At 45.4% G+C, this 120,925-nt stretch overlaps 4 protein-coding genes across 12 annotated transcripts; 2 read left to right on the top strand and 2 right to left on the bottom strand.

Moving 5' to 3' along the window:
- UBE2D2 (ubiquitin conjugating enzyme E2 D2) lies at positions 4,651-66,535 on the bottom strand. The gene is made up of 7 exons (XM_005661722.3): positions 66,076-66,535; positions 24,098-24,160; positions 14,097-14,128; positions 13,940-14,017; positions 13,748-13,853; positions 7,239-7,332; positions 4,651-5,583 (listed from the first exon to the last, which is right to left on the bottom strand). Coding segments are annotated over exons 2-7 (357 nt in total). The 5' UTR covers positions 24,099-24,160; positions 66,076-66,535; the 3' UTR covers positions 4,651-5,537.
- Positions 97,250-105,070, top strand: TMEM173 (transmembrane protein 173). 9 transcript variants are annotated; one of them, XM_021077058.1, is made up of 9 exons: positions 97,250-97,393; positions 97,891-97,982; positions 98,289-98,379; positions 98,909-99,135; positions 99,258-99,441; positions 99,688-99,796; positions 102,647-102,885; positions 103,848-104,034; positions 104,593-105,070. In XM_021077058.1, the coding sequence occupies exons 1-9, from the start codon at positions 97,391-97,393 to the stop codon at positions 104,781-104,783; spliced, it is 1,323 nt and encodes a 440-aa protein (XP_020932717.1). In that variant the 5' UTR covers positions 97,250-97,390; the 3' UTR covers positions 104,784-105,070.
- On the bottom strand, positions 107,887-110,621 carry LOC110259781. Its single transcript, XM_021085521.1, has 2 exons — positions 110,411-110,621; positions 107,887-108,864 (listed from the first exon to the last, which is right to left on the bottom strand). The coding sequence occupies exons 1-2, from the start codon at positions 110,597-110,599 to the stop codon at positions 108,394-108,396; spliced, it is 660 nt and encodes a 219-aa protein (XP_020941180.1). The 5' UTR covers positions 110,600-110,621; the 3' UTR covers positions 107,887-108,393.
- Positions 111,854-120,654, top strand: ECSCR (endothelial cell surface expressed chemotaxis and apoptosis regulator). The gene is made up of 8 exons (XM_003123983.4): positions 111,854-112,004; positions 115,994-116,029; positions 116,478-116,570; positions 118,242-118,355; positions 119,014-119,112; positions 119,328-119,364; positions 120,034-120,130; positions 120,305-120,654. The coding sequence occupies exons 1-8, from the start codon at positions 111,944-111,946 to the stop codon at positions 120,311-120,313; spliced, it is 546 nt and encodes a 181-aa protein (XP_003124031.1). The 5' UTR covers positions 111,854-111,943; the 3' UTR covers positions 120,314-120,654.

Here is a 120,925-nt window from a genome sequence, read left to right as displayed (position 1 = left end):
GAAGCAGCACCAGATGCCCTGATGTCAGGTAGGGTAGCCTAGATTTGCCAGCTGCCTCAAGCATGGAACATCTCATCACTAAGTAGACTCTGAAGCCCAAATGTCAGGCTCTATTTGTGAACTGTTTCTGGAAACCTCTATCTAAGTCAGATGGCATCAGCAGAAGCTTGGGAGCTTCCAAAGCTACCCTCATTTCCTATGGAAAGCTTCAGAGGTAAGAAAGCAGACCAAACCCTTCCTATTCACTCTCATTCTCTAGAGGCCCTACAATTTAGGGCAGGGGAATACCCTTTAAGAGTCAAGATTTTTAAGTACTTAGGAAGAAATTCCAATAGGAGAACAAGTGCTGAGGGCAGAGAGGTGCCTGGGACCCCTCATTTCCTTAGATGTCTGAAAAGGAACACAGCGCACTCACCAAGGCTGGCGCTGCTCTTCTCTGGACGGCAGTCATGGGAGGCTTGGCCTGGGCTACTTGCTAACTTTTTCTTGGCCTTTCTAAAAGATCAACCATTTGCTTTCAGTGTACACAGCAGAGCTATCAGGAGCCCCAGCCCTGAAAAAGACCATTCTACTAATACCAACTCATATGGGAGGTTAAAAGCAAACAACCTGCAAACCACCCCTGCCCCTGCCACTCAACTGAAAACTATTAATCGGCTATCCTGGTACAATTCTTCATCTGATAAAAGGCAGATTACATTTTGCCACTGGTTAAGGTGTAACTCCACCAAAAATTCAAAGATGAAAAGTAATCAGTCTGTCTTTTTTTTTTTTTTTTGCTACGCCCATGGCCTGTGGAAGTTCTCAGGCCAGGGATGGAAACTATGCCACAGCGGTGCAGTGACAACACCGGAGCCAGAGCAACGCAGAGGAACTTCTCTCCCTCTTCCTTAACCAGCCAGGAGCAGGTAGTTAGAAAGGTCCAAGCTGGCGGGTGATTATGTTACACATACAGCCACCGAGGCCAAAAGTCTTAAAGGCTTTAGTTGGTCCCAATCCTTGAACTTTCCCACTTACACAGAGTAAGGTAAAATGCAGCAAGAATGGAGGACTGTACTTGTTTTAGGTTCACCCTGACAAAGCAATCCCCTGGCCAGTTTTCAAGAAGCTCATCCCAGGAATTGGAATGAAAATATTCAGAGGGGCCTGAATACCAACCATGCATACCAGCTGAGGCTAAGGCTAGAAAAAGGCTATTGTTGGGTACAGAGAACTCAGAGCCACTTTTCATCTAAGTGCACATACAACTTCAGAAAAAATTAAATGGGAGTTCCCTTTGTAGCTCAGTGGGTTAAGAACCTGACAGTGTCAGTGAAGATGTGGGTTTGATCCCTGGCCTTACACATGGGTTAATGATGCAGCATTGCCACAAGCTGCAGTGTAGGTCGCAGGTGAGTAACAGATGCGGCTCAGACACCATGTTGTTGTGGCTGTGGTATAGGTCAGTAGTTGTAGCTCCAATTTGACATCTAGCCTGGGAACTTCCATAGGCTGTAGGTGTGGCCCTAAAAAGAAAAATAAAATAAAATAAAAAGAAACAGGGAACAGGCTCCAGGAGTGTCCCAAAGGAAGTCTATTTTCTCTTCTTGCGTGGATATGACTGTTTATTGATAATTTGCTATTAGTTAGTAGAATCAGTTAATTCTCAAGGAATTTTAATTTTTTTGGCCATACTCGTGGCATGTGGAAGTTCCTGGGCCAGGGATCTAACCTGCGCCTCAGTAGCGACCCAAGCCACTGAAGTGAAAACTCCAGACCCTTAACCCAAGGGAACTCCTGGAGTGGCTTTTTAGTGTTTTCAAAGCTCTATGTTCCGGATCCACCACATGACAAACTTGACTGGCTGAAAGTTGGACTGACCTCGGCACCTCCATCTTCCTGTGGGTCTATCTCATCAAACAACATAATGAAGACGTTTTCGAGTATAAAACAAGAGAGGGGGGGGAATAAACTTTTTTATTTTCAGCTGCATCCACAGCATGTGGAAGTCCCCAGGCCAGGGATCAAAACCACACCACAGGAGTGACCCAAGCCCCTGCAGTGACAACACTGGACCCTTAACCTACTGTGCCACAAGAGAACTCCCTCAATAAACTTTTGAAATACTAATAAAATATGCTCCATGTAGTGATTATAAAAAAGTTCCTCTGGAGTTCCCATCATGGCTCAGCGCTACTGAACCCCCCAGTATTCATGAGGGTGCAGGTTCAATCCCCGGCCTCGATCAGTGGGTTAAAGGATACAGCATTGCTATGAGCTGTGGTGTAGGTTGCAGACGCAGCTCAGATCCTGCATTACCCTGGCTGTGGTGTAGGCTGGCAGCTGCAGCTCTGATTCAACCCCTAGCCTGGGAACTTCCACATGCTACAGGGGTGCCCCTAAAAAGAAAAAAAAAAAAAAAAAAAAAAAAGTTCCTCAGGATTTAAATGTTCCTCAGGAGTTGTAAATGTGAGAGAAAAAGTTTTAGGTGAATATATGTTGACTTAGCACTTATGCTTTGCATCATTAAATGAAGGAAAAAAACAAAAACAAAAAACTGCTTTCTCTTATACAAAACATCACACTCACCAAAATAACCCATCATTTGAAATACTGTTTCAAAATGGGAATCAAAAGGAGATGGGTCCCTACTATGAGTGACCACTTCCTGCAGGGGTAATAAAGGATGCTATGCCTCAGTAGGAAGGAAAGGTGTTCATAATTCAGAAAACCTAGGACTGAAGAAAGCTCTTCCATTAAAACCCAGCCACTGGGTGTTAAGGGGTATGGACAGCAGACTGAAACAAAAGCCACAGTTTCACCTTAACTGCAGATAAGATGCAGTTTATAGGCAATCCAACCAGTTTAGAAATAACTTATTTCTCCTGATAATCTACCAAGGGCTCAAAATAACTTGAGATAAAAGGAATGACTCAAAAAGTGGAATATTGTAGCAACTGGAAGCAGAAGAATGCCTCAATTGCTAGGTCAGTGCCGAGGACACGGGCCACCCTCTCTGATCACATCCTCTCTACAACCTCCCTGCTGCTGCCCACCCAACAGCCAAGTCTCTGTATTACCCAAAGGGGAGAATCCAGCAGGACAATGCTACCCTTGCCCACCGGCCAATAACTGAGCACGCAAGTATCTGAAATCACGTAGTTTACCAAAAGCGACTGCACCAACTCTAACTTGATCAAGCATTCATGAATCAAAGCAAAGGGAACCCATGACTTGACATTGCCTTGAAATCACTGCCTCACCAAGATAATCAAGGCTACTGCAAACAAGATCTCACATGTGATAGAGCCAGAGACACTCCTGTGAAAAGCAATGTGATCCCAGATGAGGACCATCCCGGGTGTGTGACTGGGGAAGGTGGCCTCCCTCACCGAGCCTCATTCTGCCCAAGGTACACAGATTGGATTAAATATGCTCCAAACTCAAATGAGCAAGACTCAACTGCATTCCAAGGCCCAATATTATGTGTCATCATCGAAACCCTTTCATTTGGCACCTGCACACCAGGATGATGATTTTTACGCAGCACTTAAAAATACTTAAAGGCAGTCTTGTGAAAATACCTACATTATGACCTAATATATGGTAACGAGCTGGCAGCTCTCTAGGATGACAAAGAATGGGGCTTTCAGGATCTGTGCAACTAATCCATGGTCAACAGTGAAAAACTGATTTATCCCCACTTACCTATGACACTGAGAATTCAGAGTAAATTCAGGTTAGAGCTCAATTCTAACTCCTTCTCCTTCAACTATTAACAGTCAAACCTTTGCAAGGGCAAAGATGCTACAGATGCTAATACTAAGTAGCCAGCAGTTAAAACAGCACTTTAAAAGGTTTCAGGTATCACACTTTGGTTCTGAGATGGGGCAGTAACACTAGAGATAAGACAAATTAAGTTTAAAACCAAAAGCAGTGGACATTTATTCCTCAATTTTGGTGCAAGAGTGTAAAGATGCATTTCAAAGATGCTGATGGCTAGAGAGCATCAGCCACAGTTTTCAGGCTGGCCTGGTTTACATTTAGATTAGGTGAAGTAGGGGAAAAAAAGCAAACTTGCCTAGTTCACATGAACGATGTTTCTGGCAAACACAGTTGTTTACAAGTTTCAAACTACATTTTACTAGAGTCAAGGGAAGACTTCAAAAAGCCACAGACGGTACAATTTAGAACTGGATGAACATCCTGCAATGTGTGTGCAAAGTAATTATAGAGACCCTCCAATACAAGACTGCGTTCATGTTTCCCAGGTTTGGTCAATGTTGCTCTTTTCTACTCACGATCACAGAAGCTCAACTTACCACACAGCAAGGCTTTCGTTTCATGTCCTATGTACCAAAGGAATATCACAAGGTTTTAGTGAAATGCAGCTGAGTTTCAATAATAACGCAAATTTCTTATTTAGTTCAATAGTCATGTTCCTGGAATACTGCACATATAGGTCTCACGGAAATGCCTTTAAGCTTATGTTCTTATCTTGCTCAGTAAAATTACTTTCAAGATAACCTTTTTACTATGTAAGCTGGAACTGTTTCATGATTTTGAAATGCAACCAATATAAATGAAAACATTTCAGAGGTGGGAAAAAATCCACCACTACACTCAGCTAAACAAAATTCTTAAAAAATCAAAAAGCCTATTCACACAAAATTATATGTAATGACTGTAGTAATCAGTTTATTACACAGATTAATCATTCTTGAACGTACAAGCTCCAGAGGAGCAGTTGGGTCTTTAAATATACACAAGTATTTCCATCAAGTGAATTTTCACCCTTACATCCAGATAGACCTAAGCAGTTAAAAACATAAGAAAAATAAGAGCTATTAGCTATGTATTAACTGAGAAACCACATACAAACCAAAGAATATGGACGAGAGAAAGAGGGGCTGAGGGAGGAAGGGTGAAGGGGGGGCGATGTAAAAGAGCTGGGAACAAAGCCCATCACACTTTCTGTACTAATAGCTCCGATCCATTTCAATGTTGACCAGTTAAACTTAGACCTTCAAATACAGGACGTGGGTAGAGTTTAAGCTGGTTGGTCATAACTGTCACCTAAGACGTACGTAGGTCCTTCGGAATAAAAGGAATACAGAAACAGCTTTGTGTTCTTCACCTTGCTTTTCATAACTGTTTTGAGTTTAATAGGATTTCACTTAAAAAACAATCTCCTACAGGTCAGTGGAGCTTTTCTTCTCCATCCAAGCACACACCATACCCACCAACCCTCACCTTGCCGTTATCCAAATTAAGTCAATAAGGAAAGCTTTTAGTCTCACACCTAGGTTATGCCTGGAGAACTGGCTTGTCACACACACACTTCTCTGCTAGGAGGCAATGTTGGTACAGAAGTACAGTATTTCTAGTTTGTGGTTCCAAGTATGTACAACACGCAGCACTGCTGTATCAGGTAAACATGTGCACAGGGGAAGATGAGGCGTGGGCTCATAGAAAGCAGTCAAATGGAAATCAAAAGGACTTTCTCTTTCAGAGTTCCCCTATCTTTATTTGTAGAGGTTATCCAATAATTTCTTTAATTACATCGCATACTTCTGAGTCCATTCCCGAGCTATTCTGTTGTACCTGTACACACAAAAAGAAGCTTGGCTTAACACAGGTGAGGAGTTAGTTCGAAAGCAACAGAATTAATTCATTATCCCATCTAGTAACTTGAGGAGAATAACTTACAGTACATTCAGGCTAAGACATCTTCCTACTCCAAACTTCCTACAAGCATTTATTCAATAACAGTGGGAAATGTCCTGTAAATGCTACTAAAACAGGACTCTAATTAAATTTTACATTTTCTAGCATTCCCCTTAGTCTAAACCTGATCGATGCATTTCTAGGAGAAGATCTTCAAGCCCTGATTCATTTATTTGGAGCCCTTGAAACAATACAATTCTACATTATATGGTTCTTAAAATCATATAATAATGATTAAACTGACATAATACTTTCCCCGGTATCAATTAAACTGTAGGTTCTGGCAGATTTTATTTTAACAATTTGGTCGCTAAAATAAATGGGTTTATCTCTCCAGAAGAAATTCTAGTAGTAAAATAAGCAGGGCAAAAGGTTCTTTTAATTCTTTGATTAAAAATACTCTGCTGGGGGGTTCCCGTCATGGCTCAGTGGTTAACAAATCCGACTAGGAACCATGAGGTTGCGGGTTCGATCGATCCCTGGCCTCGCTCAGTGGGTTAAGGATCCGGTGTTGCCGTGAGCTGTGGTGTAGGTTGCAGATGTGGCTCGGATCCCGCGTTGCTGTGGCTCTGGCGTAGGTGGGCGGCAACAGCTCCGATCAGACCCCTAGCCTGGGAACCTCCATATGCCGCGGGAGCGGCCCAAGAAATGGCAAAAAGACAAAAATAAAATAAAAAGACTCTGCTGACCACGACCACAATGACTTGAGAAAAACTCTCATAATTCTGGATATTGGACAAAATGGTTCTCTAACCAAAAAATTTTATTTGTAAGGTCACAAATAGAAAAAGGATGATCTAATTTTATTCTGAATGCTGCCAGGAATACACAGCTATAGATACTATTCAGACCTAAATACAGAAAAAACTAAACTAAGAAACAACGGCTGGTAGTGTTCTGCATTCTCAGTGTAGTTCCCTTTAAAACTATTTTATCTATGTGCCTAACAAATAATTCAAATTATTATTTACTATATTTTAGCTTTAGAAAATTACCCCACTATTTCCTCCCTCAATCTTATTGAGTAATACACAAAAGATACAACTTTCAGTGACTCTCTCTTCTGATACCCTGACCACTCTTCAGTAATTCACAATATAATTTTAATTATGTAAATTTTATACCAAGTTTTGTTTTAAAGGAAATTTGGGGCTGTCATATCTGTAGCATTTATTCACTTTATTTTTTAGGTTATTCCAAAAGGTAGAAGATCAATTCCCTTTTCCCATTAATTTACAGATACTCACCTAAGACAAATGGGCAAAATGCTTTACATATCAAAAGCCAAGCAGAAGACATAAAGCTGTTAGAAAATATACTGTAGAAAAGTTTTTCAAGACAGTAGGAATTATATGAAATGATCAGAGATAAAATCATCTACTTATGATGATACTCAATGCAAATACTCCTCTCTTCTGTCTCCAGGTGAGTATATTAGGGCTCCATTTTAAGTATCTGATCCATACGCAGCCCTCAGGCTCAAACACCTCTACCCTACCACAGACGCTCTTCTGAATGGAGACTATACTTACTTTTCTCTATCTGTTTTGTAGATCCGAGCAATCTCAGGCACTAAAGGATCATCTGGATTGGGATCACACAACAGAGAACAGATGGACAAGAGTACTAGAATGAAAAAAAAAGTATAAATTAGCAGTGAATAAAAGCAAAAAGGCTGAAAGAAACATGAGATGCCAACACAAGAGAAAACTCTAAGAACCTATTTTATACTGTAGTGCCCAGCAGCTCTGTAAGCTCTAGCTAGCTTTCCAGTAACAGTAATCAACAAAGATTCTAAGATTTCTTTATGCTTAAACCTCTAAGGAAGCTGGCCCAGGCTGGTGAAGTGTCTTGACCAATGTCCCTGGTGAGTGAATAATTAAGAGTGGAATTAGAATCCAGGTCTTTCAAATCCTAGGATAAATGGCTTTCAAAATTCCAAAGACAACCACACTCTGAATGCTTTTAGTCAGAAATGCAACAATCACTGCTTTCTCAATGGCAGGTATTATACTCAGATGCAATGGATCTGTTTCATTTTTAGATGAAAACAATTTAGTTTAAGAACCTAAAGGCCAGTACTTGGCCCCCAAATAGGGCTGATCACACTTAGTACAAAGGATACAACATATCTCTAACTAAAGTCTCAAATTAATTTCAGTAATGATTTAGAATCTAAGCCACTTTTTTAGCAACAACCTGGAATGTAGAAGACAAATCTCAGTCGTAGATCTTGACCTCTGTTCCAATTTGTTAAATTATTTTTTAAATGCTTTTCATTTTTTCCATTCATAGCTGGTTTACAGTGTTCTATTTTCTACTGTACAGCAAGGTGACCCAGTCACATATACATATATACCAATTCATTTACTTATTATTATTATTTTTTTGCCTTTTCTAGGGCCGTTCTCATGGCACATGGAGGTTCCCAGGCTAGGGGTCGAATCGGAGCTGCAGCCACTGGCCTACACCAGAGCCACAGCAACGCTGTATCTTTAACCCACTGAGCGAGGCCAGGGATTGAACCCTCAACCTCATGGTTCCTAGTCGGATTCATTAACCACTGAGCCACAACGGGAACTCCCCAATTAGCTTCTTATATATACTCCTTATTGAAAGCAAAGAGGAGGCCAAGGCCACTTACTGCATTAAATCCAGTGGCCTCTGATATGCTGAAATATATTCCAATACTTCTATTCTGATGCTAACAGAACTCAGCTATCTTATTTCTCTCTAATGTTCTGTGGCAAGAGACGATTCAGAAGCTACTTTACTCTCAAAATATCAAATTCAGCACGACAAAGATTTATTCATTTTCCTATCCAATCTATTCTACAGAGATCAAGGGCTTCTGAGAGATAAAGAAAGTTTAAATGCCCTTTATCATTCAGTTGTTAACAAAAAAGCTATTTCCTTGCCTTAAGAGTATACGGAAAATAAAAAACATCAGGAAAGATGTTTTCTGACTCTTCATTCCTGTTGCCCACAATTCTGGCAGATGGCATTCCCAAAACATCTTCTCTTCCCATTGTCAGGTGTATCACCTGATGCCCTCTTCAAGCACAGAACATTCTAACAGCAATTAGGAAAGATTTCATGTATTTCCTGGAAATGACAACAGGGATTATAGATTTTTGAACGTTCATGAAAATTATTGACTAAAGAAGAAGAAACTTGTCTTGCCTATTTAGTTGGCAAGAACAGAACTGATTCTTCATCCAAAATTAGACACATTACCAAATTAGTATGTGTTATAAATTCCCTTTACTTATTACTCTTCCAATTATTTTAATAACGCAATTTTTAAAAGACAAAAATTTTTTTTAATTAAACTATAGTGCATTTACAATGTTGTGTTAGTTCAGGCATACAGCAAAGTGATTCAATTATATATGTACATATTCTTTGCACTGTAGTTTATTACAAGATACTGAATATAGGTCCCTGTGCTATGCAGTAGCACCTTGTTGTTTCTATGTTTCATATATAGTAGGTAGGTACCTATTAATCCCACACTCCTAGTTTACCTCTCCCTGCCCTCTCACCCCTCTCACCTAACCATAAGTTTGTTTTCTATGTCTGTGAGTCTATTTCTGCTCTGTAAATAAGTTCATTTGTACCATTTTAAAAAGACAAATTTTACTTTTTTTTAAATTTAAATTTTTATTTTTTTTTGTCTTTTCTAGGGCCACACCCTTGGCATATGGAGGTTCCCAGGCTAGGGCTCTAATTGGAGCTGGAGCTGCCGGCCTACGCCAGAGCCACAGCAACGCGGGATCCAAGCTGCACCTGCAACCTACACCACAGCTCACAGCAACGCCAGATCCTTAACCCACTGAGCGAGGTCAGGGATCGAACCCGCAACCTCATGTTTCCTAGTCAGAATCGTTAACCACTGCTAAGTCGGGAACGCCTAAAAAGACAAATTTTAAATAAATAACTTTTCTCACTTTCTTTCCAGAAAAGGAAGGTAAGGCGGTGGTTATCTGGATCTAGTGAAAGGATTCTTCCTTTATTTTTTTTTTTTTTGTTTTTATTTTTTAGGGCCGCACTTATGGCATATGAAGTTCCCAGGCTAGGGGTTAATTCAGCGCTGCAGCTGCTGGCCTACACCACAGCCATAGCAACATCGGATCTGAGCCGAGTGTGACCTACACCACAGCTCACAGCAATGTTGGATCTTTTAACCCACTGATTGAGGCCAGGGATAGAACGTACATCCTCATGGATACTAGTCAGATCTGTTACATCTGAGCCACGATAGGAGTTCCTTTTTGTTCCTTTAATTAGTAGAATATTGATTTTGGCTCATAATGCATTATGCTTTTCTCTATAAAGAGAATAATTTCTATATGTACAGCCTGCAGAGACTCCTCACGGAAGTGACTGTATTTTCACCGATACATACATTCTACACCAGTACACACACATTTTCATTAGTGTTGTAACCCAGAGTCACTTCCAGTTCTAAGAAGTAACATCAAGTGGCTTTATAGTGTACTTGTCTGCTTCCAAGTTTTTTGTGGATTTAGGTCCCTTACCTATATACAATCAAAGTGGAGCAACCTTAAGGTGAAGATCATTACCCTCAAAAACAGACTATGTAAAAGGGATAATTAATATCACACAAAGGATTCAGGCCTGCTTACCCATACATTAATTTACATAAGAGTCCTTAAAACACTAAATCTAAGTATCTTGATATAACCAAATTCAACAAAATGGCACTGCAGTTATTTTCAAAGATAGCTATCCAGAAAAAAAAAAAAAAAAAAAAAGATAGCTAATCAAGTTGAATAAATTAACAGCCCTTATGATTCAGAATAACTGAAAAGTCAACACCAGGTACAAAAGGGGAAGGAAAAAAAGCTATGTTAACAATTTCAGCTATCTAGACCTCCCCCTACTCCCCAACGCACACACACACACACATCCCCACATCTCTTGGCCCCATTTATATCTAGATTAATATCGCCACTGCTATTTAGTAAATAAAAGAAGAGTGACCAGGCCAGGGAATCACAACAGTCATATGAAACTTCCACAAGCAGACTGTGAATTGCAAAGAGGCCTACAAAAAGAAAAGGGGCCACTTACCTAGAAAATTATTTTAGTCACAATTTTTTTTTGTCTTTTGTCTTTTTAGGGCCACACCTGAGGCATATGGAGGGTCCCAGGCTAGGGGTAAAATTGGAGCTGTAGCTGCCAGCCTACAACAAAGCCACAGCCACACCAGATCCAAGCCACATCTGCAACCTACAGCACAGCTCACAGCAACACTGGATCCTTAACCCACTGAACGAGGCCAGGGATCAAATCCGTGTCCTCATGGATGCTAGTTGGGTTCGTTAACCACTGAGCCACGATGGGAACGCCTTTAAGTCACAATCTTAAAAAATGTGGTCCCCTGATTTTTTGTTTGTATTTTTGCTCAAGACCCCAGAAATTAATTAATTAATTTTAGGGCCACACCTGCGGCATATGGAAGTCCCAGGCTAGCAGTAGAATCAGAGCTACAGCTGCCAGCCTACAGCATAGCTATAACAACGTGGGATCTGAGCCATGTCAGGGTCCTACACACTAACTCATGGCAACGCCAGATCCTTAACCCACTGAGTGAGGCCAGGGATCAATCCTGCATCCTTACAGAGACCATGTAAGGTCTTTAAACTGCTGAGCCACGACAGGAACTCTGAGGGCCCCAGAAATTTAAATTTAATGCCCCAGAGTTTTTGTTTCCTTCACAAAATTAACTTGCTAGCATATACAAGCCTTGACATGATTATAACATGGCAAATATCTAAAATTTTTTACAAAAATGCCTTTATTCCAATTATTTAGGTGCTTACAAGGAACTTAACTGCATTTTTGCTTTCAAAGCCAGATCCAAACTGCATCTGCAACCGATACCACAGCTCGTAGCAACTCTGGGTCCTTAACACACTGAGCAGTGGCCAGGGATCAAAGTCATGTCCTCACAGATACTAGCTGGGTTTGTTACTGCTGAGCCACAACAGGAACTCTCTAAACTATTTCTTTCTAGCTACTTAATGTACTTCCTATACAACTTAAATTACAATGTATAAGGTTTTATCACTTTTATGCTATTTTCACTATACCTTCCCATTTTCCACAATATTTATGAGGATGAATAATACTCTTTTGAATGCATATGCCAGAACCAATACATTTTTTTTCCTCTACTGTTGAACCTATACATAATTTCTAATTTTCAGAAATAACGTCACAAATGCAGGAGTTCCCGTCGTGGCGCAGTGGTTAACGAATCCGACTAGGAACCATGAGGTTGCGGGTTCGGTCCCTGCCCTTGCTCAGTGGGTTAACGATCCGGCGTTGCTGTGAGCTGTGGTGTAGGTTGCAGACGAAGCTTGGATCCTGCGTTGCTGTGGCTCTGGCGTTGGTTGGCGGCTACAGCTCTGACTGGACCCCTAGCCTGGGAACCTCCATATGCTGCGGGAGCGGCCCAAGAAATAGCAAAAAAACCAACAACAAAAAAAAAACCAACAAAAAAAAGCAAATGCACTTGCACAGAAAAGTGCTTTTAGCATTTGGGCTTGTTTTCTTAGTACATATGGGTCAAAGGGTATTAAATGATTAAGTCTCTTATTATCTTTAACTAGCAAACTGGACTATACAAATCTATACTTCTATCTATATAAGCATTCGTTTTAAAATACTTCATAAACATTTACTTTTGATGGATTAATATCTTTAATATCCAATATTTGTTAATTTAAAAGATGAAAAATGAGAACTTATTTTAATTTGCATTTCCTTGATTATTTTGTTCCTTTCTGGCTGTTCATCCACTGGGATCTAGGTTTTTCCGCTTACTAATTTAAATGTTCTTCACGACTTTTACTTTTTTATTTTTATTTTTTAGGGCTGCACCTGCGGCATATGCAGGTTCCCAGGCTAGGGATCTAATCAGAGCTGTAGCTGCTGGCCTATGCCAGAGCCACAACAATGCTAGATCCAAGCCGCATCTGCAACCTTCAGCACAGCTCATGGCTATGCCAGATCATTAACCCACTGAGTGAGGCCAGGAATCACCTCATGGTTCTACACAGATTCGTTTTCACTGCACCACAATGGGAACTCCTGTTCTTCACAACTTTTAAATATATTAGCCCATTATCATATTTGCACCTATTTCTTGTATTTGTATTTTGACAACATTTAATCCACTTGTGATTTCATTTGGATATGATGTTGAGTGGTTGCACAATCTCAAATCAACAAGTAAGATAATGTTTAGTTCAGGGATATAAAAAAATGCCCAACCTATTTATATAAACAGGTCTTATTTAGAATAACTACTGGATCTTTCATCACAAAGTCAGAAACTTTACATGTTTTCAAAAACACATACACAGAGGACAATATACTAAAGATTAAAATGAGCAAACAAAAATTTATATTAAATTGATTATCTTAGAAGATGATTCTGGTCCTGACAGAAACCATAAAGAGTGAATATGAATTCACCTATACTTTATTCTTCAAATGTTTATAGCTCAAGCATTCCTCTACAAGAGCTGTTATTTCCAACTCTGGAACATTCATGAATCTCAAGATTGAAAGAGACATTACTTCTTTTCCACTTTATGCTCTGAAGAAACACTCATACCAAATGGCTATATTCCAACCTATGCCTGAAAAGCAAAAACAACGGACAGAGCAGTCACGACACCAAGGAATACCTAGGCTTGAATATCCAACTCTCACCAGTGGCCTAAAGGCCTACCCACGAATAAGGGTAATTACTACCTCCTCGTAAAAGGAATACCCGAGTAATCTTTTCAAAAGTAAACTTTTTTTTTTTTTTTTAGCCACACCTATAGCATGCAGAAGTTCCTGGGCCAAGGACTGAACCTGCACCACAGCAGTGACCTGAGCCACAGCAGTGACAATGCTGGATCCTTAACCACTAGGCCACTAGGGAACTCCAAAAATAAATAATCTTAAAAAGACAAAAATCACCATTGCTTTATCTTGACATCAAATACTATTCCATTACCTTTTGAAATAGTTAGTGCTGGAGACCACTGTGACCGTAGAATATCAAGACAAATGCTGCCATTACTGTTAATATTTGGATGATAAATTCTTGTTGTAAATGCGACCTATCAAAACAAGGAAAACTTTTGGTAAACTGTTTCATTAGTATTGTAGAAAGCAAATGAAAAAACAATTGCCATATCCCAATTACCTTAGGTGGTTTGAAGGGGTAATCTGTTGGGAAATGAATTGTCAAGAAAAATACTCCACCCTGATAGGGACTGTCATTCTGTTGATAATAAGAAAAGATGGATTAAAATGAGCAAATTACATAAACTACTTATTCTGAAATTAATCTGAATACTTACTGGCCCCATTATTGTAGCTTGCCAATGGAACACTGAAAAAGAAAACAAAACACCACCATGAAGCAATATCCACAAGTGTATCTACACCATAATAATTTGTCATAAAAGACCAAAAAAAAAAAAAAGTTCCCGTCGTGGCGCAGTGGTTAACGAATCCGACTAGGAACCATGAGGTTGCGGGTTCGGTCCCTGCCCTTGCTCAGTGAGTTAACAATCCAGCGTTGCCGTGAGCTGTGGTGTAGGTTGCAGACGCGGCTCGGATCCCGCGTTGCTGTGGCTCTGGCGTAGGCCAGTGGCTACAGCTCCGATTCGACCCCTAGCCTGTGAACCTCCATATGCCGCGGAGCGGCCCAAAGAAATAGCAAGACAAAAAAAAAAAAAAAAAATTGTCATTTCCCATCTACTCTCAGTTCACTTATAACCAATAGGATGAGTGCTGGGCAGGGTGAGGAATCTAAATCAAGCTGAAGTCTGAACAGAGAAAACAGAAATTCATGTCAGGGAGACAAAATTCTTGACATCTGAAGTCTCACTTTTTTTTTTTTTGGTCTTTTTGCCTTTTCTAGGGCCGAACCTGTGGTATATGGAGGTTCCCAGGCTAGGGCTCTAATTGGAGCTGTAGTTGCCGGCCTACGCCAGAGCCACAGCAACTCGGGATCCCAGCCACATCTGCGACCTACACCACAGCTCACGGCAATGCCAGATCCTTAACCCACTGAGCAAGGCCAGGGATTGAACCCGCAATCTCATGGGTCCTAGTCGGATTCATTAACCACTGGGACACAACGGGAACTCCTGAAGTTTCACTTTTAAATTAGCATTTCCTTACCTCAAAGGGTAAAAAAAAAACCCCACAAGATTCAACGCTTTGACGTGTTTTATCATTTCCTCAACACACTTAAATTTAATACACTCCTTTTATAATACTGGTATAGAGCAAAACAGTAAATTTCCAACAGTTCTCCTGTGTAAGTCTTTAGAATTACCAGTACAATAATAAAGAAATAAAGAAAACATCGGAGGTCCTGCGGTGGCTCAGTGCTAATGAACTGGACTAGTATCCATGAGGACAGGGGTTTGATCCCTGGCCTTGCTCAGTGGGTTAAGAATCTGGCATTGCTGTGGGATCCTGAGCTGCTGTGGCTGTGGCGTAGGCCAGCAGCTGTAGCTCTGATTCCACCCCTAGAATGGGAATTTCCATATGCGTGGGTGTGGCTCTAAAAAGACAAAAAAAGAAAAGAAAACATCATCTGAAAGTCTCAAGGTAGACAAAGATTACAAACTCTAGGGATAATCCAAATAAATTATAAACTCGTTTAATAAGGAAATGTTTTTTGTTTGTTTTGCCACACCTGTAGCACAGAAGTTCCTGGGCTAGGGATCAAATCTGAACTACAGCTGTGTCCTATGACCCAGCTGTGGCAATGTAGGATCCTTAACTGGCAGCAGGAATTCCTATACCTGCATTCTTCTTAAGGGTTGTTAAGAACCAATTAAGGAATTAAAAAAGAGGACTAAAGCACTTAGATAATAAAAATATACAAATATTGAAGTGTACTTAAAAAAAAAACCCCTAAGTTAAAATTTTCATTAACTATTATTTATTTATTTATTTATTTATTTATTAGGCCTTTTTTAGGGCTGCACCCGCACCATATGGAGGTTCCCAGGCTAGGGGTCTAATTGGAGCTGTAGCTGCCAGCCTACTCCAGAGCCACAGAAACACCAGATCCGAGCCTCGTCTGCAACCTACACCACAGCTCATGGCAACGCCTGATCTTTAACCCACTGAGCAAGGCCAGGGATAGAGCCCACAACCTCATGGTTCCTAGTCGGCTTTGTTAATCATTAACTATTTTCTAAGTCCTAATTTTATCTGACAAGCTAGTAACTAGAACATTTACAATTATAGAAAAGACACCCTTCCTAAAAGAAGATGTGAAAAGATCAATAAGTAATAATGTAATCTCTTTCATTATCTGGCACTCCAGAAAGTTCAAGATAATCTAGTGTATTTGAACAAGACTCTTGTTGAGAACTCTATAAGCAACATCAACAGACTACTGCATTCAGCTGTAGCTCATCTCTAGGTTAGTAAATCATATTTGCCTAATATTCCCCAATACAATTAAACTTATATAAAGCATTAGCATTCAAAGTTCTAAATAAAAACCAATTAACACCCAAATGCCAGCTTTTATTTACTATTTGTCTTCACCTTTATAAATAAAGGGTCAAATACTGTCACAAAAAAAAAAAAAAATGAGCAAGAGGATATTCACAGGGCTGTCATTTTTTGGCCTCGCCCTTGACACGTGGAAGTTCCCTGGCCAGAGATCAAATCCATACCACAGCAGTGACCCGAGTCACTGCAGTAACAATGCCAGATCCTTAACCTGCAGCGCCACAAGAGAACTCCCATAGGGCTGTCTTTAAAGTAAGAGTGAAAGGAGTTCCCTGTTGGTTTAATGGTTAAGGATCCAGTGTTGCCACCGTTATGTAACTGGTTCAATCCCTGCCCAGGGAACTTCCACACACCTTGGGTATGGCCAAAACAAGTAAAATAAGAGTGAGAGGCAGACACAGAGAACAGACTTGTGGTTGTCAAGGGGGAGGGATGAATTGGGAGTTAGGAATCAACAGATGCAAACTATTATATACAGAATGGATAAACAACAACGTACTACTGTATAGCACAGGGAACTATATTTGATATTCTGTAATAAACCAAAGGGAAAACAATGTAGAAAAGATTGTATGGGAGTCTGCTGGTGGCTCAATGGGTTAAGGATTCAGCATTGTCACCACTATCATGTGGTTCAATCTGACTTGGGAACTTCTGTATGGCAAGGGCATAGGCAAAAAAAAAAAGGAAAGAATGTACATACATTACTGAATCACTTTGCTATACAGCAGAAATTAACACTGTAAATCAACTATACTTTAATAAACTAAAAAAAGTAAGAGGGAAAAGGAAGAATGAAACTGCTAATATAGCAACTGAGATCACTACATCTCTTGTTAAAATGATCTAGACTGTACAATACCAACAAAAGGTGAGAAAGACAAAATAAAAATACATTAACTTAATTAGTGAAAATGTCTCAAGACCTACCATTTAAATCTTCCATCACACTGGTTAAATACAATACTCATTAGAATCACTGACTTAGATCTTCCTCTGGAGCTCTCCTAGACTCCTAGCTCTAAGTGGAACTCAGTGTTTGTTAAATTTAGTCTTTTGTCGTTTGAGGGCCATACCGAGGCATATGGAGGTTCCCAGGCTGGGGGTCTAATCTGAGCTGTAGCCGCCGGCCTACGCCAGAGCCCCAGCAATGCCAGATTCGAGCCAAGTCCTCGGCCTCCACCACAGCTCACAGCAACGCCAGATCTTTAAGCCACTGAGCGAGGCCAGGAGTGGAACCCACAACCTCATGGTTCCTAGTCAGATTTGCTTCCGCTGCGCCATGATGGGAACTCTGGAAGCGCTTTTTAAAAAGTAAAAAAGTTACTGAGAGAATATCTTACTTGCATCAAATTACAAAGTTTTGTATATAGTCCAACCCCTACAGGTTCCAAGTGGAAAGAACTCCAGAAACAGTTACAGGGTAAAATATTTGGCCATAAGCATAGACATTACGGCAGCACCCGTGGCATATGGAAGTTTCCAGGCTAGGGGTTGAATTGGAGCTGCAGCTGCATGTCTACAGCACAGCCACAGGTAGGCTGGATCCAAGCCACATCTGTGACCTATGCCACAGCCTGTGGCAATGCCCAGATCCCTAACCCACTGAGTTGAGGCCAGGGATCAATCTTGCATCCTCACAGAGACTATGTTGGGTTCTTAACCTGCTGAGCCACAAAGGAAACTCCAACACTGCTATATTTTAAAAGAACATCTATTTAAAAAAAGAAAAAGCATTTAAGGACCAGTCTTAGGAACTTTTTGAAAATAAAAATTCACTCAAGTTTTTGTTTTTGTGTTTCTTTTTAGGGCCATACCCGAGCCATATGGAGGTTCCCAGGCTAGGGGCAGAATCTGAGCTGCAGGTGCCAGTCTACACCACAGCCACAGCAGTATCAGACCTAAGCCATGTCTTTGATCAACACCAAAACTCATGGCAACGCTAGATCCTTAACTCACCAAGCGGTGCCAGGGATCGAACCTGAGCCCTCACAGATGCTAGCTGAGTTCACTACTGCTGAGCCATGACAAGAACTATGGCGTGAGCTGTGGTGTAGGTCGCAGACGCGGCTCAGATCCCCTGCTGCTGTGACTATGGTGCAGACTGGGAGCTGCAGCTCTGATTCAAACCCTAGCCTGGGAACCTCCACATGCTGCAGGTACGGCCCTAAAAAAGCAAAAAAAGAAAAAAAAAAAAGAGTAAAAAACAGTAACCAAAAAACCTCCCACCAACCACCTTACATTTGATACTGTTACACAAACTGAAAGCTACAAACCCCTTTTATGAGAGTTTATTTTTAATTTTTATTTATTTTTGGCTGCTATGGTGACATGTGGAAGTTCCTGGGCCAGGGATGGAACCCACACCAGAGTCGCAGCCTGCACCATAGCTGTGGCAATGCCAGATCCCTAACCTGCTGCAACCTCCTCTTTAATGAGCATTTAAATGAGAAGTTTACAGTTCAATGGTTACTCTAGCATCCTTAACGATAAAGCTTTGAGGTTAAACAGAATAGTGGAGGAGTTCGCTGGTGGCCAAGGAGGTTAAGGATCCAATGTTGTCACTGCTGTGGTGCAGCTTCAGTCCCTGGCCTGGGAACTTCTGCAGGCATGGACAAAGAAAAAAAAAAAAAAAAAGTAGGAATATTTGTTATAGTTTGAGACTACACAAAATTTTGTGCACAGTTTGAGACTTTTAAGAGACCTACATTTGGGAGTTCCTTCAGTGGAGCGATGGGATCAGCAGTGTCTTGGGACCTCTGGGACAATGGTTTGATCCCCGGCCTGACACAGTGGATTGCGGATCTGGTGTTGCCGCAGCTGCAGCCTGGGTTGTACTATGGCTCGGATCTGATCCCTGGCTTGGGAACTCCATATGCCTAGGGGTGGCCGAAAAAAAAAAAAAAAAGAGAGAGAGAGAGAGAGAACTACACTTGAATTCAAGGAGATCTCAAGAGAGTCGCATTCAGTAAGTGTTCAAAATAAAACAAATTATACAACTAATAAATCTTCAGTTTACTTCTTCCAAGAAGCAAGCACACTTTTTCCTGCTTGACACAGCTTTGCAGAAAAGTGGGGAAAAATTCAATGGTATGTTAAAATCTGCATATTTTAAAAAGAAAGCACAAGTAGTGTCCCACTTTATTCTTTTTTTTTTTTGATCTTTTTGCCTTTTCTTGGGCAGCTCCTGCGGCATATGGAGGTTCCCAGGCTAGGGGTCAAATCAGAGCTGTAGCCGCCGGCCTACACCAGAGCCACAGCAACACTGGATCCTTAACCCACTGATCAAGGCCAGGGAACGAACCGCAACCTCATGGTTCCTATTGGGATTCATTAACCACTGAGCCATGATGGGAACTCCAGTCCCACTTTATTCTTAAACTAAGCATCAATAACAACATGTAGTGCTGAAGATCTGAAAGCTCAGATAGTGAAAAGGAGCTCCAAAAGTTACAAGTTGGCTAACAGTCTCTCTATTCTGCCTAAGATTAAATTCTGTCTTTCAATAAAAGGTGACCATTAGCTAGCCAGTTACACTTTGTTTTGTCCTAATGTAACCCATCAAGAAGACCTGATCAAGACTTTCTTTTTTTTTGTCTTTTTTTTTTTTTTTTTTGTCTTTTTGTCTTTTGTTGTTGTTGCTATTTCTTGGGCCGCTCCCGCGGCATATGGAGGTTCCCAGGCTAGGGGTCGAATCGGAGCTGTAGCCACCGGCCTACGCCAGAGCCACAGCAACGTGGGATCCGAGCCGCGTCTGCAACCTACACCACAGCTCACAGCAACGCCGGATCGTTAACCCACTGAGCAAGGGCAGGGACCGAACCCGCAACCTCATGGTTCCTAGTCGGATTCGTTAACCACTGCGCCACGACGGGAACTCCTGATCAAGACTTTCTGATGGCAGTTTATCCTCAAGTGTTTTCAAATACTCAGAACATTTTTTTTTTCTTTTTTTTTGTCTTTTTGTCGTTGTTGTTGTTGCTATTTCTTGGGCCGCTCCCGCGGCATATGGAGGTTCCCAGGCTAGGGGTCGAATCGGAGCTGTAGCCACTGGCCTACGCCAGAGCCACAGCAACGTGGGATCCGAGCCGCGTCTGCAACCTACACCACAGCTCACGGCAACGCCGGACCGTTAACCCACCGAGCAAGGGCAGGGACCGAACCCTCGACCTCATGGTTCCTAGTCGGATTCGTTAACCACTGCGCCACTACGGGAACTCCTCAGAACATTTTTAAGTATAACATCAGCAAACATTATCTAGATAAGGAAGTTAAGGAAGTTGTTCTGTCTCTAAGGAGGAGTTTTTTCCTTATTTTTTTTAGAAGGTAGGAGGTACTCCACATACAACTCACTCAATGAAAATGTTTTAATTCAACAGTGTTTAGTATATTCAGAGTTGTGCAACCATCACAATTTTAGAACATTTTCATCACCCCAAAAAGAAACCCCATATCTATTAGCAGTTATTACCTGTTCCCCCCAAATCTCCAGTCCAAGCCAACCATTATCTATTCTCTGTCTCTATGAATCCGCCTACTCTGGCTATTTCATTATAAATGGAATCATGCAATAGGTGGCCTTATATATCTGACTTCTCTATGTTTCGCATTTTTTTTAATTTTTAAAAATTATAGTTGATTTACAATGTTGTGTCAGCTTTAGATGACTCAGTTTTACAGTTTTCAGATTCTTTTCCATTATAGATCATTATGATATACTGAATATGGTTCCCTGTGCTATACAGTAGGACCTTGTTGTTTACCTATTTTCTATATAGTAATGTATATACATTAATCCCAAACTCCTAATTTACCTGCCCCTCCCTTTCCTCTTTGGAAACTGTAAGTTTGTTTTCTGTTAGTCCACTGCTGTTTTGTAAATAAATTCATTTGTATCATTTTTTCAGATTCCACATACAAGTGACATCGTATTAGTCTGATTTATTTCACTTAGTATGACAATCTCTAGGTTCCATGTTGCTGCAAATAGCAATGTTTCATTCTTTTTATGACTAATATTCCAGGGTGTGTGTGTGTGTGTACATACATCTTCTTTATCCATACATCTGCTGATGGACATTTAGACTGCTTCCGTATCTTAGCTATTAAATAGTGCTGCTATGAACATTGGGGTACATGTATCTTTTTTTCCCCTTTTTTCAGCTGTACCTGTGACATATGGAAGTTCTCAGTCCAGGAATTCAACCTGAGTCACATCTGTGACCTACATCACAGCTGCATCAACACTGTGCCAGGCTAGGGATGGTATTGGCAATACCACAGAGACAAGCCAGATCATTAAATCCACTGTGGAGAGGGAACTCCCTGCATACATCTTTCTTTTTTTTTTTTTTCCTTTTTTGGCCACTCCTTGGCACATGGAATTCCTGGGCCAGGGATCAGATCCAAGCGGCAACTGCAGCAACCAGATCCCCAACCCACTGTGTCAGGCCGGGGATCGAACCTGTGTCCCAGCAATCCCAAGATGCTGCCAACCCTGTTGGGCCACAGTGGAACTCCCTGCATGTATCTTTTTGAATTAGAGATTTCTCTGGATCTATGCCCAAGAGTGGGATTACTGGATCATATGGTTAGCTCTATTTTTAGTTGGTTTTCTTTTCTTTGTTCTTTCTTTTTTTTTTTTTTTGTCTTTTTGACATTTCTTGGGCGGCTCCCGCAGCATATGGAGGTCCCCAGGCTAGGGGTCCAATCAGAGCTGCAGCTGCCAGCCTACGCCAGAGCCACAGCAATGCAGGATCTAGCCGCATCTGCAACCTGCACCACAGCTCACGGCAATGCCGGATCCTTAGCTCACTGAGCAAGGGCAGGGACCAAACCCGCAACCTCATGGTTCCTAGTCGGATTTGTTAACCACTGCGCCACGATGAGAACTCCAGTTTTCTTTTCTTTTTTTTTTAAGGACTCTCCATACTGCTTTCCACAGTGGCTTCACCAATTTATATTCCCACCAATAGTGTTCACTCTTCTCCACACTCTTTCCAGCATTTATTATTTGTAGACTTTTTAATAATGGCCATTCTGGCTAGTGTGAGGTGATACCTCGCCATAGTTTTGTTTTACATTTCTCTAATTATTAGCAATATTAAGCATCTTTTCACGTGCCTATTGGCAATCTGTATGTTTTCTTTGGAGAAAGGTTATGTCTAGGTCTTCCGGTAACCTTTCTAAAAAATATTAAGCCGATGATACATCTTGAAAATTAATTCTCTGTCGGTTGCATTCTTTGGAAATATCTCCTCCCACTCCATAGGCTGTCTTTTCATTTTGTTTATGGTTTCCTTCGCTGTGCAGAAGATTTTAAGTCCCATTTGTTTATTTTTATCTTTATTTCCATTACTCTAAGCGATGGACCTAAAAAGATATTGCTGCAATTTATGTCAAAGTGTGTTCTGCCTATGTCTTCCTCTAGAAATTTTATGGTGTCCAGTCTTACATCTTTAACCCACTGTGAGCTTATTTTGTATATGGTATTAAAGAATGTTCTAATTTGATTCTTTTAGCTCTCCAGTTTTCCCACCATCACTCATTTAAGAGACTGTCCCTTGTATACTCTTGCCTCCCCCACTGTAAATTGACCAGAGTGAGTAAGTTTGTTTCTGGGTTTTCTATGCTATTCCATTGATCTATATATCTGTTTTTATGCCAGCACCATACTGTTTTGATGACTATAGTTTTATAGTATGGTCTGAAGTCAAGAACTGTGATTCCTCCAGCTCCATTCTTTTTTCTCGAAATTGCTTTAGCTATTTGGGGTCTTCGAAGTTTCCATTCAAATTCTGAAATTTTTTGTTCTAGTTCTGTGGAAAATGCCACTGGTAATTTGACAGGGATTGAAGTAAATCTGTAGACTGCCTTGAATAGTATGATCATTTTAAGGGTACCTGTGTAATCTTCAGTTTCTTTCATCAGCATCTTATAGTTATTTCACAGTACAGGTCTTTCAGCCTAATGTTTTAATTTTGTTTTGTTTTGTTGTTTTGCAGTGCCTACAGCAGAAGTTCCTTGGCCAGGGGTCAAACCTGAACCACAGCAGAAACCCAAGCCACAGCAGTGACAATGCCAAGTCACTACTAGACCACAAAGGAACTCCTAGCATAAGGTTTTTTTGTTTTGGTTTGGTTTGGATTTTTACATGACCATACTTGCAGCATATTAAAGTTCCAAGGTCAGGAAACAAAGGATTATCTTACTTCGAGAACAGTAGCAAATATAAATAAATAAATAAAAATTAAAGAAGGAGTTCCTGTCATGGCTCAACAGTAATGAACCTGACTAGTATCCATAAGGATATGAGTTCAATCCCTGGCCTCACTCACTAGGTTAAGGATCTAGCATTTGCTGTGGTATAGGTTACAGACACAGCTTGGACCCTGAGTTGCTGCAGCTGTGGTGTAGGCTGGTAGCTGCAGCTCCAATTCAACCTCGAACCTGGGAATTTCCATATGCTGTGGGTGTGGCACTAAAAAGACTTAAAAAAAAAAAAAGCCATAGCTTGTTGTAGATAAAAGCTCAACTATTCTGACCCAGGGAAATACCCAGAAGGAACAATAGATAAGTAAGAAGGAGCCAAGATAACGACACAGACAATGTCTGACAGAAGAGGTTCAAGATGTAATAAATAGTACAGAAGATGATGGGATACACATAAAAGTGCACCTTTCATGGGCAAGTAAGGGTAACTACTGCCTCTTTTCTACTGCATAATTATCTCCTCATACAAAATAACCTTGAACGCCCAGAGGTAGACTGTTATACCATTTAATCTTTTATTTTATCCTTCCTTTTAGATACTTACTATCATCTCCAACAGGACCTGCTGAACACTGTGCTGGGGGTCCCGTGCCAGGTCGTTCAATTCCTTAAGGAGAGAAAAAAGAAATGTATTCAACATAAGTGTAACTTTTAAGCATTAATAAAACTGTTTCTATTACCAATAACCAATAATATTCTCTGTCCCACCAGTAAAGCTCCTTTGTTTTTAACTTAAGGAGCACCTTTTCAAGTCAGAGAGAGGTAGCCTGATGAAATATTTAAAGTATTCTTGAATGCAAATGCATGTTTTAAAAAAGTAGACGACTTTTGCTTCAAATGTTCAGAGCTTAGGGGGTATTAAATATAAGAAAGGTAAACAGGTATAATGTACTAAAGTATCACAAATTGTTTTATTTTTATTATTTTTAATATATATGTTGTTTTATTTATTTATTTTAGTTTTCGGCTTTTTAGGGCCCACCTGGGGCACAAGGAGGTTCCCAGGCAAGGAGTCGAATCTGAGCTACAACTGCTAGTCTATGCCACGGCCACAGCCACAGCCACGTGGGATCTGAGCCACGTCTGCAACCTATACCACAGCTCATGGCAATGCCAGATCCTTAACCCACTGAGCAAGGGCAGGGATCAAACCCGTATCTTTATTGATATTAGTCGGATTCATTTCACTGTGTCACAAAGTGAATTCCTGTCTTCTTTAAAAAAATTGTTTTTAATTAAAATATCGTTCATTTACAATGCTATGTCAGTTTCTGCTGTACAGCAAAGCACAGAAACTGTTTTAAGGTAACCTTCGCTTACTAGTTTTAGATCCATAGCCAGCTTTTGTACCTCAGAACTATTAGTTTACACTTGAGACAAGCACTTGAAGTCATAGATGTTCCAATCTATATGAGACCACCTGACAAGATGCTGATATGTTTTCAGCTCATATCCAACCACCAGAGCTTCAAAAGTAGTAGAAAAAATTTAAAAAGGGATATATTACAAAGACTGGCTGAATATAACCCATCAGTTTTGTAATCAGAGACAGATCTACTTGGAGTAATGCTCTACAACTAGCTGCCAGCTTCTTTGCTATTTTAACACACGAACCCCACAAACTTGACATTTGCTATTGGGTGGGGATGCCCAAAAAGCCACAAAGCAAGAAATCATACTATATTCCCTTTCCCCTTGGCTTGGCATTTGAGATAAAAACAAGTTCTGAGGAAAGACTAGTTTTAATTGCATTTTAAGACTACAACAGTATAAAGAGTAAAAATCTTTTATTTTAAAAGCACAATAAAAACTATTTCAGGAGTTCCCATTTTGGCGCAGAGGAAACAATCCGACTAGGAACCATGAGGTTTCGGGTTCGATCCCTGGCCTCGTTCAGTGGGTTAAGGATCCTTCGTTGCCGTGAGCTGTGGTGTAGGTCACAGACACGGCTCAGATCCTGCGTTGCTGTAGCTGTGCTGTAGGCTGGCAGCTGTAGCTCGGATTCGATCCCCTAGCCTGGTAACCTCCATATGCTGTGAGTGGGGCCCTAAAAAGCAAATACCAACAACAACAAGGAACTATTTCAAATCTCATTAATGAGTTACATAAATATAATTAATTTGCATCATATAGATATTTCTGTAAGCCCCTTCTTCTGAGTTAACTTATTCAACCAGTCATTTGGGTACATCAATTACTCTGTTTTATCCTGTCTGTAAGCCTGGAGGGCAAAGCATAAAATAGAAAAATAAAGTCCTGTTCTGTTTTGTTTGGCTGTGCATGCGGCATATGGAAGTTCCCAGGCCTGGGACGGAATCTGCACCAGAGCAGTGACAACACCAGATCCTTAACCCACTGAGCCACCAGGGAACTCCAAAGTCAAGTGTTTGTTTTTGTTTTTGTGGTCTTTCGTCTTTTTAGGCCTGTGCCTGGGACATATGGAGGTCCCCAAGCTAGGGGTCCAATCGGAGCTACAGCTGCTGGCCTACACCACAGCCACAGCAACATGGGATCCGAGCCGCATTTGATCAAACCTGCAACTTTATGGTTCCTGGTCAGATGAGTTTTCACTGTGCCACAACAGGAACTCCCCAAGATAAGTTTTAATAGTTCTGAATTTTGCAATATAGATCAAGGATCTTTGGTAGTAATAATCAGGATGAGAAGATTTAAGCAGAGATTATGATTCACAGCATTAGGCCACCAATCATAATTTCAATAAAATTAATTTTTTTTTTTTTTTTTTTTGTCTTTTGTTGTTGTTGTTGTTATTGTTGCTATTTCTTGGGCCGCTCCCGCGGCATATGGAGGTTCCCAGGCTAGGGGTTGAATCGGAGCTGTAGCCACCGGCCTACGCCAGAGCCACAGCAACGCGGGATCCGAGCCGCGTCTGCAACCTACACCACAGCTCACGGCAACGCCGGATCGTTAACCCACTGAGCAAGGGCAGGGACCGAACCCGCAACCTCATGGTTCCTAGTCGGATTCGTTAACCACTGCGCCACGACGGGAACTCCTAAAATTAATTTTTTATAAAAAAAGACACAAAGTATCTAAAACAAGGAAAATATGTAATTAGTAATTAGAGTGTTTTATATGTTCTACTATATCATGCTTTATTTTTAGTATGAATCTAAAAATATTAAAAATGTACAAGTGAGAATGTTTGAGAATCTAAATATTGCCCAGGAAATTAAGCTTAACTTCCTTTAAGAATGACCTGCAGAGAGTTCCCTGGTGGTCCAGTGGTCAGGACTTGGAGCTTTCACCACTGTGGCCCAGGTTCAAGCCCTGGTCTGGGAATTCAGATTCCCACATCAAGCTACTGCATACCATACACCCAAAAAAGGAATGAACTGCAAAGAAAGAACAGCTAAACCAGGAGTAGCTCTCAAAAATGAGGTCCTGGCAAAGCAGCATCATTATCACAAGAAAACTTATTAGAAATGCAGATTCTCAGGCTCTAACCACATCTACTGAATCAGAAACTACAGAATAGCCTAACAATATGAATTTTAACAAGTACCCCAGTAAATTTTGATGTATAAGAAATTCTGACTGGCTTTATATCTGACAAAATTAAGCATCAGAGACAAAAGATAATGCTAGAAAACCGACTACTGGAAAGACAAAGTGTAGGGAAGGTGAAGGGCAAAAGGAAGCACAAAATGAAATCAAGAAAAGGGTAAGATTTAGAAAGATAAGGTGTGCTCCTTGTTTTCAAGACACACTGAAGGGAAGCAGTCTGTCACTACCACAGTATTGAATTCTCCTTGCCCCACTCCTATCTTACCAGAGTTGCAACAGAAATGTTAATTTATGTGTCCAAATACTTGAAGCTAGTATTTTAAAATAACTGCTAGGGTATTTAGCAGTACCTGCTGTGGCTCAGTGGAAATGAACCCAACTAGTATCCACGAGGATGTGGGTTCAGTCCCTGGCCTCACTCAGTGGGTCAAGGTATGGTGTTGCCCCTAGCTGTGGTGTAGGTCATAGATGCGGCTCAGATCCCAGGTTGCTGTGGTTGTGGCGTAGGTCAGCAGCTGCAGCTGCAATTCAATCCTAGCCTGGGAACTTCCATACGCAGTGGGTGCAGCCTTAAAAAGCAAAATAAATAAATAAATAAATTAATTAAAGTAAATAAAAATAAGTGCTAGGGCATTTAAAATTACAAATTTTTAAAACAGTAAATATAGTAACTCATAGTTATCTATAATTTCTGACAGTATAAAATTAAAGAATCTCAAATTATCAGGTGCTGATAGACTTAATCCCTTTGCACACTCAAAAAAAATTTTTTTTTTTAGTCTTTTTAGGGCCACACCCATGGCGTATGGAAGTTCCCAGACTAGGGGCTGAATCAGAGCTATAGCTGCCGGCCTGTTCCACAGCCACAGCAGTCACACAGGATCCAAGCCACATGTGCAATCTATACCAAATCCCTAATCCACTGAGCGAGGACAGGGACTGAACTCACATCCTTAAGGATACTAGTCTAGTTCACTGCCACTGAGCCACAGTGGGAACTCCTCAAATATTTTCTATTTACCTTTCAATAACACTGCCTTCTATTTTAAAGACAAATTGATGGAGGAGTTCCCGTTGTGGCACAGTGGTTAACGAATCTGACTAGGAACCATGAGGTTGCGGGTTCGGTCCCTGCCCTTGCTCAGTAGGTTAAGGATCCGGCGTTGTCGTGAGCTGTGGTGTAGGTCACAGACATGGCTGGGATTCTGCATTGCTGTGGCTGTGGTGTAGGCCAGCAGCTGTAGTTCTGATTTGACCCCGAGCCTCTATATGCCGCCAGTGCGGCCTTAAAAAGACCAAAAAAAGGAAAAAAAAAAAACTCAAGTCAACTGAAAGTACAGAAAATACCTACCACAAACCCAAACCTATCGCCTAGCCCTGGCCAATCTAAACAGTGAATTCCCTGGTGGCTCAGTGGGTTAACATGTCACTGCCATGGCTCAGGTCACTGCTATGGCACAGCTTGGATCCCTGGCTTAGGAACTTCCCCTGCTATGGATGTGGTAAAAACAAACACACACTGCTATATTCTGAATCTTTTTTGGTCATACCTTGGCATACAGAGTTCCCGGGTCAGGGACTGAATCCGAGCCACAGAACTGACCTACTTTTTTTTCCTTTCTTTTTAGGGCTGCACACACAGCATAAAGAAGTTCCCAGGCTAAGAGTCGAATTGGAGCTGCAGCTGCCAGCTATACCACAGCCACAGCAATGCAGGATCTGAACCGTGTCTGCAATCTACACCAAAGCTCACAGCAATGCCGGATCTCCAACTCACCAAGTGAGGCCGGGGACTGAACCCACATCCTCATGGAAACTAGTCAGATTCGTTTCTGCTGAGCCAAGACAGGAACTCCCATGACCTACGTTTTAATACCTGATTCTTTTTTTAATTTTGTCTTTATTTGCCTTTTGAGGGCCGCTCCTGCAGCATATGGAGGTTCCCCGGCTAGGGGTCGAATCGAAGCCGTGGCCACTGGCCTACACCAAAGCCACAGCAACGCGGGATCCAAGCCACGTCTTCAACCTTCACCACAGCTCAGGGCAACGCCGGATCCTTAACCTGCTGAGCAAGGGCAGGGATCGAACCCGCAACCTCATGGCTCCTAGTCAGGTTCGTTAACCACTGCGCCACGATGGGAACTCCAATACCCGATTCTTAACCCACTGTGCTGGGCATCAAACCTGCACCCCAGCTGGGCCACAACAGAAACTCCAACTCTGGATCTTTAAGAAGTCTCCTGTGCATTCTCTACAAAGTAATGATTACCTTGAATTTAGTGTTTATTATTCCCCTTTTTTAAAAAAACTAGATAAACATTTTTAATCTTTAAATTATATGTAATGTAAATCATAAAGATTTTACAATTTTTACTATCATCTAAAGATAAAACAATCAGTAGACAAAACCACATATAGTCCATTAAAACTGAGGTTTTGTTATATTCTGTGTTGTTATATTTTTAAAAGCAGCCACCACCACTAAACACACTATTTCTTAAAGAATATAAAACTTTTAACAGAAAAAGCCTGTTCTTATACTTACTTGAAAGCTTACTTAAAAGTTCCATCTAAGACATTATTCACTCAGATTTTTCTAATTTATTTGCAGAGTAAGCTTTAATCTTCAAATGCAGAATAATTCAAGTAACTTAAAAATTGAGGTTTCTAGAGGAGTTATTCATTTTAATTCTCTTATTACACATATATGTAACATATATATTCAATTACACACACACACACACACCCATCTGCCACATATATACATATATACCATACTCTATTTTTATGCTTGCATTGGTGTGGTCCATTTGTTACAATTGATGAAACAATACAGGTATATTATAATTAACCAAATTCCAAGTTCACATTAAGCTTCACTCATTCTTTTGTACACTGGATAGACTTGACAAATGTTTATTCAATTGGATTCACCATTCCAATTTCATACAGTGTGGTTTCTGTGCTATATTTTTACTTTTTAATTTTTATTTATTTATTTATTCTTTGTTTTGCTTGGTAGAAATTTATTTATTTTTTTATTACTCAAATGATTTTATCTCATCTGTAGTTGTATAATGATCCTAACAGTCTGATTTCATAGGATTTCTATCCCACAGCCCAAGCACATCCCCCCACCCCTCAAACTGTCTCCTCCAGAGACCATGTTTTTCAGTGTCTGTGAGTCAGCATCTGTTCTGCAAAGATAGTGTTTATTATTCTCTTAACAGTCTTTTTTGTTATTGTTGTCTTTTTAGGGCCTCACCCAAAGCCTATTTAGTTCCCAGGTTAGGAGTCAAATCGGAGCTATAGCTGCCAGCCTACACCACAGCCGCAGCCACGCCTGATCCTCAAGCCACTGAGTGAAGTCAGGGATCAAACCCAAGTCCTCATGAATACTAGGTTGAGTTTGTTTCCCGCAGCGCTACACCGGAACTCCTATCATACTTCTAAACTTTTATTCAAAAAGCGTTACATTGTATACTTCGCTTTTCCCTCAACATATTAAGACATTTTTCCACCAAGATCTAGTTTTTTCCTTTTTACTACTGTTTATTTTGCTAGTGGATTTTTTTTTTTTTTTGGTCTTTTTGCCATTTCTTTGGACCACTCCCTCGGCATATGGAGGTTCCCAGGCTAGGGGTCCAATCAGAGCCGTAGCCGCTGGCCTACGCCAGAGCCACAGCAACGCAGGATCCGAGCCGCGTCTGCAACCTACACCACAGCTCAACATCACAGCAACGTCGGATCGTTAACCCACGGAGCAAGGGCAGGGACCGAACCCGCAACCTCATGGTTCCTAGTCGGATTCGTCAACCACTGCGCCACGACGGGAACTCCATTTTTTGCTAGTGGATGTTTAAACAATGTTTGCCTTCTTTAGGTGACTGAAATTTTATTTCCTATATTTCACTATTATAATGGTAAATACTGGTTATACACACATTCTTGTATACCCCTGTGTTTTTCTAGATAAAACACTTCCCCAATTTAACAAGTACCCTCTCTCCTTTTTTAACCACACACTGATGCCTTTTATTACGTATGGGTTTCAAAAATTATTTCCTCAACCCATATATACAGGCAAAAATAAGTGTACCGTTCAACACTGGAACTTGAAAACCTGATGACTGCCTAGAGAAGGGAAAATTATTTCCAGAACATGCTTCATCAGGAGGCCAATTCATCTACCAACCTCCAAGAACATGAAAATGAACATGACAGACACTATCCTCCATGTGAATCTTCATTTACTGTCATTCGACAACCCTTCTTTGGGCCCAGATCAGCAGCACATTTCTTGCCAGAATCATTAAATGTCCAAGAAGACTTTCCTCACTATCATCTGCTACAGAAATCTGGGATGATATAAGTTCCTTCGCTACCACCAGAGAAATATGTTGGTGCTTGAAGGGAATCCCTTTTTAATTATAATTTTATCACTAACTCTATAGTTAATGTTTCATACAACTTATTTGCTATTAAACTGTTGTGTTTCAATGATCAAAGAGGAAACTTCTTTAGAATGTATAAATGGATGGCTCTTTTCTAAGTTTATAAAACAAACGAACAAACCCCGTGAGGGTTTTTTTTTTCTGTTTTGGCTATCCCTCAGCATATGGAGTGTCCGGCCAGGGATCAGACCCCAGCTGCAGTTGTGACCAAAGCTGCAGCTATGGCTACACAGGATCCTTAAACCACTGTGCTGGGCCAGGGATAGAACCTGCTTCCCAGCGCTCCCAAGACACCGCTGATCCCACTGTACCACAGTGGGAACTAAGTGTCCTTTACTAACTGGTCCTACCAAAAAACTGCAGAGGTTATTATACTGTAAATTTTGGAAACTAACCATTTTCATGTGTAATTATGTTAATGAAAATAAGTTTCCATAAGAATTGTTAAGATTATTCCATAACATGTTCTTGCTGATATGAGCAGGAGCAATAGGCCAAATCCAGTTCTTCCAAGTCTTAATATCATTTGATGTTTTCTCATTATTCTGCTCTTACGTAACTTGAAGCAAGTCACTCACTTTCTTCAGATCAGAACATTCACATCTATAAAACAAGGAAGTTAAACTAAACAGCATGATTTGGTTACAGCTCTGATTTGACCCCTAGTCTGGGAACTTCCATATGCAAAGGATGAGGCCTAAAAAGACCCCCCTCCCAAAAAAAATTCAAGGTTCTAAAGAATTCCTGCATAAAGAAAACACTACTATTTGGACACAAAACCAGGCTCTGCTCTTTTCTCAGCCCATTCAACCAATGCTACATTCCTCAACCAAGAGTTTATTCTCACAAAATGCCTAATGTCTGTGGGAAAGTCAGAAGTAAATCTGAAGGAACCAAGAACATTCTTTTATCCCAAAGAAATATTACTGATTTAGAATAAAAGATTTTGGGGAGTTCTCTGGTGGTCTAGCAGGTTAAGGATCCAGTGTTGTCACTGCTGTGGCTTGGGTCACTGCCACAGTTTGGGTTCAATCCCTGGCCAGGGAACTTTTGCATTTTGTGGGGGCAGCCCGAAAAAAATTTTTTTAAATAAAGCATTTTTAAGCATGACAGAGAAATCTACACAACATGGCTAATATTGTCCTAAGTTATTTCTTTTATCTATCTGTTGTCTATCTGGACTATAAATTATTTCAGTATTTTTTTTTCTTTATGTGGTAAAGGACACATAACATAAAATGTACCATCTCACCTATTTTTAAGTATGTAATACAGTTCAGTGGTATCAAATACATTCATAATGTTGTGTTCAAAGTGTTTTAAAACAATGTTTACATCAAGAGAAAGCCCATGTATGAGCAGCTTTTCAGATATGGTTTCCACAACATAAATTCCCTTTCTAGGCAGATTACATGTTTCTATTAATTTTCAGAGACAGTTTTTTTTTTTTTAAAGTTACGTTTGCCAAGTTCCAGGAAATCCTTACAAGCACTATTTGTGTGACAATGCTGATAGCTTTCAGCAGTGATCAAATATACAGCTGATATGTTTCTGGCTTAAAACAGTTTCTCAAGATTAAAAAGGGGGAAAAAACCACTTTTCTCATGAAACAGGTATCTTTTTTTTTTTTTTTTTTTTTTTGTCTTTTTAACTATTTCTTGGGCCGCTTCCGCGGCATACGGAAGTTCCCAGGCTAGGGGTCCAATCGGAGCTGTAGCCACCGGCCTACGCCAGAGCCACAGCAACACGGGATCCGAGCCGCCGCATCTGCAACCTACACCACAGCTCACGGCAACGCTGGATCGTTAACCCACGGAGCAAGGGCAGGGACCGAACCCGCAACCTCATGGTTCCTAGTCGGATTCGTTAACCACTGCGCCACGACGGGAACTCCGAAACAGGTATCTTTTAAAAGGGAAATGATATGCTATATAAAGATATTAGCAAAATTTGTCATTTATATAATCCTATCTGTTGTACTGTAAAATTTCAAACACTGAAAGCTTATATTTATACCACAACCTAGAAAGTAAAGCTAAGCAAGGTACTTATATTTATAAACTACATATGATCAAGGGAGTTCCTGTCATGGCTCAGTGGTTAACGAATCTGACTAGGAACCATGAGGTTGAGGGTTCGGTCCCTGGCCTTGTTCAGTAGGTTAAGGATCCGGTGTTGCCCTGAGCTGTGGTGTAGGTTGAAGACGTGGCTCGGATCCCGCGTTGCTGTGGCTCTGGCGTAGGCCGGCAGCTACAGCTCCGATTCGACCCTTAGCCTGGGAACCTCCATATGCCGCAGGAGCAGCCCTGGAAAATGCTAAAAAATAAATACAAAATAAAAAATAAATACATATGATCTAAAATTCCATGTAACAAAGGAAATCCTAATTATCCTAAAGTAAAATAAGGAAATCAAAGAATTTAAAAAATTTTAGGAGTTCCCGTCGTGGCGCAGTGGTTAACGAATCCGACTAGGAACCATGAGGTCGCGGGTTCGGTCCCTGCCCTTGCTCAGTGGGTTAACGATCCGGCGTTGCCGTGAGCTGTGGTGTAGGTCGCAGACGCGGCTCGGATCCCGCGTTGCTGTGGCTCTGGCATAGGCCGGTGGCTACAGCTCCGATTCAACCCCTAGCCTGGGAATCTCCATATGCCGCGGGAGCAGCCCAAGAAATAGCAACAACAACAACAACAACAACGACAAAAGACAAAAAAAAAAAAAAAAAAAAAATTTTAAAGAAAATTCTTTCCATGGATGGCTAACAGGCACATGAAAAAATGCTCAGTATCATTGTAAGAGAAATGCAAATCAAACCACTATGAGATACCACCTCACAATGGTCAGAATGGCCATGATTAACAAGTCAACAAATAAATGCTGGAGAGAGTGTGGAGAAAGGGGTATGCTCCTTCAGTGTTAGTGGGAATGTAAAATTGGTACAATCACTATGGAAAACAGTATTAAGGTACTTCAGAAAACTAAATATAGAACTACCATATGATCCAGCAATCCCACTCCTGGGTATATATACAGACAAAACTTTCATTGAAAAAGATAAATGCACCCGTGTTCAGTTCATTGCAACACTACTCACAATAGTCAAGACATGGAAACAACCTAAATGTCCATTGACAGATGAACGGATTAAGAAGATGTGTTATTGATTGGAGTTCCCATTGTGGCACAGTGGCTAACGAATCTGACTAGGAACCTTCAGGTTGCGGGTCTGATCCCTGGCCTTGCTCTGTGGGTTAAGGATCCAGCGTTGCCGTGAGCTGTGGTGTGGGTCGCAGACGCGGCTCAGATCCCACGTTGCTATGGCTCTGGTGTAGGCCGGCGGCTACAGCTCCGATTCGATCCCTAGCCTGGGAACCTCCATATGCCACAAGAGCGGTCCAAGAAAATGGCAAAAAGACAAAAAAAAAAAAAAAAAAAAAAAAGACGTGGTACGTATATGCAATGGAATACTACTCAGCCATAAAAAGACTAAGATAATGTTGTTTGTGGCAACAAGGATAGAGCTAGAGATTCTCATACTAAGTGAAATCAGAAAGAGAAAGACAAATACTATAGGTTATCACCTGGATGTGGAATCTAAACTATGGCACAGATGATCCTATCTACAAAACAGCAACAGATTATGGACATGGTAAAGGGACTTGTGGTTGCCAGGGGGGAACGGGGAGGGAGTAGGAAGACCATCAAGTTTGGGGTTGGTGGATACAAACTGTAACATTTGAAATGGATGGGCAATGGGCTCCATCGTATAGCACAGGAAACTGTGTGTGACTGCGTCCTTCTGCTGTACAACAGAAATGGAAGAAACACGGTACATCAACCATACTTTAATGGGGGAAAAGAATCTCTCTTAATCTGACTGCAGTGGCTCAGGATCCCGCAGAGGCTCAGGTTCTTGCAGTCATAAAATTTAAATAAATAAATGAATGAATGAATTCTTTAGACTCGGAGTTCCCGTGGTGGCGCAGTGGTTAACGAATCCGACTAGGAACCATGAGGTTGTGGGTTCGGTCCCTGCCCTTGCTCAGTGGGTTAACGATCCGGCGTTGCCGTGAGCTGTGGTGTAGGTTGCAGACACGGCTTGGATCCCATGTTGCTGTGGCTCTGGCGTAGGCCGGTGGCTACAGCTCCGATTAGACCCCTAGCCTGGGAACCTCCAAATGCCGCGGGAGCGGCCCAAGAAATAGCAAAAAAAAAAAAAAAAAAATTGAATTCTTTAGACTCATTACTAATTATGCAACTAGGCTACATGTTAATAAAGGGGCACAGGGAGGGAAGACAAGGGGGCTGGAATCAGGAAGTCAAGAGAATAACACAGTCTATATTCAGAAAGTGGGAAAACTCAACTACAGGAAAGAAGTTTTAAATAAAAGTGAGTTCAGACTTATATGACTTATATTTCCATAAAATAAATTACAGTTGAGCTATAAGGCATTCATATTGCTTGGCATGCTTAAAGTTTCACAAAGAAGAAACCAACATGAAATTCTGACAATGCATATTATTAACCGAATTATGAACCTGAGGTTAAAAATTGTTTGACAAAAGCTAGACCACAGTTGACTTTCAACTTTCTTCACAATAGCACATTCATGCTGTTGAAACACATCCACATGGAGTTCCCATTGTGGCCCAGTGGAAACGAATCCAGCTAGTATACATGAGGATGAGGGTTCATTCTTGGCTTTGCTCAGTGGCTCAGGGATCTGGCATTGCCGTGAGCTGTGGTGTAGAGTGCAGACCAGCTTGGATCCCTAACTGCTGGGGCTGTGGTGCAGGCCTGCAGCTGTAGCTCCAATTCGACCCCTAGCCTGGGAACTTCCATATGCCACAGGTGCAGCCCTAAAAAGCAAAACAAACAAACAAAAACAAAAAACCACACACACATAAAAACCATATCCATTCAACATCACTCATTATTAGAGAAATGCAAATCAAAACCACTATGAGGTACCACCTTACACCAGCCAGAATGGCCATCATCAAGAAGTCTATAAACAATAAGTGCTGGAGAGGGTGTGGAGGAAAAGGAACACTAGTACACTGTTGGTGGGATTGTAAATTGGTGCAACCACTGTGGAAAACAGGATGGAGAGTCCTCAGAAAATGAAAAATAGAACTACCATTTGATCCAGCAATCCCACTCCTGGGCATCTATCCAGAGAAAACCACGACTCACAAAGACGCATGTACTCCAGTGTTCACTGCACCACTATTTTCAATAGCCAAGACATGGAAACAACCTAAATGTCCATCGACAGAGGAGTGGATCAAGAAGATGTGGTACATATACACAGTGGAATATTACTCAGCCATTAAAATGAACGAAATGCTGGCATTTTTAGCAACATGGATGGACCCAGAAATTATCATGCTAAGTGTAGTCAGCCATACAATGAGACACCAACATCAAATGCTTTCACTGACATGTGAATCTCACATGGAATCTGAAAAAAGGACAGACTGAACTTCTTTGCAGAACAGATGCTGACTCACAGACCTCGAAAAACTTATGGTCTCCGGAGGAGACAGTTTGGGGGGTGGAGGGATGTGTTTGGGCTGTGGGATGGAAATCCTGCGAAATCAGATTGTTATGATCATTATACAACTACAGATGAGATAAATTCATTTGAGTAATTAAAAACAAACAAACAAACAAAAAACAACCAAAACTCTTACAACCTTTCTGGACCAATACAAAACAAAAAAAAACCAAAAAAACAAAAAAAACCATACCCACACTAAACACCTTCCAATGAAAAAGACTGCTGTTCACATACTGTTTTTTTTAAGATGGAAAAAAAAAAATCTTTCTTATTCCCCAAGGATTTCCTTCTTTCTCCAAGCAGCTTATTTATTAACTATTATACAAATCTAGTATCACATATGGTTCTTTATAGTAATATTTTACCATCAATTTTTTTTATCTACAACTATCAAAAGTTAACTTGTTACCCTTATCTCTACCCCTTGAAAGCTTAATTCTAAATTCCTTGAGTTAGAGACAAGGTATATCATATTCTTTACTGAATTTTCCAGATTAGAACATATCAGACACTCAAATGTCTCAATAAATGCCTACCACTGTATCAAAGAGAACTGGTGCTCAAACACCTGCAAATAAGATAATAAACAAAAGCACATAAACAACTTCCAAGGGGAAGTTCAGTCCAATTGGACCTCATCACCTACATTACGGGAAAGAGAAAGTCTATAGTGACATACAGAGTATATTAAGATTTAATTACTGGGAGTTCCCGTCGTGGCTCAGTGGTTAACGAATCCGACTAAGAACCATGAGGCTGTGGGTTTGATCCCTGGCCTTGCTCAGTGGGTTAAGGACCCAGCATTGCCATGAGCTGTGATGTAGCTTGCAGACACGGCTCGGATCCCAAATTGCTGTAGCTCTGCCATAGGCCATCGGCTACAGCTCCGATTCCACCCCTAGCCTGGGAGCCTTCACATGCTTCAGAAGCGGCCCAAGAAACGGCAAAAAAGACCAAAAAAAAAAAAAGATTTAATTACTGAAGGCAAATAGAACAGGTGTTTTGGGGTAAGGCTGGATAGCACCAGAGAACAAGGAGTTCATTTCTCTAAGTACTTCAGCAGCAATCACTTAGAGGGAAATGTTCTGTTAAAGATAATAGTCTTTGTTCATTACTGAAGATCAAAAACCTTTCCTAGACCTTATTTTATCTACACGAACTAACTTTTACTCATTTCAAAACCTTTTCTTTTTCTTTGGCCACGCCACAGCATGTGGAAGTTCCTGGGCCAGGGATCAAACCCTTGCCACAACAGCAACTGGTGCTGCTGCAGTGACACTGGATCCTTAACCCGAACTCTTTTTTTTTTTTTTTGTCTTTTTGCCATTTCTAGGGCTGTACCTGCAGCATATGGAGGTTCCCAGGCTAGGGGTCCAATCGGAGCTGTAGCCACCAGCCTATGCCAGAGCACAGCAACACGGGATCCGAGCCACGTCTGCAATCTACACCACAGCTCACAGCAACACCAGATCTTTAACCCACCGAGCGAGGCCAGGGATTGAACCTGCAACCTCATGGTTCCTAGTCGGATTCGTTAACCACTGAGCAACAACGGGAACTCCTGAACTCTTTTTTCTTAATTAGTGAGCTTTTAAATTTCAACCAGCCCAAGACTAGGAACCATTTGCCTGGAATACGCTGGCACCCCCATCTCCATGCACCTTTAGCCTTCAGTTAAATGTCCTTAGAGACAAATTTCTAAATTTCTTTAGCAACTCAGCATGGTTTATATTATTGTAACGTGTAATTATTTAGTCTCTTGACTCAATGACAAATAGGAACCTGACCTCCAGCACAGTTCCTGGTCTGTGGGATGTACCTAGTAAACATACGTTCAAGAACAGATTGTTACAATTACACACAGTAATTTTAAGTATCTAGAGAAAGATAATACCATCTTTCACTGATGATAAAACTTTAAAAAAATAAAAAAAATTCCTGAACTCAAACTGCATATTATAATCAATGGTATGTCAGCTTAACTGGCAATCTTTTTTTTCTTAGTAGTACATCTTCCAACTGACAATATCTTGGATTCAATGAGTATGGCACTTGGAAAGGCACTAATAGTCTGATACTGCAGCACAGGATCATATACTTAACAAAGAACAAGCTTAGAATTTTGGCAACCAAGGCCAAAGTAGAAAATGACTAAGTAAATGACAGAGTTAGGATAGGAAAATCACAACTTCTACAAAACTACTTCTACAGAAAGTAAGGGGACAAAAACATGAGAGAGGGACACATGGTACCAAAAGCAAAACAGGCAAAGAGCTGTTCCTTGCTAACAACTCCCAGAGTCGACTGTCAGTGGTAGCTAAGCTGTCAGGGCAAGTGAGACTCCACAGAGAAGCTCTAACAGAATCTGAAATTACCTCTCCTTTCAGTTACTAAGGCAGTGGTCAGTGCTCTGCAACACTATTTCCAAAATGAGGGTAAAAATAGCCAGGGAGATGGGAAGAGTCTATGCGCTAAAAGAAAGATGGTGGAGTATCCATGCCAAAAGTTTCCACCACTCACTAAGATCTGAAGAAAATACTGAAATGCTGAGAAAACAGCTCCCTTCCTGGTATTTGAATAACCAGGATCTACACCAGCTGATTCCATCTCAGTTAACAACTACATAGAAAACGAGTAAACTCTTAAAACTAGTAAACCGAAAGAACTCTTCTATGGCATCAATCACCAGGTACCACAGGCCCAGGACTGAGAAAACAGGGAACTAGTGCTACCATTATCTTGGTGTGCTTCTGGGCTACTTAAAGCAGCAGGACAATGAGGACCTCAAAAAAAGATAAAAATGACATCCTTTTCCCACTATATCCTATAAAACTATGCCCCCCTCAAAACCCCCCACACATATAATATTTTTAGTAAATAGCATATGTTTACATTTTTGTACTCTGATGTTTTGAAATGTATAAAAACTGTAAATCCTTGAAACAAAAATAACACGTATCGTGAACTTTATTCTTCAGTTTCTGTTTTTCAAGTTCTCCAACACTAACCTAAGGAGTTCAAGACAATGAATCTGCTCGCAGTTAAAACCAGTCTTCCTATGGACAATCTCTCTAAGTGCCCAAGAGTTAAGTGTTAAATTTTACTATGCAAGAAGACTTGCTACATACTCGGCAAAGCTGTCTCACGTAATGAGTCAAAGCACAGAAAATACAAGTTTTTTATTTATTTATTTTTTGCTTTTTAGGCTGTGCCTGCAGCATACGAAAGTTCCCAGGTTAGGGATCGAACTAGAGCTGCAGCTGACGGCCTATGCCAGCCACAACAATGACAAATCCGAGCCACATCTGCAACCTACACCACAGCTCACGGCCATGCCAGATCCTTAACTCACTGAGCAAGGACAGGGATCGAACCTGTATCCCCATGGATACTAGTCAGGTTCATAACCCGATAAGCCACGACAGGAACTCCCAGAAAAAAACAAGTTTTTTTTTTTTTTAAGAACCAATTCTCAAGCCTGAGATTATATTTTTAGAAGGACTATTCAAAATACCCACTGATAGAAAAAGATTTTTCAATCGCCCTAGAACAGTTCAACCTCTGAAATGAGACACTAAACGGTATTAACAAAAACGTGAATAGGTACATCTGAAGACATGTCTTTTCAAAGTTACTTTAAGAAAGCTTAGAGATAGTTCTTTGTTCAGTGACATCACTTAAGATGCCATTTAATCAAGTATCTTCTATACAGTAATAGAAACATATACTACTGTCTTGGGGCAAGATATTACAGTACCATGACAAGAAGACAAATGAACAGTCTCTATTTTCCTATGATGAAATTCACAATCTAAAAGGATATCCATTTCATCTGCAGCAAAGGCTGGGGGAGGGCCAGGCAGAAAATACAAGTCCATAGATAGGCTGGAGAAAGGTTTGGTATTACATGTTTCAGAAACACTTTATACTTCCCAATATTAAGAACAAATCATAGTTCTTGTAAGCAGTTTTTGATACGGCAGATCTGACCAATTATAACACTATATCATAACAGGGTGCTACTTGAGGATTCCAAGAGCACTCTGCAGGGAGGAGGGGGCACACACTTGCGCAGCATGCAGAAGTTCCCAGGCCAGGGATCAAACCCTTGCTATAGCAGTAACCAGAGCCACAGCAGTGACAATGCCAGATCCTTAACCCGCAAAGCCACCAGGGAACTCCTGAGAGTACTTTTGAGATTAACAAAGAGGTGGCAGGCAAAGAAGCTGTTTTTTGGTATGGTAGTAGGAAAAGTATGAAAACATTATGAATCAAGTGAAAAAACCACAGCCTAGTCAGCCTCATGTGTGTTATCAAGACCATGACTTATATGAGGGTCTCGGTAAGAAGGCTAGTAGCATAAAATTCTTCCTATGACTCAATTTTACCCAACACTTTCCAGAACTGATAGGGAACCAAGAAAAGAGCCACCTCTTTGGTCTTCAGGTTTTTAAATTCTTATAGGTAAAATTTAAAAATAGAAGGTAAAAGAGAAAACAACAACAACAACAAAACAAGATAAAAGAACCCAGTAATTATATTTTAATGCTACAAGAAAGAGTTCTTTGGGGGGCTTGCTTTTTCTTTTCTTTTTTTTGGGGGGGGAGCCCCTTCGGTCATGACATGCACAAGTTACCAGGCCAGGGAGCAAACCTATGTCAAAGCTGTAACCAGAGCCAAAGCAGTGATAATGTCGAACTCTTAATCTACTGAGCTACTAGGGAACTCTAAGAACGAAACTGTTTAATCTCAGTACATACATGGATTTTTTTGAACACTATATCCTATCTTTTTAATTCCTTTTTCTTAGTCTCTAGCACTATGCTGAACAAAGCAACTTGGGGATGAGTGGGGAATAGGAGAAATGGGGAGATGTAGATCAAAGACTACACACTTCCGGTTATTAGATAAGTAAGTTACAAGATCTAATGTACAGCATGGTGACTGCGGTTAATAATACCGCATTATTTATTTGAAACTTGCTAAGCCAGTAGCTAAGCAAGAAGATCTTAAAATGTTACCACTACAAAAAAGAAATACTAATTATGGAGTTCCCATCATGACTCAGCAGTAAGGAACCCAACTAATATCCAAGAAATACCAATTACAGGACATGATGGAGGAGTTAGCAAACATTATGGTGATAAACACTTTGCAATATCTAAGTATCAAAGCAACACTGTATAAACTTACACAATGTTATATGTCAATTATATCTCCATACAGTTGGGGTAAAAAAGAAAAGATACAAATAAAAAAGACAAGACAGGATCCTGGCACAGGAGAAATGAATGTGACTAGGAACCATAAGGTTGCGTGTTTGACCTCTGGCCTCACTCAGCAGGTTAAGGATCCTACGTTGCTGTGGCTGTGGTGTAGGCCAGTGGTTTCAGCTATGATTGGACCCCTAGCCTGGGAACCTCCATATGCCGCAAGTGCGGCCCTAAAAAGACCAAAAAAAAAAAAAAAAGATAAAGACAATGTCCAAGAAAATAGCTACACTTCTTCTCAAAACAATCACATTATTTTATTTTTCATGGCTGCACTCGTGGCATATAGAAATTCCTGGGCCAAGGAATGAATCCAAGACACAGCTGCAGCAATGCCAGATCCTTTAACTCGCCGCACTGGACTGGGGACTGAACCGGAGCCTCTGCAGCAACCTGAACTGCTGCAGTCTGATTCTTAACCCACTGCACCATAGCAGGAACTCCAAAACAAACATATTTTCAGATTTTACATCCAACAAGCCTTCCCCTTATCCTCCACTCTTCTTCCTTATTGACTGACCAAAAAAAATCCTCAGAAAAAATTTCTTTCAATTAACATTTGGAAGAAAATATTAACTTAATTATTACCTAACCATTAGAATAGCTTTTTGTGTGTGTGTGTGTGTGTGTGTCTTTTTGCTATTTCTTGGGCCACTCCCGTGGCATATGGAGGTTCCCAGGCTAGGGGGTCGAATCGGAGCTGTAGCTGCCGGCCTACGCCAGAGCCACAGCAATGCGGGATCCAAGCCACGTCTGCGAGCTACACCACAGCTCACGGCAACACCGGATGGTTAACCCACTGAGCAAGGGCAGGGACTGAACCCGCAACCTCATGGTTCCTAGTCGGATTCGTTAACCACTGCACCACGACGGGAACTCCTAGAATAGTTTTTAATGAATCCAAAGAAGCAAAATTCTACTACAGAATTAAATTTATAATATATGACCTTATCCAAGAAGTAAATATGTTACTAAAACAATGCTTACTACAATTTCCCCTGCAGTAAATAATCTCCAAAGATGGGGGCCAAGAAGCGCTCCCTCCCTGTGAGAACATTCCTCTTCTATCAAGAAGTAGCTGATTTCCTTTTCCCTTGAATCCCAGCTGGTCTTGTGTGCCTCTTGCTTGACCAAAAAAAAAATTATGCAAACATAACACTGTGTCAAGTTACAAGTCTAGCATTTAAGAGGCTTGACAGCTTTTCTTCCTGCTCTCAGAGCTCTAAGCCACCACATAGCAGGTGCAGGCTATCTTGCTGGAAAGGCCATCTGAGGGGCAGAAGCACACATTCCAGTCAATAGTCAGCATCAAGGTCCCAGGTCTGTGAGAGAGGTCTTCTTGGACCTTCTAACCCTGATGCCAGCTGAATACAGCCATAGAATTAACCCTGCTGATAACACATGAAACAAAACCAAGTCAACCTGCAGAATCCCAAGGGAAAAAAAATGTTGCTTTAAGTTTTGGGTTGTTTGTTATGTAGCAAAGCTAACTTATAATACCCCTAAGTAGTGTTTAAATAGAATTGGACTTAATAACAGAGCCTTCCAACAATTATAACTGTAGCAGTTTTTCAGCAAAATAACAAATGTCTAATTCTACAAAACACTAAAAAAATAAAAACAAACACACAAAAAAATCCCCCCTCAAACTATCCTGTTACTGAAAGCTACCGGCCCAAGAGAAATATTTTTAATATTTAAATTTAAATATTTTAATATTTAATATTTTTAGTATTTTAAAATACCATTGGAAGTTCCCTTGTGGTTAAGGATCAGGGGTTGCCGCAGCTGTGGCACAGGTTGCAACTGAGGCACCATGGAACTTCCACATGCCCAGGTGTGGCCAAAAAAAAAAAAAAAAAAAATACTATTAAGGGAGGAAGATCATGATAAAAGTATTTTATTTCAGGTGATCAACATCTCTTCAGATTTGACATCCTGGTATATTGCCCAGGGTCCTTAAAACACCAAATGATACTTAATCTTAGCAGGTATAAATATTTACCTAAAACCTCAAATGAAGTAAATAATAGGCTAGCCGCTTTAGCTAAATTTAAAGATAGCAGCTATTTTTTTTTCCTTTTTCGGCCACCCCCACAGCACATGAAAGTTCCTGGGCCAGGGACTGAATCTGAGCTGGAGCTGTGACCTATACCACAGATGCAGCAAGGCCGGATCCTTAACCCCCAGGCTGGGATGGAACCGGTGCCTACACAGAGACAAGCCAGATCATTAAAACCACTATGCCACAGTGGGAACTCCAATGGCAGCCATTTTTAAAGGTTACATATTAATCTGAGAGAAAATCATGAATTATTTTTATTCTTTTTAATTTTTTTTATGGCCACACCTGCAGCATATGGAAGTTTTCAGGCTAGGAATAAAATGCCAGCTGCAGCTGCAACCTATGCCACAGCTGTGGCAATGCAGGGTCCTTAACCCACTGCACTACAGTGGGAACTCATGAGCTATTTTTAAAATAAGTAAATTCCAATACTTTTTTTTGGTCTTTTTAGCGCTGCACCTGCCTCATATGGAAGTTCAGGCTAGGGGTCAAATCAGAGCTGCAGCTGCCAGTCTACACCACAGCCACAGCAATGTGGAATCCAAGTCTAATCTGTAACCTACACCACAGCTCACGGCAACACCAGAGCCTTAACCCACTGAGTAAGGCCAGGGATTGAACCGGAGTCATCATGGATACTAGTAGGGTTTCTCACCACTGTCCATGATGGGAACTCCATCTTTTTTTTTCCCCCAATACTATTTTTTTTGGTCTTTTTGTCTTTTTAGGGCTGCACCTAGTAAAAAAAAAAAAAAATTTTTTTAATAAAGTGCTAGTTCTTTTATAATTCCTACAAATATAAATTCTGGTATAATGCAACAATAGCATGTGTTTAGAAACATATATAGGAAGAACCACTGAAAGTACCTCAAATTTCCAGGCAAAGCGACAGAATGAACATACAACTTTTACTCTCCCTCAAAGTCCTATTAAAATATGACTGTAGCTCCAACTTGACCCCTAGCCAAGGATCTTCCACCTGCTGCAGGTGTAGCCCTAAAAAGAGAAAAAAATTCTATGAAATTAAGAATCAACAGATTTTTTTCAAGACTTAAACTCCTAAATACAAATAACGGGAGAGGAGACAACAGTGACAAAACTTCTGGAAGGTAAAAAGCAGATTGATAAGTGACAGTGACTTAGCAGTCCCAACAAGGTGAATCTTAATTCATGAGAAAAACTTTAGAAGGAACCAAATTTACAAAGGCTCAGAAATTGATGGCACAAGCAATTCCTGGAAGTAGAACTAAAAACAGGACTGCTTACAAATCTTTTTAAGTAGATGAGTATATAATCAGTAAGATCTAGAGATTGTGGACACTAAACAGGACATGAGACCAGTCTTATTCAACAAAAAAAGAAATCTTGACATATAGCACTGGGAACATCTAGTCACTTACAATGGAGCAGGATGGAGGATAACGTGAGAAAAACAATGTGTATATATGTATGTATGTGTGACTGGGTTACTGTGCTGCACGGTATAAAACTGACAGAAAACACTGTAAACCAGCTATAATGGAAAAAATAAAAATCATTTTAAAAAATAAAAATAAAATGAAAACAAAAGTGTAAGACAAAAGGATACCTATATATTATCAAAGACTTAAAAGACATCAACCAAATGCAATTAGTTGACTATACAATACTGATTCAAACAATTCAAATGTAAAAAAGAATAAAACCTCACTTGAAAGAAAAAAATTTAACTGGATATCAAGAAATTAATGTTCATATTTTTAGATGTGATAACTGTATTACTGCGTTGTATGCGTGACTTTTAAAAAAGTCCTTATGTCAGGGTTTCTCAATTTGGGTTAGAATAATTATTCATTTTGAGGGGCTGTCCCATGCACAGTAGGATGTTCATTAGCTCCCTAGCCTCTACCTACCAGATGCCAGTAGTACCTAGTAGCCTCCCAGCTGTGACAACTAAAACTGATTACAGTGCCAAATTTCATCCAGTGGTCAAAACTGCCCCTACTGAGAACCACTGCATTACCTCTCAGTAATATATCCTGACTTATTTAGAGATAAATGATACGACATTTGGAAGTGGCTTCAAAATAATGTGGAAGTAGTTGAGAATAAACACAATGGGTGATGGGGCACATGGAAATGTGTTACAGATTACTCAATGTCTGGATATGCTGAACATATCCACTTAAGTTTATTGGATATCTCTTTTGTATACTTTTATATAACATGTTATATTCATAATAATGAAAAATTTTAAAGAAAAGTTAACTAGAAATGCTCAAATCCTGTAGTTGGGTGTCTAAAAACTTTGCCAAACAATCTAGCAATACTTTACAAAAATAAACAGGTTCACGCTCTATAGCCAATTTTACTGACTGTAGAGAAATTCTTCTATGCACCAAGAGACATCTATACAGATACTGATGCTTCAGTATCTGTAGCAGCAAAACTTGGAAATGTCTGTTATGGGGGGAATAAATTTTAAAATATGTATTGGCATATCTGTGCTCATTGAAAATTCATGTTACTTAAAATGTATATACATTTCCATTACATACATGCAAAAAAAATTTTTTTAATGAAAGCTGTCAATGCTTTTGTATATTTTAAAAATATGATTGGCATATAGTTGACTTACAATGTTGTGTTATTTTCAGGTGTACAGCAAAGTGAATCAGTTATACATACATATATCCACTACATCTACATAAATTCTAACAACATCCAAAACATCATTACATGTTGTTTGGGCGTACAAATCTTAAAACTAATAAAGATAAAAACCTTAAAACTAGAGTTCCCATTGTGGCTCAGCAGTAAGGAACCCTACAAGTATCCATAAAGATGAGAGTTCAATCCCTGGCCCTGCTCAGTGAGTTAAGGATCTGGCATTGCCATCAGCTGTGGTGTACGTTGCAGATGAGGCTCGGATCTGGTGCTGCTGTGGCTGTGGCTTTCAAGAGGCAAGATAAAGATCAAAACAAACTGAAGAAAAAAAATAGGAGAAAACAAAGATCATGAAAGAAGAAAACATCAAAACAGAAAACTGAATATGCTTAGTCGAGAGAATGAATATCCTTAAGGCTAAGAGGTTATTGCTTCTATGAAACAAGAGCGAAATCCTCAAAACAAACAAGCAAGCAAACCTTTTGGGAATAAGGAAATCTTTCAAAAAGTAAATAAAAAACAAAGATGGAGGGAGTTCCTGTTGTGGTTCAGCGGAGACGAATCTGACAGCATCCATGAGGACCCAGGTTTAATCCCTGGCCTCAATCAGGAGGTTAAGGATCCAGCATTGCCGTGAGCTGTGGTGTAGGCCACAGACATGGCTTGGATCCAGTGTTAGTGTAGCTGTGGTGTAGGCCAGCATCTGTAGCTCTGGTTTGATCCCTACCCTGGGAACCTCCATATATTGTGGGTACGGCCCTAAAAAAAAAAAAAAAAAAAATGAGTAGAATAAAATAAAATAAAATTCCCGTTGTGGCTCAATAGGCTACAAACCCAACTAGTATGCCTAAGGACGAAGCTCTGATCCCTGGCCTTGCTCAGTGGGTTAAAGAGCTGAGTTGTGGTGTAGGTTGCAGATGCGGCCGGGATCCTGTGTTGCTATGGCAAAGGCCAGGCAGCTGCAGCTCCTAGCCTGGGAACTTCCAGATGCCACAAGTGTGACCCTAAAGCTAAAATTCACACGGGAATGCAAGGGATTCAAAAAGCCAAAACAATTTTGGAAAAGAACAAAGCTGGAGGATTCATACTTATTGATTTCAAACTTAATACAAAGCTACAGTATTCAGGACAGCATGGTACTGGCTTAAGAACAGACATACATAACAATGGAACAGAACTGAGAATCCAGAAATAAACCCATACATCTATGGCCAGTTGGTTTTTGACACTGCTGCCAATAAATAAATGTGGAAAAGAATAGTCTTTTCGGAGTTCCCATTGTGGCACAGTGGAAACGAATCTGATTAGGAACCATGAGGTTGCAGGTTCGACCCGTGGCTCACTCAATGGGTTAAGGATCCAGCATTATCAAGAGCTGTGGTGTAGGTCACAGACGCAGTCCGGATCTGGTGCTGCTGTGGCTCTGGCACAGGCCTGCAGCTGTAGCTCCGATTAGACTCCTAGCCTGGGAACCTCCATATGCCATGGGTGTGGCCCTAAAAAGCAAAAAAAAAAAAAAGAATAGTCTTTTCAACAAATGGTGCTAGAACAACTAGATAGTCACATGCAAAAGATGAACTCAGTAAGCCACCTCATAATATATACAAAAATCAACTTGTAAAATGGTATGTCACTGTGAAAAACAGTATGGCAGTTCCTCAAAAATTCAAAATAACCATATGATCCAGCAATTCTACTTCTAGATATACACCCAAAATAACTGAAAGCAGGATCTTGAAAACATACACTCATGCTGACTGCAGAATTATTCACAATAACTAACACATGTAAACAATCCACGTGTCCAACAGCAGATGAAAGGACACATATAAAGGAAGAGTAAATAGACTTAAAAAGGAAGGAAATTCTGACAACCATGGATGAACCCTGAGGATAATGTGCTAAGTGAAATAAATCGGTCACAAAAAGATAAATATTGTACAATTCCACTTACATGAGTAACCTAGTCAAAATCAGAGAAAGTACAAAGGTGGGTGCTAAAGGCTAGTGAGAAAGATGAGAAGTCACTGTTTAATGTGTATAGACTTTCAGGGGTTTGTTTTTTTGTTTTTGGCCATGGCCATGGTATGCACAAGTTCCTGGGCCAGGATTCAAATCTACACCAGAGCAGTGAAAACACCAGATCCTTAACCTGCTGAGCCACCAGGGAACTCCTAGACTTTCAGCTTTGAAAAATGAAAAGAGTTCTGTAGATGGACAGTACCAATAGCTGCCTAACAATATGCATGTACTTAATACCACTGAACTGTATATTTTAAAATGGCAAAAATGGTAAAAAATTTTTATGAATTTTAAAGTAAAAATTGGAAAAAACAGACCAAAGATCTAAATGTAAGAGTTAAAATTATAAAACTCAGAGTTCCTCTTGTGGCTCAGCAGAAACAAACCCAACTAGTATCCATGAGGATGCAGGTTTGATCCCTGGCCTCAATGGGTTAAGGATCCAGCACTGCTTCGGGCTGTGGTGTAAGTCACAGACACACCTCAGATCTGGTGTCACGAAGGCTGTGGTGTAGGCCAGCAGCTGTGGCTCCAAGTCAACCCCTACACTGGGAATTTCCATATGCTGCACCTGCAGCCCTAAAGAAAAAAAAAAAATGTAAAATTCTTAGAAGAAAACGTAAGTGTAAATCTTCATATCCTTGGATCAGCAATAGTTTTTTTGATATGATACCAAATACATAAGCAACAAAAGAAAAACTGGGTAAACAGGACTTTATCAAATTTAAAATTTTAGTACATCCTGGAGTTCCCGTCGTGGCGCAGTGGTTAACGAATCCGACTAGGAACCATGAGGTTGCGGGTTCGGTCCCTGCCCTTGCTCAGTGGGTTAACGATCCGGCGTTGCCGTGAGCTGTGGTGTAGGTTGCAGACGCGGCTCGGATCCCGCGTTGCTGTGGCTCTGGCGTAGGCCGGTGGCTACAGCTCCGATTCAACCCCTAGCCTGGGAACCTCCATATGCTGCGGGAGCAGCCCAAGAAATAGCAACAACAACAACAAAACAACAACAAAAAAGACAAAAAAAAATAAAAATAAAAATTAAAAAAAAAAAAAATTTAGTACATCCATGAAGTGAAAAGGCAAACTTACAAAAGGGAAGAAAAATTTTGGAAATCACATTGTCTGTTAAAAATTAAGTATCCAAATATAAAAGAATTCTTACAGCTCAACAATAAAAACACAACCCAATTTGAAAACGGGCAAAGGATATATATACTACAAAGAGAATATGTAGAGAAAGCCAATGTATCACATGAAGAGATGTTCAACATCATTTAGACCTTAGAGAAATGCAAATCACAACACTATGACGTATCATTTGACACCTACTAGGAAAGCTATAATAAAATAACAAGCATTGGTGAGTATCAGAAATTGCTGGTAGGAATACAAAATAGTACAGCCAGTTTGGAACAGTCTGGCAGTTCTCAAAAAGTTAAACAGAACTACCACATGTTCCAGCAATTCCACTCCTATGAAAACATATAGTTCCTATTGTGGCACAGCGGAAACAAATCTGACTAGTGTCCATGAAGATGTGGGTTCGATCCCTGGTCTAGCTCAGTGGGCAGGGGTGCCATGGGCTGCAGTATAGATCGCAGATGCGGCTCGGATCCTGTGTTGCTGTGGCTGTGACCTAGGCCAGCAGCTGTGGCTCCGATTTGACTCCTAGACCCCTAGCCTGGGAACGTCTATGTGCCTCATGTGTGGCCCTAAAAAGCAAAAAAAAAAAAAAAAAAAAGAAAAAAAAATGCTCATAGCAGTATTATTCTTAACAATTAAAAACAGAAATGACCCAAATACCCATCAACTGATGAAGGGAAAAAGAAAATGTGATTTATTCATACAATGGAATATTATTCAGCTATAAAAAGGAATTAAAGAGTTCAACCAGATCTGAGATGCATCTGCAACCTACACCACAGCTCACAGCAATGCTGGATCCTTAACCCACTGAGTGAGGCCAGGGATTGAACCCACAACCTCATGGTTCCTAGTTGGATTCATTTCCACTACGCCAAGACAGGAACTCCATATGTTTCCATTTATATGAAATATCCAGAGTAAGCAAATCCACATAGACAGATTCAACAAGACCAACTGACCGTCAAGTAAAATAAATGAAAACTGATCCACACCACCAAACATCATGAGATTTCACAACACTGGGAACAAAGAAAACCATAAGCTTCCAGAAGAGGAATTGGTCACATACACAGGATCAGGAATTAGAACAGTTTCTGACTTAAGAGCAATGTTGGAAGCTAGAAGACAATGAAAATACCATGAAAGTAAAAAGACTGCCACAATGGTGGTCCTACCTCAGATCTGATATTAGAAAAACCCTGTTCATGATCCAAATGCCAATTCACTGCTGGCTTCAAGTTGTTCCTCAAAGTCTGAACTATCTTCTTAACCTTGTATTAATGTGGCATATGACCTTATACAATTTAATTTCCATAACGAGCTACAGGTTCAACAACAGAGGTTACATACACCAAAAAAATTACCGCATAAGCATGTTTTGGGATTGCTACTCTAAATTAAAACAGATTTTTTATTTATTAGAGATTTTCATTAGACAAATCTCTAATGACAAAAAAAAAGGGTATAACTATTTCTCTTTCAAAAGAAATTCAAACTGGGGGGGAGGACACACCCTCAGCATGTGGAAGTTCCTGGGCCAGAGATTGAACCCAAACCGCAACTGCAACCTGTGCCACAGCTGTAGCAACACCAGATCTTTAAGCTGTTATGCCACAGGGCAAGTTCCCTAAATTTTTGTTTTAAACCAATTTAATCAGTGTTTTATTTATTAGATTGTTTGTTTACTGGCTGCACCCACTGCATGTGGAAGTTTCTGGGCCAGGAATCAAACCCGCGCCACAGCAGAAACCTGAGCCATAGCAGTGACAACACCGTATCCTTAACCTGCTGAGCACCCAGGGAACTCCCAATCAGTGTTTTAAACATGTGGTAAATGTATTCAAATCAACTTTGAAATGGATATAAACATCATAGCAATTCACAACTTTTTTTTTGTCTTCTTGCCTTTTCTAGAGCCACTTCCTGCGGCATATGGAGGTTCCCAGGCTAGGGGTCAAATCAGAGATGTAGCCGCCAGCCTATGCCAGAGACACAGCAACTCAGGATCTAAGCCACAACTTTTTTTTAATAATGATTTTTATTTTTTCCATTATAGCTGGTTTACAGTGTTCTGTCCATTTTCTACTGTACAGCATGGTGACCCAGTCACACATACATGTATACATTCTTTTGTCTCACATTATCGTGCTCCCTTATAAATGACTAGACATAGTTCCCAGTGCTATACAGCAGGATCTCATTGCTTATCTATTCCAAAGGCAATAGTTTGCATCTATTCACCCCAAATTCCCAATCCATCCCACTCCCTCTCCTTCCCCCTTGCAATTCACAATTTTAAAAAGAGCTCATGGAGTTCCTGCTATGGCACAGTGGGTAAAAGATCTGGAATTGTTCCTGTAGCAGTGCAGGTTCAACACCCAATCTGGTGCAGTGGGTTAAGGACCCAGTGTTGCTATAGCTGTGGCAAAGGTTGCAACTATGGCTTGGATTCAATCCCTGGCCCAAGAACTTACATATTCCTTTTCCCTTTTTTGGGGGGTGGCCAAAAAAAGGGAAAAGGATTATCAATACTAAAAGGAAAAAATATAGGGTGGACCCTATGGTACCAGATTGGAATAAGGTACCAGTATGAAGTCATAGTTTCTGATATACAGATATAAAAATAAATATGGAAATGTCTATGTGTGTACTTATTTACATATACACATATTCCTTAGCTATATCCACTGATTATACTGAGAAAGCCTCGAAACAGTAAGATTACAAAAGCCGATGAGCATATCTAGCATCCATATCTTGGTTTCTAAATATTATACACCACTAAAAAGAACAAGGGATCCATGAAGTTCCCTGGTGGTGCAGCAAGTTAAGGATCTGGCACTGTCACTACTGAGGCTCAGGTCACAGCTATGGCGTGGGCTTGATCCCTGGACCCAGAACTTTCTCAAGTTGTGAGATGACAAAAACAAACAAAACAACAAGAACAAGGGAAAGCAGAACAAAAAGCACAAAACATCTTTTTGTGCCAAAACTTAAAGAAGTACTCATCTTTAAGTACTTCTTAAAGTACTTAAGATGGGGGGGTGGTCCCATCATGGCGCAGCAGAAACGAAGCCGACTAGGAACCATGAGATTGCAGGTTCAATCCCTGGCCTCACTCAGTGGGTTAAGGATCCAGCATTGCTGTGAGCTGTGGTGTAGGTCGCAGACAAGGCTTGGATCTGGTGCTGCTGCGGCTGTGGTATGGGCCGGCAGCTGTAGCTCCAATTAGACCCCTAGCCTGGGAACCTTTAAGGCAGATGCGGCCCTAAAAAGCAAAAACAAACAAACAAAAAAAGGCAAACTGGGGGACAATGTATTAAAATAAACTGTTATAATCCACATGAATAAAATATGAAATCATGAGTTCAAACAAAAAAAATTTTTTAATAAGTTAAAAATTTTGAGTAATAGGGAAGTTCCCATTGTGGCTCAACAGTTACAAACCCGACTAGAATCCATGAGGCCTTGGGTTCAACCTCTGGTCTTGTTCAGTGGGTTAAGGATCTGGGATTGCCATGAGCTGTGGTGCAGGTCACAGACACAACTACGATCTGGTGCTGCTGTGGCTGTGGCTGTGGCTGTGGCATAGGCTGGCAGCTGCAGCTCCAATTCAACCCCTAGCCTGAGAACTTACATATGCCACAAGTGCGGTCCTAAAAAGCAAAAAATTAAAAAATTAAAATAACTTTTTTTGAGTAACAGTGTAGTACCCAGACCCCAACTTGGTTCCTAATGATCCCTGACTCCTAGTATTCACACCCTGTGTGGTCCTCTCTCCCACACTGTACCAGGGGTAGTCTATGAGGCCAACACAAATATGGTGAAAGTGATGGTACTGTGCTTCTGAGATTAGATTATAAAAGATACTATGGGCTTTCATTTGGTTGCTCTTCCTCCCTCAGATCACTCTGAGAGAAGCCAGTTGCTATGTCTTAGGCACACTCAGGCAGCCCTATGGAGAAATCCATGTGGGGAGGAAATGAGCCCCTCAGTCCAACAACCCACAGGAACTGAGATTTGCCAACAACCACAAGAGGAACCTTGGAAAGGAGGGAGCTGGGAAGGAGATCCTCTAGCTTTTAAAGAACTGCAACCCCCAGCAACAGCATGGCTCCAACCTCAAAAAAGACCCTGAGCCAGAACCACATAGCTCTAAGCCATTCTTAGTTTCCAGATATTCAGAAACTGTGATATTAAGTGTTTATTGTTTTAAGCAGCTAAGTTTTAGGGTATTTTTTATGCAGCAATAAATAGATAATACAAACAAGATAAGTGTATCTATTCAAAATGCATCCCAACAAATTATTTATTCATTATAAAGGAAAAAGTAATATTACAGATGGTATTAAACCCTGGTAGACATCACCTTAATCAAGTAATAGAAGTGAAAATTCTCAGTAATGGGTCAAAGTGAAATTGCTTACCACCTGACAGGATGGAATGAAAAGAATCCAACTAAAACCACACACCACTTGATAGGCTGCAGAGAGGGACAGAGCATTGCTTCTGTGACAGTCCTACCAAAGACGCATGACCTAAATCTCATCACAAGGAAATATGAGAAGAACAGAAATTGAGGGACATTCTGCAAAATAACTAAACTCTAACCTTTAAAAGTGTCAAGGTCATAATCAACCATACTTTAATTTTTTTTAAAAAGGGTCAAGGTCATGAAACAAAGATTAAGGAATTAAAGACTAAAGATAGATAGCTAAATGCAAAAATGGACTGGATCCCTTCCTATAAAGGACATTATTGAAACAAATAACAAAACTTGAATTGGGTCTGAGGATTAGATGGCAGTAATATCGCAATGGAAATTTCCTAATTTTGATGGTTATATTGCGATTATGTGGCAGAATGCCCATGCTTTAAGAAATACACATTAAAGTATTTGGGGCTGGTGAGTCATCATGTTGGCACCTTAGTCTGAAAGATGTTCTAGGTATTGTATTTGCAACTTTCCTGTAGGTTTGGGATTGTTTCAAAATTTTAGAAAGTTAAAAACAAAATCAAAAAAGCCCAAAAGCAATTACAGCAGTCTCTTTATTAGAATTTGGGGATTAGATGGTATGTTGGATTGAACGGCCCCCAAAATGATAAGTGGCACATATTAATTCCTGGGACTTAAAAATGTTACCTTATTTGGAAAAAAGGCCTTTGTAAATGTAATTAAGCACCTTGAGGTAAGATCATTCTGGATTACCTGAGTGGGCCCTAAACAGAGTATCAAGTGTCCTTACAAGAGATTAAAAAGATGCAGGAGTTCCCGTTGTGGCTCAGTGGTTAACAAATTCAATTAGGAACCATGAGATTGCGGGATGGATCCCTGACCTGGCTCAGTGGGTTAAGGATTCAGCGTTGCTGTGAGCTGTGGTGTAGGTCGCAGTAGTAGCTCGGATCCCGCGTTGCTGTGGCTGTGGCGAAGGCCGGCGGCTACAGCTCCAATTACACCCCTAGCCTGGGAAGCTCCATGTGCCTATCTAGGGTGCAGCCCTAGAAAAGACAAAAAAAAAGCAAAAATAAATAAATTACTAAAAAGAAGATGCACACAGAGAAGGTAGTGTGAAGATGAAAGCAGAGACTGAAGTGATGTGGCCACAAGCTAAGCAAGCCAAGGAATGCTAACAGCCACGAGGAGCTGGGAGAGGCAAGGAAGGATTTTAGCACAGAGCCTCCAGAGGGAGTGTGGTCCTGCTAGTATGCCTTTTGGCCTCTAGTACTGGGAGAAGAGATTTCTGTTGTTTTAAGCCACTTAGTTTTTGGTAATTCATTACAGCAGCACTATAAAACTAATATAGATTGTATAAATGAGAACATTTAGTCAAAAGACACTATTAGTATAGTATTATTTTAAGAAACATTTCTAAACTGGTATCACTGTGGTTTCTGTAAACTTTGGCTCTGATTTCAAATTTTTTATCTGAAATACACCCTTAAAAGTTGGCAGATTAGCAATGTGATCCTGCTGTGTAGCACCAGGAACTATGTCTAGTCACTTACGACAGAGCATGATAATGTGCAAAAATACAATGTGTACATGTATGTATAACTGGGTCACCATGCTGTACAGTAGGAAAAAAATTATATTGGGGAAATAACTATTAAAAATAAAAAATAAAAAAAAGTTAGCAAAGGAGTGGTATCACTTACAGAAGCATGATGCTCTGCAAGTGACAGGGGGATGTGCTCAGAGGACAGTAGTAAATATTTCTATTACAAGGTAACGTTAAGAGAATTGTTTTCACATCTAGGCTTAGAAAAATATGACATACATTGGAAACATTAAGATAACAATAGTCTGAAGTCTGTTGAAAAAATTTGGAATTCTATCCCTTTTTCCCTTGAGAACTAATATAAAACCTTACTTTCACAACATGAGGGTGTATTTTTTTTCTTTTTTGCTTGGGGTGGCAATGAAGTGAAATGTTAAAAAGACACAACACTGACACCTAAGATTTTAAGATTCTACCAATTCTATGGGTCAATATTACTGGGTAGTTAAGCCAGTAGTATTTAATGTTAAAAACTATCTTTTATATAGTCTACATATTTTTTCCACTCATCCCCTTCAGGCTTGCAGAGTGACACTATTCCCATTCTATAGGGATGAAAGCAAAGGCTAGGGAGATCCCATTGTGGATCAGTGGGTTAAGAGCAAACCCAGCAGGTTAAGAATGAACCCAACCAATAACCATGAGGAAGCGGGTTTGATCCCTGGCTTCACTCAGTGGTTTAAGGAGCCAGTGCTGCCACAAACCACGCCCTAAGTCGCAGATTCGGCTCAGATCTGGCCTTGCTAGGTATGGTTGTGCTGTAGGCTGGCTGCTGCAGCTCTGATTTGACCCCTAGCCCAGGAACTTCCATATGCCACAGGTGTGGTCCTAAAAAGACAAGGAAGGGAGGGAGGGAGGGAGGGAGCCAGCCGAGGCTAAAGAAAGTCAGTGAACTGACTTGCCTAAGTAGGCCTGTTGCTCCAAAGCCTATGACTTTTTCCCACCACCACTCGCTGCTGACATTCACTAAGTGCCTACAATGGCAAAAAACTGAATGCCTACAATGTGTCAGGTAATGAGAACACAACGAATAAGACAGGAACTTTGCCCAGAAGAGCTCAGTTCGGGGGGGGGGGGGGGGGGACACCATCAATCATGTCTACATACTACAGTTCTACAGTGAACCCTACTGCCTGCATGCCCAGAGAAGCTGCTGGATCTCCAAAAATGAAAAAAGAATTCAGAAAAAGGGGGTGAGTTGAGAAGACATTCTCTGTATAAGGAAAAGCACAGGAGTTCCCGTCGTGGCGCAGTGGTTAACGAATCCGACTAGGAACCATGAGGTCGCGGGTTCGATCCCTGGCCTTGCTCAGTGGGTTAACGATCCGGCGTTGCCGTGAGCTGTGGTGTAGGTTGCAGACGCGGCTCGGATCCCACGTTGCTGTGGCTCTGGCGTAGGCCGGTGGCTACAGCTCCGATTCAACCCCTAGCGTGGGAACCTCCATATGCCGCGGGAGCAGCCCAAGAAATAGCAACAACAACAACAAAAAAAAAAAAAAAAAAAAAAAAAAAGGAAAAGCACAAAGACTAAAAGAAAATAATTCTGAGAAGGATCGATTAGAACTGTTTCAATTACAGTGGTATACCTCATGAGATGTTAGCATGTTATTATAGGAAAAAAGGTGGCAATATTTTTGTCCTAAATTTTATCTACTTTTCTTTTAGCATATGTTTTTAAGAAACACTACACATTTCCGCAAATTTACAGCAATATTTTTTTTGGCCACACTCATGGCTTGCAGAAGTTTCCAGGCAAAGGATTAAACCCATGCCACAGCAGTAACCAGAGCCATGGCAATGGTAATGCCAGATCCTTAACCCACTGAGCCACAAGGGAACTCCTTAAAACAATAACTTGCCTCAAGAAACTCATACACCACAAAGTAAATTATGTCTGTGTTCTGATGCACAAACAGCATTTCACCATAGATATTATCTATCTGACTTCAATGATCTAGCCTGTTTCTTATCATAATTCAATATGAGAAGTTACTTAATCAAAACCTACTGAATACTAAATATTTCTACTATCCTAATACATTTCCCATGGACTTATAGCTGGAATATGGAAGTTGGTTTTTTTTTTTTTTTTTGGCTTTTTAGGGCCGCACTCGCAGCACATGGAGGTTCCCAGGCTAGGGGTCTAATTAGAGCTACAGCTGCCAGTCTACACCACAGCCAGCCACAGCCAAGCCAGATCTGAGCCACGTCTGTGAGCTGCACCACAGCTCACGGCAACGCCCGATCCTTAACCCACTGAGCAAGGCCAGGGATCAAACCTGCAATCTCATGGCTCCTAGTCAGATTTGTTTCTGCTGCACCATGATGGGAACTCCCTGAAATATGGAAGTTTTAAATGAAATGCAGAGTCCTTTGATTCTTAAACCCCCCAAAAAACCAGATTATTTTAAAATAAACATAAATGAAGCATAGACTTTTTAAAAAATTGTGCTATTATTATTATTATTTTGCTTTTTAGGGCTGTACCCACGGCAGATGAAAGTTCCCAGGCTGGGGACTGAATCGGAGCTGCAGGTGCTGGCCTATGCCACAGCAAAATGGGACCCCAGCTGCATCTGTGACCTAAACCACAGTTCACAGCAACACTGGATGCTTAACCCACTGAGCGAGGCCAGGGATAGAACCCACATCCTCTTGGACGATAGTTGGATTCATTACCTCTAAGCCACAATGGGAACTCCAACTTTTTTTTTTAATTAGGTGATGTGCCTGTCCATGAGACAATTAATAATGTTGGCAGTACCCTAATTGCATTAATAATGCAAAACACGGTTTGTATTCTTTTGCAACAAGGCACCTTTTTGAAACAAATTTTGCCTTATACTGTAATGAAAACAATACAGAGTAACACATTTAATGCAGCACCTGATAAGGATCCTTTTTATTTTGTTAAAATACTATTCTTGCAGTTCCTGTCATGGCACATTGGAAACAAATCCAACCAGGAACCATGAGGTTGCGGGTTAGATCCCTGGCCTCACTCAGTGGGTTAAGGATCCGGTGTTGCCATGAGCTATGATGTAGGTCACAGACGTGGCTCGGATCTGGCATTGCTGTGGCTGTGGTATAGGCTGGCAGCTGTAGCTCCAATTGGACCCCTAGCCTGGGAACCTCCATAAGCCATGCGTGCGGCCCTAAAAAGATAAAAGACAAGGAAAAAAGATACTGTAAGTGTTTATTGCAAGATGACAATGAATAACATTTCCTCATAATTTACCTAATTTTGTGCTTGTGATATTATATTTTGATTATTTATGTTAATTAATTTACCTGGGGCCATTTCTGCCATCCTAGTGTGCATTATTTTATGACCTCTTGTTTGTATCCATCAATAATATTAGTTTGAAAAGTGGTTTTTTTTTTTTGCTTTTTAGGGCCGAACTCGCAGCATATGGAGGTTCCCAGGCTAGGGGCTAAGGGTCAAATCAGAGCTGTAGCCGCCGGCCTGTACAACGGCCACAGCAACACGGGATCGAAGCAGCATCTTCGACCTACACCACAGCTCACGCAATGCCGGATCCTTAACCCACTGAGCGAGGCCAGGGATCGAACCCACAACCTCATGGTTCCTAGTCAGATTTGTTAATCACTGAGCCACAATGGGAACTCCAAAAGTGTTCTAATGAAGTTAGGAAATACTGGATATGAGGGAGGAGATAGTCTGTCAGAAGCTAAGGGAAATTAGTAACAATCACATTAACTGTTTTAAAAGTTAAAAAAAAAAAACCTGAGTTATCCACAGAATATGGCAATTAAGTAATCACCAGTGACCTTACTGAACCGTCCCAGAACAGTGAATAGACTATTCTGCCAAGAATTTTGGCACTGAAATGCCAGAGATGGAAGAATAAAGAGGAAAAAATTAGTTCTAGTAGGGGAGGGGAGGTAAAGAGTTTTGGGGTTTTTTTTTTCCCTTTGGATGAGCAAAGTCTTATGTAAGTTTAGAAGCTGAGGGGAGTCACAGAACAGAATGGGAGAGCAGGAACAATTACTAGAGAGCAAGGACCTGGCAGAAAGAAAGAGGACGAAAAGCAAAAGTTAGCGTGACAAAGCACAGCTTCTCCAGAGACAAGGAGGAAGAGGAGCGATGACTAAAATATACTTGGAGCAATGGCTGGCTCCACAGTCCAGGCTGCATGCATCTGAATCCTGGCTCCTCCTATCGAAGCCATATAATCACAGGCAAGTTGGTTTACTTCTCCAAGTCTCCATTTGCCCATCTAACTTGGGGAGAACAGAATTCTTGAAGGGTTGTTCTGAAGATTCAGTCATTCTGACAAGCAGTGAGTACTCTAAAGATAGCAGCTGTGGGGTTCGGTTTTTCATTTTTGTTTTGAAAAGACTCAAAGGAAATTTGAAAGAACTCACACAGGATATTTCTATTTTCTCTACAGAATAGGTAATTGGGTCACCCACTGAGATTAAAAGAGTGTTTAAGGAGGTGGGACAGTGATTCTTAATCTTTTTGAGAGATTAAAAAACCCATATGACTCTGATGAAAGATATACAGAAGGAGAAACATCCAAAATGTGCATAGTTTTAAGAAAGTTGATAGAAACCTCTTCAACAATAAAAAGAGGTGTTGAGGAAAAGATCTTCTGATTCCAGGACACAATTTAAATACCCAATTGTTTGAACAAAAGAAAAAGATTCCACCCTCTGGATTTATTTACATACCTAACAAATACATGAAGGTACAGAACCTGCCAGAAAAGATACTGGGCAGTCAAGAAATCCAAGTCGTTTATCCAGCTCTATTAAGTCATATGGCCTTTTTAGACAGCAGCCCTGAGAGATGATGCAGTGCTAAAATTTTATGATTCTATACTTGAAATCTCACTTGACTGTGTAGACAAAAGAACACTTTATTTTCCTATGTCATAGTTTAACATGATTTTGAAGGTTAGCCTGGGAACCTAACCACCAAAATTTATTTCTACAGAAAAGTAAGTGCGCTCCTTCATTTCTGGGATGAGGCTGCAGAGGTTGTTGGCAGCATCAGGCATGAGTCAGGTATTCCTATCCTGGGAACTGCCTAGGATATTTTAGCATTCCTCTCTCTCTGGACTAAAATATCCAGAATTGGACTTTGTCAGTCAGCAGTACAATAATACACACTAGAAGACTTTAAAGAAAACCTAGATTTATTAAATTAATGACGGCTGTTTAAATTACATTTAAATAGTAACCTACGAAGTTCCCTTGTGGCACAAGTTCAATCCCAGGCCCAGGAACTTCCACATGCCACAGTGCAGCCAAAAAAAAAAAAAATTTTTTTTTAGTAACCCAGAAGAGCCAAACGGAGTTTCCCAATTCAACGAACCCTTGCAAAGCAAAGAATCATTTTCTAAAGGAAAAAAAAAATCTTCCCAGAGATTTGAAGAAGCTTATCTTTTTTTTTTCTTCCGCTTTTTAGGGCCACACCCCTGGCATATAGAGGTTCCCAGGCTAGGGGTGGAATCAGAGCTACAGGTGCCGGCTGAGGCCACAGCCACAGCAACTCGGGATCCAAGCTGAGTCTGCAACCTACACCATTATTCACAGAAACACCAGATCCTTAACCCACTGTGCGAGGCCAGGGATCAAACCCACAACCTCATGGTTCCTACTCAGATTCATTTCCACTGTGCCACGACAGGAACTCCTAGTACAGTATTTTAAAGTAATCTTTTTAAAAAAATAGTTCTGTTAACAATGTTACAACTCCTTTCCCATACCCTTAAAAATCATCCTTTGGTAACTTCCAATCTAAGACATTAAAGAAAGGATGTAGTCTACAAAAAGAGGATTCATAACATGAAACAGATCGTAATGAAGGTAAATGTAAGATATAAACTTCTACCATGGGATCAATGCAGCTACTAAAATGGCTTTCTCTACGACCTAACCACACAAAAACTCACCAAAGAATTAGAAGTTTCCAAAAAACTACTTAATCATGCCCATCTACATAAAGCAATACCTTAAAACACTTAAAACAGAGAGGGTATGGTTTAAGTGATTTAATCCTTACACTGCTGTTTATTTGCTGAAACATTTAAAAGACAGAAGGTATGGCTTAAATGATTTAATCCTTACACTCCTGGTTATTTGCTGAACCTCAATCTTTTGTTATTTTTAATTCATGTATTAAACAGGCCTACCAATCTACCAAAAAAAGTGCAGCAGTGTCTTTGGTGTTGTTTTTAACTTGAATCGGCTGCCAAAAATCTGGATTTGTGACTTTCCAAAAAAAAAAAAAAAGAAGATCTGGCAACTTTGGGCACAGATCCTGGCAAGAGTAACATTTGGAGGGAGCTGAATAGCTGAATAACAGCTGCCCCCTTCTAACAGCACATGCAGTATCTAGGTCCCTCCAATTCTCCTTGCTCACTTTGGTTACCTGCCTGGTCTTTAGAGTCATCAGAGTTTGAAATACTTATTTTACTGGAAAATTAATTGATTGACTGGTCTTTTCAGGGGTCTTAAGAATCTATAATCACAGAAATACAATAAAGCAAGTGATGGTCCTAACACCAAAGCTATGTACACCAAACATGAACCGGAACTAGCAGGACACCATTAAAATGTACACGGCACTGTTATGGTTAAGAGCTTTTAGTATCCTAACTTTGCTCTGTCTTCGACTCCTCAAAGAATCATGATATTCGTTACTCTTCCTCAAAATAAAGAAATGAACCCTATATTTCAATATCCTGGCACTCTAAGAGCAACAAAAAGGCTCCTGCATCTGTATAACAAAAGTAAAGAAGAAAAACAGGAAGCAAAAAAGGTCTCTGATCAGTCAAATAGACCACAGTTCACAGAACACATGAAGCCCTCTTCACTCAGAGCCTACTGGATCTTATTTTAGACATAATTTTAATAAGCTCAGTGATCTGGTTTCCCTGCCCACAATAGATGAGAGGCAGCCAACTGTAAAAGGGCTGGGGGTGGTGCTGCTAGAGGCAGACACTCAAAGCATCAAAACCAAAGCTAAAGACCTATAATGTCAGCAGAAAACCTCAAAACTTAGTAGGCTGGGGCCATTTGGTGTAGATACAATCCCCAAAAGCCTCCATCCCTGCATAGAACTATAATGAATTTTCTATATACTCTGTTAAAACATAGCACAGCTGACCTTAAAGTACATATGAAAATAAAACCCATCAAAGCTTTTTCCAAAAAAGTCATGACATTTAGGAGTTCCCTTATGGCACAGCAGGTTAAGGATCTGGCATTGTCACTGCAGCGGCCTGCGTCACTATGCCCCAGGTTTGATCCCTAGCCTAGAAACGTCCACATGCTGTGGGCACAGCCCAACACCCGACCCCCATACAAAAAAAAAAAAGTCATGGCATTTAAAGGACAGTCAGATTCACAGAACACTACTTCTCTTGGTCAAAGATACTGAATTCTTAAAGATGCCACATTTCAAAAATATTTGTTCTTGGTAAAAATTTTATTAGAACCCAGATGCAGTAGTCCATGATATTTGAAGTGGAGGTAATTAAGCAGAACTATTTTTTCAGAGAATTCTACCTGGGAAGGTTCAAGGCCAAGACCAAGTATATAAGCCAAGTCTGTCTTGTGGGGATTCCATCACAGACACATTACCAGGGCTGAGGGTAACAAAGGACTGGTCTTATCCACACATAGGTTAAGTCTATAAATTCCATTTAAAATTCATGCTATACAAACAGTTTGGGAAGTCCTCTTGTGGTGCAGCAGGTTAATTTCTGTTTTCACAATCTTATTGACTAGTATGTATACCAAAAAAAAATTTTATTTTTTTCTAATCCATGGTAGTCTCAGAAGTTGAGTCATACTTTGGAGGAGCGTTCTAGGTTATAAACTAGGTGAAAAAACGTTAATACTAAATTTTAAAAGTTCAAATTACTGTCTGCACTTAATTTTCTTATTAAAATTTTAACAAGGTCACCTTTTCGAGAAAAATCTAGAGAATATGTGGTATCTCAAAAGAAGTATTACTGGAGGCAAGGACATGAGAAGATTAAGATGCCATGTTTTGAGTGCTATTTCCTTCTCTGAAAAAACCTTCATAACATATATATCAATCAGAGTAGAGATTCAAGGCTACATTTCTTGATCTGTAGACTATCACACGTCATACGCACTCCTCTTCAATCTTTTACAGGTATAACCTCAAGTTGAGAACTTCTCAATTAGTCTTTAGGAACCTATTAACTCTTTAAAGCCTTAAAAATGCATATACAGTATTTACTTGGATCACCTGTCCTCAGTGTGCTCCTGGTCCCTTAAATGGTTAAGAGATCGTTGCTTAAGGTTCAAGCTTGTTTTAACGAATAACCCACTTCATTTTAGTACAAGTACTCTGTCTAAAGTCTGCCCTTTTTCACTTGATAAAAATCAAAGTCCAGAGAAATTGGTGAGGATCTAACCTAATTTACAGAAACCACTGGGATTAATTCCACATTAATGGGTTTTGATCAAGAATGAAGTGAGGATCAACGGCTGAGCTGTGTTTAAATTGTCCAAATCTGCATTTTCACTGAGTTTAAGGCAAGATGAAAATTGGTTCTCTTCCTCTTGCAACTCCATCCCATCCTTCAGGATGGATAATCCCAGGATCTACTTCTTACTGCTAGAGGTTTAATACAGCTTCTCCAAGTAAACAAGTGAAACACCAAACAAAAAGCGCTTTTCCACTTCTAAGGGGGGTGGGGGGGAATGACAGTGAGAGTTACCAGCAGGTTACAATATTAGAGAGAAAGGGGAAAAAATCCTAAACTTTAAGCCAAGCACAGAAGCACTGTTACTCTGGAAGCAGGATTAGGAAAACCTCTGTTAAGACACCTAAACGAATAACTCGTCACCTTAAAGGGCAAATAAATACTTTCTATGGGAAAAATCTAGCAAAATCCCTTCTACATTAAAAGGCTCTCCCCGAACATATCACCTAATTTAAGCGTTAAAAACCACCTTGCGAAGAGACTATAACAGCAACCTTTGTGTCATTTTCTCCAGCGGTTTCCAACGTTCAGGTTTCTACCTCTTCTCTTCACAATTTAACAGCTTTCCTGTTAAATCCATTCCAGCCGACGGAAGTGGTAGTTTCTACATTTACATTTGGTAACCTCAAGGAATTAAAAACGCTTCTCCCTCGACTTCCCTCCTCCTTCATAAAAATCACGTTACTTTCCTTCTGAACTTCCTACTCTAAGTGTCTGGACGAGCAGAGTGGACGTGAAGAGTGCGGCCGCTAAAAGGCAAGTGAACTCAAAAAATACTTGTGGATCGGACAAAAAGGCTTCCTCAGTCCGCCTGAGACACGGGCTCCAAGCTCAGGCGGTTCTGCGGAGGTGGGGGTACGAGGTGCCGGGCAGGGAAGGGGCATGGAGCCCTTTCGACCTCCGTCGACGGGGCCGCCCAACGCCCCAGTCCCAGCACCCGCTCTCGGCACAGCCGGACAATGGCCCTCTAGCACAGCAGTCCCAGGCCGGGAAGAGGCCCTGGGACTCCACAGCACGCGAGGCCTAGAAAGAAGGCCAGGAAGGAACGCTGAGCCGGCGAGCATACCTCCGGCCTAAGCGTGGTCAGCGCGCCGGGGCCTCCGCCGGCGCCATCACTGGGAGTGGGGTAGGAAGGCCGCCCGGCAGGGCCATCGCCGGCAGCCGGGTCCGAAGAGGCCGCGAGCCCAGCGGAGACGACGGCGGGAAGTGCAGGCCGCAGCCTGCTCAGCTGGCAGGCCCAGCGGCCCGAACCCACAGCCGACCTCTGGCCGCTTACCTTGTGGATTCTCTTCAGAGCCATCGTGGGAGGCGGGTGGCGGCGGCCCCCGGGGTGGGGACGGGGGCAGGGGAGGGACGGGGAAGGGGCGAGGGGTGCGAGGCCGCCTCGGTGACCGCGGGCCGGCCGGAGAAGATGGGGAGCTCCGAAGCGCGGGTCCGGCGGGACAGACTTAGGGCCGGGGCCCACTCGGCTCCTGAGCCTGCCGCAGCGGTCACCGCATCACCCGGCGGCGGCCCCTTTATGCGCTGCCGCCCGAGCCGCCGCCGCCGCCGCCGCCGCCACCACCACCGCCGCCGCCGCCGCCGTAGCTGCCTCTGCCTCCCAGGCTCAGCGCCGCCTCCTCAGCAGCCGCGGATCCCTCCGCCGGGAAGCAAGAGCCCAGCCTCGGGCTCGGCCGGCGCCTCCCGGTCGGACAGCCAGAGGGACTGCCTGCCGCAGGTGGACCGAGGGACGCGCGGGCGGGTGGCGCCGCCGGGGTGGGGCCGCAGGAGTGCGGGGTGGGCCCAGGCCGAGGGGCAGGTCGGGAGAGCGGGGATTGGCGGGCCTGGGAAGGGAGGGCCGGGCCGCGCCGGCGGCGGAGGGATACGGGCCGCCCCTCTGAGTGTCTTACGTGCTGCCGCCGCCGCCGCCGCCACGGCCGCCGAGAGGATGACGCCGCGACGCCGGGAGAAGATCTCGCGAGATTTGTGCCGGGGTCGTGGAGGCTCGTTCGACGGCCGAGGCTCGTAGCCCGCGACCCTGAGTCCTTTGCCTCTGGTTCCCTCTTAGATATGTTATCTGAGATCAATAAGCTTTTTAAAGGCGAATGTATTCTAGGTCTCCTGGCCGTCCACATAGCGGAGGCTGACCCAGGAAGAGCCTTTAGGTCCATTACAACTTTCCAGAAGGAGGAAAGGACTTGTCCAAGGTCACACAGCTCCACGGTGGCGAAGCTGGGAGTTCCCTGAAGCCAAGAGTCTCGTGAATTCTCTCTCTGGTAGCTGCGTGGTAACATCCTGGGCACCTGCAGGAGTGTGGTTCTTCAACCATGCCACAGGCAGCCCTGAGATGGTCTTTGTAAGGAAGACATGGGTGACAACTTGAATGTCTCTCAGCCACTGGCTTGTCAGCCCTAGGAGAGGTGCTCTGCTTGGTGAATTGTTATGGCAATATACCAGTTACCTCAGAAAAAAACTTGCACAGTGTGTGCTCCAGTAATTAAAAACCAACCTTGTTGTCAAGTGGGAGGGGAAATGGGGGAGGGATGGAGTGAGAGTTTGTGGTTAGCAGATGCAAACTATTACTTAGACGATGGATAAACAATAAGGTTCCGAGCTCCCATTGTGGCGCACCGGGTGAAGAACGCGACTGCAGCGGCTGGGGTTGCTGGGGAAGAGCCGTTCTATCCCCAGCCCAGCACGGTGAGTTAAAGGGTCCCGCCTCACCGCAGCTGCTGTTAGGTTGCGGCTACGGCTCACATTCAATCCTGGCCTGGGAACTTCCATATGCCCTGGATGTAGCCATTAAAAGAAAGTAAAGAAAATTAAAAAAGGCCCTTCTCTAAAGCACAGGGAACTATATGTAGTATCCTGTGATGCACCCAAGCGGTAAAGAATATGAAAAAGAATGTACATACGTGTAACTGAATCACTGTCGTACAGCAGAAATTAACATGTTATAAATCAACTATACTCAAAAAACAAAAACCTGGTGTTTAGAACACCATCAGAAGCAAACTTAGAAAAACTATTCTGGGGATGTTTTTAGGAGGGATGGAAACGGAAAGCAAGTTCACTGTGTATTGGGTGTGGAGCCCTGCACCAGGACCAGCAAACTATAAGGCTCACTGCTTTTAAAGGGCCTGTGGTGGGAGGTGCTTTTTATCTGGCTGGAGACACATGGAAGAACAGTAAGGAATATTTTCCTGGGAGGTCATGTTTTTTTCCTGGGAGGTCATGCCCACATTCTCAAGTTCTCCTCAAGATTTTCTGATTAAATCTGTGTTCTTTCCTCTGTCTGAAAGGGGCCTTGAATATCATTGATTCTAACTCTTGAACTGAGAGAGGAGAAACTGGAGCGCCCCTAAGGAGAGGATCTGGCCAAAAGGCACACAAAAGGCCAGCAGCATAACTTGTACTGCCTTGTATCCTAAGTAGAGGCTGGCCCAACTGGGCGGGGCCACACTGGACTCCTGAGCTGAAGGAAGGAAAAGCTGTATCCAGTTGCCCCGGGGGGTTATGTTTTGGGTTGGAGGTGAAGAAAAATATACCACAGTCCCAAATCTTTCCTTCCTAAGAAGTGTGATGGAAAAGGTATAAAAAGGCCTGTTGCAAAGTTCCTGTTGTGGCTCAGTGGTAATGAACCCGACTAGTATCCATGAGGACATGGGTTCAATCCCTGGCCTTGCTCAGTGGGTTAAAGATCCGGCACTGCCGTGAGCTGTGTAGGTGGGAGACACAGCTCAGATCTGGTGTTGTGGCTGAGATATAGGCCGTCAGCTGCAGTTCTGATTTGACCCCTAGCCCGGGAACTTCCCAAAAAAAGACGGGGGGGAAAAAAAAAAAAAAAAGCCTGTTGGTCAGATTTAAAAAAATTTTTTTTCAGCAATAATTTTCTTGGGAATTCCGGTTGTGGCACAGTGGAAACGAATCTGACTGGTATCCATGAGGGTGCAGTTTCGATCCCTGGCCTTGATCAGTGGGTCAAGGATCTAGCGTTGTTGTGAGCTGTGATGTAGGTCACAGACGTGGCTCGGATCTGGCGTTGCTGTGGCTGTGGTGTAGTCCGGCAGCTAAAGCTCCAATTCGACCCCTAGCCCCTGGCAATGTCTATGTGCTGCGAGTGTGGCCCTAAAAAGCAAAAAAGAAAAAAATTTTTTGTATTAAAAAGCAATATGTATTTGTTGCAAGAGATACAGATAAGCAAAAGGCAGGAAATAAAACTCAACTATACTCCTATCATTCAACAATTTTTTTTTTTTTTTTTTTTTTTACTTTTTAGGGCCACACCCGAAGCATATGGAAGTTCCCAGGCTGGGGTCCAATGGGAACTGCCTTGGATGCCATCCTACACCACAGCCACAGCAACTCGGGATCTGAGCCGGGTTTGCCACCTATTCCACAGCTCACAGCAACGCCAGATCCTTTAACCCACTGATTGAAGCCAGGGGTGGAACCTGTGTCCTCATGGATACTAGTCAGATTGGTTTCCCCTGAGCCAGGACAGTTACTCCCCTAGATAACCAAGTTTAAACATTTTCTTTTTTCCAGTATAAGTACTGTCTAATAAAGCATTTAAAGTGCACCTTTTTTGGGCTATATCTTACAATTCTGTAATACTTTGTTTGCATTCTACTTCAGTTTAAAATGGTTTCTAGGAATTCTTATTGTGGCTCAGCAGTTCTGATTTGACCCCTAGCCCAGGAACTTCCATATGCTGCAGGTGCAGCCCTAAAAAAAAAAAAAAAAAAAAAAAATTTCTAATTTCTCCTATGATATATTCTTTGACCAAGGGTTATTTTCAAATACTTTGGAATTTATAGGTCATCAGGGAAATGCAAATTAAACTCATAATGAGGTACCATTTTACACCCTGGCTAAGTGGGTAAAATCAAAAACATTGATGTTAAGTGACCAAAAGTGAAGATAACGAAGTATAGCAACAGCAGCGTCACACATGGCAGATGAGAGGGTAAAACGGCACAACCAGTTTGGACAACTTTTTGGTAATTTGTTATAAAATTAAACATACATCTACCATATGACCCAGCAATTCTACTCTTAAATATTTATTCAAGAAAAAAGAAAATACAGGTCCACAAAAATGCTTGTACACATATGTTCATAATAGCCTTATTCCTTTATAGCCCAAGGTGGAGACAGCCCAGACAGCCACCAGCAGGATAGTGGGAAGGCAAATTATGGCAAGTCATACAATGGAATTCTACAAGAACAGAAAAAAGGATGAACCACTGATGCAACAACATAGATGAATCTTAAAGCAATTCGGCAAAAGAGAAGGGATACAAAAGAATATGAACAGTACAATTCCATTTATGTGAATTCCAGAAACAGACAAACTAATTTTTGGTGTCTGAAGTCAAAAAAGTGCTGTTGTTAAGGAGGCGAATTAACATGAAAGGGACTGAAGATATTTTCTGGGATAACAGAATGTTCTACGTATTGTTTTGGGTGGAGGTTATACAAGTACGTATAATCAGCTGTCAAAACTCAAATAAAAATCATTATAAAATAGAAAAAAAAAACCTCAAAAATTAAAGGTCCAGGATTTTACTATATGCAAATGTATGTATTTAAAATAAGGAGTTCCGGTCGTGGCACAGTGGTTCACGAATCCGACTAGGAACCATGAGGTTTCAGGTTCGGTCCCTGCCCTTGCTCAGTGGGTTAACGATCCGGCGTTGCCGTGAGCTGTGGTGTAGGTCGCAGACGCAGCTCGGATCCCGAGTTGCTGTGGCTCTGGCGTAGGCTGATTGGACCCCTAGCCTGGGAACCTCCATATGCCACGGGAGCAGCCCAAGAAATAGCAAAAAGACAAAACAAATAAAATAAAATAAAACAATATTAAAATGTTAAGAGTTGGCAGAATTTTTAGATCTTCCTATGTGATAGATATCTCCTTGCGGTGATTTTTTTTCTCCCACTTATCCTACATGGATCTTAGAGCCTCAGTTTACCTTCCATTGTCCTGCTGAAATCGTGAGCACATGGAAGAGTCTTGGAGTTTGATTTCCACTCTTGGTTGTTAACCCAATACTACAAGCTCCATGGTATTTAAAGGCTTTCCCTGGGCTAAGGTGTTTCCAGAGCTGAAAGCTGCGATTAAATAAGGAGGACAATCTCATTAACATAAATAGGCAGAGGATTGCTGTGGGCTGAGTAAAGAGTAAGCACAAATAATTTGGGAACTCCCTATTTTTGGATCTCGGCAACCCTGTAGGAGAGTTCTTTGTGTCTCATTAGAATAACTGAGGAGGAGTTCCTATCATGGCGCAGTGGAAATGAATCAACTAGGAACCTTGAGGTTTCGGTTCGATCCCTGGCCTTGCTCAGTCGGTTGAGGATCCTGCCTTGCAGTGAGCTATGATAGTGTAGGTCACAGACCCAGCTTGTATCTGGCGTTGCGGTGGCTGTGGTGTAGGCTGGCAGCTACAGCTCCTATTTGACCCCTAGCCTGGGAACCTCCACACACTGCGGGTGCGGCCCTAAAAAGACAAAAAGACAAAATGATCATAATAACTGAGTAAGGAGGATTAGGTAAATCAGGAATTGATTTTTTAGCTGCATCAGTATGATGCCTTTTTGTGATATTTTCTAAGGAGTAGATTTAAAACATAAGAACATCCCCAAACATTCCAGACTGTAAGATAGTACCGCTGTTCGAGGCTATTTGAAGTAAACTATTTCCTAGGAAAATTAGACTTTGTGAGTTTGAAGTAGCTCATTTTTTCATGATCAACAATCAGAACAGTGGTTTACCAAAAGAACTGTACTCGATTTTACATTCTTTTTGCATAGCCACTCTCTCTTGTTATATATAATTTGGGCTGTGTCCTGCCTACCAGCATTTATTATATTGTTGGGACCTGGCCCTATATTCATGCCTTACTTTGGAAGAATTGCTAACTAAAGAAATGATGCTAACTTTGCCACCTGACTCCTATAACTGTCTTAGGTTTGTCGGCAGACTGGTTTAGCCTAAAAATCATCTTTCGGGAAGTTTTCCTGACCAGTCGCCCCAGACTAGGTTAGGTGCCCTTGGAGTAGAGTCCTGCCATCAGAGATTAATCACACTTTGCTGGACAACTATGTCATTCAATAGACTGTCAGTTTCTGCAGAGCAGAGATATTGTCTCTTTTGTTCCTCTTTGAGTCCTCAGTGCCTGGCGTATCAAAGACAATTGTTGAGTGAATTCATGAATGACTGGCCAAGTAAAGCAGCTCAAGAAAACCTTCTTTATACTCACAAGTTTTGGGGGAAGACAGAAGAGCCCTTAAACAAACAAACAAACAGCAAGATCCCTTGTCAGGCAGTGGGTTAAGGATCCGGTGTTGCCGCAGCTGCAGTGTAGGTCAAAACTGGGGCTCGGATCTGATCCTTGGCCAAGGAACTCCATGGTGCAGGGCAGCCGAAAAAGAAAAAAAAAAAAAATTTAGCTATGATATGATGATCACTTTTCTGAGAAAAGCAGTACTGTAAAAAAACTGGTCCCAGGTATCCTTTTTCCCTTGAGAGACGTCTACAAATTCAGTTTCTGTGAGGCTGAGATGGGTTCCCAAGAGTCCTCCACCACTGCTCTTGCCGTGAACGCTGTGGCTAGGATGACAGTGTTATCAGCAAAGGGTGGGTGGCTTCTGGCAGGCTCAGAGCACACCCCATCGCCCTGGAGGAACAGGTGAGGGTCTAAGGACTATGAGACAGGGCGACGTGGACAGCTGAATGAAGTCCCCATGCCTGAGGACTTGGTGGTGCTCATAGTCTATAGCTTAAAAGGGCCCAGTCCCTTCACTGCTGGGAAGGAAATTAGGACCCAGCATGGCCTCAGCAGCAAACATGATACATGGTATAACCTTATTTGTTTCTCCGGGAGTTTACAGAGACGACACAACATAGAGGATGTATGTGTGGGACACAGAGAAGAGCATCTGCATTCATGGCTTCTGAGAGAGGGTTATGGAGGACTTTTGCTTCCTGAGCCATACATTTCTGAAATGTTCCATGTTTTATGTTAAGCCCATATTATTCTTTCATAAAGAAAAAAAAAGTCCCCTTAAAGTTTTACAATCTAATAACACGTAACAGCAAAAAATGGGACAGTCTAACTATTCATCAACTAGGAAAGATTATACTGAAATTCATACTACAGAATACTATGCCACCATGAAAAGAATAAGTTAGATGTCTATGTCCCATGTGGAAGAACTATCACAATATTGTTGAGATTTATATATATATATATAAAAGAGTTCCCTAGTGGGTTAGGGATCTGGTATTGTCACTGCTATGGCTCAGGTTGCCGCTGTCTCTTAGGTTCGATCTTCTGGCCCCAGAAATTATGCATGCCACTGATCAGGGAAAAATAAAACCAAAAAAACAAAACTGTAGCAAACTGTAATTGATATAATTTCATTTTTGTGGGTTACAAAAGGTCTCAATGATATATACACACATAAAACTCATGATGCTGTTTACACTTGATATTTGCACAATTTATTCTAAGTAATAACCCAATGAAAGTTTTTTTTTTCAGTCTTCATGATATTCTGGTGGTGTGTGAGTGTGTGTGTTAGAATGTGCATGGAAAAAGATCTAAACAGATGAAGACCAAATTTTTTTTTTTTTCCACCAAGGTAAGCAGCACCTTAATGTGGGATCTCAGTTCCCAGACCAGGGATTGAACCTGGGCTGCAGTGGTGAATGCACTGAATTATAACCACTGGACCATCAGGGAACTCTCAAGACCAAAATTTTGACAGTAGTTGTTAACTATCCCTGGGGAATTGCATGAGGAAACTGAGAGAAGTTACTTGCACGTTTGCTTTACATACTCCTCTATATTATTTACATTTTAAAATAATAAGCATGATTTGCTTTTGTTATTAAAAATAACAATAAATAAAAAAATAAAATTCTTTCTCTTCTATGGGCTTCCCTAAATAACTCCATTGATTTCAAGGATATTTTTGCTGTCTTCCCTCTCAGTGGGTAAAGAAAATGAAGTAAGGGGTTCCCATGGTGGCACAGTGGAAATGAATCTGACTAGGAACCATGAGGTTGCAGGTTCGATTCCTGGCCTTGCTCAATGGATTAAGGATCTAGCATTGCCATGAGCTATGGTGTAGGTCGCAGATGGGGCTTGAATCCTGAGTGGCTGTGGCATAGGCCGGTAGCTGTAGCTCTGATTCAACCCCTAGCCTGGGAACCTCCATGTGCCGTGGGGGCAGCCCTAAAAAGCCAAAAAAAAAAAAAAAACCACATTCCAAAGACTTCAGGTGAATTGTATCCAGACAGATCACAGTATTGCTGATTTCCCTCTAATTTTTACATTAGAGAAATTGAACTTCTGGTTGAAGTAAGTCTCTCATTTAAAGGAGAAAACTGACAAACTTTATTTAATGTTACGTATGGTCTCATGACCTTTTAACATTAACTCTGTTCCCAGGAAAGAATTGGAATTCGGCAGCAAAGTTCTGCGTGAATATTATCACTTTTTCAACATCTATTTTTACTGATGCCCTAGAAGCATTCTTTTGGGAAGGTTCTTGTTCCAATAAAAGTTAACCAATGGGAAACAGGCACGGGTCTGTTTTGAGACTCGTCAGCCCAGAGAAAGCAGCAGGTACAGCCAGGCCACTCCCTACATCGCTGGTGCTGGTGTCACTAAGGGGGCAGCTGCAGCCCTCCCTGTGGGGTGGGGCAGGGGACCAAGTGGAAGAGTGTCCTTCCTCTGCAACCAGCCCCACCCAGGTACAGTTCAGGATCTACGCAGGTTTAGAGGGATGGCTGGACCCAAAGGAAGCAGAATGGTCAGAGATGAACACAAAATAGGGCAGGGAACCGGGGATGTCCTAACAGAGGCTGGGGGCTCACCTGCCAAGCTTTATCTTTCAGAATTAGGTTGTGACTATTGTAGCATAACCCAGATCCATCATTAGGGCATGGAAGCAGGGGGTGCCTCGCTAGCTCTACCTTTTTTCCCTTAATGTGAAATTTTCTTTTAATATTTTTGTCTGATTATAAAGTCACATATGTTTACTATCAAACAAAACAAAAACCTAAAGAGCTGAGAATTAAAGCCCCCTTCCCTAATTCTACTTTCCCAGGAATAAGTACCATAACAAATGCTGTGTGTCTCTCCAAACTTGTTAATGTAAACATTGTGTGTACACACACACACACACATATGATACACATAGAGGTTAAGAACCCAGACTGGGGGGAGGTCCTGCTGTGGCACAACGAGATCAGCAGCCTCTTGGCAGCTCTACGACACAGGTTGAATCCCTGGTCTAGCACAGTGGGCTAAGGATCCGGCATTGCCACAGCTTCGGCTCAGTTCCAGGCTCAGATCTGATGCCTGGCTCAGAAGCTCCATGTGACACGGGGTGGCCAAAAAGAAGAGAGCCTGGGAATTCCCCTCTGGCACAACAGGATTGACAGAATCTTGGGAGTGCTGGGATGCTGGTTCAATCCCCAGCCCTGCACATTGGCATAAAGGATCCGAGGTTGCTGCAGCTGCACCTTAGGTCAAAACTGTGGCTTGGATCTGATTCCTGACCCATGGACCCCATATGCTACGGGGTGGCCAAAAAAAAAAAAAAAGAATACAGGCTGCATTTGACAACCAACCCTTATCCTGGACATCAGTTTTCTCAAATATACAATGAGGATAATAATAAATAATACCTATTTTAATTTTTTTTTGTCTTTTGTCTTTGTAGGGCCGCACCCGCGGCACATGGAGGTGCCCAGGCTAGGGGTCTAATCAGAGCTGCTGCTACCAGCCTACACCATAGCCACAGCAACGCGGGATCTGAGCTGCGTCTGTGACCTACACCACAACTCACGGGAACGCTGGATCCTTAACCCACTGAGCAAGGCCAGGGACCGAACCCGCAACCTCATGGTTCCTAGTCGGATTCGTGAACCACTGCGCCACGACGGGAACTCCTATTTTTTTTTTTTACAGAAGTGAACTCATACTTACCTTCTGAGACTGACCACATTCTGCTTATGGAATGTAATCACTCTCAATAAAAATGCGTTCACTTTATTAAGACAGCCCCTGTTATTCCTTCGGGCAAGAAGCCCAGGGACCACCCAAGACCTGGGACATAACCATCCTCTCGTGCCTCATTTTCCTGCCGCCTCTTTACAAAGGAAGAGGAAGAAGGTGATCTTCCTCCCCTCCCCACTTTTCCTTTGATCATCAAAATGTAGCCCACTTAGTTCTTGGGGCAGAGCCCTCGTGCCTGCCAGCCTGTAGCCTTTACAAGTGTCCTAATATATTAAAAAATCTACTTCTTACCAGTGGGAAAAAAAAAAAAGAATGGACTCACAATACATATGAAGTTCTATAAATATACTGTTTGAAATACACCTTAGAAATACTTACAGACTCAAAAAGAAGGAGGGAGTTCCTGTGGTGGCTCAGCAGTAACAAACCCAACAAGCATCCATGAGGACATGTGTTCGATCCTTGACCTTGCTCAGTGGGTTAAGGATCTGGTGTTGCCATAGCTGTGGTGTAGGTCACAGAAGACGCTCCAATCTGGCGTTGCTGTGGCTGTGGTGCAGGCCTGCAGCTGCAGCTCCAATTCTACCCCTAGCCTGGGAACTTCCATATGCTGCAGGTGTGGCCCTAAAAGAAAAAGAAGCAAATACTTACAGATTCACAGGAAGTGGCAAAAATAGTACAGAAAGTTTCAGTGCGCCCTGCATTCAGCTTCCTCCAATAGTTACATCCTACATAACGTTAGTACAGCATCAAAACCAGGAAACTGATGTTGGTACAATGTGTGTATGTACTTTAAATGTCATTTAATCACAGGGGCAGATTCCTGCAACAGCCACTGGAATCAAGACGCAGAGCTATTCCATTACTACAGTCATCGTGTCACGGTACCTGTTTACAGCCGTGTCTACCACCTGTCCACCCCAACATCAGTAACCTCTGGCAGTTACTAATCTACTTTCCCTTTCTGTAGTTTTGGCAATTTGAGAATGATATATACACGGACTCATAGAGTATGTAAGAGCTCTGAGATACCTTTTGAGACCGGCCTTTCTCACTCAGCATAATACCCTCGAGATCTATTTCAGTTCTCTGTATCCACAGGTGTCCTTTTTTATTACTGTGTAGCACTCCATTCTATAATGTACCTTACATTTTTCTAAGAGTTTCCTTATGGCACAGCCCATTAAGGACCTGGCATGGTCACTGCAGTGGCCTGGGCTTGATCCCTGGCCCAGGAACTTCTACATGCTGCAGGCATGGCCAAAGAAAATAAATTAAATGCATTTTTAAAATTTAAAAAATGTTAATTGTGGTAAAATGCAAACATGGCGAGAAGTGCCATATTAACGATTTTCAAGCATACATGTCAGTGGCCTTAAACACATTTCCATTGTTGTACAACTACTACCACCATCCATCCACAGAAATTATTTTCATCTTGCAAAACGGAAATTCTGCACCCATTAAACAATAACTCCCATTTCCACTCCCCTCAGTCCCCAGCAACCACCATTCTACTCTCCATCTCTATGAACCTGACTAGTCTAGACAGCCCCAAAAAAGTGGAACATATAGTATTGATCCTTTTGTGACTACCTTATTTCACGTAACATAATGCCCTCAGTGGTCGGCCATGTGGTAGCATGTGTCCGAATGTCCTTCCTTCTGAACTTAGCTGGATAAAACTCCATTGTGTGTACACCTATTTATCTGTTCATGGACATTTGGACCTTTGGTTATTGTGAATAATGCTGCTCCGAACATGGATCTTTTAAAACGTACTTTTGCGGAGTTCCTGTCATGGCTCAGTGGTTAACACATCTGACTAGGAACGATGAGATTGCTGGTTCGATCGCTGGCCTTGCTCAGCGGGTTAAGGATCCGGCATTGCTGTTGAACTGTGGTGTAGGTCACAGACTCAGCTCGGATCCCACGTTGCTGTGGCTGTGGCGTAGGCCATCTGATTAGACCCCTAGCCTGAGAACCTCCATATACCAAAAGACAAACAACAACAACAACAACAACAAAAAAAAACACAAAAAAGAAAAGGGAGTTCCCGGTGTGGCTCAGTGGTTAACGAATCCGACTAGGAACCATGAGGTGGTGGGTTCGATCCCTGGCCTCGCTCAGTGGGTTAAGGATCCGGTGTTGCCGTGAGCTGCGTGTGGTGTAGATTGCAGATGCAGCTCAGATCCTATATTCCTGTGGCTGTGGCATAGGCCAGCGGCTACAGCTCCGATTCGACCCCTAGCCTGGGAACCTCCATACACCGTGGAAGCGGCCCAAGAAATGGCAAAAAGACAAAAAATAAATAAAAAATAAAATAAAATGTACTTTTGTCAAACCTGTATTACGCCACCTGTTAACAAAATAGGAGGCAAGGGTAAATGTCTTTTGATAGAAGTATTCCAGCTTATATATATATATATATATATATATATATTTTTTTTTGTCTTTTGTCTTTTTAGGGCCACACCCACAGCATATGGAGGTTCCCAGGCTAGGGGTCGAATCAGAGCTACAGCTGCCAGCCGACGCCGCAGCCACAGCAACATCAGATCCATGCAGAGTCTGTGATCACAGCTCATGGCAACACCAGATCTTTAACCCACTGAGCGAGGCCAAGGATCGAACCCACCACCTCATGGTTCCTAGTCGGATTCGTTTCTGTGGCACGACAGGAACTCCAACTAATATTTTAAGAAGAAATGATAGAATATCAGCATTTTGCAGCCTCTAGGGAATTAATTGAGGCATGAAGCATAGATGGCTGCAAACTTTTTTTTTTTTTTTTGGCCTTTGTATGGCCGCTCCTGCGGCACTTGGAGGTTCCCAGGCTAGCGGTCAAATCAGAGCTGCAGTTGTCATCCTACACCACAGCCACAGTAACACATGATCCAAGCCACAACTTCGACCTATACCACAACTCATGGCAACGCTGGATCCTTAACCCACTGAGCAAGGCCAGGATCAAACTTTTGTCCTTATGGATGCTAGTCAGATCTGTTTCTGCTGAGCCACAATGGGAACTCCAGCTGCAAACTTTTTAGAAAGAGACAACCAGACACTATTTGCCTTCTGGTAGAAATACATCTCACCAACCACGAATGAGTGTTTATTACCACCAAATTTCTTCATCCAACTATGAAGTAACAGGAAATACAAAGGACAGAAAATCATGTCGAAACTACACCTTGGGGAGTTCCCGTCGTGGCGCAGTGGTTAACGAATCTAAGAACCATGAGGTTGTGGCATCGATCCCTGGCCTCACTCAGTGGGTTAAGGATCCAGTGTTGCTGTGAGCTGTGGTGTAGGTCACAGACACGGCTCACATCCAGAGCTGCTGTGGCTCTGGTGTAAGCCGGCGGCAACAGCTCCAATTGGACCCCTAGCCTGGGACCCTCCATATGCCATGGGTGCGGCCCTAGAAAAGTTAAAAAGACAAACAAACAAACAAACAAACAAACAAAACCTCGGAAGTGCAAACACAAAATACAGATTGTGAGAACAATAACAACACAGTTTCTTTGGAAAATAAATTGCAAGTGGAGTTCCCATTGTGGCTCAGTGGTTAACAACTCCAACTAGGAACCATGAGGTTGCGGATTCGGTCCCTGCCCTTGTTCAGTGGGTTAACGATCCGGCGTTGCCGTGAGCTGTGGTGTAGGTTGCAGACGTGGCTCGGATCCCGCGTTGTTGCGGCTCTGGTGTACGCCGGTGGCTACAGCTCCAATTCGACCCCTAGCCTGGGAACCTCCATATGCCGTGGGAGCAGCCCTAGAAAAGGAAAAAAACAAAAACAAAAAAGACAAAAACAAACAAACAAACAAAAAACAAACTGCAAGTGAGGACGCTCACACATACACACAAATCGACACAGAGAGGAAACTTATAAATCAAAAGATATTTAAGAATCCACACCAAAAACTTGTATAAAATATTCATAGCAGCATTATCCATAATAGTAAAAAAATGGAAATCACCTAAATGTTTATCAATGAATGAATGAGTATACACAATGTGGTATATCCATGTGGTGGAATACTATTCAGCAATAAAAATGAATGAAGTATTTGTACATGCTACGACATAGGTGAACCTTGAAAAAATGCTCAGTGAAATAAGTGTCACAAGGCCCACATACTGTATGATTCTATTTATGTGAAATGTCCAGAACAGGCAAATCCATAGAGTCAGAAAGTAGATGCTGGGGGATGGGGGAGCTGTGGGGGCAGAGGTTACTTTTAAGGGGGTGAAAATACTCTAAAATTGGTTGTGGTAAAGAATGTGCAACTTTGCACATGTACTAAAATGTACCAAATTGCACTCTTTAACGGATGACTTATGTGGTCATCCGTTAAAGAGTGATTACATACTGATAAAACTATTAAAAATTATTTCCATCTCAGTATGTGGACCTTATCTATATTTTGATTCAAACAATTAAAAATAAAATGTATGATACAATTAGAAATGTGAGTACTGGCTAGATATTTGAGGATCTTAAATAATTTATTACTATTTTTAAAAGTGTGATGATCCTGTTTATTTTTTTATAGAGCTGTGTTCTTTCAGAGACATGTATTGAAATATTTTACAGATGAAATAATGTCTGGAATTTGCTTCAGAATGATACAACCAATAAACAGGTGGAGGTTCAAATGAAACATGATTTGCCTATGACATAATAATTATTTTTTTATTTTTTTTATCTTTTTTGCCATTCCTTGGGCTGCTTCCATGGCATATGGAGGTTCCCAGGCTAGGGGTCTAATCGGAGCTGCAGCCGCCAGCCTACACCATAGTCACAGCAACGCGGGATCTGAGCCGCGTCTACAACCTACACCACAGCTCACAGTAATGCCAGATCCTTAACCCACTGAGCAAGGCCAGGGATCGAACCTGCAACCTCATGGTTCCTAGTCGGATTCGTTAACCACTGCGCCACGACGGGAACCCCGACATAATAACTGGGTAATGGATACATGAGGCTTATTTTAATCTAGTCTACCTTTGTATAAAAAATGCATATCAATGAACATATTTCCATGTCAATATACAGAGACCTATTTTATGCTTTTTAAGAGCTGCATAGCCTTCCATATTTGTATAACCAACTCCCTAATAGAGGACATCTGGATTATTTCCAAATATTCAACATTCTAAACAGTGCTGCAGGAAATATCCTTGTATAAATGTCTCTGCCCCATTAGTTATTTCCTTAGATTAAATTCCTAGAAGTGAAAGTACAAAGGATGTGAATGCTTTAGATTTTTCTATACCTAGACAGTTTTGCAGAAAAACCCTTGCAGTTACCTATTTCATACTTCCAATAAAGCACTGGTCATTACTCATCCTTTTTTAAGAGCTCTCTTGCATTATAACTTACACAACAACAAATGCACTCAAGTGTACACGTCAATGATTTTTAGTACATTTCTAATGTTATGCAACTATCACCACAAACTGACTTTGGACCATTTCCATCACCTGTACAAAAGCCTTGTTCTCTCTCACAGTCGCTCCTCAGTCCTAGTCCCTCAGGCCTACGGAAACGGGAATTGACTTCTTGCCTCTACAGCGTGGCCTTTTTTGGACATTTCATATAAGTGAAATCATACAATAGGTATCCTTTTTTATTCTTTTTTTTTTTTTTTTTTTTTTTTTTGGTCTTTTTTAGGGCTGTACAAACAGCCTATGGAGGTTCCCAGGCTAGGGGTTGAATCGGAGCTGTAGCCGCCGGCCTACGCCTGAGCCACAGCAACACCAGATCTGAGCTGCGTCTGCAACCTACACCACAGCTCTCGGCAACGCCAGATCCTTAACCCACTGAGTGAGGCCGGGGATTGAACCCGAAACCTCATGGTTCCTAGTCGGATTCATTAACCACTGAGCCACGACAGGAACTCCTGTTTTTTGTTTTGTTTGTTTTGCTTTTTTGGCTGCACCTGCAGCATGCACAAGTTCCCAGGCCAGGGACTGAACTCACACCACAGCAGTGAGTGACCGGAGCTGCTGCAGTGAGAAAGCCTGATGTGCTCTTTTGTGTCTAGTTTCTTTCACTGAGCATAATGCTTCTGAAGCTCACCCATGTCCTATTCTGTATCAATATCCTTTCCTTTTCATTACTAAATAGTATTCTATTGCTTGGATATGTTACATTTTGCTTATGCATTCATTAGTGGATTGATCAACAACCCCAAAGGTGTTTCTACTTTTTAATCTGTTGTGAATAATGCCGCTGTGAATATTCATAGGCAAGTTTTGGGGTGGGCTTGTGTTTTCATTTCTCTGGGTAGATGCCTAGGAGTAGAATTGCTGTGTCATATGAAAATTCCGTTTAATGTTTTGAGAATCTGTTTTCCAAAGCAGCTGCACCATGTTACCTTCCCACCCGCCAGGCATGAGGATTACACTTTCTCCCCAGTCTCACCACCCCCTCCCTCGGCCCCAGAATCTGCACCTTAAGCTTTACTCCTGGGGATTAAAATTTCTCTTTTAAAATATAAATGGGGAGAAGTTCCCGTCGTGGTGCAGTGGTTAATGAATCCGACTAGGAACCATGAGGTTGCGGGTTCGATCCCTGCCCTCGCTCCGTGGGTTAGCGATCCCTCGTTGCCATGAGCTGTGGTGTAGGTTGCAGACGCGGCTCGGATCCTGTGTTGCTGTGGCTCTGGCATAGGCCGGTGGCTACAGCTCCAATTCGACCCCTAGCCTGGGAACCTCCATATGCCGCGGGAGCGGCCCAAGAAATGCCAAAAAGACCAAAAAAAAAAAAATATATATATATATATAAATGGGGAGGAGTTCCCATCGTGGTGCAGTAGAAACAAATCCGACTAGGAAACATGAGGTTTCAGGTTTGATCCCTGGCCTTGCTCAGTGGGTTAAGGATCTGGCGTTGTCCTGAGCTGTGGTGGACGTGGCAGACGAGGCTGGGATCTAGCATTGCTATGGCTGTGGCAGAGGAATGGATAAAGAAGATGTTGTATATCTACCATGGAATATTACTCAGTCATAAAAAAAGAATGAAATAATGCCATTTGCAGCAACATGGGTGGAACTAGAGAATATTATACTAAGTGAAGTAAGTCAAACACAAATATCATAGGATATCACTTATACGTGGAATCTAATAAAAAATGATACAAGTGAATTTATTTACAAAACAGAAACAGATTCAGACACAGAAAACAAACTTATGGTTACCAAAGGGGAAAGGAGGGGAGGGATAAATCAGCAATTTGGAATTAACATATACCCGCTACTATTTATAAAATAAACAAGGTGCTACTGGTACACCTTAAACATGGTAAATCAACTATACTTCAATTTAAAAAAAAAAAAGAATGAATGGCAATGCTTGTGCAATTCCTGTCTCCTTACCCAGACCCCATCCCCCCACGCCCTCAAGATGAGAACTTCCCATGTGATGGCTCCCTTTCTGAATAAGGCCCCCGGTCCTGAAGGCAAGACACTGGGGACTTCTGCTGAGTGGCTTATGAGCCCTCTTTGTAACTCGATGGAAGCCCCCAGCTAATGGTACCCAGTGATCAACAGCATCCACAGCCATCAGGAATCCTAGGTGACTCAACACCACGAATTAAACACAAGAATCCCTGAAAGGCACTGGGGGGCGGAGGAGGCTCTAAATTGGGGCCACCGCCCCCCCCCCCCGAAGGTGGTTGTCCAAGAGTCAGAACTGCCCACTGGATGGAGGTTCTGCCCACTGCCATTAACTCTGCGGAATAACACTGGGCCAGGGGCTTCCCCAGCTCTGAGTAGAGATTCTTCATCTGGGGATAATAACACTGACTCAATGGGATTATTGTAGGACATGGGAAGCTAATGTACTGGGCACCGGGCACCTAACTGGGCAGTTATCATTCTTACAGATCTCCAAAAGAGGGTTTCTAACCTAGCTCACTCAACACTGCTGTCTGTAGGCAAATAAAATCCCTCTCGCCGTCTAGTCTTTGTCCCTCCTACTGCAGGTTGGGCTCACTCACCTGCCTTCAGAAGCGAGGGGAAGTTATTTTGCAAACCCTCTGTAACTTCCTCTCCCTGGCCCAGTTCCAGGCACAGTCGGTCAAACACTGTGGGGAGAGAAGGAAGTGGGGGGTCGGGGGGTGCTCACGGCAGCACCTCCCATTCTCTACCCGCATGCTATCAGCTGGCAGGAGGAGCGATGAAAACATTCTCACCTGGCCCGGCTTCTCTGCGTGGCTTTCTCCGGGTTCCACCTGCATCTTTAAAGGTCTCTTGCCAAGGCCGCAGGGGGATCGCTGGCCGCTTCCAGGGAAGGAGGAGGTGGGTGATTGGGCCCAGCTTGGGATTGGGTGCCTGCCCAGGCTTCATAATCATCACAAAGGCCTTCCTGGGGGAGCCTTGGAGCCTCCGGCAGGGCTTTCACCTTCAGGATCCTCAGGCCCCCTTTGATCCCTGGACCTCCAGAGGTGGCCCGGGAATACATAACAATGGCCTCTTGTTACCGAGCAGGTAGCACACTCAGACCGTCTCTTTAGGACTTGATAATAATAATTGCTAGTATTTATCGAGTGCTTAATAGGTCCCAAACCCCGCAGAACTATTCTGGAAAGAACAGTCTGTTACAGACGAGGAGAAGAAGGCGGAAGGTCCTTAACGGCTCCAAGAGATGGCCGGGCTGGCGCCTAAAGTCCTGCTGGGACGCTGAGCCTGGTGCGCCCTCCCTCCAGGCCAGCGGCGCTTCCGAACCCGCCGTTCTGGTCCTCTCCCTCCTGCTGGTGCTTCCCCGAGCTCCCCTTACCCTACGTTTTTTCCAGGCCCCTCTCTCACCTCCAGGCCATCCACTGGGATTCTCAATACCCTCCATCATCCATCACTGCCTCTCCAATCATTTAAGACTCTCCTGGGGTCACAAAGGGATTAGCTCTCCCAGTCCAGCCACCCCTCCATCCCTTTGGGGGCGCGCACACATTCCCTCTCACCCCCTCCCGCCATGACAAATTGTGCAGCCGAAAGTTTTAGTGACAGAAGCAAAGGTTCTCAGAATGTACTTTGTCATATTTTTGAGGAAAAACGATACAACTTATTATACCAAATATTTCCTCTGGTTGTTTATCTGTGGTTTCTAATTCATTTGCAAATGAGCATGTATTAAGCCTGTAATGAAGGGAGAAAAGCCCATATTTGGCAAAACTTGGGTAGTGATAGGCGTTGATGGCCTCTAACTGGCTTTATTTATTTATTTGGTCTTTCTGTCTTCTTTAGGGCCACACCCAAGGCACATGGAGGTTCCCAGGCTAGGGGTCCAATCAGAGCAGCAGCTGCTGGCTTACACCACGCAGGATCCAAGCCTCCTCTGTGACCTACACCACAGCTCATAGCAGTACCGGATCCCTAATCCGCTGAGCAGGGCCAGGGATCAAACCCTCATCCTCACGGATGCTGGTCAGGTTTGCTAATCACTGAGCGATGCCTGGAACTCCTCTAACTGGCTTTATATTTAGCCTTCCCATGGATTCCCATCCCCCCATTGCCCCATAAAGTTCAGAGTAAGAAGCCCTACAGGAAATCTAAACGTTTGGGTCAAAAGAAAAGCAGGGGGAGTTCCTGTCGTGGCGCAGAGGTTAACGAATCCGACTAGGAACCATGAGGTTGCGGGTTCAGTTCCTGCCCTTGCTCAGTGGGTTAAGGATCTGGCGTTGCCGTGAGCTGTGGTGTAGGTTGCAGATGTGGCTCGGATCCCGCGTTGCTGTGGCTCTGGCGTAGGCCAGTGGCTACAGCTCCGATTAGACCCCTAGCCTGGGAACCTCCATATGCCGCGGGAATGGCCCAAAAAAATAGCAAAAAAAAAAAAAAAGAAAAGCAGGAGCAAGAAAGAAGGCCCAAGCACTTTTGTGGCCTCCTTTTGGATACTCTTTGGCATGAGCAGTTGTGTCTTTGACGATCTGAAGAGTTAGGGACAGGATCCTGGCAGCGCCAAGGCGGCTGGGAGTCCCTTCTCTTCCTTTGATATGGATAATTAAGCTTTTTTTTTTTTTTCTTGGCTGCGTCCACAGCCATGTAGCAGTTCCTGGGTCAGGGATCAAATCCAAGCCACAGCAGTGACCAGAGCCAGAGCAGGGACAATGCTGGATCCTTAACCCACTAGGCCGCCAGGGAACTCCAATGCTTTTTCATTCTTATGCAGATAGACCTCCAAGATAAATTTCCCAGGGGCCCCCTTCCACAAAATGGGCCCTTGGTGTTCCCTGGTACCCTAAGGGCCTGAGCTTCCTCCTCCAGAGGTTCCAGCCCCTCCCCCCATCTTTCTCCCATTATCCTCCTGCTATTTCCTCTGGCCTCCTCCTTCACTGTCCTTTGCTCAAGAGATGAACCCAGGTCATCCGTGAGTGAAGCAAGGTGCTCTTCCTGGCTCAGAGGGACTGTGGACAGTAGCTACAGAGATTCAGCAGGAGTAGTTCCCATTTGTTAGGGAGAGTGCAGAAGGCTAACAGGATGAGCTGGCCCCTAGACGTCTGCATCTTCAATAGCCTCTTGGGCGAGTGGCATCAGGTAAATATGTATTGATCACCCCCTACATGCCATGTGTGGCGCTAAGCACTTTTACAGCATCAGCCATGCCAGTCTGGGTCTCTAACCACTGCGTGACATGGCTTGCTCTTAGTTCTCTTAATCCTCTCATGGTACTTGTCACATCTTGTCCTCATGGTTTACTCATCTCCCCAGTAGACTGTGAGTGAGTCCCAAGAAGGCCCGAATGACACTGTTCTATCTGCCGCATCTACCCAGCACTGTTCAGCCCAAGGTCTGGCACATAAGTATTGGGGAAGGATTAAGATGGTTGGGCAGAGGTTGTATATTCTGTACTCACCTCTGTGGGTTGGCCCGGTGGAGCAGAGGCTTTTGATTGGATGACCTAGTTGGGGGCCAAAGGACATTGGGCCAATTATTTACAAGGATCTACAGGGTTCTAGATTCCCCACAGAGGTTGCCAGCTCAGACCCTCCATCAGTTTGAGGTGCCCCAGATCTGGCTGGCTCTTCATATGTGTTTGCTTCTGGTTTTCAGGGAACCAGATGCCAGTGGGCAGGTGATTCAGTGGCATCTTTCCCACACCTGGAAAAGTCGCTCAAATGAGTGTAGAGAACCTGCCTCCAAGAACCTATAAATCAGTTCTGTTCAAAAGACCTGCATTGGCTCCTGAGGAGGTAGCCTCCTTGGGGTCTGGACACCAGCTGGGCCAAGGGGTAGGGGAAGCTCTTTTTTTTTTCAGCCTCCCTCATCTTCTAATTTTCCAGCTCAGTCACCTCCCCAGCCATTTTTGTCCCTAAAACTAAGTACAGAGTGCTCAAACATATTTATCATCATGGCATACTGCTCCTTAGTCTTTCTATTTTGTTTCTAATAATGTCATTCTAGAAATCTTAACGCTTTGGGATCACTGTAAGGTATGCGACAGAAAGGCTTTTGAGATGGGTCTCAAACGGTGAGAAGAATTTTAGCAGGTAAGGAAAATGGAAAAAGGGTATTCAGGCCAGGGTACCGAGGAGTCTATGATAAAGCTAAAGGACGGGAGGAAGGAAGAGATAGAAAGTGACAGGAAAAGGGAATGAAAGGGCGTTGGAGGCCAAGCTAAAGGTGGCACTGGATCCTGAGCACAGTCAGAAGCCACTGAGGAGGCGTCTCGTCATGACTCAGTGGGTAACGAATCCGACTAGGAACCATGAAGTTGTGGGTTCGATCCCTGGCCTTGCTCAGTGGGTTAAGGATCCCGCGTTGCTGTGAGCTGTGGTGTAGGCCAGCAGCTACAGCTCCGATTAGATCCCTAGCCTGGGAACCTCCATATGCCGCAGGTGTGGCCCTAGAAAAGGCAAAAAGACCGGAAAAAAAAAAAAAAAAAAGAAGCCATTGAGGAGTTTGGGCCAGTGAGTCTATTCCAGCAACACAAAGAGAAATGTTAAATAGCTGATCATTACTGACCACTTGCTTGGTAACGAAAATGATTATTTAGTCCTAACAACTATTTTATGTCCATCTAATTTTAAGGGAAACTAGAGCACGGGAAAATGGTTGATCCCGGAGTCTTTTTTTTAATTGTCATGCCAGCGGTTTTGAGAAAGGGCAGGGGTCAGGGAAGGGTCCTAAGAGACAGTTTGGAGATAGAATGGACCACCAGACCCCGCGCCCCCGCCCCCGCCGCCGCCCGGTGTGGGTGTGAGGATGAGGGCGTTCTCAACGATGGTGCTTAATTCTCTGCTTTACGCACCTGGGAGAAGCGTGCAAAAACACCGACTCTCGGTGCAAAAGCGCTGAGATGGGAGCCAGCGGCAGCTGAAAAGTGGCTCCAGTTCCCAAGGGCCGAACGCAGCCGCAGGGCGGGCCCGAATCAGCCCCAGAGGCGGCGCTACGGCCTGAATCCGCGACCCCAGGGCCTTCCGGTCCTTCCCGGTCCTTCCCCATCCTTCCGGCGCCCGCCCAGCGGCAGGCGGGGCCTATCGGGATGCACGGAGCAGCGCCATCTAGCGGACGCCGGGCCCTTGGCAACGGAGCCCGGGAGGTGACCGCCCAGAAGCATGCCGGGAAAGGCAGCCGCTCGGGCGGGTCACCTGCGGGACGGAGGAGCTAGCATGGACCTAGCCGCTGGCTAGGCGTCTCCGGTGGTCTCTGACCTCCTGTGGACTCAGGATGCACCAGACTGTGGGGTCTCCTGACTCTGGGGTCCCTGACCTGTGGTACCTTCCTTCTCTCAGCCTGTGTTCTCAGGCAACAGGCGTGGCTGCGGTGCGCTGACCTCAGACCCTTTAGATTCCGTATTGGATTCGGTTATTACCCGCTTGGGGTCCGCTTGCCCGAAGTGCGGCAAAACCAATCTCCTGACACTAGATTGTGGTGAAGGAAACTACAGCGTTTACTGCAGGGCACCAGCAAGCAGAGCCAGGCAGCTTATGATCAAAATGCCTAAATGGCTTTCGGGCAAGGGGTTCTGAAGGCAACATTCGGAATGAGGGTGGCAGGAAGCAAGCTCAGCTCCTGGACATTTTTCTGACTCCTCCGTGATGAGGTAATGGGTGATGCTTCAGGAAGCTTAATCATCAACCTTCTAATTCCGTCCGGTCTGGAGTCTACATGCTTGTCATCAGCGTGTCGTCACCATCCTTCACTGGGCAGGGGTCTTAGTTTTGGCAGAACAACTCACATGTTATCTATGTCCCCTCAGGAGGAACACTACTTACTGCAATTATTAATTGCCTGAATCTGCTCTTTGGAACTCAGGGAAAGCCCAACAAGAAGCTGGGGACCCAGAGGGGCTTGTCCCTGGGAAGGTCCCCTAGGGCCCTGCTCAAGTTGCAGGCCCCCCTTTTCTTTGATATTCTCCAGTCCTGAGGGGAACAGGGACAGGCCAAGAAAGGGAATAAAGTTTTAGATGAGAAATTAATCATAACTTCGGCAGGGGAACTCGGTTTTAGGGGGTTCCTTACACCCCAACTTCTCTTACCAGGTTTTGGCTCCTCGTCACCCATTCCCTTGCCCTCTGGCTGCCTCCTTGCCCTTATCTCGCAGCCAGCACATCACCAGGGACTTTGAATGCTCCTGTGCCTCCTCTTCGCCCAAGTTCCTAGGTTAGGGGTAGAATCGGAGCTGCAACTGCCAGCCTACACCACAGCCACAGCGACACGGGATCCAAGCTGCATCTGCGACCTATACTGCAGCTCACGGCAACACAGGATCTGAACGAAGCCATGGATGGAACCCGTGTCCTCATGGATACTAGTCAGGTTCTTTACCGCTGAGCCACAATGAGAACTCCTCCACTGCCTCTTTCTTTCTTTTTCTTTTTTTTTTTTTTTTTTGGTCTTTTTGCCTTTTCTGGGGCTGATTCCCGTGGCATATGGAGGTTCCCAGGCTAGGGGTTGAATTGGAGCTGTAGCCGCCGGCGTATGCCAGGGCCACAGCAACGTGGGATCCGAGCCGAGTCTGCCACCTACACCACAGTTCAGGGCAACGCCAGATCCTTAACCCACTAAGCAAGGCCAGGGATCAAACCTGCAACCTCATGGTTCCTAGTCGGATTCGTTAACCACTGTGCCACAACGGGATCTCCCACTGCCTCTTTCTTAATTCAAGCCAACATCCACTCCAGGCTGGAAGGCCGCACTGGCCAGCAGTCCCATCCTCTCCAACCACTTTCTACACTGCAGCTAGAGAAGGATCTTTGCAAAGATTCTTGTTCCCTGGATGAACGTTCTTCAGTGGCCTTCTGATTCCTTTGGTATAAACATTAAATTCCTGGGTCTGACCCGCCAGGCTTTTACAGCCGAGCCCCTGCAGTCTCCAGTCCATCGTTCACACAGCTCCCTTACATGCTGCGCCTCATCCCACCTGCAGCAAAATCACTGGTGGAGCTTGTTAAATATGCAGAGTCTGGGTTCCCAATCCGGGTCCAGGAATCAGAATCCCTGGGACAAGCACCCATATTTAACAAGCCTCCCATGGTTGAGAGCTACTTCTTGTGGCTATTCAAAATACCAGGGCTCTCTTTCTTCCTGGCCTGTACACAGGTTCCCCTTGCCTAGAGACTATACCACCTCCACTTCCTTCAGATTGACGTTAAGGGTTACCCTCGTCCTGCTTTTCCTAAGCCCTGGGCGTACTCCTAACCCTGCACTTATGGGCGTTCCTGTCGTGGCTCAGCGGTTAATGAACTCGGCTAGCATCCATGAGGACTCGAGTTTGATCCCTGGCCTCGATCAGTGGGTTAAGGATTCCGTGTTGCTGTGAGCTGGGAACCTCCACATGCCACGGGGGGCAGCCCTAAAAACACAAAAACAAAAAGCAGCACTCGTGGAGTTTTGCCTGACATGGTTCATTGTCTGTTCCTCCAACCATGATGTAAGCTCCTATGGCAAGATGTCTGGCACAGAGAAGGGACTCAAGAAATACTTGTTGACTACTGAGTGAATAAATATCTGGGCATATGCCAAACCCCAGGATCTGACATGGTGGGAGGAGAAAGAAGAGCAGCTAAGAATAAGCTAGCCCTGAGGGTGAAGGAGAGGGAGGCACTGGGGTCGGGGTCGGGGTGGGGGTGGGGTATTGGAGCCTTCCAGTTCCCCTCAAGCTGTCACCCATGAGGGTCTGGTTTAGGGGCACACCCACCTCCCAAGGATGCCAAGGAGAACCTGTGCCTGTAGATCAGCTTTCTTCTCTGTGGCCTCATGGATCTATGCCTGCTTCTCTGCTGGGGCTTTCGAGTGCCCCCTGGTTCATCCAGGGCTGCTGGGGACAGCATCTTTGTACTCCGGCAAGTTTGTCTCACTTGGCTTTTTGAACCATCAGAAAAATCCCAAGCCCATTCGAGACAAGGGGCCCATTACAGTCTCTAGGAAGGAAAGCTGGAAAGCCAGGCTCGGAGCAGGGCCAGGCCCTGCCCAGCCCACAGGGAAGGTGCCCACAGGAAACCAGCCAGCAGATGCCCTTTAGAGCCAACACAGGCCATCACCGTGTCATGGATCTTCTCTGGACCGAGAGTGGAGGTATTCTGCCCTCTGCCCTCTGCCCTCTGCCCTCTGTCCTCAAGGATGTCTCCATCTAGCTGGAGGTTGTGGGGAGGACTTCAGGAATCTTAAGCAGAGTCCTGCCCCCTCTGGGCCTCCGTGTCCTCTCTCTGAAGGGAGCCTCATCTAGGAACTGCCAACCCAGCCCACGGTCTCTATCCATTGCTCAATTAAGCTCAGATGCAGAGCAGCTTTTAATTAACTTCAGCCTTTTTCCCAAATAGATCCTTCCCTCACCTTCCAGGAGCCACAGGGACAGGCACAGAGGAAGGAAGCAAAAGAGACCCTTCCGTCTGCACACCCTGGAGTGGTGGAATTGTCTGGCCCCCTCCTGTGGTCCAGGTTGGTCCACCTGGTTATATCTCCAGGCCCGGAGAGCCAGCATCTTTTCTTCCTCTTCCTCTTTATAGTCTGTGTCCACCCACCCACCCATCCATCCATCCATCCCTTCCTTCCTCAAAGGGGGGGGTCCTACTCTGTGCCAGACATTGTCGAAGGCTCTGGAATGAACCAGAGGGGCCAGAACAGGTCGATGGTCGGGTTGCCTCTGTTCTAGTGCAGCTGGCCACCAGGTGTCACCAGTGCCAGCCACACAGCGGCTCTCAGGTCTGAGAAGGAGAGTCGGGCTGCGACGGGAAGTGTGAATGGGGGAGACCAGCCTGAAAGAGAAACAATTTCCTCAAGTGGAGAAGAATAATCCACCCCTCCTCCCCCACCAGAAAGACACCCTCCTGACTTCCCCAGCGGCCCAGCTCGCTGGGAATCCTGGGAACTCATAACTTCTGTCCTGTCTGGAATTCTCCCTGCAGCCCACCCTTCACAGAGAGCCCACCAGCCTTCTTGTAAAGCCCTTTGGTGACAGCAGCTCACTATGTCAGAGGTGAGAGAGGAACATGGGACCCTTAACTACAGTGCCTGCCCCTGAAGAAAGTTCTTAAGCGACAGAATACCATGAAATTATAAAGGACTAGCAATAGTTGCATGCATGCACAGTTGAGGCAAGTTAAAAACAAGATACCGGAGTTTCTGTCGTGGCTCAGCAGTTAGCGAACCCAACTAGTATCTATCCATCAGGATGTGGATTCGATCCCTAGCCTCGCTCAGTGGGTTAAGGATCTGGCGGTGCATGAGCTGTGGTGTAGGTTGCAGACACATCTTGGATCCCGCGTTGCTGTGGCTGTGGCGTAGGCCGGTGGCTACAGCTCCAATTGGACCCCTAGCCTGGGAACCTCCATATGCCACGGGTGCGGCCCTAAAAGACCAAAAAAAAAAAAAAAAAAAAAAAAAGAAGAAGAAGAAGAAGAAGAAAAAGAAAAAGAAAAAAAGAAAGAAAAGGAACAAGATACCAAACTTGTCATTTCTGAGGTGTCAGGAGCAAAAGCAGGGAAGTAAGCAGGATCCCTGCCCCCAGCACCATCCAGGGGGCGGGCAGACCCCTAAGCCACGCCTCCAGCCTGACCTGTGGACCCATCCGTTTCCTGACCCTGTTTAAGGGACAAGCTGCCCCCTCTCCTCGGAGAGCCAGTCAGACAAACTCTTACTGTTTTCATTCCTCTTGTGCTAGAGCACGAGTCCCAGTAAAGCCCTGCTTGAATTTCTTGTCTGGCCTCATATCAACTTCTGTTCATCCAAGCATCCAAGAACCTGGGTTGGTAGCACAGGCAGCCTATATTATTATTAGATCTTTCTGGACTTAGAACCAAAACTTGACATTGACTTTGATTTGTCCTCATTTTGCCTTCTATAGGCAAAAAGAGGAAAGCTCTTCTGCCCCCTATAGCACTTCAGACACTTGAAGAGATGGCTCAGATCTCCTGGCTTTGTTCATCATTCATGTCTATATACAGAGCATTTGCTGTGTGCCAGGCCTTGGGGCACAGCAGAGATGAGCAGACTTGAGGCCTATCCTCCCAAGAGATCGACAGCCAAACCACCCGTATTGATAAAGCTTGCCGAAGCCCAAATAGGAGAGATTTAGGCAGACAGGAAGCAGGAGGTCAGGCCCTCAGCCAGTGTGGGGCCTGGGAAGACTTTCTGAGATCTTCCTGTGGTCAGGCAAAGGCTGAACAAATTCAATGCCAATTGACGTCAAATTTTCTTTTTCTTTTTTGTCTTTTTAAGGCCTCACCCATGGCATATGGACGTTCCAGGCTAGGGGTCTAATCAGAGCTGAAAGTGCCAGCCTACACCACAGCCACAGCAACGCCAGATCTGAGCTGCATCTATGACCAACACCGCAGCTCACAGCAATGCCAGATCCTTAACCCACTGAGTGGGGCCAGGGATCGAACCCACATCCTCATGGATACTAGTCAGGTTCGTTTCCGCTGAGCCACAAGCCTCAACATCAAAGTTTTTAAGAAAAATCGGGAGAGTTTTGCTGGTACCCTGAGCTCAGTCTGCTCTTTAGAAAATGCAGCATCATGGGGAGGGATGGGACTTTGAGGGGCAGGAAGAGCCATCAAGGCAGTGAGAGAGTGTAGATCATCTAGGGGGCTGACAAGGCCCAGTCTTGCTGGAGCACAACTGAGGAAGGAGCCGTGAGGCAAGAGGGCTTCAAAGAAGCCAGAGACACTTAAATGTCTCTCTCTTTAGGCCTTTCAATGCTTTCTGGACATCCGTGTCCAGTGCCTAAATCTGGTGCGACATGGGGCCTGGGGGAACCATGAGCTCACCTTCCTTGATGCAGAAACACACTACCTTCCCATGAGCACAGGATGGGAATAAGATGGCAGAATGGAAGGACGGGAGCTCAACTTCTTTCCTAAAAACAACAAAATTCACAACTAAAGGCCTAGCAAAGAGTTCCCGTCATGGCTCAGTGGTTAACGAATCCGACTAGGAACCATGAGGTTTTGGGTTCGATCCTTGGCCTTGCTCAGTGGGTTAGGGAGCCGGGGTTGCCCTGAACTGCGGTGTAGGTTGCAGACGCAGCTCGGATCCCCAGTTGCTGTGGCTCTGGCGTAGGCTGGCAGCTACAGCTCCGACTGGACCCCTAGCCTGGGAACCTCCATATGCCACAAGAGCAGCCCAAGAAATGGGAAAAAGACTTAAAAAAAATAAAAATAATAAAAAAAAAATTAAAAAGGGGCGGAGCAATCTTCAACCAAATGGACCGGAAACCTTCAAAAAAATATCCTACTCCAAAAGACAAAGACAAAGAGGAGGCCACATCAAGAGGTAGGAGGGGCGAGCCAAAAAAAAAAAAAAACAAAAAGAAAGGAGTTCCCGTCGTGGTGCAGTGGTTAACGAATCCGACTAGGAACCATGAGGTTGCAGGTTCGATCCCTGGCCTTGCTCATTGGGTTAAGGATCTGGCGTTGCCGTGAGCTGTGGTGTAGATCTCAGATGCAGCTCGGATCCCGCGTTGCTGTGGCTTTGGCGTAGGCCGGCAGCTACAGCGCGGATTCGACCCCTAGCCTGGGAACCTCCATATGCCGCGGGAGCGGCCCAAGAAATGGCAAAAAGACCAAAAAAAAAAAAAAAAAAAAAAAAAATCCGCTACCCAAAGGCATAATCAGAGTTTACTGGAACTCATCAGTTGGAGAGCTTACCAGTCAAGGAGTCTGTAATGAAAGCTGCAGTTTCCCTCTTTCCTATGGTTTTTAACAGAAAAATCAATGACTAAGAACTTAATATTGGATGACAAATCACATCCACAGTTAAATAGCCTCACAGTTAAACACATGTGAAAGACCAACCAAATCAGTATTTACACTTTATAAATTTCTGAAGACACCGTTAGACAGTTTATCTATCCCTTCATTAAACAAAAGAGGGAGCTGCATCTGATGGTGGTGGAATGAAATGAAAAAATTAAAAACACCTGTATCGACAGCAGATCACTCCTTTACAAATAAAGAATATGAAAATGCAGTTATCTTGGGGTAATGAAAAATTGAGGTGCTTTTACTCAACCACAGTGCTTGGAGTTGGAATAAAAATCTATTGGTGCTTGTTTTTTTTGTTTCTGGTATTTTTTTTTTTTTTTTTTTTGGTTTTTAGGGCCACCCTCCTGGCATATGGAGGTTCCCAGGATAGGAATTGAATCGGAGCTACAGCTGCGGGCTTACACCGCAGCCACAGCCACACCCACACCAGATCCGAGCCGTGTCCGCAACCTACCCACAGCTCAGGGCAACACCAGATCCCTGACCCCCTGAGCAAGGCCAGGGATCAAACCCACAGCCTCATGGTTCCTAGTTGGATTCCTTTCCGCTGCACTACAACAGGAGCTCCCTGTTGGTGCTTGTTAATGTGCCAGTAGTGAAACCACTTTCTGTTGGAGAAAGTCCAACTGCAAATATGTGCATAAAACACATAGAACACAGGGCAAAATTGCTCCAAACGATTCAAGTCAGTTTATCTGTCGTGGATATTCTAACATGAAATACATTACGAAGACATCCTGGCAAAGAAAAAAATGTTACAACATTTTCTGGTTGATTTTTATAGAACATTTCCTTCCTCAAAGTGTCATCTTAAAAACAAATCTCAAAAGCCCATTCTTCCCTTGGTTTACAAGTCTGATGAAGAGATGTGGACAGCTGAATTTTCCATGTGATTACCTAATGGGGAGAGAAACAAAACATAACAAAACAAAACAGCAAAATATTCAAATTTAAAAAAACACACTGGGTAAGCAAGGCGCCACAATTATCCATGTAAAAACAAATGGTCCATAACCTTATAAACCAACATGACATTTCACCGTCGGTCAACAAGGTAAAAAATTAACATGTTCTGGAGTTCCTGTCGTGGCTCAGTGGTTAATGAATCTGACTAGGAACCATGAGGTTGCGGGTTCAATCCCTGGCATCACTTAGTGGGTTAAGGATCCGGCATTGCCCTGAGCTGTGGTGTAGGTCACAGACGCGGCTCAGATCTGACGTTGCTGTGGCTCTGGTGTAGGTTGGCGGCTACAGCTCCAATTAGACTCCTAGCCTGGGAACCTCCAAATGCCACGGGAGCGGTCCTAGAAAAGGCAAAAAGACCAAAAAAAAAAAAAAAAAAAAAAATTAACATGTTCTCAAACTGACCTAAGATGAGGAAGTACTCCTGGGAAAATGATGACCAGCGGAAGCAGGGGAGGTGGCGCTGGCCGCTGGGCAGGATCCTGAAGGGGAGGCTGCAGGTGTGGGCAGGTATGGAGCTGCCCACCCAGGGAGGACTCTGCTCAGGCTTTTTTTCAGCACCTTTGACTTCCTTTGACCCTTTGTGAGTCAATCGTAGGGAAGAAAAAATGTAGGGAATTCTCTCCATTTTGAGGTTTGTTTGTTCGTTTGTTTTTTGTATTTTTGCTTTTTAGGGCCTCACCGCAGCATGTGGAGGTTCCCAGGCTAGGGGCTGAGTCAGAGCTGCGGCTGCCAGCTTACACCACAGACACAGCGATACCAGATCTGAGCCGCATCTATGACCTACACCATAGCTCACAGCAATGCCAGATCCTTAACCCACTGAGCAAGGCCAAGAATCGAACCTGCATTCTCTTGGATACTAGTTGGATTCGTTTCCACTGCACCACAACAGGAACTTCCACAGAAAATTATTATTATTATTTTTTAACGAGAGAGTTCTCAGGAAGCCTCCTTGCTTCTGGGAGGCCCGAGGCATCTATGAAGTCGATGTGTCTTCTCATGTCCAGTTGCGATGTGGGGAAGGATCTAGGCAGGAAAGGACTGCGGCTGCTCTGTGGCTGCCACCCCGATCCCATTCCCAGGCCGGCCCCTTCCTGGAATCCAATCAGCCTACCAGTGTGCCTGAGAGAGGCCAGAACACTTCCCACCCCAGGGAAAAGTATGAGCATGAAACCTGATCCTGGCACCTTCCACTCCTTTCTGGAAAATCAAGGCGCCAAGCCAGCTGGCCTTTGGAGCCACCCACCTGGTTCACCTCCCCACTTCCTCCTCTGTTAGCCACGATGGGAGTGGGGCAAGTCAGTTCACCTCACTGTGGAAAGTTCTGTAGCTTCCTGACAGGGTGGCTGCACAGATTAAATGAAAACATGAGCAATTCTCGGCATAATGTCTGAAGCATGGTAAGCACTTTGTTGTTGTTGTTGTTGTTGTTTTTATTATTATCCACGTGATTGCCTTTTTGGCTGGATGTACCAGGTGCTCTCTGAGAAGCCACCCGCCTTGCCCCTTCCCGGGGAGAACTGAAACCCCACCCTTCTGCAGGTCTTTTGCTCCCAATGAGCTTTTCATTTTTTAAAGTTTTGGCTTTGTATTTTTATTTATTTAGTGTGTGTGTGTGTGTGTGTGTGTGTGTGTGTGTGTGTGTGTGTGTCTTTTTAGGGCCACCCCCCCAGCATATGGAGATTCCCAGGCTAGGTAGGAATCTGGAGCTGTAGATGCTGGCCTACGCCACAGCCAGCCACCTACATCACAGCTCATGGCAACACCGGATCCTTAAGCCACTGATCGAGGCCAGGGATCGAACCTGCATCCTCATGGACGCTAGTCAGACTCAGGTTCCTCCTAGCCATGTCGGAAACTCCTCCATGAGCTTTTTACTCAAAGGTTGTTGTTACAGGAAATCACGGTTCATTTCCCCACCTCCAGCCTGATTGCCCCGGCTTCAGAGAAAGAGGATCTGCTTCTGGAAATTGGAATGAAACCACTCAGGCAGGGCAGCGTGTGCGCTTGGCTGGGTGTGGGCCGTCTCCCCTGGGTGTTGGTGGAGTGTGTTTGATTGTGGGGCCTTGAGGGAGTTGGAGGGAGTTTCTGAACACCCTCGGGTCGGGGGATGGCCTGGGGCACTGCCATGGGAGACTTGGCAGCTTCCCTCACCCCAAGCTGGGCGTGGCTCCCGAGGCCTTGGGGCGCTTCCTCCCTCCTCGGAGGCGGGAAATAAGCTCCCCAGCGCCGAGCCTGGAGGGATGTGGTGAAGAAAGCTGTGATTGTTTTGAATCTTTCGTTTTCGGGTTGCAGCCTGAAAGGCCCCGTGGGGCTGGGAGCCCTTGGACAGGACCTTCTCCCCTTGCCGTCTTCCAGAAACAACCTGCGGTCTGGGAGGCAGAAGGTGAGATGGGCAGCAGCCCGGCCAGAGCTCCAAGGCAGAGGCTGCTGGGGGTGAGGCCCCCGGCGGTGCAGCGATGGGTGGCAGCTTTCCGGCTGCCCTGCCCCCACCCCTGAACTGTGGTTTTCAGATTCGCTGACTAAGGTCCTCCCTGGGGGACCTGGGGAGAGGGAGACTCCAGCCCCTGAGTGTCCGGTGGGTGGTGCGTCACAGACACCTGCGGGTCTGGGTCTGGGATCGTGGCTCACTTTCTTCTTCATTGCGCCGGCGGTCTCGGTGAGGCTTGGGTGGGGTGTTTGTGGGGGGGTGCTTGCATTTCTTTCTCCACTTGCTCTGTGTTCAACAAATCTCTATGGAGCTCTGGGATGCTATGTGCCCAGCCTGTCCCCTAGAAGTATCTCCAGGAGCAGCCTCTGGCTCTGGTTGGGTACTAGGCAAACACAGAGCTGGAGGAAGTGCCCAGCCAGGGCCTTAGTCCCGAAACGGTAGGAGAGCGAGGGAAGGACAGCTGTGGATTTCTTGGTTCCTACAGATGCCCTACTCCAGCCTGCATCCATCCATCCCACAGCCCAGGGGCCTCAGGGCTCAGGTGGCAGCCTTGGTCCTTCTAGGTGCCTGCTTGGTGGCCCTTTGGGGGCTGGGGGAGCTGCCAGAATACACGCTCCGGTGGCTGGTGCTCCACCTGGCCTCCCAGCAGATAGGACTGCTGGTGAAGGGGCTCTGCAGTCTGGCGGAGGAGCTGTGCCACGTCCACTCCAGGTGACTCCTTGTGGTACCCAACATGCTTCACTCCCTTGACTCCCCCGCCCCCCCGGCCTGTCTCGCCTTGAATCTCTCTAGCTGAGCTGGGCTGGGACCTGGGGCTTGGCTGTTGCCTGCAGGTACCAGAGCAGCTACTGGAGGGCTGCGCGGGCCTGCCTGGGCTGCCCCATCCGCTGTGGAGCCCTGCTGCTGCTGTCCTGCTACTTCTACTTCTCCATCCGAGACAAGGCTGGCCTGCCCCTCCCCTGGATGCTGGCCCTCCTGGGCCTCTCGCAGGCCCTAAACATCCTCCTGGGCCTCCAGGTATGACACAGAGGGAGGTGGTGGGGCTGGCCAAGGGGACATGTGGCTGCTGGGACCTGCTCTGGGCTCAGTCCTGAGAGCGGGACGAGTGTAGAGGTTGGTCCATGGAGGAGAGCCTGCGATGTTCTGGGTTCAGTGACGGCAGAGAAAGGAGCCAGTTGGCAGCAGGCCGGGAGAGCTTCCTGGAGGAGGAGGGCTCTGGTTGGCCTTCATGGAGGCTCCCTGGCTCCACTCTGCTTTCCACAGCACCTGGCCCCAGCTGAAGTCTCTGCAATCTGTGAAAAAAGGAACTTCAACGTGGCTCATGGACTGGCCTGGTCTTATTACATCGGGTACCTGCGGCTGATCCTCCCAGGTGGGCCATCCTCTATGCCCCATCTTCAGATTATGACAGACAACAGGCGTGGCTGTGGTTGTGGTGTAGGCCTGCAGCGGCAGCACCGATTCAACCCCTAGCCCAGGAACCTCCATATGCCGCGAGTGTGGCCCTAAAAAGCAAAAAAAAAAAAAAAAAAAAAAAAAAAAAAAGAGAGAGAGAGAGACAGACAGACAATAAGGCACCCCATCTTGTATTTCCAGGACTTACTGTATTTTTCAAAGCATTTTCCTGTCTGACAAACCATTTGATTCCCAAAGCAATCTTATAGGCGTGAAGGCTGTTATTATTAAGCCTGGTTTACAGGATGAAATAGAGGACTGAGAGCCATTAAGTGACTTGTCACAAGTCACCCATAAATTCTTTCTTTTTTTTTTTTTTTTTGGCTTTTTTGCCATTTCTAGGGCCGCTCCTGAGGCATATGGAGGTTCCCAGGCTAGGATCCAATCGGAGCGGTAGCCACCAGCCTATGCCAGAGTCACAGCAACTCAAGATCTGAGCCGTATCTGTGACCTACACCACAGCCCATGGCAACACCGGATCCTTACCCCACTGAGCAAGGCCAGGGACCGAACCCACAACCTCATGGTTCCTAGTTGGATTCGTTAACCACTGAGCCATGACCGGAACTCCTTTTTTGTTTTTTGCTTTTTTTTTTTTTTGGCTTTAACCCATGAATTCTTGCAATAAATATTTGCCATATGCTCTGGGCCCTTCATATGCATTTTCTCACTTAATTCATACCCTGTAAGGAAGCGAAAATCATTACTCCTCTCTTATTTTATTTTTTTATTAGAGTATAGTTGATTGACAATGTTATGCCAATTTCTGTTACACAGCAAAGTGACCCAGTCATACCTATGTTCTTTGTCATATTGTTTTCCATCATGGTCTGGCCCAAGAGATTGGATATAGTTCTCATTGCTTATCCCATTCTAAATGTAATGATTTGCATCTACTAACCCCGAACTCCCAGTCCATCCGACTCCCTCCCCCTCCTCCTCCCCCTTGGCAACCAAAAATCTGTTCTCCATGTCTGTGAGTCTGTTTTTTTTTTTTTTTTTTTTGTCTTTTTGCCTTTTCTAGGGCCGCTCCCTCGGCATATGGAGGTTTCCCAGGCTACGGGTCTGATCAGAGCCTACGCCAGAGCCACAGCAACGCGGGGGATCTGAGCTGCATCTGCAACCTACACCACAGCTCAGGGCAATGCCGGATCCTTAACCCATGGAGCAAGGGCAGGGATCGAACCCACAACCTCATGGTTCCTAGTCGGATTCGTTAACCACTGCGCCATGATGGGAACTCCCTGTTTCTGTTTTGTAGATAGGTTCATTTGTGCCATATATTAGATTCCACATATAAGTGATATCATATGGTATTTGTCTTTTTCTGACTTACTTCACTTAGTATGAGAATCTCCAGTTGCATCCATGTTGCTGCAAATGGCATTATTTTGTTCTTTTTTATGGCTGAGTAGTATTCCATTGTGTATATATACCACATCTTCTTAACCCATTCATCCGTCGATGGACATTTATTTATTTATTTATTTTTGCCTTTTCTAGGGCTGCACCTGCAGCATACGGAGGTTCCCAGGCTCGGGGTCTAATCGGAGCTGCAACCACCGGCCTATGCCAGAGCCACAGCAACACAGGATCTGAGCCACATCTATGACCTACACCGCAGCTCACGGCAATGCCAGATCCTTAACCCACTGAGCAAGGCCAGGGATCGGACCCGCAACCTCATGGTTCCTAGTCGGATTCATTAACCACTAAGCCACGACGGGAAGGCCATCGATGGACATACAGGTTTTCCATGTCTTGGCTATTGTGGATAGTGCTGCAATGAACATTGGCATCACCCCATTTTATTTTTTAATTTTTGGTCTTTTTTTTAGGGCCACACCCACGGCATATGGAGGTTTGCAGGCTAGGGGTCAAAGTGGAGCTGTAGCCGCTGGCCTACTCCATAGCCACAGCAATGCCAGATCCGAGCCATGTCTTCGACCTACACCATAGCTCATGGCAATGCCGGATTCTACCCACTGAGGAAGGCCAGGGATCGAACCTGCATCCTCATGGATACTAGTCAGATTCATTTCCACTGAGCCACGATGGGACCTCCTCGCTCCTATTTTAGAGATAAGAAAATTTCTGAAAAAAGAAATCAGATCACAAACTTGATCATAAACTTAAAAAATAAATAAATAAAGAAGGTTCGTCATGGTCAAAAAAAAAAAAAAAGAAAAGAAAGAAAATTTCTGTTCCAAGAGATAAAGTAATGCGTCCAAAGTTACACAACTTAGTTAGAGGAGGAGACAGGATTTTATACCAGGCTGGTCCAGTTTTGATATGCATTCTTTTAATGAGTAATGACGTCCCACGGGGGGAGCACGGGTCGTGTCTCCATCCTCTGACGTGCCCCCCAAGGCTACGGTTCTTCCTGTCTCATAGCTGCCCTCCTTGGACGCCAGGGCTTCCCCTAGAGGCCTGGCTCAGGGCCCCTGGACTTGCGGGGGGGTGGGGGGGTCACCTCCCGGGGCTCTGCCTGCCTCCGAGAGCCCTGACAGCTGTGGTGGGAAGGAGTGGGGCTGACGGAAATCCAGACAGAAATCAAGGGAGGTGGAGGCAGGGGCGACGGGAGCAGGCGGAAGGGCGGGGAAGATGCCTGTGCCCCGCCCTGCCCGGCCTCCCGGGCCCTGTGAGTGGACTTGTCCCTCATTTCTCTTGCACCCCCTCCTTGATGGGACCAATACCTGTGTCACTGTCCTGGGTTGGCTGGGAGACAACGTCGGTGGCAGTGACTTCTTGCGCCTCTCCACCCCAGGGCTCCGGGCTCGGATCCAAGCTTATAATCAGCGCCACAAGAACGTACTCGGGGGCATAGGGAACCACCGGCTGCACATCCTCTTCCCGTTGGACTGTGGGGTGCCCGATGACCTGAGCGTGGCTGACCCCAACATTCGCTTCCTGCACGAGCTGCCCCAGCAAAGTGCCGACCGTGCTGGCATCAAGGGCCGGGTGTACACCAACAGCATCTATGAGCTTCTGGAGAACGGGCAGCCGGTGGGTGTGGGCGGAGGCGGTGCCACAGGTGGGGGTGGGGTCAGGCCTAGAGACCCAGAAGTCGGGGCCCTGGCCAAGCCCTGAAAATAATTCGCTGCCAGCCTCTGAGAGTTCAGTTTCTTCAATGTGTCCCAGGGCTGGGCAAGACCGAACCCTGAATGATATAACCCTAAGTGACATTTACTGAGCGCTTCGTGTGTGCCAGATGCTATTCTGGGTGCTTCATCTGACCGCCTCATCGAATCCTCACCCCTGCCCTGTGGGGTGCGGGCTGTTCCGATCCCTGCTTTAATGCAGAGGGAACTGAGACTCAGGAACCAGGGACAAAGTGAAGGATTTCAACCCGAGTGGACCACAAAGGAGCCCTAGATGAAGGCCCTGGATTGTCGGAAGGATTTCGTGTGGGCTGGGGGGAAAGCCAGTCAGAGGTGAACCCCAGAGCCCCGTCCCTGGACTTGACTTCCAGCTGGAGCCATTGACAGCCTAGCTCAGTGGGCCTTGCTCTGTTTTGTTTTCTTTCTTTTTTTGCTTTTTAGGGCTGCGCCCCAGCATACGGAAGCTCCCAGGCTAGGGGCTGAATCGGAGCTGCAGCTGCCAGCCTCCCCCACAGCCACAGCCACAGCCACACCAGATCTGAGCCGCGTCTGCAACCTACATTGCAGCTCGCAGCCACCCCGGATCCTTAACCTACTGAGCAAGGCCAGGGATCGAACCAGCATCCTCATGGATACTAGGCAGGTTTGTAACTTGCTGAGCCACAGTGGGAACTCCTCAGCAGGCCTTGCTCTGGATCCCAGGAGGAGGATCTAGGAAGGGTAAATTTAACACAGCCCTAGCCCTGAATCGAGGAGTGGGATGTCAGAGGCTGAGGCCACTCCATTCCTGCACACTGGCTGGTGAGGCCGGGGTCCAGAGTCTGCCTGGCTCCTGGTTGAGTCGGGTCCTCCTCTCACCTCCTCCAGGCAGGCGTCTGTGTCCTGGAGTACGCCACTCCCTTGCAGACCTTGTTCGCCATGTCACAGGATGGCCGCGCTGGCTTCAGCCGGGAGGATCGGCTCGAGCAGGCCAAACTCTTCTGCCGGACCCTCGAAGACATCCTGGCAGTTGCGCCTGAGGCTCAGAACAACTGCCGCCTCATTGTCTACCAGGGTGAGGACTCGACAGGCTGGAAGGCAGGACGAGTCGGGGGCGGGGGGGAGGTCTCTGGGGTCCCCCAGGGGGTCAGCAGGAGATAGGGCAGCAGCATGCCCTGGGCCTTCCTGAGCGGTCAGGGCATTCAAGCCTGGCCCCTTCCTCCCCTGGGAGAGGTCCCACCTCCCCATGGTGGCACACCTGCCTGCTGTCTCGGGTCTTTGGCTGTGTGCCCCGGGTGGAGCGGGAAGAGGCAGGCTCTTGGGCCCCTCACGTCATCTAGGGGTGCCGGAAGAGGCAGACAGCCCCAGGCCAGGGGCTGAGCCTCAGCCCTGCCTCTCCCTGGCTCTGTGACCTTGGGAAGCTCTCTGCCCCTCTCTGGGTAGCATCTCTAAAAGCAAGGTGGGAGGGTTCTCTCATCTCTAAAACCACCTCTAGCTCTGGGATTTCATGGAACTCTGGCCCAGTGGCTAGGGGTGGGGAGGAGACGCAGGGACATCCTCTGGGTGCTCTGGAGTGGGCCTGCGTGAGTCCTCACCCCACTGCCTACCCCCACGTTCCCTACCCGTGTTCCAGAACCCACAGAGGGAGGCAGCTTCTCCCTGTCGCAGGAGATTCTCCGGCACCTTCGGCAGGAGGAAAGGGAGGTTACCATGGGCAGTGCGGAGACCTCAGTGGTGCCCACTTCCTCCACGCTGTCCCAAGAGCCTGAGCTCCTCATCAGTGGCATGGAACAGCCTCTTCCACTCCGCTCAGATATCTTCTGAGGCCCGGGGTCCCCTTGCCTGAGCCCCCGGCCATCGCCAAGAGTCTGGATCAGGGGCTTTCTTCAGCAGCTGAAGGCCTAGCAGAGCCGTCTCCTCTGCGGAGGGCCTTTCAGAGAAGGTCCCTGGACTTGACAGCTCACGATGACTCCTGCGACCAGTTGTCCGGGCCTCAGTGTCGGCATCTGTGAAATGGGATTGTAACCATCGCCCTCCCTACCTCACAGGGCTGTTGTGAGGACCTAGCCACGTGGAAGTTTTTATAAACCCTACGTGGCAGCCCAACCTAAGGGATGGCCCAGGTGTTTTTCATTGGGCCCTCGGACCTGCCCTCCACCTCTCTGCCTCCCCTGTGCTGGGAAGGCCTCGACAGGCTCCCTTGGCCTCTGGCTTCTGGTCATGTTCAGTCCAAGGCAGAGCCTCCGTGGGAGAAGGGTGGGAGGGGAGGGGGAGGCTGGGCTGTGTGTTCCCCAGGCCCCTCCCTGCAGTATCAGGAGGGTCACCGCGGGCTCTTGGCTCTGCAGACCTAAAGTCACCGCTGGAGGACCCTTTCAGTAACCTGTCTATCTCCGGGTCCCTCCTCCCCGTGCCCCTCCAGCCCTGGCAGCGGCACTGGCACCTCCCCGGCGCTCACCCTGGAGCACTCACTCTCGCTTGCGGTTTCCTTCACACCTGCCCTTTCTAAATAACCCCCTTTGCAAACACGCCTCGGGTTGCTTTTTTGAGTATGCCATCTTTTCTTTTCTTTTTTTTTTTTTTTGCTTTTTAGGGTCACACCTGCAGCATATGGAGGTTCCAGGCTAGGGGTCCAATCGGAGCTACAGCTGCCAGCCTACGCCACAGCCACAGCAATGCAGGATCCAAGCCACGTCTGTGACCTACACCACAGCTCACAGCAATGCTGGATTCTTAACCCACTGAGCGAGGCCAGGGATCAAACCCGCAACCTCATGGTTCCTAGTCAGATTCGTTTTTGCTGCGCCACAGTGGGGACTCCTGAATATGCCATCTTCTTCTGGCTGGACTCTGATACAAGCAGTTGGCCCTTCTTATCTCCACTGTCCAAATCTGCCTGCAGACACATGTCCCTCCTCATCCTAGGACAGGGCCGTGGGTGGCAGCTAGCCTTGCAGTATGGACAGAGCCCACCAATCAGGCTGAGGGCACCCAGCCGGGCAGCACCCCCCATTGCACCCGTCCTTTCAGCACCCTTGTCTCCAGCGGGCTAGCACACAGGTGCCAGGAGGGGTACACAGCAGTGTCCTGGGCAAGGGGCTGCTCAAAGAGGCAGGGGCCAGGGAATAAATGTGCCCAGATGGAGAGTCCCCTGGAGAAGGGCGGAAAGAGGGTTTGTGTGAGGCCACGGGATGGACCCTGGGAACCTTGAACAACATGGCCACCTGCCACATTCCGTGCCATGCCTGTTAGAACTCAGCCACTGCACCAACACTGTGGGGGTAAAACGGCCCCCACGTGGGAGGCCAGACAGCCCCTTTCTGCCAGTTCCATCCGTTCCCTCCAAGACTCGTTCCCTCCCTCCCACCCTTTTGTTTACATCACAAACACTCGGCAGCAGTGGCTGAGTATGGCATCACTGTGCAGAAGGATTCCTCCGACAGACACACGTTTGCCAGAAGGAACCCACTGCTCCCAAGGAGGACAGAGCCAAGGGAGTGACGGGGAAAAAGGTCCCCTCCCGTCCCCCCTGTGACAGCCGTTCCGCCTCGGAGGCCAGAGGATCCCCCACAACGCACCTGTCACGCATATACCTAAAAACCAGCCCAGAATCAAGTCCTCCCAACAGGACCTTTACCTACCCACTCGGTCCCAGGTTCAAATCCCAACCCCACCACGTCGTACCTGCGTCCTCCGGGGTGTCTTGATATCCCCAAGCTGTAAAATGGGGATAACGTGGCTCCTTCTCCCAAGAGGAGTAAACAGGATAATACGTGGAGGTCCAGGGACGAGCCTGGAGCCCAGCACATAGTGAGCCCAGAAGAAGAAAGCGCTATTAAGTTAGAGCTGCCTGTTACCACTCCCAGCCAGTCCTCTTCTTTTTTTTTTCTTCTTCTTTTTTTTTTTTTTTTTTTTTTGGCTTTTTAGGGCCACACCTACAGCTTATGGAGGTTCTTATGCTAGGGCTCGAATCAGAGCTGTAGCCGCTGGCCTACACCACAGCCATATAGCAATGCAGGATCTGAGACGTGTCTGCAACCTACACCACATGCTCACAGCAATGCTGGATCCTTAAGCCACTGAGCGAGGCCAGGGATCGAGCCTGTGGCCCCATGGATGCTAGTCAGGTTTGTTAACCACTGAGCCATGATGGGAGTTCCCCCAGGGCTCAGTTGTTGCCCCCAGGTGTTCTCCAAGGTAAAGTACCCAGAGTCCTCCATGCATGTGTGTCTGCATGTTCTCGACTGCACAGAAGTGAAGCTCAAAAGTGTCAGGACAAAGGGTGCTTTTCTTGAGAGCCCCCGTGAGACTCAGCTCTGCCGACCTGGCCGCCTGCGTCTTCCCGCCCCCCATGTCCCTCCCTCTGCCATCTCTGCCCACTCCTTCCTCCTTTTTCCAGACAAGCTCCCTGGAGCCCCTTTTCCTTGCCTGTTTTCCCACCAGCTGGAAGGTTCTGGGCCTGGCAAATGTCCTTGGGTAAATTCTAGGCTGGCTCCAACAGGCCAGCACACACAGAAAGTGGGAGGTAGTGAGAGGCCCCAATTTCCTCTATCCCACCCAGGAAGGCAAGAGAGTCTTGCTCCATGAGAGTGGGGACCCTTCACAAATAATTTGGGGAGTTATAATCGGCGCTTGGGGCCTTTAAGAAACTTGGAAGTGGGGAGTTCCCGTCGTGGCGCAGTGGTTAACAAATCCGACTAGGAACCATGAGGTTGCGGGTTCGGTCCCTGCCCTTGCTCAGTGGGTTAACGATCCGGTGTTGCCGTGAGCTGTGGTGTAGGTTGCAGACGCGGCTCGGATCCCGCGTTGCTGGGGCTGTGGTGTAGGCCGGTGGCTACAGCTCCGATTCGACCCCTAGCCTAGGAACTTCCATATGCCGCGGAAGCGGCCCAAGAAATAGCTAAAAAGACAAAAAAAAAAAAAAAAAAAAAAAAAAAAGAAACTTGGAAGTGGTTGGCAAGGCCTGGGTCCAACAGCCAAAGGATGTCCCCCACCCGGTCAGGGAAGGGCCACAGATTTGCCTTGCTTTCCTGAGTCCCGGAGGAGGCAGACCCCTTAGCGCTTCCCTTGGCTTCCCGGGCTGGCCCTCACGGGACCTGGGGGCTGCACAGCCAGGGCCTCTGACATGCTTGCCCAGGGGTGGGGTAGGTGGTGGAATCTTCCAGCCTGGACTCACTTTGACATCAAAAGAGGAGGAGATTAGGGTGGGAGAGGGAGTCGGAACACAGAGAGGGAGGTTTGGGGGTCGGGGGTCCCTGAAGAGGAGGGAGCAGCTTTGCAAGGGCGGCCTGGGCCCCTGGAAATGCTCACAGCGGCATGTTTCTGGGCAGGGCCCTCAAGCTTCTTTTATTCTCCTGCTCACAGTATGCTCTATAAATATTCTGCAGAGAGGGCAGCTCCAGCTGAGTCCATGCATGCGCTTTCGAAGCTCTGAGGCTCAGGCCCCAATTTGCTTTACTCTAATTCTCTGTCCAGGTTCTTGTTCTGAGCCAGGTCCAGCTAAATTTCCAGTCTCTTGCCTACAGAAATGTGATTTCATCAACGCTGAACCGAGGCCCATCTGGTCCAGGGCAGGAGCCAGGGACAGGAGGTCCCTGCTGGGTGTCTTCGTGACGGCCTGAGGGCCCAGCACTCGCCAGTGGACGAGGTAGATACCGCCCTCCGGCTTTGGGGACGGTGGCTCTGTGGCGAGAGAGACATGGCCTTTGTGTAAGCTTGGCCCAAAGTGAACTGTCACCACGATGCAGACGGCCAGCAGGACAAAGACGGCAACGATGACCGTGAGCAGGGGCAGCCCGGCCCCTGGAGGCGGTTCCCAGGCCCCATCCAGCACCTTCGGAACCTGCCTCTGGGGCTCCTGCCCTGCGGAGCCGTTCACAGCTGGAGAAAGCCAGGGGTGGTGGCCGTCCTGGGGGGAAGTGGCAGAGGGAGAGGGTGACATGGGCATGGACCCACAGAAAAAGAGCAACATAGAGCGAGACAGATACCCAAAGGGAACAGAGAGACAGAGACAAAGGAGGGAGATGGTAGAGACATGGCGAGAAAGAGAAACGGAGGCAAACACGCAGCGCAATGGAGAGAGGGGGGATGCAGAGAGAGGGAGAAGGATGCAAAGAGAGGAAGAGAACGAGAGATACCAAGACAGACGTGAAGATAGATACAGAGAGACAGAAGGACAAAAACAGAGGTAGGGAGACAAAGTCATTCAGAAAAGGGAGAGAAGAAAAAAAAAAGAAAAGGGAGAGAAGAGCTTTATTGCAGCCTCGCATGTGAAGTCTGTCCCCCACCCCCTGCCCGCCCACCCCCACCACCACCCTATGATCCCCCGCCAAGTACAGCGGGCAGCTATTCCTTTTTTTTTTTTTTTTTTTTTTTTGGTCTTTTTGCCTTTTCTAGGGCCACTCCTGAGGCATATGGAGGTTCCCAGGCTAGGGGTCCAATCGGAGCTACAGCTGCCACCCTACACCACAGCCACAGCAACGCGGGATCCGAGCCGCGTCTGCAATCTACAACACAGTTCACGGCAACGCCGGATCCTTAACCCACTGAGCAAAGCCAGGGATCGAACCCGCAACCTCGTGGTTCCTAGTTGGATTCGTTAACCACTGAGCCATGACGGGAACTCCCGGGCAGCTATTCCTTAACGCCCTGGGCAAAGGGAGTCATTGTGTCCAGCATCTCAGGTTCCCGCCCCCTTCCATGCACAGGGTAGGAAGGGGGCTGGTACCCCAGGGGGGCGGGAAGAGGCACGGGGTAAGGCAAGAGCCACCCCTCACCCCATAACGTCCCCCCAGGATCAGGCTCAGGGGCCTGGAGGGGAGGCAGTGCCCAGTGTGGATTCCTGGCTCTGGCCGGGTGGGACTGAGGAGACCTCACGCCAGCCTCTACCTCTTTCAGGGACCCGGTGTTCTGCCAAAAGCTACAGGTCGTGATCCCTCCCTCTGGGCAAATCTGTCCTGCTAAGCACTGAGTCGGCGGTTCCAGGAGCTGCCGTCAAACGAGCAAACCTCTGACGTGTAAGCCCCAGAGTTGGTGAGGTCACCACAGGCTCAGGAAACCATCTCCCTAGGCTTCCCTCCCCCTGCTGACCTTGACGGTCAGACCCTGGGGATGCAGCCCCTCCTCTAACCTGAGCCCTCAGCCTGGCCATCCCCGTGGGTGGGCAGCGGGGATCCAGCGGGGGTGGGCAGGGCAAACCCACTCTCTTTGGCTCCTGAGAATGACGGTTCACCGCATCCACCCCTAACTCTTGTCACACATGACACTTGCATGTGGAGCGCCCAAGAGCCACCTCCCCACCCCCACTTGAAAGTCTGAGCTCTCTGGAGCCGGGGCCGGGGAAGCAGCTCCGGATGTACAGGGAAAAGGGAAACATAGGCTGGTGAAAGACTTGGGGCCCCTGGGCGGGGAGCCCTCACCAGCCTGGTGAGAGGGTGTGAGCAGAGAAAATCTACCTGCTGCATGGTCCGGCTGCCCAGGGCTCCCTCAGACGGGCGGCTGGGAGGCAAAGGAGGGCCTGCCACCCGAGCTGGGTCCCTACCCGGAGCTGCCACGTCTGTGGGGCTTACAGGGCACACACCCTCTGCACACACACCCTCACCGCTCTCTCCCTCGTGCTGAATTTCACTTCCGTGAACGAACATCTGGACGACCCAGCTTAACTCCGATCACGCGCTTTGATCTTACTCCTGGGAACACCTCCTGTTATGCCTCCCCCCCACCCCCGCCCCCGCCCCCCCGCCCAGCTTCAGGAGCCTGGATCTGCCTGCCCCTGCTCCAGATCCTAGACACTAGGCCAGCACCCTCACCCCACCCCCTACCAGGACTTGCCAGCTTGTCATCCCTGCTGATTCCCTGAGGTCATTATCCTTTGATGGTTTCTTAAAAAGCCATTTCTCAAATACACTGGAAAGTGTATGCAGACGCTACTAGCCTAAATCTGTGGCCCAACCTCCAGTTCTGTTCATCTCAACAGGTTGTCACATTTATTTCAACAAAAAAATTTTTTTTTAGGGCTGCACCTGTGGTGGTTCCCAGGCTAGGGGTCAAAGCAGAGCTACAGCTGCTGGCCTACACCACAGCCGTAGCCACGCCAGATCCGAGCCACGTCTGCGATCTACACCACAGCTCACGGCAATGCCGGATCCTTAACCCACTGAGCGAGGCCAGGGATTGAACCTGCAACCTCATGGTTCCTGGTCGGATTCATTAACCACTGAGTTACGATAGGAACTCCAACATTTCCCTGCTCTTGAGTTTAGTTCACTAAATACGTGCTTAGGACCTGTGTTCCATCAGGCATTGCGCGGTCCTAGGAATACTGAGAAAAGCTGACGGTGCTGACCTGGGTCTGCAGGGGACAGCTAAGGACAGCAAGGGGCTGGGGCGCAGGCACACCTGACCCCAACGGAAGGAGAGGGCTGAGGGATGGATGCTTAGAAAGGGGTCTTCTTGTTTTTCCATTCAGAATAACAGCAGTGTTTGTAAGGCCTCCCTGAATGTTGTGGGGAGCCCCACCTGCATGGGGAGCCCCGGGGAGGGAGAGCTGTGCAAAGGATTCGGAGTCGACAGAGTGTGGGCAGCGGTGGGCCCAGGATTGGGACTCCATGAAACACACTCCAGGAAAGCCTCCAGGCTATGTGTGGAGGGACCGATGGACCCCTTGGAGGGGAAGAAACAGGACCAGGGGCCAGGTTGCCATCACAGGCTTTTGTGCACTGGCCCTGGAGGAGACACAGCAGCCCCAGCCCAGGCCATGAGTGGCTGGCGCTCAGGCCCTGCTCTTGCAGCCTTACATTCTCAACGGGGCTGCCGGGCTGAGCTGGGCCCCTGGAGCCAGTCCCAATCTGTTTCCTTCTATTCTTTAACAGGAAGCTCCTGGAGAGCCAGCCCCCACCCCCCACCCCGCCCCAGCACTCCCTCTCTCTTGACCGAGATGGACAGAGCTTCCACACAGCGGCCGCCAGCCTGCCACCGTCCCAGCTGACATGGGGAGCGTCGGAGAAACGCAGCTGTGCTGGGCCATCCTGGGCTTCCTCCTGCTCCAAGGTAAGAGGCACCTGCCACTGGCCTTCAGCAGTTCCTCTCCCGCTGCCGCTGCCCCTCCTCCAGGATACACGCTGCCAGCGCTCAGCTCTCCCGGATGGAAATTCAGGAGCCTTTGGGGACTGCTTGGCTTCAGGGGTGGTCATTGCCAGGCAGGGGTAAAATGGAGAGATGCAGTTAAACTCTTTTGCGGGACACTTTCCAGGGTGAACTGGGCCCCCCTCCCCAGAGGCTGGCCTCTGGAAATGGGGGAAGTGACTGTCTTGGTGTGACATTGAGGCTGGAAAGCTCCTTCCTGGGTGTCCTGGCACAACATTGTCTGTACCCTCGGCTTTACAGGTGATCCTTTTTCTTCTTTCCCACGAGGAGTACCCACCTGGGATTCCCAAATCATGACTTTTGAAGCTCAAATCGCAGTGCGAGGGGCTCGGGTTAGAGACAAAGAACCGTTTGCCAAAGATGTCCCCATTTCAGCGGCGGGGGTGGGGGGGGGCAGATGGCATGGCCTCCAGAGGAGATGGCTTGGGGCCAACACCTCTCAGAAAGGGCTCTGCTCGCTGATGGGTCGGAGGCCCCTCATAAGGGGTCCTCTAATTAGGGAGCGGTTGCTGGGAATCATGCGAAATCCAGGAGATTCTGACTCACGGGGCAGCCACTTCCCTTCTGTCCTCCCTTCCCCACCCCCACGTCGCCCTCCACACGTCCTTGGTGGGATGCGTGACCATGTGCTCGGAGCAGCAGAAGGGAGTTGAAGATGGCTGGGATGCGGAGGGAGGGTGGCCCTTCCTCGGTGGTGGGCCAGAGGGCCTGAGGACCCGCACACTGTCTCCTGGAGAGGTCAGACATTGCTCTAGAAGCCCAGGGATGGGGTGGGGGGTACACCTCTGACCAGCCCCTTCCTCTCTCCCCTCCCCCACCCCAGGAGGCTAGAGTCATACATTTGATCCGGGACTGGGGGACTGGGCTGCTGTAGAAACAGCAGACGTGGGTGGCCCCTGGAGGAAATTAAAAGGGGAGACTCTTGGAGTTCCCCTCGTGGTGCAGCGGAAGCGGATCCGACTGGGAACCATGGAGGTTGTGGGTTCGATCCCTGGCCTCGCTCAGTGGGTTGTGGATCCAGTGTTGCCATGAGCTCTGGTGTAGGTCATGGATGCGGCTCGGATCCTGCATTGCTGTGGCTGTGGCATAGGCTGGCCTGGGAACCTATATAAGCCGTGGGTGTTGCCCTAAAAATTAAAAAAAAAAAAAAAAAAAGGTGAGACTCTTGAGGGGGTATTTTCACCACCCTAGGCTTCTCCCAGCTTCCCTAGCTGCTGTCCTGTCCCAGGCAAGCACTAGGGCTCGGAAACCTGAGCCACAATCATCCCGCTAGAAGCCACGTCCTCACCGCTCCTCTCAGGGTCCCAGAACATTCACTCCTTCCTTCGCCTGCTGGACCGAGGAGGCTTTTTGAGGATATTCAGGTCCCCAAAGAGACTTGACTGTGGAGACAGAGTCAGGCCAGACTTGAAACTTGGAGGCATTGAGAGAAGGGGGCAAAAATAAAAATGTCTAGGATTTTTTGAGCACAAAGAGTCAGGCACTGGGCTAAGGGCTTTCTACGCATTTTCTTATCCTCACCATCAGTTATGGGGGCACTAAAGTCACCTGCATTTTAAAGAAGAGAAAACTGAGGCCCAGGTCTGACAGTAAGTTACGGAGTCAGGGCTTAAACTCAAGACCCAAACTCCAGGAGTTCCCACTGTGGCTCAACAGAAACAAATCCGACTGGTATCCAGGAGGACGCGGGTTTGATCCCTGGCCTTGCTCAGTGGGTTAAGGATCTGGCGTTGCTGTGAGCTGTGGTGTAGGTCACAGACATGGCTTGGATCCAGCATGGCTGTGGCTGTGGTGTAGGTCGGCAGCTGTAGCTCTGATGAGACCCCTAGCCTGAAACTTCCATATGCCGCAGGTGCAGCCCTAAAAAGCCAAAAAAAAAAAAAAAAAGACTCAAACTCCAAAATCCCTGATTTTAACTACTAAACTATGCTGCTGAGGAAAAGAGCCTGGTGGCGGTGAGAGGGAGAAGAGAGAGGCTGGAAGGGATTAGGGAGAGAGAGAAGAGTAAGAATTCCCGGGGCCAGTGTCCTTCCAGCATCTGCGTTCCCTGTGGACAGAGGCCCTGGCCTGTCGAAACAGATGCTCCTGTGCTCCCAGAGGGATCCGCTGTTGACAGAGTTCCTGTGGGGGGAGCGCAGCCAGGAGCCAGAGAGAGAGCAGGCTGCTGGGACCTGTCCTGGTGGCTTTGGATCTCCTTCTAGAAAAAGTGCAGGAAGGCAAGGAACGGTGATTTACCCCTAAAACCTAAAGTTATAACCTGTAGAGCTAAGATGATACCTCAGATGTGTTTGACCAATAACTGAGAGTATTTTTTTACGACATGCCTCCGATTGAACGTATTTGCCCAGGGTCCTTCCCAGCTGGGAAGAGCTCTCTCTAGGCTGGGGCACCCGGAAGTGTTGTTTCCCTCTTGACGCCCCCACCCAAGAAGAAATGGGGCTTTGAGGGATGAGGACCCAGAAAAACAGGGCCTAGGGCCTGGGCAACCTTGGGCTTAACAATGAATTCCGCTCTCTCCAAGCGACAGCCCCTGGAGGAAGGCAGTGGCTAAAGAAAATAAACAGGCCACGGGCTGCCCCAGGCTGGGCGGGCTCCTGGGCCTCGCCGCCTCTCTTTACCGGGGAGCCTGGACTCCCAGGCTTGGCGCTTCCCTGATGCCGAGGGGCTGAGGGAGAAGAGGGCCCGGCCTGCCCCGGCTGATGGAGGACGGGAACCCGGCTGGGCGGCTCCACTTCCCCCACTGTTTTCCTTTCACATTGTTCACAGGTTTCCAGAATGATTTCATTGTGGAAAATGAGCAAACGAACCCTGACCTTTCAGGTCCCACAGGCGCAGAGAACATATACCCGGGCAGACACACAGACACAGACACACACACACAGACACACACACACACAGACAGACAGACAGACACACACACACACAGAGACACACACACACACACACACACAGACACACACACACGTCTGTGCAGAGGCCAGCGGGCCCGCGCATGTGCGTCCACAGAAGTGACTGGGGCCTCCAGGTCATTGCTCCTCCCTGGGTTTGGCTAACAGTCCCCATTTCTGAAGCCGCTCCTACCTGCTAAATTGGCTGAGTTTGGGAGTTATTGTCATGGAGCAGTGGTTAACAATCCAATTAGGAACCCATGAGGTTGCAGGTTCGATCCCTGGCCTTGCAGAGCGGCTCGGATCCTGCGTTGCTGTGGCTCTGGCGCAGGCCGACAGCTACAGCTCCGATTAGATCCCTAGCCTGGGGCACCTCCATATGCTGCGGGAAGGCAAAAAGACAAAAAAAAAAAAAAAAAAAAAAAATTGGCTGAGTTTCCCCACCTCCTGTATGTACCTCAGAACTGGCTTCCTGTGTAGGCCCCCACCTCTAGCTGGAGGAAAGCGGAGGCGGCCCAGGCACCAACCCTAATCCCTACTCCCCACCTTAGTCACCCCATCTTTCCATCCCCTTCCCTTAGGACAGGACCTGGATGACAGTATTCCCAGAAAAGGGATGGTTCTCTGGCGAAAACGTCAGCTAGAGACCTGGAGTTCCGGGTCCTCGTCCAGAGGTGGCAGGCCACTGGCCCTCTGTCCTTGGACATGTCATTACTTTGAAACAACTTGCCCTGATCTTGGGCCAGGTTGGTATATAACCCATGTGGGACTGAAGAGACAGGCAAGGACTCCAGGACACTGAAACATGAGGTGCTGGGGATGGGGCGACCGACTCAGCGTCTCAGAGGACGGCCAGCCCCGTGAGCTGGAGTCACGCCCTCTGCCCAGGTGTCTACCTTCTAGCATGGCAGGCCAGGGAGGCCAGAAGGCCTGTGTCCTTCCCCTGAGGTACATGCTGGAAAGAAGATTCATCAAGCTGTCTATGTATTCTGTTCTCTCTTGCAGGCCACGGCTCCCAGCTCACAATACCTAGCCCTCAGGGTAAGCCCAACCACACAGGGTCCAGTCCAGCATTCAGGCCTGGGACCTTAGGAAGGGTGGGAAGAGCTCTAGGGCCATTTGCACACATCTGTAACATGCCTGGAGAGGGGAGAGAGGTGAGTGGTTGGGGTTGGGGTGGGGTAGGGAGAAAGACTGGAAAACACCAGCTATAGGGAAGAAGAAGAAGAAGAGATGGAGCCGCGGACCCTCGGTGTCGGTGTCCGATGATCTGTTGCAGGGAGGTTCCGCAGTCCAAGTCTAACCACAGAGCCAAGGTCCCCCAACACTGATGAGTGAGCGTGGTTGCCGAGGGGCCAGAGCCTGGCCCTTGCCCAGCCCTCTCCCCAGCCCTTTAGATCTGCTTGGAGCCCAAGGGTTCTCAGGTGGAATAGGGAGTGTGGGGTTGACAAACCTGCTCCACCTGCAACTCCCTTGCCTGTACTTGCAGGAGAGAGTCCTTCCGCAGAGTCCAACAGCTCAAGCCCTCTATCCAGCAGCACCAGCAGCAGCAGCAACAGCAGCAGCAGCACCAGCACCACAGGTACTCTGTGCTCAGATTACACATGCCATCCAGGGAGGGGCCAACAGGGAGGCAGTTTCCGATCTGGAAGACCATACAGATTAGTAGGTGACCAGACAAGTAAATGGGATGGCACATGGACAGTTCCCAAGCAAGTGTGAGAAGGGCTATGATGGGCATAAGCAGAAGATGCTGTGGGAACCCAGATAGCGACAGCCACTCCAGACTTGGGGGCCAGACATCCCAGAGTGAGTGGTCTCCAGAGCTGAGGCCCAAGAAGGAGTCAACCAGCTGAGCACTGTGAGTGGAGGGCGATACAGGGTATATTCCAGGCAGAGGAAACTGCCAAGGTCAAGGCCCAGAGGAACCAAAAGCAGATTCGGGACTAAAGAGCCCTCCCTGTGTTCATGCTGGCTGAGGCCTTAAGCAGGCTGTGCATGCTTCCTAATCCACAGCAGCTCCAAAGAACCCCTCACAGGTCCCCCTGGCAGCCAGTAAACCTGTGACTCTGAGTTCGAGCACCGTAGATGGGTACTTGAAGGGCATGGATGGGCATTCCCCGTCCTTGCTGAGCCTGGCTTGGTCCCAGCCACAGAAACACATGTCAGGACTCAGTGAGTAGCTGGAGCTTGGGTGGAAAACACCGGGTCATGTCTGGCTGCGTTCTTTCTTCCCCTCTCCCGGAGGCCCGGGTCCTGCCCCACAATGAGGGGTCTCAAGGCCAGGATCCACACCAGAGGTACCCTGCTTTGAGAGAGATGGAGAGTGGTTGTGGGACAGGGGAGCCAGGAACTGGTCACAGTGAAGGGAAAAGGAGCCTGGACTCAGGACTGATAAAGAAAGGGATGGGGTAAGGGAGGGTAGGAGAACCCAAAATGATGGACAGGGAGGCAGGAAAGGTTGAGAAAGGGCTACGCGCTTCTCCGAGCAGGTTGGCCTTCACCCAGCAGCGTGGGAGAAAATGGGGCAGGGGTGGGACACCTTCCACGTGGGCCCTACTGGTTCAGGTGCAGGCACAGGTGTCCCAAGCAGCCACGGGAGCAGTGGCAGCACAGGTGGAGGTAGGTCCTGTCTGTGCTCGCAGCCAAGAGTGCCCTGACTCTCTCTCACCCTACTCCTTGGCGCTGGGGTTTGTTCCACCCTTCCAGACTTATTTAGGAGTGGGGCGAGGATGAGGAGGTGCAAGAAGAATCAGGCCGGCAGTCTAATGTGTTGAAGAGGGGCAGAGAGGGATGCCCACACCACTTTCTAAGAGCACTGGAAACTTGTGCCCATTGACTGGCAGCCTGGCTCGTTAGATCAGTGCCTGGGGACAAACATCCGGTGCCCTTCCTTCACCCCACTTTCAACCTTTGGCAAAAGGATGGTTCTCCTTTGCGCAGTCTGGCTCCCCATCTCTGCTGCATAAATCCCTTTCCTCTGGGCCCCTGGGTGTGGGGGGAAGGGCATCAGGAGGGAAGCATCCTGAACCTTCTGGAGTCCTCTGGCACGAGGAACTTGAGCAACCAGCCGTGTTCTTCACGTGATCCCACGGCAGCCAGTTCTGTCTTCCCACCTCGTGGGATCGGGTTGGAGGAGGTCTTTCTGGCAGGGCATGCGTTCTCGCTGTGGTCGCCTACCTGGGGCAGTGGGAGGGGGCTGGCACTGTCACGTCGGTCCCTCACGGATGCACCCCTCCCTCCCCCATTTCAGACACCCCTCACAATGGTACGTCCACGTCACCCACCGTGAGTCTGAGAACCAGAGAAGACCCGACCGTCCTGCCCAGCCCCACGTCAGAGACGGTGCTCACAGTGGCCGCCTTTGGTGAGACGGACCCCCCTCTCCCGCCGCCCCCGCCCCTGACCTGACTTGGACTGTGGGTCCAGAAACACAAGTTCAAATCTTGCCCTTTTGTTCTAGGAGGGTTTGGCTGGTGAGGAAGATGCTGGTGGGAAGGGGCCTCCCCTGGCCCTCCACCCAGCTCTTCTGGGCTCTGCCAGGCTCCACGCCCTTAAGAGAGGGCAGGGCAGGGCTATGGAGCCCATTCTGGCCATGGGCAGTGGGCTGAGAGCTCATCCCTCAGCAGAGGAGGGCAATTCACTTTGCTCCCAGAGCCTGTCTACACAGCACCTGGCTGGGAAGGGAATTTGGACTCTTGTTGCCCCTGTTTGTCCTTTTTTTTTTTTTTTTTTTTTAGGGCCACCCCCATGGCATAGGGAGGTTCCCAGACTAGGGGTCAAATCGGGGCTTAGCTGCTGGCCTAACAGCAACTCAGGATCTGAGCCACATCTGCGACCTACACCACAGCGGACGGCAATGCCGGATCCTTAACCCAGATCCTTAACCCACAGAGCGAGGCCAGGGATTGAACCTGCGTCCTCATGGATGCCGGTCGGATTCGTTTCTGCTGAGCCGCGACGGGATCTCCCCCCTTTGGTCCTTTCCTCTGCCCCTCCTTCACCCCATCCTTTTCCCCGAGCAGGTGTCATCAGCTTCATTGTCATCCTGCTGGTTGTGGTGATCATCCTGGTCAGCGTGGTCAGTCTAAGGTTTAAGTGTCGGAAGAACAAGGAATCTGAAGGTACACGCCCTGACCCTCGGCGCCGCCCTCCATCTCTCTTTGTTGAGGGACCCAGAGCTAGATTCTGGGACTGACACCCACCCTTGAGGGAAGGAATGGCACATCAGCACGACTGGGGGCCCAGGGGACAGGCCCCTTGGGTAGGCTTTGAGAAGCAGATCAGGCTTCTGAGTTCAGATGTGACCTCGAATCTGTGCCTTTGGATTTTTTTACAGATCCCCAGAAACCTGGGAGTTCGGGGCTCTCTGAAAGGTAAGACTGTCAGAGGTTTAAGGGAAGCATCATCTATCTGGAGCTCCCGTCATGGCGCAGTGGTTAACGAATCCAACTAGGAACCCTGAGGTTGCGGGTTCGATCCCTGGCCTTGCTCAGTGGGTTAAGGATCCGACATTGCCTGAGCTATGGTGTCGTTCACAGATGAGGCTCAGATCCCGCGTTGCTGTGGCTGTGGCGTAGGCCAGCGGCTCCAGCTCGGATTCGACCCTAGCCTGGGAACCTCCATATGCCGCAGGTTAAGGCTCTGGTGTTGCCATGAGCTGCAGTGTAGGTTGCAGTCGTGGCTCGGATCTGGCATTGCTGTGGCTGGGGTGTAGGCCAGTGGCTACAGCTCCAAATCGACCCCTAGCCTGGGAACTACCATGTGCCATGGGGTGGCCCTAAAGACAAAAAAAAAAAAAAAAATATATATAAAAAAAAATATATATATATATATTTTTTTTTTTTTTTTTTTTTTTTTTTTTTTTTTTATATATATATATATATATATATATGTCTTTGGGGCTTCAAAACACATAGTCATTTCATTATGGTTCACCACCAAATAAAGGTTTATGAGAACAGAGGTCTGTTTGAACACCCCCCCAACAGTCGCTTGCTCCCCATTGCCCTCCTCTCAATAACCCATGTTTCCTTTCTTCCAAGCTGCTCCACAGCCAATGGAGAGAAAGACAGCATCACCCTCATCTCCATGAAAAATATCAACATGAATAACAGCAAAGGATGCCCCTCAGCAGAGAAGGTGCTTTTTTCCAGTTCCTCCCACTCTTCTCCCTCCTCCTCCTCCTCCTCCCTTCGGCTCTGCTTCCTTAACCACAAAGGAGATATTTTTCGAAGATTCAGGCTCTTCTCTGCCATTCTCCACTCCCTCGCTCCAGAGCAGTTCACCCATCCTCACCATGTATTTATTTTGCAGGTCCTTTAAAAGCAACCTTGGGTCCCTGGGGATCTGACAATGATGCAGCTGCCCTGTGGCTGAAAAGAGCAAGGCGACAGGATCAGGAGAAGCAATGAACCAGATATAAATTATTTTATTGTTTCACATCTCCTCCCAGACCTAAAGGACATTAGCAGTCCCCCAGATCTGGGAGCAAACTGCCAGCATGAGAGACTCTTTCTCGTATGGACCATCACTCCAGAAACACAGCCTGCTCCTCCCACCTTCTCAAAGTCGCAGGAAGGAGGAGCCTAGAGAGCCAGAGCAAGGAAAATGACGAAGTGAATTTGTCCTTTCCACTCTGCATTAAAATCGTTTTCTGGCCTGCAGTCTTCTTTTCTTTGAAGGTCTAGGCTCCCATGGTTAGTTTTGTTTTTTTTTTGTTGTTTTTTTTTTTTTTTGTCTTTTTGCTATTTCTTTGGGCTGCTCCCATGGCATATGGAGGTTCCCAGGCTAGGGGTCCCATCGGAGCTGTAGCTGCCAGCCTACGCCCAGAACGAGAGCAACGCAGGATCCGAGCCGCATCTGCAACCTACATCACAGCTCACGGCAACGCCGGATTGTTAACCCACTGAGCAAGGGCAGGGATCGAACCCGAAA

The sequence above is a fragment of the Sus scrofa genome, chromosome 2, assembly GCF_000003025.6.
Source record: "Sus scrofa isolate TJ Tabasco breed Duroc chromosome 2, Sscrofa11.1, whole genome shotgun sequence".
In the NCBI taxonomy this organism is placed as follows: domain Eukaryota; kingdom Metazoa; phylum Chordata; class Mammalia; order Artiodactyla; family Suidae; genus Sus; species Sus scrofa.
This window is presented reverse-complemented; position numbering and strand designations above follow the sequence as displayed.

Bases quoted from the DNA above. Each gene is read 5' to 3' on its own strand.
- UBE2D2 (XM_005661722.3), bottom strand. The intron at 13,854-13,939 runs GTAATTGGGATA...TTGTTTTGATAG, and splicing joins ACCCCTTCAAACCACCTAAG to GTCGCATTTACAACAAGAAT. The intron at 7,333-13,747 runs GTAATGGAATAG...TTTTCATTCTAG, and splicing joins AGCACTAACTATTTCAAAAG to TACTCTTGTCCATCTGTTCT.
- TMEM173 (XM_005661703.3), top strand. The intron at 98,380-98,908 runs GTGAGATGGGCA...TGGTTCCTACAG, and splicing joins TGCGGTCTGGGAGGCAGAAG to ATGCCCTACTCCAGCCTGCA. The intron at 102,886-103,847 runs GTGGGTGTGGGC...CACCTCCTCCAG, and splicing joins TTCTGGAGAACGGGCAGCCG to GCAGGCGTCTGTGTCCTGGA.
- LOC110259781 (XM_021085521.1), bottom strand. From the start codon at position 110,599: ATGTTCGTTCACGGAAGTGAAATTCAGCACGAGGGAGAGAGCGGTGAG. The intron at 108,865-110,410 runs GTAGATTTTCTC...ACTTCCCCCCAG, and splicing joins GCAGCCGGACCATGCAGCAG to GACGGCCACCACCCCTGGCT.
- ECSCR (XM_003123983.4), top strand. From the start codon at position 111,944: ATGGGGAGCGTCGGAGAAACGCAGCTGTGCTGGGCCATCCTGGGCTTC. The intron at 112,005-115,993 runs GTAAGAGGCACC...TCTCTCTTGCAG, and splicing joins GGGCTTCCTCCTGCTCCAAG to GCCACGGCTCCCAGCTCACA. The intron at 118,356-119,013 runs GTGAGACGGACC...TTCCCCGAGCAG, and splicing joins GCTCACAGTGGCCGCCTTTG to GTGTCATCAGCTTCATTGTC.